General features: G+C 47.4%; 1 pseudogene; it reads left to right on the top strand.

Annotated features, from left to right (window-relative positions):
* Positions 1-52,210: 52,210 nt before the first annotated feature.
* LOC109939696 (uncharacterized) lies at positions 52,211-106,923 on the top strand (annotated as a pseudogene).
* Positions 106,924-144,179: the final 37,256 nt, after the last annotated feature.

Here is a 144,179-nt window from a genome sequence, read left to right as displayed (position 1 = left end):
TACGCAAGGCAGACCCACCTGCCCGCTCAGGCTCTGCAGATAATACCCATCACCTGGCCATTTGCTGTGTGGGGTCTGGACCTCGTCGGTCCCTTGCAGAAGGCACCCGGGGGCTACACGCACCTGCTGGTCGCCATAGACAAATTCTCCAAGTGGATCGAGGTCTGACCCCTAAACAACATCAGATCCGAACAGGCGGTGGCATTCTTCACCAACATCATCCATCGCTTTGGGGTCCTGAACTCCATCATCACCGGCAACGACACCCAGTTCACCGGCAGAAAGTTCCTGGACTTCTGTGAGGATCACCACATCTGGGTGGACTGGGCCGCCGTGGCTCACCCCATGATGAATGGGCAGGTAGAACGTGCCAACGGCATGATTCTGCAAGGACTCAAGCCGAGGATCTACAACGACCTCAACAAGTTCGGCAAGCGATGGATGAAGGAGCTCCCCTAGGTGGTCTAGAGTCTGAGGACAACGCCGAGCCGAGCCACGGGCTTCACACCGTTCTTTCTAGTCTATGGGGCCGAGGCCATCTTGCCCACAGACTTAGAATACGGTTCCCCGAGGGCGAGGGCCTACGACGACCAAAGCAATCGAACAAACCGAGAAGACTCACTGTACCAGCTGGAAGAGGCTCGGGAGATGGCCTTACTACACTCGGCGCGGTATCAGCAGTCCCTGCGACGCTACCACGCCCGAGGGGTTCGGTCCCGAGACCTCCAGGTGGGCGACTTGGTGCTTCGACTACGACAAGACGCCCGAGGGCGGCACAAGCTCACGCCTCCCTGGGAAGGGCCATTCGTCATCACCAAGGTTCTGAAGCCCGGGACATACAAGCTGGCCAACAGTCAAGGCGAGGTCTACAACAACGCTTGGAACATCCGACAACTACGTCGCTTCTACCCTTAAGATGTTTTCAAGTCGTTCGTACACCTCGTTCACATACAAAGTCTAACCATCAAGGAAGGGTCAGCCTTGCCTCGGCAAAGCCTGACCCTCCCTCGGGGGCTAGAAGGGGGCACCCCCTCTACGTCAAAATTTTCCTCGGAAAAAGTCTTTCTGCCAGAACGTCTTTCGTGCTTTTTGACTACTTCGAAAGTGGGATCCTGAAAATGATGGAGTACACGTAAGCAGCCAAGGCCGACCAAGCCGAGGGACTCCTACGCCTCCGGGATATGGATACCTCACTCATCACCTTCTGCGATAAGTAACTCACGCTCGGATAAGCGATTCCGCTGAACGAACAAGTCCTAATGCTCGGAAACTTTTCTGCCGAAACGGTTTTTCGGGTTTTCTCGGCTACATCGATAGCAGAATCCTACGGACGAGTAAAGAGTACACGTAAGCGGCAAGGCCGACCGAGCCGAGGGACTCCTACGCCTCCGGGATACGGATACCTCACTCATCACCTTCCGTGAAAAGTAACTCTCGCTCGGACAAACAATTCTGTTACCGACAAATAAGTCTAGATACTCGAAACGAGGGGAAAAGAAACACAGATTTACAACACAACGACGATATGTTTGGGCCTCGGCGGCCGCATAAAACATACGCACGCTACAAGATGAACCGATCCTGCAGGCTCAGACGTCGATAGAGGGGGAGCAGTAGCACCCTCGGCGTCAACTCCACCTTCGGCGAAGTCCGACCGAGCCTCGAACGGTAGCACGGGTGAAGGATCTCCGCTCCGAAGGACGACGTCAGCGCCACGCCCGGGTTATCGCCGCCAGGGTCTCCTCTAGGAATCCGGCCCGAGCAGATGGCTCGCCCGGCCGCCCCGAAGCTTCAGCCAGCTGTCCCCCGAGGACATCAGCCCAGCTCATGGCCTCGGCAACTCGACTCCGGCGCTGGTCCCGCCAGTGGACGACCCGGCCAGGCTCCGACCGACAAAGTCTTCTTTTTGAGCCAACTCTGCCTCTGTCCACACTGACACCGCTGCCTCCGGCTCCGGCTCATCAAAGAGCGGCCGAGGGTTCCTTTAACTAAGCAAGAGAAGCCTCGGGCGGCAAGGCCGACCGAGCCGAGGGACTCCTACGCCTCCGGGATACGGATACCTCACTCATCACCTTCGCACGAGGCAACTCATACTTGGTTAAGCGGTTCAGTTAGCCGACAGGCGAGTCCTAGTGCTCGAAATGAGGAAAAAACACGGCTTCATGCCAAAAATACATACATGTTCAGGCCCCGACAGCCATAATGAACAGACACCAGCACTCAAGGTGCCATTACAAACGGAACTCCGGTTCCACCTCCGCAGGTACGAACAACCCCCCACGTTGGAGGGCCTGCGGAGCAACAGAACACCGACAAGACTCCAGGTGGCTCACCGCCGCCCGCTCCGGTAGCAGCGACAACGACTTCCGCTCTGGGCGGCCAAACAGCAGCAGCGATAACCTCAGGGCAGACGCTGCTGCGACAAGGCCCTCGCCCGTGTCCCCGCCCAAGGGGCGAGGACATGCAGAAGGCCGTAGAGTTGGAGGTCAGTCCGCGGGTGGCGCCGACTATCTCGTCGACGGAGAAACCTCTTCCGGCTACCTCGGTGGGAGGTGGCACCGGAAGCAGCGCCGAAACCGCTCAGGCCGGAGAGCCAGACACGCGGCAGCTGCCAGCGCCACGAACGGCGAACGCCCTTCCCCCAGATCACTGAGGGAAGGAGCGGGCCGCTGCCGCGGAGACCGGCCCCAACTCGGCGCTCTCCCCTCCCCAGCACTGATGATGAACATCCTTGAAGCTGAGGGAGGGGCAGAGGCCACAGCCCGGCTTGCTTCTCCCCACCCTGGAACTGGTGGTCATCGTCTTGGGTGACCACTGGTGAGGGGATGCAGCCGAGCTGCCTGATGAAAATCCTTGAAGCCGAGCGATGGCTGAAAGGTACCAACTTCCGCGATGTTGCGTTCCTCCAACGACGACAAGACGAAAGCGACACGAGTGCTCCCCATCCGGGGGCTCGGAAGGTGGAAGGACGCGATGCATGAAGGGAGTGCGAGGACATGGTCGCCTTCCAAGGGGATCACCCTCCTTTTAAAGGCAACTCTCCCCACTTGCGTCCTCAGCCGTCGTGGACCGAGTCTTCTCCAACACGCTCCAAGGTCCTCCCCCTACGACACGGGGGCTTGGCCCCACGCGTCATGCAAGCTGGCCCAAGGCGGAAGAAGCCAAACCACCGCGCGCGGTGCGCGTAACTGCCCAGCGGTTACAAGCGCTTCTCCACTTTCGCCCAGACCAGCGGGTGAAAGAGCGGACCGCCATGCAGGCGGCATGCAACCGCACCAAGGGGGTGCACCCTTTCGACTTCGACGCGTCCAGCATGGAGGCCCAGGCCCACACATCATGTAACCGGCGCGCCGGTTACTATGTGCGAGAAACTGAACCACCACTCGCTCCAGTACCGCGCCTTCTCAAATGCGGAACCGGTGCCGCGACTCGAGGCGACCCTGCGCATGACCCGACAGTGCCAACCGACCACATCGGTCACGGGTCAGTCAGCCGCGGGAGAAGGCGCGACGGTCGATACGGCCAGAAATGGGCCGGCAGTAATGGCGGTGGAAGGCGGGCGGAAGCAGCAGTCAAGTCGTCAGCAAGCTCACGTCCCCTCCTGGGACAGCGGGAAAGCCCTCTCCCACGGCGTGAAGACGACGCGCCCGTGTTCCATTCCCTGAACGGCTCGCGCACGCACAACGGCTGCCCCGTGAACCACCCGTCCCGTCGCATTAACTCTGCGGCAGGACAGGCGGCACCTTTGGCAGGCGAAGTAGGCGACGCTTCACCTCCGCCATGATGACCGCGTCAAAAAAGGTGCGCCACGTCATTCGATTTCGTATCCTTTTCCACTTCCTCTTTCTCTCTCTTGCCATAGGGACCGGGAAAGGGGATACTCCGAAAGGGATCCTTCTCCGCGAAGGAAGCGGGCCCCGAGCCCCCCTACTGATCAGAGGTTCGAAGGCTGGCCCCTCGGAAGGGTTCAACAGCCGCCTTAGAGCACTCGGGCTCCACGCCCACTACTGGTTAGAGGTTTGAAGGCCGGCCCCTCGGAAGGGTTCAACGGCCGTCTCAGGCCACTCGGGCTCCACGCCCACTACTGATCAGAGGTTCGTAGTCTGGCCCCCGAAGGGTTCTGACAGCCGCCTCAGAGCACGCAGAGCGAGGGATGACCTTGGGTACGTTCGATACATAACCAAGGCTCGGGCTACGCTCCCGAGGTACCCTAGGACATTTCCGAGACCGACGGGAACAATTTTGTAACGGAATCCCACCAGAGGGAGGCATCGAGCCCTCGGACCCCGTCAAAAGGGGACCAGGTCTGGCAAATCACCCGCAGGTACTTTTGGAGCGCGCCTCCGGGCCACTAGCCGACCCCTAACGAATGGGGCACGGGCGTCCACTCAGATTACCCGTTAGCAACTCACTGGAGACACCATGTTCGGCGCCCTCCGAGGGCAACATGGCGCTTTCCCCCCTCCTCCTTGTGGAAAGGCGACGCAGGGGCGTATGTAAAAAAGCTGAGTCTGTCTTTGACCGTCCTCTCGCTCTGTGCGGAGGCTCGGGGGCTGCTCTCGCAAACCCGGCTCCGGCCAAACCGTTGACAACGTCAACATACCAACCCGAGAACTTGGGACTTGACTATGCACCCGGGCTACGACCAGTTCGCATGAGGGAACAACCAGACCGGCCGAAGCATCACGAAACGCGCTAAGACCTCAAAGGAGTCAAATCACTCCTCCGAGGCCTCGGGGGCTACACCCGGCGGGTGCGCTCGCGCGCACCCACCGGAACGAAACGCGACCGAGAAAGGCCGGTCCCCTTGCAAAAAAGTGCGACAAAAGCCTCCAAGCGAGTATCAACACTCCCTTCGAGGCTCGGGGGCTACTGTCGGGGACCATAATTAAGGGTACCCCCAAGACTCCTAATCTCAGCTGGTAACCCCCATCAGCACAAAGCTGCAAAGGCCTGATGGGCGCGATTAAGGTCAAGGCTCGGTCCACTCAAGGGACATGATCTCGCCTCGCCCGAGCCCAGCCTCGGGCAAGGGCAGCTGACCCCGGAGGATTCACGTCTCGCCCAAGGGCCCCCTCAAGCAACGGACGCACCTTCGGCTCGCCCGAGGCCCAGTCTTCGCTGAGAAGCAACCTTGGCCAGATCGCCACGCCGACCGACCGTATCGCAGGAGCATTTAATGCAAGGATCGCCTGACACCTTATCCTGACGAGCGCTCTTCAGTCGACAGAGCCGAAGTGACCGCAGTCACTTCGCCGCTCCACTGACCGACCTAACAAGAAGACAGCGCCGCCTGCGTCGCTCCGACTGCTGTGCCACTCGACAGAGTGAGGCTGACAGTAGCCAAGTCCGGCATTGGGCGCCATAGGAAGCTCCGCCTCGCCCGACCCCAGGGCTCGGGCCCCGTCTCGGCCTCGAACGATGGACTCCGCCTCGCTCGAACCTAGGGCTCGGGCTCAGCCTCGGCTCTAGAAGACGACGAACTCCGCCTCGCCCGACCTCAGGGCTCAGACTCAGCCTCGGCTCCGGAAGACGATGAACTCCGCCTCGCTCAACCCCAAGGCTCAGACTCAGCCTCGGCTCCGGAAGACGACGAACTCCGCCTCGCCTGACCCCAGGGCTCGGACTCAGCCTCGGCTCTGGAAGACGACGAACTCCGCCTCGCCCGAGCCCAGGGCTCGGACTCAGCCTTGGCCTCGGACGACGGTCTCCGCCTCGCCCGACCCGGGGCTCGGACTCGACCTCGACCTCGGAAGACAGACTCGACCTCGACCTCGGAGGAGCCTCCGCCTCGCCCGACCCAGGGCTCGGACCGACCACGTCACAGGGGGGCCATCATTACCCTACCCCTAGCTAGCTCAGGCTACGGGGAACAAGACCGGCGTCCCATCTGGCTCACCCCGGTAAACAAATAATGATGGCGCCCCGCGTGCCCCATGACGACGGCGGCTCTCAGCCCCTTACGGAAGCAAGGAGACGTCAGCAAGGACTCGACAGCCCCGACAGCTGTCCTTCTGCAAGGCTCCAGCGCTCCTCCGACGGCCACGACATCACATGAACAGGGTGCCAAAACCTCTCCGGCTGCCACGACGGCATGTACTTAGGGCTCTAGCTCCTCTCTGCTAGACACATTAGCACACTGCTACACCCCCCATTGTACACCTGGACCCTCTCCTTACGCCTATAAAAGGAAGGTCCAGGGCTCTCATATGAGAAGGTTGGCCGCGCGGGAGGACGGGCCGGCGCGTAGGGCTCTCTCTCTCCCACGCGGACGCTTGTAACCCCCTACTGCAAGCGCACCCGACCTGGGCGCAGGGCAACACGAAGGCCGCGGGTTTCCCCTTCGTGCTCCGCCTCGCGCTGACCCATCTGGGCTGGGACACGCGGCGACAATTTACTCGTCGGTCCAGGGACCCCCGGGGTCGAAACGCCGACAGATAGCGGATGCACAAACCACATGACAGGGGAGAAAAAGATGTTCTCCTCCTACGAGAAAAACCAAGATCCCCAACGAGCTATCACATTCGGGGATGGAAACCAAGGTTTTGTCAAAGGTTTGGGAAAAATTGTTATTTCACCTGACCATTGCATTTCCAATGTTTTTCTTGTAGACTCTTTAGATTACAATTTGCTTTCTGTATCTCAATTATGTCAAATGGGCTACAACTGTCTTTTTACTGATATAGGTGTCACTGTCTTTAGAAGAAGTGATGATTCAATAGCATTTAAGGGAGTGTTAGAGGGTCAGCTATACTTGGTAGATTTTGATAGAGCTGAACTTGACACCTGCTTAATTGCTAAGACTAACATGGGTTGGCTCTGGCACCGCCGACTAGCCCATGTTGGGATGAAGAATCTTCATAAGCTTCTAAAGGGAGAGCACATTTTAGGATTAACAAATGTTCATTTTGAGAAAGACAGGATTTGTAGCGCATGCCAAGCAGGGAAGCAAGTTGGTGCTCATCATCCACATAAGAACATCATGACGACTGACAGGCCACTCGAGCTCCTACACATGGATCTATTCAGCCCGATTTCTTACATAAGCATCGGCGGGAGTAAGTACTGTCTAGTTATTGTGGATGATTATTCTCGCTTCACTTGGGTATTCTTTTTACAGGAAAAATCTCATACCCAAGAAACCTTAAAGGGATTCTTGAGACGGGCTCAAAATGAGTTTGGCTTAAGGATCAAGAAAATTCGAAACGACAACGAGACAGAGTTCAAGAACTCACAAATCGAAGGCTTCCTTGGGGAGGAGGGCATCAAGCATGAGTTCTCTTCTCCCTACACCCCACAACAAAATGGTGTAGTGGAGAGGAAGAATAGAACTCTATTGGACATGGCAAGAACCATGCTTGATGAGTACAAGACTTCGGATCGGTTTTGGGCCGAGGCGGTCAACACCTCCTACTACGCCATCAACCGATTGTATCTACACCGAATCCTCAAGAAGACATCATACGAACTCCTAACCGGTAAAAAGCCCAATATTTCATATTTTAGAGTCTTTGGTAGCAAATGTTTTATTCTTGTCATAAGAGGTAGAAAATCTAAATTTGCTCCTAAGACTGTAGAAGGCTTTTTACTAGGATATGATTCAAACACAAGGGCATATAGAGTCTTTAACAAGTCCTTTGGACAAGTTGAAGTTTCTTGTGACGTGTTTGATGAGACTAACGGCTCTCAAGTAGAGCAAGTTGATCTTGATGAGATAGGTGATGAAGAGGCTCCGTGCATTGCGCTAAGGAACATGTCCATTAGGGATGTATGTCCTAAGGAATCCGAAGAGCCTCAAAATGCACAAGATCAACCATCTTCCTCCACGTAAGCATCTCCACCAACTCAAAATGAGGATGAGGCTCAAGTTGATGAAGGAGAAGATCAAAGAGATGAGTCACCTCAAGATGACAGCAATGATCAAGGGGGAGATGCAAATGATCAAGACAAGGAGGATGAAGAACCAAGGCCGCCACACCCAAGAGTCCACCAAGCAATCCAACGAGATCACCCCGTCGACACCATCCTCGGCGACATTCATAAGGGGGTAACCACTAGATCTCGTGTTGCACATTTTTGTGAGCATTACTCTTTTGTTTCCTCTATTGAGCCACACAGGGTAGAGGAAGCACTACAAGATTTGGATTGGGTGGTGGCAATGCAAGAGGAGCTCAACAACTTCACTAGGAATGAGGTATGGCGTTTGGTTCCACGTCCTAATCAAAATGTTGTAGGAACCAAGTGGGTGTTCCGCAACAAGCAAGATGAGCATGGTGTGGTGACAAGGAACAAAGCCCGACTTGTGGCCAAAGGATACTCCCAAGTCGAAGGTTTGGATTTCGGTGAAACCTATGCACCCGTAGCTAGGCTTGAGTCAATTCGCATATTATTGGCCTATGCTACTTACCATGGCTTCAAGCTTTATCAAATGGACGTGAAAAGTGCCTTCCTCAATGGACCAATCACGGAAGAGGTCTATGTTGAGCAACCTCCCGGCTTTGAAGATAGTGAGTACCCTAACCATGTGTATAAACTCTCTAAGGCGCTTTATGGGCTCAAGCAAGCCCCAAGAGCATGGTATGAATGCCTAAGAGATTTCCTTATCACTAATGGATTCAAAGTCGAAAAGGCCGATCCTACACTCTTTACCAAAACACTTGAAAATGATTTGTTTGTATGCCAAATTTATGTTGATGATATTATATTTGGGTCTACTAACGAATCTACATGTGAAGAGTTTAGTAGGATCATGACACAGAAATTCGAGATGTCTATGATGGGGGAGTTAAAGTATTTCTTGGGATTTCAAGTAAAGCAACTCCAAGAGGGCACCTTCATTAGCCAAACAAAGTATACTCAAGATATTCTAAGCAAGTTTGGGATGAAGGATGCCAAACCCATCAAGACTCCCATGGGAACCAATGGGCATCTCGACCTCGACACGGAAGGTAAATCCGTCGATCAAAAGGTATACCGGTCGATGATAGGTTCTTTACTCTACTTATGTGCATCTCGACCGGATATTATGCTTTCCGTATGCATGTGTGCAAGATTCCAAGCCGACCCTAAGGAAGCTCACCTTACGGCCGTAAAACGAATCTTGAGATATTTAGTTTATACTCCTAAGTTTGGGCTTTGGTATCCTAGGGGATCCACATTTGATTTGATTGGTTATTCGGATGCCGATTGGGCGGGGTGTAAGATCAATAGAAAGAGCACATCGGGGACTTGCCAGTTCTTGGGGAGATCCTTGGTGTCGTGGGCTTCAAAGAAGCAAAATTCCGTAGCTCTTTCTACCGCCGAAGCTGAGTATATTGTCGTAGGACATTGTTGCGCGCAATTACTTTGGATGAGGCAAACCCTTAGGGACTACGGTTACAAATTAACCAAAGTTCCTCTTCTATGTGATAATGAGAGTGCAATCCGCATGGCGGATAATCCCGTTGAGCATAGCCGCACTAAACACATAGCCATTCGGTATCATTTTCTAAGGGATCACCAACAAAAGGGAGATATCGAGATTCCATACATTAACACTAAAGATCAATTAGTCGATATCTTTACCAAGCCACTTGATGAACAAACCTTTAACAAACTTAGGAATGAGCTAAATATTCTTGATTCTAGGAATTTCTTTTGATGTCTTGCATGCATAGCTTATGAATATACCTTTGATCATGTCTCTTTCATGTGCTATGACTAATGTGTTTTCATGTGAATTTCAAACCAAGTCATAAGTATATTGAAAGGGAATTGGAGTCTTCGGCGAAGACAAAGGCTTCCACTCCACTCCATAAATCATCCTTCGCCGTCGTTCCGAGCATCTCTCCGACTTTTGTATAATCTTCACTCATTTATTTATGACCAAAGGGGGAGAAAGTAATTCGAAGGGCTTATATTTCACTCAAAGTATCCGTTTTTGGCGATTCATGCCAAAGGGGGAGAAAGTGTAAGCCCAAAGCAAAAGGACCGCACCACCACCTAATTTTTAAAACTAATGATTTTCAATTGGTAAATTTCAAATTGGTATCTTGTTGTGTTCAAAAGGGGGAGAAAGTAGTATTTTCAAAATTGATATCTTAAAACTCTCTTGAACACTAAGAGGAGAATCTCATTGAGGGGGAGTTTTGTTTAGTCAAAGGAAAAGCATTTGAGACATGGGGAGAAAATTTCAAATCTTGAAAATGTTTCGCAAAATCTTATTCATTTACCTTTGACTATTTGCAAAAGAACTTTGAAAATAATTTACAAAAGAATTTGCAAAAACAAAAACATGTGATGCAAGCGTGGTCCAAAATGTTAAAAATTAAAGAAACAATCCATGCGTATCTTATAAGTATTTATATTGGCTCAATTCCAAGTAACCTTTGCACTTACATTATGCAAACTAGTTCAATTATGCACTTCTATATTTGCTTTGGTTTGTGTTGGCATCAATCACCAAAAAGGGGGAGATTGAAAGGGAATTAGGCTTACACCTATTTCCTAATTGATTTTGGTGGTTGAATTGCCCAACACAAATAATTAGACTAACTAGTTTGCTCTAGTCTATAAGTTATACAGGTGCCAAAGGTTCACACTAAGCCAATAAAAAGACCAAGAAAAGGGTTCAACAAAAAGAGCAAGGGATAATCGAAGGCGGCCCTGGTCTGGCGCACCGGACTGTCCGATGCACCACCGGACAGTGTCCGGTGCACCAGGGGACTCCAAGCCAAACTTCGCACCTTCGGGAATTTTCAGAGGCGCTTCACTATAATTCACCGGACTGTCCGGTACCACCGGACAGTGTCCGGTGCCCCAAGTGAGAGCGACTCTGAACTCGCCAGCTTCGGAAATCCGCTCCGCTATAATTCACCGGACATGCCCGGTGCACACCGGACTGTCCGGTGAGCCAGCGGAGCAATGACTACTTCGTGCCAACGGTCGACTACAACGCATTAAAAACGCGCCTGCGCGCGCAGAGGAGCAGTGCACGCGCGGGGTGGCAGACCGGACAGTCTACAGGACTTGTCCGGTGCACCACCGGACAGCTAGGCGGGCCCACAAGTCAGAGCTCCAACGGTCGGAACCCAACGGCCTGGTGACGTGGCTGGCGCACCGGACTGTCCGGTGCGCCATGCGACAGCAGCCTCCACCAAACGACTAGTTTGGTGGTTGGGGTTATAAATACCCCCAACCACCCCACATTCAAGTCATCCAAGTTTTCCACTTTCCAACTACTTACAAGAGCTCTAGCATTCAATTCTAGACACACCTGTAGGAAACGGGTGACGCCTAAGAGGGGGGGGTGAATTAGGACTTCTAAAATTTTCGCTAAACTAGGCCACAATTAAATCCCTAGAGCAAAACCTATGCAAATAGTCAAACCAGAATGTGCAAACTAGGTTTTGTCTAAGTGTTGCTATCTCTACCGCAAAGGCTAAGTTTCAATCTACACTAGATATGTATGAATACAAGATTGAAACTTAAATGCTTAATATAAATGCGGAAACTTAAAGAGCAAAGTAGAGAAGCAAACTCTCGTGGAAGACGCCGGTATTTTTACCGAGGTATCCGGAACCACGCAAGGTTCCGACTAATCCTCGTTGGTGCCCCTACGCAAAGGGAAGCCCACGCGAGGGCCAAGCACCTCGGTCGAGTAACTCCGTAGAGAGCCACGGGCCTTCTCCACACGCAAGTGGTGCTCCGCTTCCGGCTCCTCTCGGACGCTCCCCGCCGTCTCCACTATCGAGCTTCCGGCCGAAACGCCGCGGGCCTCGTTCCCTCCGGTACACAGTGGCAGCCGTGACACAACCGCGGTTGTCACGGTCTCGCAAGACTCTCGCCCCACTTGGTACAATTACAACGACTCACGCAAGAGCCGAGGGGTTGTGTGGTTTGTCTAAACTCACTCAACTAACTAGGGTTCACCTAGAGCAAGCGCTAGAGCGGTCTAACTAACTTAAGCACTTCGCAAAGCACCTACGCTAATCACCGAGTGATTCTATTAAGCACTTGGGTGTAAGAGCACTTGGAGATGTCTACAGTATTGCTTGGTATGTTGCTTGGGCTCACACACATGAGAATGGCCGGTTGGGGGTGTATTTATAGCCCCCAACACAATTGTAGTCGTTGGAGAAAAGCTGCTGCTCTCTGCGGCACACCGGACAGTCCGGTGGTGCACCGGACAGCGCACTGTAGCCTGTCCGGTGCGCCTAGTCGTTGCCTGTCCGACTCCTGTCAGAGCAGGTGACCGTTGGCGCTGCAGGCTCCGGGTGCCACCTGGAACTAGCCGTTGGGCTACAGTTCCCAGATGCACCGGACAGTCTGGTGTGTGGGCACCGGACAGTCCGGTGTGCCACCGGACAGTCCGGTGCTCCACGCACAGACAGTCCGCAGGCAGCACACGCCTTTCTTTCTTGGACTATTCTTGATCTTCTTAATGTCTTCTTTTGAGGTGTTGCTTTCCTAAATTCCTTAGTCCAAGTAGTTCTTGCATCCTGTGAACTACAAACATAAACACTAGGAAACTTGTTAGTCCACAGATTGTGTTAATCATCAAACACCAAAACTTACTTAGCCAAATGGCCCGGGGTCCATTTTCCTTACAATCTCCCCCTTTTTGGTGATTGATGACAACACAACCAAAGCAAGCAAATAATACAAGTATTTGAATATAAATATGCACTCTACTTGCTAGGATGCATGATTGTCCCCTTAATGTGATATTATGGACTTAAGCCTCCCCCTAACTCCATAATTCACTTACTTCCTATTTTGGACCAAATAACCAAAACCTCTTGACAAGGCACTTGCAAAATTTTGAAAATTTTAAATTGGTGGTGTTTGGTGTTTGATACATTTTTCATTGCTTTGGTCCCTAAAATTCTCCCCCTTTGGCATCAACCACCGAAAAGGAAGACATTAAAAGCGTGAAGGAAGTAAATAAAACTTGCCCTCAAGGAATTGAAACTCTTGAAGGAAAAACATATGAAAACTCCCCCTAAATGAGTGTTCTCTTTTAGAAAGAAATTTCTCCCCCTTTTTAGAGACGAAGAAATACTCCCCCTGACAGAGATCAACTACTTAGGAAAAAGCATGTGAAAATTAGAGGTGCAAGTCATGATTTGAATAGACTGACTTCCCTTATGCATAGGTAACAAAATATGATTGAACCACTTATGCATTTAGCAACAAGGAAGTATAAGATATGAAACCGTAGTCTAACCAAATGTCGGAGAAGACGTGTAAATGATGTAAAATTACAGTTCTTGGAGATATGCAGTGGAAGATTGTTGTCTTTCTCCGGGGACATCATTTTCCTTACAATGAGACTATCACAAGAAAATAGACTTGAAAGGAGTGTTAGTCTAAAAGTCTTAGATTATAGAGTAATCTCCCCCAAAAGATGTGCATACAAGTTTTTTGAATACTTGTAGGAGACATGCACTTTGATTTGATATCAAGAGAGGCAGGTTATCCATAATCCGAGCTTTGGCACATATAAGTTAAATGATACCAAATGTAGGATATGAGTGTTTTACCACTACTAGAATTCATAATTATCAAATGATGTATCATTTACTGTGAAGTGACGTAGAAGCTATGTGCCGTGCTTAAATAAACGTTTTAAGCCGTGTAGGTTTGCTTAGGATAAAAATTGAAAGCAAGCAATCCTACCATATGATTTACCTAGTATGCATACAAAAAAGTAAACATCAAATGTAATACTAGGCATGAAAGGTAGAGCTAGATCCAAGAAAATAGATACGCATATCTAAGAATAGTAAATACAATAAATCTAGTTACCTTAGTCATGGGTGGGGAAATTTGGGTCCAAAGTCTTTTACTAATCCACTTGGCAATAAACTCTATCCATTATGATGTACCCCATGATATACATCCCATCTTTGCCAAGTCTCCAAATTTCCCGAAGACCTTTGGTCCACTCACTTCCCTCTCGGGATCCAAACCTTCTTGGTGCTTTTCATGGTTGAAATTATTTCCTTTGGCACCCAGATGCGTTTGACCCCCTTTCCTTTGTTGGCTTGCTTGTTGCCCTTGATTGCTATCACCTTTCCATTCGTCTTCTTTTTGATTAAGTACGGTGTAGCAGTCTTTTTATCCACCTTTTTGATGTAGGTGTTGGAGATTTTGCTTGATGGCTTTTGCTTGAGCTTTTGCCTTTGTTTATCCCCGGTCATCGCCTTGCATTGGAAAGACTTGTGGCCTTCCATGTGGCATAGCCTACAAATCACAGTTTCTCCCTCTACAGGCTTGTTCACTCCCGCAGTGGTGTTATCCTGTGGAGGTCGGATTTGTTTGGCTTTGCCTTTCTTGTCATACAAAGCCTTGCCAAGGCGAGCCACTTCTTGCTTTAATTGTTCATTTTCCTTTGCAACCTCATCTGAACATGTCTCTACAACAATGTTCTCAACAACGACTTGGTTGCAGGGGTTAGAATCATCAATTAAATCAAAGCAGGAAGTAGAAGCATCTTTCATGAATATTTCAGGCACTTTAATTAAAGATGCTGCTGGGGTGCTACCAATGTTTTCTAGCTTAGTAATTAGCTCATTATTGTGTATACTAAGAATTTCCATTTTTTCTAGCAAATTTTCAATAGCTTCTTGGGAGCTAACTAACTTAGCCTTAAGTTTTTCATTCTTTTTAATAAGGCTATCATCGGTAGCAGTGGATGGAGCACTAGATTCTAATAGCTCAATTTTAGTTGATAGCTCACTATTTAAGTTTGCAAAAGTTTCAAATTTTTCTAGCAAACCTTTGTAATCATTTTGAGAGCTAATCAACTTATTTTTCAAAGTTTTAAGTTGAGCTTTTTGCTTAGTGCAAACATCCTAGAAAAATTCTACGGCTTCCGCAAGCTCATCTAGAGAGGGCTTTCCCTCACCTTCATCATCACTACTACTTTCATCACTAGAGGATGGAATGCTTTTGTTACCTCTTGCCATAAGGCATTTGTGTGATGACCGTGATGAGCGTGATGAGGACCGGTGGCTGCGCGTCCTTGGAGGTTCATCTTCACTTGAAGAGTCATCCCAAGTTCTAACACTTGTTAGCGCCTTGCCTTTGCTCCTCTCCTTTTTGGGTTCGGCCATAGTTGGACAGTTGTCCCTGAAGTGGCCCTTCTCCCCACATGCGAAGCATCCTCTCTTCCTTTGCTTTTTCCTGTCAATGTTAAAGAGAAGATCTTCGACCTGCAGGGGCACACCCATTAGATTAATCTTGCGGATCATCCCCATTACCTTTCCGACGCGTCGGATTGTTTCTTCGTCCTCGGAGGATGATGTGCATGGTTGATTATCTTCATCATCATCAATTTCTTCTTCTTCCTCTTCTTCACTTGAGGAACTTGGAGTGGGAGCCTTCCTTTTTCCCTTCCTTTCATCACATGCAAAAGCATATGGCCTTGAGGAAGTTGGCTCCTCTCCCCGACACATTTTTCGCGACATCTCAAAAGCCGCGATTTTTCCAATTACAATGGTTGGGGTCATGTTACTCAAGTCCTCCATGTTGTGAAGGATAGTGATGACGCTCCCATATCTTCGTTGTGGTAGTAGGGAGATAATCTTCCTCACAATGTCCGCATCACCTAGCTTATTAATGCCAATAGAATTGAGCTCATTGATAATTAGATTCAAACGAGAATACATGTCTCTAACAAGCTCATCATCTTTCATAGCAAAAGAATTATACTCATTTAAGACTAGGCAATGTTTTTGCTCACGGACATTGGATGTGCCGTCATGGAGCTCATGCAATTTTAGCCAAATCTCATTAGCAGTTTTCAAGGTAAATACTTGATTAAAAATATCCATGCTAAGAGATTCATACAAGCAATTTTTGGCTCTCGCATTTAAGTGAATTTCTTTTTCCTCACTCGTGGTTGGTTTCTCGGGATTCTTGAGGGGTTTCATCCCGTCACGAGTGACTCTCCAAACACCTAGATCAACGACCTCTAGGTAGCAAGCCATTCTAGCACTATAATATGGGAAGTTAGTGCCGTCGAAGTGTGGTGGCCTATGGGTATCCATCCCTTCCTCTAAAAAGCGTCGGCTCTTTTAGCGGTGAAGCTAAAAACGTTTCAAATGAGCCAAACCAGGCTCTGATACCACTTGTAGGAAACGGGTGACGCCTAAGAGGGGGGGGTGAATTAGGACTTCTAAAATTTTCGCTAAACTAGGCCACAATTAAATCCCTAGAGCAAAACCTATGCAAATAGTCAAACCAGAATGTGCAAACTAGGTTTTGTCTAAGTGTTGCTATCTCTACCGCAAAGGCTAAGTTTCAATCTACACTAGATATGTATGAATACAAGATTGAAACTTAAATGCTTAATATAAATGCGGAAACTTAAAGAGCAAAGTAGAGAAGCAAACTCTCGTGGAAGACGCCGGTATTTTTACCGTGGTATCCGGAACCACGCAAGGTTCCGACTAATCCTCGTTGGTGCCCCTACGCAAAGGGAAGCCCACGCGAGGGCCAAGCACCTCGGTCGAGTAACTCCGTAGAGAGCCACGGGCCTTCTCCACACGCAAGTGGTGCTCCGCTTCCGGCTCCTCTCGGACGCTCCCCGCCGTCTCCACTATCGAGCTTCCGGCCGAAACGCCGCGGGCCTCGTTCCCTCCGGTACACAGTGGCGGCCGTGACACAACCGCGGTTGTCACGGTCTCGCAAGACTCTCGCCCCACTCGGTACAATTACAACGACTCACGCAAGAGCCGAGGGGTTGTGTGGTTTGTCTAAACTCACTCAACTAACTAGGGTTCACCTAGAGCAAGCGCTAGAGCGGTCTAACTAACTTAAGCACTTCGCAAAGCACCTACGCTAATCACCGAGTGATTCTATTAAGCACTTGGGTGTAAGAGCACTTGGAGATGTCTACAGTATTGCTTGGTATGTTGCTTGGGCTCACACACATGAGAATGGTCGGTTGGGGGTGTATTTATAGCCCCCAACACAATTGTAGTCGTTGGAGAAAAGCTGCTGCTCTCTGCGGCACACCGGACAGTCCGGTGTGCACCGGACAGTCCGGTGGTGCACCGGACAGCGCACTGTAGCCTGTCCGGTGCGCCTAGTCGTTGCCTGTCCGACTCCTGTCAGAGCAGGTGACCGTTGGCGCCGCAGGCTCCGGGTGCCACCTGGAACTAGCCGTTGGGCTGCAGTTCCCAGATGCACCGGACAGTCTGGTGTGTGGGCACCGGACAGTCCGGTGTGCCACCGGACAGTCCGGTGCTCCACGCACAGACAGTCCGCAGGCAACACACGCCTTTCTTTCTTGGACTATTCTTGATCTTCTTAATGTCTTCTTTTGAGGTGTTGCTTTCCTCAATTCCTTAGTCCAAGTAGTTCTTGCATCCTGTGAACTACAAACATAAACACTAGGAAACTTGTTAGTCCACAGATTGTGTTAATCATCAAACACCAAAACTTACTTAGCCAAATGGCCCGGGGTCCATTTTCCTTACAACACCCAAGTGATCAAATCCTCTCCCAATTCTCCACAAAGCTTTAGTGATAAAGTGAGAGAGATTTGCTTGTGTTCTTTCTGCTCTTGCCCTTGGATTGCTTCTTTCTCTCATTCTTTCTTGCGATCAACTCAATTGTAACCGAGGCAAGAGACACCAATTGTGTGGTGGTCCTTGCGGGGAAGTTTGATTCCCGTTTGATTGAGAAGAGAAGCTCACTCGGTCCGAGGGACCGTTTGAGAGAGGGAAAGGGTTGAAAGAGACCCGGTCTTTGTGACCACCTCAACGGGGAGTAGGTTTGCGAGAACCGAACCTCGGTAAAACAAATCCGCGTGTCACACTCTTTATTCGCTTGCGATTTGTTTTGCACCCTCTCTCTCGGACTCGATTATATTTCTAACGCTAACCCCGCTTGTAGTTGTGATTAAGTTTGTAAATTTCAGATTCGCCCTATTCACCCCCTCTAGGCGACTTTCACACTGCAATGGGTACGACACCTGCCCCGACACTGTATCGACGATTGGAGCGACTCCAGTCGGTGTTTTATTGCCAACTTCCAATCCCTCTCTGACAAGCCGGCGCGGCCATGGGACCTCAAATCCATCAGGCGCCGAGGGGATGAGTCTCTTCGGTCGTACCTCAAAAGATTTCAGACCATGAGAAATCGTATTCTCGAGGTCGCGGAAGCAGCAGTGATCGAGGACTTCTACCGAGGATCTAATGACTCGGCCTTCGTCCGAGCCATACTGCAAAAAGCGTCGACCACTTCCGAACAGCTGTTCAGGGAGGCAGACCTCTACATCACCGCCGATGAACGTGCCCAGGGCCTCATCGGAGAAACGAAGCCCGCTCCGTCCGCACCACGGCGTGACGCGAACCAACGAACCGACAAGCGCTGGGAGAAGAGGCCTCGCGAAGAAGTCCATGCCGCTGGACCACCCGTCTCTCGTGCCCGAGGGGCACCCCGCGGAGGCGAACGAACATTGGACGACATCCTCGACGCCCAGTGCCCATACCACAAGGATATGCGTCATACCCTCCGGAACTGCAGAGACTTCAAGCACTCCGTCGGGAATGGCCAACCCTTCCAACCTCTACCACCTCCCCCACCACGAGGAGGACCCGGAGAACCTCGACAACCTCAGCAGCAGGAAGGGGGAGGAGGTGGAGCGTTCCCACACGTCGATGGAGAAGTCAACGTCATCTTTGGCGGACACGGGTCACAAGAAAACAAAAGGCAACAGAAGCTCAACGATCGCCAGATACTGGTGGCGGCCACCAGTGCTCCCGCCCTGTATCGATGGTCAAAACACACGATCACCTTCACTCGGGCGGACCAATGGCTCAACTTCGATCATCCGGGCAAGTACCCACTCCTCGTTGATCCGGTGATTTGAGAGAGCAGGGTAAAGAAGGTGTTGGTGGACGGGGGAAGCAGCATCAACGTCACTTTCCCCGGACACTCTTAGGCTTGGGAGTTGCACTCAAAGAGTTCCACGAGTCAAACACTCCTTGCTTCGGCATTGTGCTGACTGAAGGAGAATATCCACTCGAACACATCTACATGCCGGTCACCTTTGGAACTCCGGAAAACTACAGATCCGAGTTCCTAAGGTTCGAGGTAGCAAGCTTCGACAGCGGATACAACGCCATCATCGGCAGGCCGAGATTAGCGAAATTCATGGCCATTCCGCACTATTCATACATGATATTAAAGATGTTGGGACCACAAGGAATCATCACCGTACGCGCTGACTTCCAAGGCGCCGCAGAATGCTTCCGAGTGGCCATTCAGGCGGCCCTCACCACCAAACCACCGACGACTTCCTCCGCGCAGGCGAACTCAAAGCCTGAGGAAGACCTCGCGATACCTGCAAATGAAGCTCAAGCCGTGACCTCTATGCGGCCGACTGAGGAGACGAAGAGAATCAACCTCGGGTTCGCTGACGAACGCAAGACTGCCATCATCAGCTCTAGCCTAGATGACAAATAGGAAGGCGTGCTCGTCCAGTTTCTGCAAGATAACCGAGACGTATTCGCATGGCAGCCTGCGGATATGTTGGGAGTCCCGAGAGAATTGACCGAGCACAAACTGAAGGTCTATCCCCAGGCGAGGCCGATCCGACAAAAGTTGCGTCGTTTCACACCTGACAAGAGAGAAGTTATTCGCGCCGAGCTAGCTCGCTTAGTTGCAGCAGGGTTCATTAGAGAAGTACTGCATCCTGAGTGGTTAGCAAATCATGTTCTTGTACTCAAAAAGAATAAAGTGGATTGGCGCATGTGCGTCGACTATACAGATCTCAACAAACACTGTCCGAAGGATCCTCCGGACTTCCTAGAATAGATCAGGTGGTAGATTCGACTGCCGAATGTTCTATGTTGTCCTTCCTGGACTGCTACTCTAGATACCATCAAATCAGCCTGGCAAAAGAAGACGAGGAAAAAACTGCATTCATTACCCCGTTTGGAGCTTTCTGCTATACCTCCATGCCGTTTGGCCTCAAGAACGCTGGAGCGACTTACCAGAGAGCTATTCAAACATGCTTAGCCGATCACTGGGGCAAACGGGTAGAAGCTTATGTTGATGATGTGGTGATTAAGACAGAAAACTCAGAAAACTTCATTGAGGATCTGCAGCTGGTCTTCAACAGCCTGAGGCGGTACCGGTGGAAGCTCAATCCAGAAAAATGTGTCTTTGGGGTACCAGCTGTGGCAGAACCTCCCAAGTTATTGGGCCCACATGCACCTGCCCTTGTCTCAAAGACCTCAGACGGCTATGCATGTGCACCAGATAACTTAACAGGATCTGTCCGAGTGCCCCAAGGACCTCAGATAAACCACTTACAACCAGGACCACAGGATAAAGTAAACACAAATCACACACCAACATTTCGTAGTGGAAATCTTATTACCAAATTTTACAAGTTACATCAAGTTTTACGATGTACATGATCGGAGTGATTACAAAAAGTGATTCAAAGGAGAAACTTTGAACTGTTATAAATTATTTGTAGTTTTGAAATATATTCTAGCTTAAGTGACCATCCTCAATAAGAAGTATAGAAGAAGTACTTAGACTTATAAGAAGGTCGTGCCACCGGCGCTTAACACCAATCACAATCAAGTGACTCATAACCTGCAGCAACAATGGGTAAAACCCTAAGTACGCAAGTACTCAGCAAGACTTACCCAACTAAAGAAAAGACTCTCAAGGATATGCTGGTTAAATAGGAATCAAGGAAAAGGCTTTAGCAAGAATCAACTTAGATACTTTTGCAGAAATAGCTTACTAAAGTGAGTCCTTACTTTCAACATTTTAATGCTAGATTAAGTATTAATAGACCTTGTTTGCATCTAGTCTAATTTCACCATCACATTAATCAATCCAACATGATTTTTGCTCATTAAGATTCCATCCATGACTTAGGTTGCAGGGCAGTGACCAAGTCTTCATGTCCGAGAAGTAACGGCGATCCGAATCGATTAATACCCAGCTGGGGATCTCCAATCACACGACATATGTAGCACTTAACCCTTGCATATGTCAACTCGCCACCGGGGTTCTTAAGACCAGATCAGGTTCACGCCAACCGAGAGCACAAATACACCACCGTCCAGCCTCTTGCCACAGAGGGTACACGCTACTCTCGCCATCTCTCCACTCCCATTGTGTGTTATCTTATTCTGGTATTAGTCTGCCCGAGGCAAAGCTTACCCATGACGAGGCATGTGACCAGTTAAAAGGTCCTCGATCAGCAAGCCTACATTCAGTATAATCCTTAATCAACCTGGGTAGAACATCACCTGTTCCTAGCCCAAGTCCCGATTTAAGTACTTTCATCCTTAGGATTATTTGTATTCCTTAGGATGAAAAGAGCATTATAGGGAAATTTGTAGTAAGATCCCACCATTGCTCCCAATGAAAATATTCTTGCAGGCAGAAGCCCTCCTTCCTCAGGATAACCTCTGAGCTAGGCATTAACGCAAAGGACAGCCTCTATCCGCAAGATTTACCTCTAGGGAAGGCTAAGCAATTTTGTAAATCATATTTGATACTTCACCAGAAGTATCTATAGCAGGATTGGATTTCAAGGTAGCCAATGCATCAAAGGGTTTCCAAGCAACTCCTATAAACCTAATGCACATTACGCTAGACTTAAAGTGTGTAAAAATCATTTAAAAACACAAGGAAAGGGTTGCATGCACCGGGGCTTGCCTGGAATAAACACTACGTTAGTGTTTGTTAGGTGGCGACCACTTGACGATCATCCTTGTCCTAGCACTTGATCAGGTAGGTTCTGTTGGGGGCCTTCGGCTTCCGAAGGTCCTCAAAAACATGATTTAACAATGTTTCTGGAGTATAATGTGTGAACAGGTAACTTCGGATTCGAATCGGTACCGCAGTGGGAGAAGCCCAAAGAATACGAAGGTTGACACAGCGCCGAAGCTGTAAGCAGGAAAGCTTCGGCGTGATAGCAGAAAAGGAAACCGACTTAAAGATGAAAAGGCTATTCAGACCTCGGTGGATTACTATAGAATTACTACCAATGTAAAGGGCATGGATGTAATTTTACATGGGCTGTGTCCCGTGCCTATAAATAGGTGAACAGTGCTCCCGTACTGTTCACGCTGATTTGACATTTGCTTTTTGCGTCACACTCGTACTATTACCTTCTTTTAAGCCGAAGGTACATTTGCAATTTAATGTTATTTCTATTTTTCCATAGTATAAATATAGAAACGAGTTAATAATAATAATATATGATATATAATTGTTTACGTTGTCCTTTACATTTCATATGTTTTCTTCTTCATTATTTTATGTTGCATTTATGAAGGTATGTCCTTCATAATCCTCGTCCGAAAATCATTATATCCACAAGGGAAATAATGCTTCGGAGGACGAAGGACTTTAACGTTTAACACTTTTTGTGTTGCCTTGTTCTTAACTCATAGCATTTGAGAATAAGTCCCCAACATTGGCGCCCACCTCCGGTGAACTCACTTCCACTTTTTGAGTTTCGAGCACTTTCGGCAATCATAAACCTTCGCTATGGCGCCGAAGAAAGCTTCAGCGACTGGGGCTGCAGCTCTGCAACCGCTGGACCCCAATCAGGAGACTCTCTCCCTTCGGGAGGCCCGAAGCCAGAAGAGGAAGGCTGTCAGCCCGACACTGCAAGAGGATGAGCTAGACCAGGAAATCAGAGACATGGAGATGCTTCATCAACAGGTGCAGAGGAAGAAGGAAAAGATGGCCAGGCTAGATGAACTGCAAAGGCTGATAGACGAAGCCTCTGAAGAAGTTTGTCATCTTACTCAGGATGAGCAGAACCGAAGACCTCAGCACAAAGATTCATCAGGAGGATTTCTTCAACGAAGATGACTGGTATGAGAATTTCCACCATGGAAATTTTGCTTTTGATGATGCTTCTCCTTTGTCCGCTGAGCTGCAGGCTACACCTTGGCCTCCGTCCTACAAGCCGCCCCAGCTTCCTATATTTGACGGCCATTCAGACTCGAAGCAGTTCTTGATGAGCTACGAAGCAACAGTATCTTCATATGGTGGCAAACTGCAGTCATGGCAAAATCTTTTGTTATGGCTGTCAGGAGTGTTGCTCAAACCTGGTATTCCTCCCTTCGACCAGGAACGATCACTTCATGGCAAAAGCTGAAGGACATGTTGTTAACCAGCTTCCAAGGGTTTCAGACGAAGCCGGTCACTGCTCAAGCTCTATTCCAGTGCACCCAGGATCACGAAGAATACCTTCAGGCGTATGTCCGGAGGTTCTTGCGTTTGAGGGCACAGGCGCCAACAGTGCCCAACAAAATCGTCATTGAGGCCATGATCAAGGGACTTCGGCCAGGACCTTCAGCTCAGTACTTTGCTAGGAAGCCTCCTCAAACTTTGGAGAAGCTGCTCCAGAAGATGGACGAGTATATTCGGGCCGACAATGATTTTCGTCAAAGAAGGGAGGAGGCTTTCAGGTTTTCCGAAATGACCAGGGGCTTCAGAGGAAGATTTTATCCGAGGCACGTCAGGTCAATTCACAACTCTACTGAAAATGATGATAAGGGGAGTCAGCAGCAAAAGCCACAAGGCTCTTCACAGGCTTCGGGGCAACATCAAAGCTTCTTCCGGCCGCCAGCTCCAAGAGGCAGAGGCGCCAGGGGTTTCGGCGGAAGATTTGGAGATCAGCCAAGGAGAACATTTTGCTTGTTCTGTGGTGAAAACAAGGGCCATACCACCAGGATGTGCCATGTTACCATCCAGAAGCAAAAGGAGATAGCTGAAGCTGCAGCGCAACAGGGTCAGTCGAAGCAGATCATGCACACTGCTTCGTATCATTCGCCTTATATCCCAGAATATGTAGGCAACCACCCTGCAATTTCTGTAGCTTCGGTGAGTCAACCTCAAGCTTCCTGGCAACAACCTCCGCCTCCACCACCGCTGCAACAAGGCCAACAGCCAGAAGGGGGCCAATATGCTCAACACCAAAGAGACTTCAGAGAACAGTCCGAAGCTCGCACAGTCAATAGCACTGTGCCAGAGTCGAAGCACATTTATTGACAAATATCCTACCTTGATAGTAGTCTCTTCCATTCAGTTTTATTTTCTGTGTAATAAAGGACATTTTTTAAAAATCTCACATAATGATTTCGTTGTCTACCACAAGGAAAATATATCTCCTCTACAGGTTTAAGTTGTTGAAGCTTAAAGATTTGCGATAGCAAGAAGGACCTTCGAATTTTAAAGAGTTTATTTTAAAAAAAGCACGACATGAATGCTTCGAAGCAACAAAAAGTCGTTCCAAGGAACGCAGAGTAAGTTTGCTGAAGTTACAGAAAGCCGTTCCAAAGGGAGCGCAGTGTAAGTTTTCTGCTCAAAAGTCGTTCCAAAGGGAATGCAGAGCTTACAGCGAAAAATAAACGCTGATACCGCCTAAGTAAAAGGCGAAGCGCGAAAAGTCAACGCGAATACCGCCGAAAGTAAAAGGCGAAGAAGCTCCTAAGGGAGGCTTACAGCGAAAAATAAACGATGATTCCGCTGAAGTAAAAGGCGAAGAAGCTCCTAAGGGAGGCTTACAGCGAAAAGTCAACGCTGATTTAAAAAGATTATGTGTTTTATTGCAGGGATGTGCGTGTATCTTCGGAATAAATACCATTTTACATAGCATAACATCATCATATCATTTCGCATAGCATAAGCATCATACATCATGCTGCATATACAAGAAGGGGACACAATATTGATCTTCGGAGTGTAGCTTCGGAAAATATTTTCACGAAGCTTGGATATTCTTCATCAGAACACTATGGATATAGTTGTGATAAATGAAAATTCTTCTTCACGAAGCATGAAAAGAAGGGAAGGTGTTTTTTCGTCAAGGACTCAAAAACAGTATGTATGTAAATTTCATGCATCGTAAAGAATTGAACCATAAAAAACAAGTATATTATATTCAGGGTTACAAGATATTACACATATTACATTTCAGATGTTTTTACAATAGCACTTAGTCTTCCCTAAGCACTACTTCCGCAGCTTCGTTCAGGAGTTGATTGACAACTTGATCCATGATAGCTTCAACCATCTTTTTAATTTCATCGTCATCTTTCGGCTGAGGGCCTGGGGGCGCTTTAGTAGGATCTGAGGGAGGACAGGATACGGCTACATTGCTATTACAAATTGCGAACGAAGTTTAAAATCAAAAATTATAACACAATAAAAACCATTAGTTAATACCTATTTGCCCTTCGGGCTCTGCGGTTTTCTCAGCAGCCTCTGCTACTTTTCTAGCGTCATGGATGCCTTTTTCGCTTTTCTGGATAATTTCTCGGGCCATTTCTCGGCCACCATTATCCCAGATATCGGTGAAAAATTTTCCACCAACCATGCTAGCTTCGGCTGAAGGATCTTCTGCATCTTCGAAGGACAAAGTAGCTTCGGACTGTGCTAAAATCTTTATATGCTCACAGCCCTTTCTCTCCAAAATGGTGGCAATCCCCCTGGCACCCGAAAAAGCGCATATGTCCCCGCGGCTATTTAAAATTTCTTCAAAGGCTTCAGCTTCGTGATTAATCCATTCGATGGGACCTTCAGGGTTGCCTCTGGTGAAGTTTTCTTCGCTCGAGAATGCGCCAACGTTGGCGAAGCTAGCTTTCATTTTCTTAACACACTCCATAGATTTGTCATAGCATCTTTTCTTGGACGAACGAAGCTCTTCCACAGTTCCTTCTAAATGATTTGCCCATTGGTCGCTAAGTTCTCGCTTCGTTTCTTCAAGTATGCGTTCCTCTTTAGCTCTGGCTAGTTGTTTTCGAAGATCTTCAATTTCACGCTTCTGAGCTTCAGCTTGACCTTTAAAAGTAGCTTCGTCTTCTTTTATTCTATTTATCAATGAATGTAATATTTTATCTTTTTCGAGGCCTTCGTTCCTTAGTTCAATTACTTCGGAACGAAGGTTGCTCAGGGCCATAGCATACCCTTCGTCTTCGGCATCTTTTTGGGCCCTGAGGGCATTGCTAAGTATAAGGCCCTGCAAAGAAAAATGTGTGTGCGTCAATAAAATTAAGCAAACGAAAAAATTTGGTCTCAAGAAAAAATACAAAGACTTCATTTTTGCACCTTTAAGCTATTATATGCCAAGCTGTCGGCCAGCTCGTTTTTCGACAATACCGAGAGCCCGTCTTCTAGTGTTGGGAAACCGAAGCTCTTGCTCATCTCCCGACAGACAGAAATCTCCTTACTGTCAGGGAGACAATACAAGAAGTCTTCCTCTCCGCTGCCGTTGAATATCAACGCCCCCTTTGGATATTTCAGTTTTTGGGCGTAAAACTGGGCCTCTTGCTTTTCTTTCTCAGACAACTTTTTCCCCGAAGCATGTCGAATAATATAATCAAGAACTCTTGGGGATGCTTCGGGGGCAACAGCACTGATTTCTTCAACAACAATTGGCTCTGTCATTTTTTCTTCTTCCTCGGTTTCCAAGGATTTTACCTTCGTGGGCTCTGAAGGCCCAGCTTCAGCTTCAGTTTTTTGCTTTGGAGTTTTAGTATCAAAAATTTCAGTTTCCGCTTCGGAAGTTTCAACAGTCTCCTTCGGAGTTGTGCTTGAGGACTTAACTGTCTCCAGAACATCTAGTACATTGACCATTCTTTTTCTTTTCGGAGTCACCGCTGGGCCCTTTTGGTTTTTTAATATCTCAACACTTGCTGAAGGACTTAAAGTTTCCAATATTTTCGTTCCCTCAGTACTCGATTTTTCTGCTTTCTCTGCTGAGGGTGTTTCAGTTTTTTCTTCAATCTTCGACACTAAAGTTGGTTCTTTAATATCGGTGGCCGAAGAGGTTTCACCGGCGAACTCAGGCACTGTAGCTGGTTCAATGTAGCGTGGCCGGTGTGTGAGAACCTTTACCCTTTGTCTCTTCGGTGTGTGCAGAAGTTGTGTTTCTTCTTTTTTGGCCCCGCGCTGGATAGTGGTAGTCGGGGTACACGAACCCAATAGCGTCAAACACTCGGTTCAGTCTTTTCTTTTTCCGGCCTCCGAAGGCTGCTGACAACGCAGTATCTTCGGCCTTTGAATAAACCCCAAGTAGTTTATCACTTAAATTTTCAATGCTTTTTAGCCAGTCATCATCTGGCTCAACGAATTTATCTCCGAACTTGAATGCATACTTCAGCCTAATAAGTCCACCTTCGTCAGCCTCCTTTATGGTCTCTTGTGGCATTTCCCATTTTTCCGCGAGCGGCCATACTCTGAAGGCAATGTGTTCTTGGACCAAATCCCTCGTTCCAATAAAAGAGCAAATACTCCGAAGGCTCTTTGGCATTCTTCGGCAGCTTCATTCATTTCAACCTTCGGCCTCCGTAGGCCGAAGCGTTGCCAAATAGGGCGCATAATTATACCTTTAATATCTTTCCGTGTTTTCAGGTCATTCTTCACATAAAACCATTCTGTCATCCAGTCGCCGGGCCATCTCTTCAGAAAGGTTGGCACGGGGCAGCTTGACCCAGACCGAGAGACGAAACTGTAGCAGCCAAAATTATTATGATACTGCTCCTTACCCCAGGGTTTTGTCTCGTATAACAATTCGTGTATGTTGCAGAAACTTTTCGCATCGGGTTCCAGACCTTGGCTTCTCACGGCCCACACGAAGATATTCATCCTTATGATTGCTTCGGGGATAAGTTGGTGAAGATAAATTTCAAATGTTTTCAGTACTTCTACGACAAAGCTGCTCAGGGGAAATCGTAGTCCAGCTTTCAAAAAGCTTCGGAACACTACGACTTCATTTTCCTCAGGAGTCGGACAAGTCTTTTCTCCTTCGTCGGCCCTCACGACGGACAAGTCCCGGAAATACCTTCCCCTCATGCTGACAAGATGATTTTCTTTGATACTTGATTTGCCGAAAACCGCATGGCTTGGTCGCCAAGGGCGATCTTCGGAGTCTTCACCACCACTATCCACATCATAACTGTCGCTATCATCAGTATCTTCAGATAAACCTTCTAAAATCTCTTTGGTGATCTTTTCTGTATTTGTCTTCGACATGGCTTCAAGAAACCCCAGGTTTTTCTCTTCAGATAGACTTAGCTTCATCTCGACAGCAGCCCTCTTATCCTCAGATATCTTCGAAGATGCTGAAAAATTGCTTTCAAAACCAAAGCTTAAAAACTTAAAAAGCCAAGCAAGTGTTGGTGCGCAAGAGCTAAAAATTGAGTAAGCAAAAGCAGATGACAGGAAAGCGTACCAAGTGAGCTCGTGGTGTGCTCTTATTTATACGATCCAGTGCATTAAAAATTGGAAGACCCCGCTTGTTAGTGAATGTTGCTATTCTAGCAGAGGGAAGGTGTTTTTTCGGACCTTCGGCTTAAGGCCTTCGTCCACGTCGCAATCTAAATTTATCATTCTAACAAATTAATATTGCGAGGGGCTACTGTTGGGGGCCTTCGGCTTCCGAAGGTCCTCAAAAACATGATTTAACAATGTTTCTGGAGTATAATGTGTGAACAGGTAACTTCGGATTCGAATCGGTACCGCAGTGGGAGAAGCCCAAAGAATACGAAGGTTGACACAGCGCCGAAGCTGTAAGCAGGAAAGCTTCGGCGTGATAGCAGAAAAGGAAACCGACTTAAAGATGAAAAGGCTATTCAGACCTCGGTGGATTACTATAGAATTACTACCAATGTAAAGGGCATGGATGTAATTTTACATGGGCTGTGTCCCGTGCCTATAAATAGGTGAACAGTGCTCCCGTACTGTTCACGCTGATTTGACATTTGCTTTTTGCGTCAGACTCGTACTATTACCTTCTTTTAAGCCGAAGGTACATTTGCAATTTAATATTATTTCTATTTTTCCATAGTATAAATATAGAAACGAGTTAATAATAATAATATATGATATATAATTGTTTACGTTGTCCTTTACATTTCATATGTTTTCTTCTTCATTATTTTATGTTGCATTTATGAAGTTATGTCCTTCATAATCCTCGTCCGAAAATCATTATATCCACAAGGGAAATAATGCTTCGGAGGACGAAAGACTTTAACGTTTAACACTTTTTGTGTTGCCTTGTTCTTAACTCATAGCATTTGAGAATAAGTCCCCAACAGGTTCATCCATCAGCATCACCATGTGGAGTAGCCCGCGCTTGGGGTTGCTTTGGCTCGTCTTCCGCATCACGCGATTAATTATCGTAGCTGAATGAAATGCATTATGCACATGAATGCATATAGACAGGAATATCATAAACCTAAATAGTACTACGCAATAGCGAATTAAATACCTAGCGGCGAGGTGTTGTACAATTTTATACGGAAACACCAGTTACCAATGTACGACTAAGCGCAATAATCACACTTCTCTAAATTAAACGAACCTAACGCAAACATCACGAACAAGAAACCATACACAAACATAATTAGCCTAAACATAACTCATCAGCTAATTAATTAAATGCTAAACTTATCCCTCGCTTTATAAATTATACCACTTTGCTTACCAAGGACTAATTTAATTTTATTTCGCATCACACATATTTATTTAATCTATCTAACAATTCGGCTAACAACTTGCGCGCCAATAATAAATTTAGCTCAGTTTCACTATATTAATTAACGAATACGAATCCGGATTTTTCGTCGATTACACGTTTACCACACTAATTTTAAATTCACTCGAAACTAATAACCCAAGCAAATCACATAGAATGTAATAACTACTATAAAGCAAGGGATCAGCAACATGTACGACTATCGATCAAATCACCGTAAATGACTCAGGCAATCTAATAAATATTATACCTAGTCGACTGGAATAACGAATCAACTTACCATTTCAACAGCTGACTCGAATCCACAAGATCGATAATGATTTTCCGATTCAAACAATTTGTCGAGCGTTTGGCAGGGGCCACACGAACTTCACGCACACCACCATCAAATCTTTGGACATCTTTCTTAGAGATTCTTTTGTCAGCGCGATTCCAACTCGGAGGCATCACGTAGGGACCGACATCGAGACGGGGTGACCGAACAACGACGACAAGACAAAGGTTGGAGACGACCGGATATCAACGACAAGCACTAGAGTTTTACGACGGGGCTGTTGTAATGGGGCGTCGATACACTATCCATAGCAATTAGGTGATCGACGTAGGCGGAACCGATAGCCAAACAGAAACTATGCAGATTGACGACGTGAGACTTGATCTGGCGAGCACGACGCAAGGGACCGCAGCTGCTGCTTCGACATAAATTACTTGCTGCCGAGCACGACGGAGGCCGGGGAGCAGGAACGTTGCGCAGCGAAACCCACGGCTGCACGCAGGGGTGAACTCGGCTAGGCGTGGCGAGCATCAGGGAGACGGACGAGTGGCTGCTATGGGAGGGAGCTTGACAAAAAAAAAGTTGTGGCCGTCGCTGGGCATCAGAGAGACGCGCTGGGGGAGAGAGCGGCGTTGGGGAAGGAGAACGCGCGCAGGGAGCCGAGCAGAGGATCCATTCACGCGGTCCGAACGCCGGCGAGCAGGTTGTGCGCGAGTTCGAGGAAAGCCAGGGAGGGAGGTCGGAGCTGGGCGCCGGATCCGAGCTAGGGCGAGCTCGCGCGGCAAGAGAGCTGGAGCAGGGAGCGTAGAAAATATCTAGCACCGAGGAAACGTCAAGCAGAGGGAAGGGAAGGCGCGGCCAGGATCCCGGACTCGGGCATGGAGAAAGTAGAGGGCGGACGAGCAGGGAGGGAGCTCCAGCCGGACTCGGCAGAGGAAGCTAGGGGGTCGCGACTTGGGGAAGATGCAGGTCGCAAGGAATCCACGGCGCGCAGATGCCAGAGCGCGCGCCATGGAGGAACGCGCGTGAGGAGCCGCTCGGCCATGGAGGAATCTTGGCAGGGCGCGGTGGAGGGAATTTAGGGTGAACAGAGGCGGTTGGCCGAGCAGGGACCGGCGCCGGGGCTGGGAGGAGGACGCTGGGCGCGGCCAACCATGGAGGGATGAAGACGCCGGGAGAGCTGAGGGAGAGAGGAGGGAGTGGCTGGGGAGGAAGAAAACACGCTCTGCACGTAGAGGAAGACGGAGCAGGGGAGAAGAAGACCGCGCACAGAGGATAAGAAGCCTGCGCGTGAAAAAATCAAGCGCGCGGCGAGGGATAAGGAAGAAGCGACAGGATTTTTAACAAGCCCTGAGCGGCGGCTGGGGATAGGCTTAGGTGATATTTTTCTTTTTCTTTTTCGAAAAATTACAGATATTTGGGATTCTGATATTTGGATTTGAGAGATATTTAAAAGGTCAAACCAAAATAAGTTCGACAGAATATTTGAGAAGGATTTGATTTGGTGACTAATCTGGAGTCAGCTGAATTCGTATCCATCATTTATATCCAAAGTTTTGGATCGGGGCGAGAAACGACGGCCCAAATAAGACTGATTTCGTCTTCGATAATTTGTTCTGTGAGATTCGACTAAAATTAGCCGAAACCATATCTGCTAATGCACACATGATTTCGTCGTCAAAACAACGTGCTGAAGGATAATTTGGATCCTAACCTCGCGCAAGATTTCGCGTGATTCGGATTATTTTACCCCAAATATTTTAGTCGTCGAGTTCAAATTAATTTGCCCGAGATAAAATCATCCGAGTGGGTCGGGTTTCCGATTTCGTATTCGCGCGAGCGATGAATTTTAAGTAATCATCGGACGCACCGATTTTTGGAACAACGATGTTCCGAACATCACAAAAATTTAGGAAGAGCCCGGATAAATAAAAAAACGATGTCGAACTCGCGACCGACGAAACAGATGCGATATTAAAATCGCGATAGGCGAAGATGATTAAAATTTAGCATCCGTTTTATCCACTGATATTACATGCTTAAATCCATACTCGTTGTCGAGCGGAATATAAACACCAGGGTTGTACACCAGCAGGGAAGTTGCTTGGATTCATTGTCAGCCACCGAGGAATTGAAGCTAACCCGGAGAAAATCAAGGCTATCATGAGAATGGAAGCACCACGATCACAGAAGAAAGTGCAAAGACTTACTGGATGCATGGCAGCTTTAAGCAGGTTCATATCAAGGCTAGGAGAAAAAGGCTTACCATTCTACAAATTGCTCAAGAAGGTGGACAAGTTCCAGTGGACCGCAGAAGCACAGGAAGCTCTCGATGCACTGAAGAAGTTCTTGACCACGCCACCAGTGCTAAAGCCGCCACGCCGAGTCATGCCAGACCAGCCGACAGAAGATCTGCTATTGTACATCTCCTGCACGACTCACGTGGTGAGCACCGCGTTAGTAGTCGAGCGGGCAGAGGAAGGGCACGCATATCCAGTACAACATCTGGTCTACTTCATCAGTATGGGACCCTCCAAAAAGAAGTATCCTCAAATTCAAAAACTATTGTACGTGGTACTTATAACTGCTCGTAAGCTCCGTCACTACTTTGACGACCACAAAGTCATAGTAGTCACCGGGTTTCCAATAGGGGATATTCTTCACAACAAAGAAGCCATTGGAAGAATAGCCAAGTGGCCCTGCGAGCTGGGAGCTCACGACATTGAGTTTCGGCCTCTGATAGTCGCCTAGAGGGGGGGTGAATAGGGCGAAACTGAAATTTACAAATATAAACACAACTACAAGCCGGGTTAGCGTTAGTAATAAAGAAACGAGTCCGCGAGAGAGGGCGCAAAACAAATCCCAAGCGAATAAGCAAGTGAGACACAGAGATTTGTTTTACCGAGGTTCGGTTCTTGCAAACCTACTCCCCGTTGAGGAGGCCGCAAAGGCCGGGTCTCTTTCAACCCTTTCCTCTCTCAAACGATCCCACGGACCGAGTGAGCTTTCTCTTCTCAATCACTTGGAACACAAAGTTCCCACAAGGACCACCACAAGTTTGGTGTCTCTTGTCTCAATTACAGGTGAGTTTGATCGCTATGAAAGAATCAAGAACGAAGAAAGCAATCCAAGCGCAAGAGCTCGAAAGAACACAAGCAAATCACTCTCTCTAGTCACTATTGTGTTGTGTGGAATTTGGAGAGGATTTGATCTCTTTGGTGTGTCTAGAATTGAATGCTAGAGCTCTTGTAGTAGTTGGGAAGTGGAAAACTTGGATGCAATGAATGGTGGGGTGGTTGGGGTATTTATAGCCCCAACCACCAAACTTGACCGTTGGCTGGGTTGTCTGTTCGATGGCGCACCGGACAGTCCGGTGCCCCCTGCCACGTCATCACTGCCGTTGGATTCTGACCGTTGGAGCTTCTGACTTGTGGGCCCGTCTGGGTGTCTGGTGCACACCGGACAGGTACTGTTTGCTGTCCGGTGTGCCAGCATGGGCGTGCCTGCCATCTGCGCACGCAGAGCCCGCATTTAATGCGCGGCAGAGAGCCGTTGGCGCGAAGATAGCCGTTGCTCTGGAGTCGCACCGGACAGTCCGGTGCACACCGGACAGTCCGGTGAATTATAGTGGACGAGCCGTTGGCTTTTCCCGAAGCTGGCGAATTCCTGAGGTCGACCTCCCTTGGCGCACCGGACACTGTCCGGTGTACACCGGACAGTCCGGTGAATTATAGCCGAGTCGCCTCCGGAAATTCCCGAAGGTGGCGAGTTCGAGTCTGAGTCCCCCTGGTGCACCGGACATGTCCGGTGGCACACCGGACAGTCCGGTGCGCCACACCAGGGGTGCCTTCGGTTGCCCCTTTGCTCCTTTGTTGAATCTAAAGCTTGGTCTTTTTATTGGCTGAGTGTGAACCTTTTACACCTGTATCATCTATACACTTGAGCAAACAAGTTAGTCCAAAGATTTGTGTTGGGCAATTCAACCACCAAAATTATATAGGAACTAGGTGTAAGCCTAATTCCCTTTCAATCTCCCCCTTTTTGGTGATTGATGCCAACACAAACCAAAGCAAATATAGAAGTGCATAATTGAACTAGTTTGCATGATGTAAGTGTAAAGGTTGATTGGAATTTAGCCAATATTATTACTTACAAGATATGCATGGATTGTTTCTTATTTATAACATTTTGGACCACGCTTGCACCACATGTTTTGTTTTTGCAAACTCTTTTGTAAATCATTTTCAAAGTTCTTTTGCAAATAGTCAAAGGTAAATGAATAAGATTTTTGCAAAGCATTTTCAAGATTTGAAATTTTCTCCCCCTGTTTCAAATGCTTTTCTTTTGACTAAACAAAACTCCCCCTAAAGGAGATCCTCCTCTTAGTGTTCAAGAGGGTTTTGATATATCATTTGAAATACTACTTTCTCCCCTTTTTGAACTCAATAGGAAAATCAATTGATAAATATTCAACACTAAGTTTTTGAAATCGGTGGTGGTGCGGTCCTTTTGCTTTGGGCTCCTTTCTCCCCCTTTTTGGCATGAATCGCCAAAAACGGAATCATTAGAGCCCGCGAAGTAGTTTCTTCCCCTTTGGTCATAAACAAATGAGTTAAGATTATACCAAAGACGAAGTCCTTTTGCTTTCTCCCCCAAGGATGGAGAGTGGTATGTAGCGACGGCGAAGGTTGAGTTACGGAGTGGAAGCCTTTTTGTCTTCGCCGAAGACTCCAATTCCCTTTCAATATACCTATGACTTGGTTTGAAATAGACTTGAAAACACATTAGTCATAGCATAGGAAGGGGATACGATCAAAGATATATAAATGAGCTATGTGTGCAATCTAACAAAAGAAATTGCGCGAATCAAAAATATTGAGCTCATGCCTAAGTTTGTTAAAAGATTGTTCATCAAGAGGCTTGGTAAAGATATCGGCTAATTGATCTTTAGTGTTAATGTAAGAAATCTCGATATCTCCCTTTTGTTGGTGATCCCTAAGAAAATGATACCGAATGGCTATGTGTTTAGTGCGGCTATGCTCGACGGGATTGTCGGCCATTTTGATTGCACTCTCATTATCACATAGCAAAGGGACTTTGGTTAATTTGTAACCGTAGTCCCGCAGGGTTTGCCTCATCCAAAGCAATTGCGCGCAACAATGACCTGCGGCAATGTACTCGGCTTCGGCGGTGGAAAGAGCGACCGAATTTTGTTTCTTTGAAGCCCAAGACACCAAGGATCTTCCCAAGAACTGGCAAGTCCCTGATGTGCTCTTTCTATTGATTTTGCACCCCGCCCAATCGGCATCGGAATAACCAATTAAATCAAATGTGGATCCCTTAGGATACCAAAGCCCAAACTTAGGAGTATAAGCCAAATATCTCAAGATTCGTTTCACGGCTGTAAGGTGAGCTTCCTTAGGGTCGGCTTGGAATCTTGCACACATGCATACGGAAAGCATAATATCCGGTCGAGATGCACATAAATAGAGTAAAGAACCTATCATCGACCGGTATACCTTTTGATCCACGGACTTACCTCCCGTGTCGAGGTCGAGATGCCCATTAGTTCCCATGGGTGTCTTGATGGGTTTGGCATCCTTCATCCCAAACTTGGTTAGAATGTCTTGAGTGTACTTTGTTTGGCTGATGAAGGTGCCCTCTCGGAGTTGCTTCACTTGGAATCCTAGAAAATACTTCAACTCCCCCATCATAGACATCTCAAACTTCTGTGTCATGATCCTACTAAACTCTTCACATGTAGACTCGTTAGTAGACCCAAATATAATATCATCAACATAAATTTGGCATACAAACAAGTCATTTTCAAGAGTTTTAGTAAAGAGTGTAGGATCGGCTTTACCGACTTTGAATCCATTTGCAATAAGAAAATCTCTAAGGCATTCATACCATGCTCTTGGGGCTTGCTTGAGCCCATAAAGCGCCTTAGAGAGCTTATAGACATGATTAGGATACTTACTGTTTTCAAAGCCGGGAGGTTGCTCAACATAGACCTCTTCCTTGATTGGTCCATTGAGGAAGGCACTTTTCACGTCCATTTGATAAAGCTTAAAGCCATGGTAAGTAGCATAGGCTAATAATATGCGAATTGACTCAAGCCTAGCTACGGGTGCATAGGTTTCACCGAAATCCAAACCTTCGACTTGGGAGTATCCCTTGGCCACAAGTCGAGCTTTGTTCCTTGTCACCACACCATGCTCGTCTTGCTTGTTGTGGAAGACCCATTTGGTTCCTACAACATTTTGATTAGGACGTGGAACTAAATGCCATACCTCATTTCTAGTGAAGTTGTTGAGCTCCTCTTGCATTGCCACCACCCAATCCGAATCTTGGAGTGCTTCCTCTATCCTGTGTGGCTCAATAGAGGAAACAAACGAGTAATGTTCACAAAAATGTGCAACCCGAGATCTTGTAGTTACCCCCTTATGAATGTCGCCGAGGATGGTGTCGACGGGGTGATCTCGTTGGATTGCTTGGTGGACTCTTGGGTGTGGCGGCCTCTGCTCTTCATCCTCCTTGTCTTCCTCATTTGTATCTCCCCCTTGATCATTGCTATCATCTTGAGGTGGCTCATTTGCTTGATCTTCTACTTCATCAACTTGAGCTTCATCCTCATTTTCAGTCGGTGGAGATGCTTGCATGGAGGAGGATGGTTGATCTTGTGCAATTGGAGGCTCTTCGGATTCCTTAGGACACACATCTCCAATGGACATGTTCCTTAGCGCGATGCATGGAGCCTCTTCTTCACCTATCTCATCAAGATCAACTTGCTCTATTTGAGAGCCATTAGTCTCATCAAACACAACGTCACATGAGACTTCAACTAGTCCAGTGGACTTGTTAAAGACCCTATATGCCCTTGTGTTTGAGTCATAACCAAGTAAAAAGCCTTCTACAGTCTTAGGAGCAAACTTAGATTTTCTACCTCTTTTAACAAGTATAAAGCATTTGCTACCAAAGACTCTAAAATATGAAATGTTGGGCTTTTTACCGATTAGGAGTTCATATGATGTCTTCTTGAGGATTCGGTGTAGATATAATCGGTTGATGGCGTAGCAGGCGGTGTTGACTGCCTCGGCCCAAAACCGATCCGAAGTCTTGTACTCATCAAGCATGGTCCTTGCCATGTCCAATAGAGTTCGATTCTTCCTCTCCACTACACCATTTTGTTGAGGTGTGTAGGGAGAAGAGAACTCATGCTTGATGCCCTCTTCCTCAAGAAAACCTTCGATTTGAGAGTTCTTGAACTCTGTCCCGTTGTCGCTTCTTATTTTCTTGATCCTTAAGCCGAACTCATTTTGAGCCCGTCTCAATAATCCCTTTAAGGTCTCTTGGGTTTGAGATTTTTCCTGTAAAAAGAATACCCAAGTGAAGCGAGAATAATCATCCACAATAACTAGACAGTACTTACTTCCGCCGATGCTTATGTAAGCGATCGGGCCGAATAGGTCCATGTGTAGGAGCTCCAGTGGCCTGTCACTAGTCATAATGTTCTTGTGTGGATGATGAGTGCCAACTTGCTTTCCTGCTTGGCATGCGCTACAAACCCTGTCTTTCTCAAAATGAACATTTGTTAATCCTAAAATGTGTTCTCCCTTTAGAAGTTTATGAAGATTCTTCATCCCAACATGGGCTAGTCGGCGGTGCCAGAGCCAACCCATGTTAGTCTTAGCAATTAAGCAAGTGTCGAGTTCAGCTCTATCAAAATCTACCAAGTATAGCTGACCCTCTAACACTCCCTTAAATGCTATTGAATCATCACTTCTTCTAAAGACAGTGACACCTATATCAGTGAAAAGACAGTTGTAGCCCATTTGACATAATTGAGATACGGAAAGCAAATTGTAATCTAATGAGTCTACAAGAAAAACATTGGAAATAGAATGGTCGGGTGATATAGCAATTTTACCAAGACCTTTGACCAAACCTTGATTTCCATCCCCGAATGTGATAGCTCGTTGGGGATCTTGGTTTTTCTCGTAGGAGGAGAACATCCTTTTCTCCCCTGTCATATGGTTTGTGCACCCGCTGTCGAGTATCCAACTTGAGCCCCCGGATGCATAAACCTACAAAACAATTTTAGTTCTTGACTTTAGGTACCCAAATGGTTTTGGGTCCTTTGGCATTAGACACAAGAACTTTGGGTACCCAAACACAAGTCTTGGAGCCCTTGTGCTTGCCCCCAACATATTTGGCAACTACTTTGCCGGATTTGTTAGTCAACACATAAGATGCATCAAAAGTTTTAAATGAAATGTTATGATCATTTGATGCACTAGGAGTTTTCTTAGGCAACTTAGCACGGGTTGGTTGCCTAGAACTAGATGTCTCACCCTTGTACATGAAAGCATGATTAGGGCCAGAGTGAGACTTCCTAGAATGAATTCTCCTAATTTTGCTCTCGGTATAACCGACAGGGTATAAAATGTAACCCTCGTTATCCTGAGGCATGGGAGCCTTGCCCTTAACAAAGTTGGACAATCTCTTAGGAGGGGCACTAATTTTGACATTGTCTCCCCTTTGGAAGCCAATGCCATCCTTAATGCCCGGGCGTCTCCCATTATAAAGCATGCTACGAGCAAATTTAAATTTTTCATTTTCCAAGTTGTGCTCGACAATTTTAGCATCTAGTTTTGCTATATGATCATTTTGTTGTTTAATTAAAGCCATATGATCATGAATAGCATTAATATCAACATCTCTACATCTAGTACAAATAGATACATGCTCAACAATAGATGTAGAGGGTTTGCAAGAATTAAGTTCAACAATCTTAGCATGAAGAATAACATTTTTATCTCTAAGATTGGAAATGGTAGCATTGCAAACATCTAGTTCTTTAGCCTTAGCAATTAAATTTTCATTTTTTACTCTAAGGCTAGCAAGAGAATTATTCAATTCCTTAATCTTAGCAAACAAATCATCATTATCATTTCTAAGATTGGGAATTGAGACATCACAAACATGAGAATCAACCTTAGCATTTAAACTAGCATTTTCATTCCTAAGGTTGTCAATCATCTCACGGCAAGTGCTTAGCTCACTAGATAATTTTTCACATTTTTCTACTTCTAGAGCATAAGCCTTTTTAACCTTAACATGTTTCTTGTTTTCCTTAATTAGACAATCCTCTTGGGAGTCCAAAAGGTCATCCTTTTCATGAATAGCACTAATCAATTCATTTAATTTTTCGTTTTGCTCCATGTTAAGATTGGCAAAGAGAACACGCAAACTATCCTCCTCATCACTATTATTATCATCACTAGAAGACTCATATTTAGTGGAGGAGTTAGATTTAACCTTCTTCCGTTTGCCGTCCTTTGCCATGAGGCACTTGTGGCCGACGTTTGGGAAGAGAAGTCCCTTGGTGACGGCAATGTTGGCGGCGTCCTCGTCGTCGGAGGAGTCGCTTGAGCTTTCGTCGGAATCCCACTCCCGACAAACATGGGCATCACCGCCCTTCTTCTTGTAGTACCTCTTCTTCTCCTTTCGCCTCCCCTTCTTGTCGTCGCCTCGGTCACTGTCACTAGATATAGGACATTTAGCAATAAAATGACCGGGCTTACCACACTTGTAGCAAACCTTCTTGGAGCGGGACTTGTAATCCTTCCCCCTCCTTTGCTTGAGGATTTGGCGGAAGCTCTTGATGACGAGCGCCATTTCCTCATTGTCGAGCTTGGAGGCGTCTATTGGTTGTCAACTTGGTGTAGACTCCTCCTTCCTCTCCTCCGTTGCCTTGAATGCAACGGGTTGAGCTTCGGATGTGGTGGCATCATCAAGCTCGTTGATCTTCCTCGAGCCTTCGATCATGCACTCAAAACTCACAAAATTCCCGATAACTTCCTCGGGGGTCATTTTAGTATATCTAGGATTACCACGGATTAATTGAACTTGAGTAGGGTTAAGGAAAATAAGAGATCTTAGAATAACCTTAACCATCTCGTGGTCTTCCCACTTTACGCTCCCAAGGTTACGCACTTGATTCACCAAGGTCTTGAGCCGGTTGTACATGTGTTGTGGCTCCTCCCCTTTGCGAAGCCGGAACCGACCGAGCTCCCCCTCGATCGTTTCCCGCTTGGTGATCTTGGTGAGCTCGTCTCCTTCGTGCGCGGTTTTGAGCACATCCCAAATCTCCTTGGCGCTCTTCAACCCTTGTACTTTGTTATACTCCTCTCTACTTAGAGAGGCGAGGAGTATTGTTGTTGCTTGAGAGTTGAAGTGCTCGATTTGGGCCACCTCATCCTCATCATAGTTCTCATCCCCTACCGACGGTACCTGTGCACCAAACTCAACAACATCCCATATACTTTTGTGGAGCGAGGTTAGATGAAATCGCATTAAATCGCTCCACCTAGCGTAATCTTCACCATCAAAAGTTGGTGGTTTGCCTAATGGGACGGAAAGTAAAGGTGTATGTTTGGAAATGCGAGGGTATCGTAGGGGGATCTTACTATACTTCTTGCGCTCTTGGCGCTTAGAAGTGACGGAGGGCGCATCGGAGTCGGAGGTCGATGTTGATGAAGTGTCGGTCTCGTAGTAGACCACTTTCCTCATCCTCTTGTGCTTGTCGCCTTTCCGATGCGGCTTGTAGGAAGAAGATTTTTCCTTCTTCTCTTTGTGGTGAGAAGAGGAAGACTTTTTCTCCTTCCGTTTGGAGGAGTCCTTCTTCTTCTCCTTCCTCTTGGTGCGGGACTCTTCCGATGAAGTGCTCCCGTGGCTTGTAGTGGGCTTTTCGCCGGTCTCCATCTCCTTCTTGGCGTGATCTCCTGACATCACTTCGAGCGGTTAGGCTCTAATGAAGCACCGGGCTCCGATACCAATTGATAGTCGCCTAGAGGGGGGGGGTGAATAGGGCGAAACTGAAATTTACAAATATAAACACAACTACAAGCCGGGTTAGCGTTAGTAATAAAGAAACGAGTCCGCGAGAGAGGGCGCAAAACAAATCCCAAGCGAATAAGCAAGTGAGACACAGAGATTTGTTTTACCGAGGTTCGGTTCTTGCAAACCTACTCCCCGTTGAGGAGGCCACAAAGGCCGGGTCTCTTTCAACCCTTCCCTCTCTCAAACGATCCCACGGACCGAGTGAGCTTTCTCTTCTCAATCACTTGGAACACAAAGTTCCCACAAGGACCACCACAAGTTTGGTGTCTCTTGTCTCAATTACAGGTGAGTTTGATCGCTATGAAAGAATCAAGAACGAAGAAAGCAATCCAAGCGCAAGAGCTCGAAAGAACACAAGCAAATCACTCTCTCTAGTCACTATTGTGTTGTGTGGAATTTGGAGAGGATTTGATCTCTTTGGTGTGTCTAGAATTGAATGCTAGAGCTCTTGTAGTAGTTGGGAAGTGGAAAACTTGGATGCAATGAATGGTGGGGTGGTTGGGGTATTTATAGCCCCAACCACCAAACTTGACCGTTGGCTGGGTTGTCTGTTCGATGGCGCACCGGACAGTCCGGTGCACACCGGACAGTCCGGTGCCCCCTGCCACGTCATCACTGCCGTTGGATTCTGACCGTTGGAGCTTCTGACTTGTGGGCCCGCCTGGGTGTCCGGTGCACACCGGACAGGTACTGTTTGCTGTCCGGTGTGCCAGCATGGGCGTGCCTGCCATCTGCGCACGCAGAGCCCGCATTTAATGCGCGGCAGAGAGCCGTTGGCGCGAAGATAGCCGTTGCTCTGGAGTCGCACCGGACAGTCCGGTGCACACCGGACAGTCCGGTGAATTATAGTGGACGAGCCGTTGGCTTTTCCCGAAGCTGGCGAGTTCCTGAGGTCGACCTCCCTTGGCGCACCGGACACTGTCCGGTGTACACCGGACAGTCCGGTGAATTATAGCCGAGTCGCCTCCGAAAATTCCCGAAGGTGGCGAGTTCGAGTTTGAGTCCCCCTGGTGCACCGGACATGTCCGGTGGCACACCGGACAGTCCGGTGCGCCACACCAGGGGTGCCTTCGGTTGCCCCTTTGCTCCTTTGTTGAATCTAAAGCTTGGTCTTTTTATTGGCTGAGTGTGAACCTTTTACACCTGTATCATCTATACACTTGAGCAAACAAGTTAGTCCAAAGATTTGTGTTGGGCAATTCAACCACCAAAATTATATAGGAACTAGGTGTAAGCCTAATTCCCTTTCAGCCTCGCATTGCAATAAAGACTCAAGCACTAGTTGACTTCGTATCAGAATGGACCGAGCAACAAGTACCAGAAAACCCGGAGGCTGCAGAAGTATGGCGAATGTATTTCGATGGCTCACTGAAACTACAGGGAGCAGGCGCAGGGATCCTCTTCATTGCCCCTGGAGGTGAACAACTCAAATATGCTCTTCAGTTGTCATTCTTAGCATCAAATAATGCAGCAGAATATGAAGCTCTGATCCACGGATTGAACATTGTCATATCACTGGGCATTAAGAGGTTGATGGTATACGGAGATTCACTGGTAGTCATAAGTCAGATAAATAAAGACTAGGATTGCTCGACTGATTCTATGGGCAAGTACTGTACAGTTGTCCGAAAATTAGAAGACAAATTTGAATGGCTGGAATTTCATCACGTGGAAAGAGATCGCAACGCAGCAGCAGACGCGTTGTCAAAACTAGGATCCAGTCGAACTCAGGTCCCACCCGGAGTTTTCGTCCAGGAAGTGTCACGCCCAAGCATTCCCTCGGATCAGGCGGAACAGTGCAACACTTTGAGCCAGCCAGAGTCAGACTCTAATGACTGGAGAGAGAGTCTATCATTAGATATATAAAGAATGAAAAAGAACCGGATGATAAGGCCGCAGCAGAATGCATCGCAAGACAATCGGCCCACTACACCCTCATAGGGGACACACTGTACAAAAGGGGTGCAACAGGTGTCCTCATGGAGTGCATTTCCTCGGTAACTGGGAGACAGCTACTAGATGAGATTCACGCTGGACAGTGTGGAATACACGAAGCATCCAGAACTCTGGTTGGGAAAGTCTTTAGGTCTGGTTTCTACTGGCCGATAGCAAAGAGTGATGCAGCCGAGTTAGTCCAGAGATGTGAAGCTTGCCAATTTGAAGCGTCCCCCATCCTCTGGGACTCAAATGTGATACACTTACTAGTCCCAGGAGGCTAGTAAACACATTTATACATCAGATTATTCTAGATCTGCTTAAACGAGACAAATCTATAAAGGTGGCGAACAACTTTAAGAGTTGGTCCACAACTCGGGACATATCATCAGAGTGGGGCTGAAGCAGGCCGATATACGCAGCGAAGCAAATCAGCGGTCCAACAGCCACAGGCAAGGTTGGGAACAGTCGTAACTCTTACCCAATCTCCTTTTTCTGAAAAACAACAAATAAGCAAGGGTGAGTACAAACGTACTCAGCAGCCCACCTTCACCCGCGGAATGGGGAAATCAGATATAATGCATGGAATATGTGGAGCTCAGGATATTTTGCAGAAACAACAATATTTTATGCAGGGTTGTTTTGTAAAACATTTTGTATTTTTCAAAGCGCATCCTCTCCCAAAGGAGCAAGAAGTTTTTCAATATTAGAACAAAATCCCCTGGACTAAACCATCCAGGTATCTCAGTAGTTTCCCACTGGTTTTCATTTTCAAAAACAGCTACTGGACTTCCCGTCCACCATAGCTCACGGCTCAACCGCCGGACCTTTTAAAAAACCACTTTTCTCAAAATCATCTCTCTTTTTTTTGGAAAACAAAATCCTAAATGCCATACCACACCAGACTCGTCCATTTCTGTGGACACAGACTATTCGAATAGGTTTTCAAACTCTGCGCAGAGGTGTACAATTTACCCACTAGTCCGGCTCTGCGATCTCATGATCAATGAGATCCGAATCCGAATCTCTTTCTTTCCCCGCACGTCCTAACCTTAACGGTTATACCGGAAGGAGTTAGGCCACCACCATGTCCAAACCGGACAAAACATTCCCCCTCCTTATCCTCCCGGTGCTCCCCAGCCTTCATAACCCTGGGGTTGGACCGTACGAGTTCAGATTGAGTGACTGCCCACACAGTCTCGAGTGGTTGTACTTATCATGAGTACAGGTAGCGAAAGATGACAAACCGGTCCTTATATGAGGGGACAATCCTTCTGCTCAACCTAAACCAGCTGAGCCTTCACCTTAGGCCCTCCCCTAAACCAGGGAGTCCCTGATCATCCCTACTCAAAGGTGATAAGGGTGAAAACCCTTCATCATACACATTTTGAAAAGCATTTTCTTTTGAAAAACTCACACCTTTTCTCAAATCATTTGTAACAAATATATTAAGGATTGATTGCGGCAAGCGGCTTGGGTGGCCATAATAACTTGTCTCAAAATCATATCATGCATAAAATAACAGGCTGAGGGTTGTGGTTGAAAAATCATAGGTAATTTATGCATCAAAGGGATCCAGTGAGCTTGCCGTGCTTATCCGGCGAAGGGGGAAGGAGAGCTCGCAGAACTGGCTTCTGGCTCCACCGCCTGGCGTAGACTTACAGATCTAGCCTCCGCGAGACGGCACGAACGCTCCGATAACTATGCAACATGAGCAAGCAAACATACAAACCAGCAAGTATACCAACAAATATTTAGTATAGTGGTCATAATAGTGATATATGGATGGGTATAGTCTTGAGTAGAATCTGTGTCATGTGGTGTTGTGATATTACTGGTGGTGGAGCAGAGGTGCTTACCAGGAGGGTGGACTGGAGGCAAAGCGACACTATGCGTGTAGCCGGAACAGCGGAGTAATTGAGTGGGTAGGGTGTTTTCCTTGGCTGAGGGTGTTGAGTGTGTGTGGAGAGGGAGATGGTAGCTGGGTGTATTTATAGCTGGGTGTATGTGGTGTAGCACAGTGAAGTTCACTGTTGGTGAGAATAGTGATGAATGAATCGTCTGACTTAGTATGAACAGGAGAGTTATAGGTAGAATATGTGACAAGAGTATTTTGAGAGTTTTCTGGAATATGGACCATGCTTAAGGGATGACATGGTTGGATAGGGAATAGTTTGATAAGAATTTAGAAACAAGAATTATTGGAATCTGAGTTTGAGAGCCTGGTTCGAAGGAATCTCAAAGTTAAGCGTGCTCAACTTGGAGAAACCTGGGATGGGTGACCAGATGGGAAGTTCCCTATTGGAAGGAAAATCACAGTCACCGGAGTTCGTATGACTGGAATATGGGTCTAGCTGGTCTTAGGTGGACTGGACAGCATGATGGATGAGTAGTTAAAATTCGGGGTGATCGGATGATCGACGAATAGTAACGATAAATAGTAACGATGGTGAAGAGTAACGATGATGAATAGTAACGGTGAATAGTAACGATGAATAGTAATGGTGAATAGTGATGGTGAATAGTCGTATGAACGAATGATGACCGATGAATAGGAACTATGAACGAACGGACGAACGATCAAATGATCGGACGAACGAACGATCGGAATTTCGGCAGCTCTAATGGCAGGACAAAGATTATCTGGAAGAACGATGAATAGGGACTATGAACGAATGATGAACGATGAATAGAAACTATGAACGAACGATGAACGATCGAATGATCGAACGAACGAACGATCGGAATTTCGGCAGCATAACGACAGGAAAAAGATTATTTGGACGAATGAACAGACGAACGATCGAATGATCGGACGAACGGACGAACGAACCATGAACGATTGGATGAACGATCGAACGATCGGACGAACGAACGAACAAACTAAGAACAGGGGGACGAACGATCGAAGAACGACCGAACGATCCTTGTGCTAGTGTGTGCTTGTGTGGAACATGGAGTGGGTGTGTGGGGGGGAAGAGAGTTGCCATGAAATGGCTTGGGGTGGGATGAGAGGAGGCCCTTGCCCCTCTATTTATAGCCATGGTGGGGGGATTAGGGGGAGGGATGAGAGGATTAGTTGGAGGATGAGAGGATTAGTGGGAGATTAGCATGTATTTGTCTTGTATAAGTGAGATTAGCTTGTAGAGCTCACCGTATGACACTGGAGGCATACGTATACGTATGAGAATGAGGAAAGTTATGAAGAAAATATTTGTGGGGACTTGAAAAATGATTCTGAAGGTATTTCTCAGGAGGAAAATATCTGAAGATATATCGGTGGAATATTTGGGCAGTATTTCTGGAAAGAATCAGAGGGGATCACTTGGGAAATATTTGGACAATATTTCTGGAAAGAATTTGAGGGGGATCACTGGAGAAACATTTGTAGGATATTTTGAGGAGAATTTTTGAGATACTATAGACCACTATATTTTATTTGCTGATATCAACTTGCAAATAAACATTTTGAAATGAAATTTGAAATTCATTTTGAATTTGGAGCAAGTTTGAGAAAATTTCAAGATTTGAATTTTTGGGATGCTACAAATCTACCCCACTTAAAATGAATCTCGTCCTCGAGATTCGGCTTAGAAGGGTTATGGGTATAGCTTTACTTCAGCTACATATCTTCACTTTGCAGACTTTTTGAGGAGATGGTACTTCAACAAAATCTGGCCTTTGCGGAGTATCTGGTTGCCGATTGCAAACGCTGATTCTGGCTACTCAAAGATCATCTTCAGGCTTCTAGGTTTCGCTTGGCAGCTAGCTTATTGAAGAAGCATCGATGCCAACACGCAAACCTTCCTCTTGCGAACTCCCACATGGATTCCTTCCTTGATTGGTCTTCTAGTGCTTCATCAACGGAACTTGGGTGATCACTTCTCACCCAGAAACTTATATGCTTCGATGATCTGGTCCTCCACAAACTTGCTACATGCCTTCTTCTTTTCTCCATGGCGGGAACCTTACTGGAACACTACCCCACTTAAAAAGAATGAGGGTAGAACTCTTGAATCTTGGGGACTTGAACTCCTTGAAGTACCTCATAACAAGGGTGTTACGGGGCCTTCTTCTGCTGTTGCTGCTTGACCAGGCTGCGGAGAGATGACTATCACGAGGTTGATTCTGGGAAAACCTTCTTCTTATCTTATCTTTACTATTTTCTTTTCTCTTCTCACTACCTCTTTCTTTCTCTTTGCTCTTCCCACTGGAGGATTCTATCAAAGAGTATTACCATCATACACTAGAGGAAACCAAAGACTATGAACCATGTGCAACAGTCTTCAACCCAAGAATCACCAAGCATTGTGATCTTAGGGGCGAGGGAGTGGAAAATGGAGTTGCTTGCGATTTGGCAGAGGGGATTTATCTGGAGTGTGCTTTGAGCGAGATGGGAGTTGAGGGAGCTGGTGGGGGGGGGGGGGGGTTTATAGGCGAGCGAGGGTGCTCGGGGGGTGTGGAGTGGTAGTGATGGAGCAGGTGACACGAGGCAGCAGGTGCGACAAGGGGAAGGGGGCCTATTGCCGGGGACGATGGCGGTGGGTGCGCTGCAAAAGGGGGCGTGTGTGGTGGAACCGCCCGAATTATTCCAGCTTAAGTGCCCAAGTCGCACCCTTAAAGGCAGCAACACACTTAAATCGGAATAATCTGTCAGTCCCTTGGATCTAGTCCGATAAAGCCACTTATCCAGGATCGAATACCACTAGCTCACTCGAAGGTGAGGCACAGAGAAATATAATAAACCATAATACCATAAATTAAGAAAGTATCATTAGTGATTACATTATCGGAGTTTCAGAAATAATAACCATAGTTTTTAATGCAGCAGAAATAACTAACGGAGAAAACCGAGTAACATGGCGAAGCCTGGCCACGCTACTCCTTCTGGTCCTCTCCTGTGGAAACAGTAACCCACTCGACCATCTATCCCGGTGGCGAGGATGAAGGCCAAGTCACACCATCAACCAAATCAAGGAGGTACCTGCAAAAATTATGCCACAAGCAAGGCTGAGTATACTAATACTCAGCTAGACTTACCCGGTGTGAGGAGTCTACTCCTCTACCTCTAGACCATGCAGTTGTTTGGCTGAGGGGTTTGGTTTGCCAAAAGCACTAGCTGAGTCTAAAAACAAGTTTTAGCTTTTCAAGTTCTAGAATAATAATTTAGACTAGATGAGAACCTATCTATTCATACATGGTATCAAACATTATGTCAATCAACATCTTTTTCTAGTTATCTCATTTCCACTTATTACTCAATGCAGTACAATGGATCAAGCAGTCTCATTGGCTGCGAGAAGCAGACGATTCGAATCGAGTTTTTAACCTTGCAAGGTAAACCTAAACACATGACATGTCAGGGCACTCTGTCCCCACACACGTCAACCGTCCCCATCGATTCCCCGTTCGCGACCATGCCTCACCGCCTTGGCGTACAATGCTCCACTGACCCCGGCCGCCGCCGTGCAGTGGCCACACTTGTACCCACCATATCTAGAATGGGAGACCCAGTCTCAAGTCGCGTGAGGGATAAAGTCCGCGCCCGGCTTCACTCAGGTACTAGGTTTACCGGTTACCATATTTCCCGACATGTGTTTAGTACATTCAAACGCTTGACACAGGTATCCGCACGTTAATCCTTATTTCAATTTCGTCTCATAGACAACGCATCCCCATGGATCCGTGTCCACAGACCATCATCATTCCGTTATCAAAAATGGACACAACCAATTCCTGACCTCGCGCGAGTGCTAGAAAAATCACTCGACTTCTACCGAGATCCTGATTTAGCATAGCAGCTACACGACCTAGCATACTAGTATCCATCTCAAAAGAAATCCTAAGTTCATGCAACTAGGGTTTCAACCAACTCCTACACTTAAGTGCACAGTACAAGCCTACAAACATTAAGTGTAGTAAAATAGCATATATATACGGTTATGCATAAAATTGGGGCTTGCCTTTAATTTAACACTTAAGTAGTCTTTGTTGGGGGAGGTGCTCGCTTGGCGAGCATCCAGTGGTTAAGTCCATCCTTCCTTGGGTAGTCCACCGACTGCACCTTGTGGTTGGCACCACATCACTTGCACGATCATCCTCTCCCGGTCCTAAATGAGATGCAAGATGCATATGTATGAATATGATGAAAAATACCACAAGATATACAAAGACACAGTAGCGAACTAACATTAATTTAGAAGACACCGTAAACCACCACACGTTAGCATTAGTTATCTACACATCATCAGGCATACGTAGTCGCTACCACTGGAAAGATGACGACGCTTACTTTACTTAACCAATACAAACATGACCACACAAGCATGAGCACAAGTGTTTACCATGTTCACTTTAATCATCCATTAGTTACTTAACATTAAATTAGTTAAGTACACAAGTTCGCTACGACTTATATATAGATAGACTTAGTTGAAAAGGAACTAAACACTTAATTGGGCTTTAAAATTATTCACTAGGCAAACACTTATTAGACTCTCACTAATTTGGTTCACTAACTTAGCGAGATGTATACTTGTTAATTATATAATTAGGTCCAATTGTATTAGTTATATTATCATTACTGCGTGTTCAACCAATCATCAAACGAGGAAACAGTCGACTCGAGTCAAACACAACAAATTAGAGCATCCACCAAACATAACAAAATCAGGACAGCAGCACAACAGGTGCTTGTTTCAGTCATAACTCTTCAAATATTTATCCAAACATAGCAAACTAGGACTTTCTGGAAATCTTAAAATATGCTCTACAACTTTGATATTTTTACCTCAACAAGATTCAACACTTAGCAAGGTTAAAAGTGCTAACACAACAGATCTGTCCAGATTTGGGCAGATTCAGACTTGCAACTTCAAAAATTCACAACTAAAGATTCAGACATCAAAACAAAGTGATCTTAGACTTTCTGTAAAGCTAATTAAATGTTCTATAAATTATTTATAAATATCCCTGGCTGGTTTAATATGTATCAAGGGTAAAATACACTATGAAGGATGTGTTGTCCAGAACTGGACAGATTCCGTTTTCACACTTTAAACATCCACAACTTAATCTTCAGATCATCAAAAAGAGTGATCCAAGACTTTTTGAAAAGCTCAGCAAAAGCACTACATAACTTTTCTAATCACCAAGAAGTGATTCCATGTTTAACTAAATTAAACAATATAGTTTTCGAAATCTGTTCTGTCAGTGGATAGAATACAATAACCAGTTTGTAAAATTCATAACTCCTAATCTGTCAGACCTATGGTTATGAAATTTTAACACAAGCAAGATAAGAAAAGCATCTACAACTTTCTTATAACGACCATGAACAGATTATAAAATTAAATTAGACAAACAATACAGTTTCTAAATTCTGTATAGAATTTGGGCAGATTCAGTTACTGAATTTGTGAAAAGCACAACTTCTAAACGATAAGACGTATGACTGTAAAATTTTAACACAAGTAAGATAATAATGTTATCTACAACTTTCTTGTGACCACAAATAACTTATTTCAACATTAACTTAAGCAACCATTGCAATTTCTAAAATCTGTTTAGAAATTCGACAGATTCAGGTGCTGGGCTTGTGAAAAGCACAACTCCTAAACGATCAGGTTTATGGCTGTCAAATTTTAGTACAAGCAAGATAATAAGGTTATCTACAACTCTTCTATATGACTTTTCCCCAGAAAACATAATTTAGTTCATCAAACATACAGAACTACAAAAACAGAGCGTGCAGCCCAAAACAGCAATTAATAAATTTCAGCTCCTATACAAATCAAGAATTGCCATGTTCTAGAGACTTGACTTACTCTAACACTTTACCATTTGTTAGAGTTAAATAACCAAGGGAGAACTAACAAGTAGACTTACTAATTTTTATACAAGTTATTTTGCGCTCTAGAACTAACATACACAATTAATCAACGCATTCACCACAATCATCAAATCCGGCATATATGTATATCGAAAAGCTTTTCACCCAAAAATTTACATTTCAACTTAGACATTACATGAGCACTAATACTTTTCATCCGCGATCATAACCATACACATTTAGACTACAACACGCAATTCATCGTGACCACGAACTTAACTAAAGCCATCTAACAAGTTGATTAACCTGAGCAACAACCTAGGCCGCTATACAACATACTCGTCGGCTAGCCTATTATTATCGAAATCCGAGACACAACATATACCACAACATTTTTATAAACATACATATTCACATGTATTTTCACACATCCACCAAATCATACGACCCGTAAACCACTAATCTCTAACTCGAAACCATCATGTGCTTACTTCCCAATTCATGAACACATAACGCATATTGACCCTACTCAAGATATAGAGGAAGCGATGACTACTTTAGCATGTCACCACCTCTCTATATAAGCCAAAACAATTTCTACTATCGACTAAGAGTTCTAAATATAAATCACATTATTACTTTCCACGCGCAAATAAACCTCAACTTAACACCAGTGACACAGATGGATTTTTACTAAACTCATCATGCGCATAACCATTTAATATCTAATTGGTACTAAGGTATAATTCAACATTCCAAGAGACATGCAAGCTTTTGTTTACTTCTAATTTTCACTAACTCTTCTTATAATTATAAAATGTGTGTCATTTTAGTACCATATGAAACTATCTAATTTGGGGCTAGAATTTTTATGAGGCATAGGTAATAACAAATCATGACCAATGTATAAATTTCACAGGCCCAAGTTTTATATTTTATTTAATACAAAAATAACAAATTGTTAATGCAATAACGCATGTGAGAGCAAGTTAAATCTAAAACTAAATATTTTCTGTGAATTCATGACCATATTAAGTTTTATTAGGCTACTATAATATCATGCAAGGACAGTGGAACGCCATTTTACATTTTTGCATCTATACATTATTTTTAAATCATTTAAAACTACTTAAGGTGCATTAAACAAGTTAAATCACTAACTTAATCATACATGCACAACAATTCATGAAATATTTACTAGTCGCCAAGCATCACACCAAGAGTCTTCTGTAAAAATTTGAATCCATTTGGAGCACTAGAGCTACAGATCCAAAAATAACGAGCAAATAAACCTTCTTTTCTCTATTTAACTTGTTTTAATTAACACACCAAGAAAACAGTGAACAATATATAAGTTTTATATTTTTCCTTGATGGAGTATGACAACATCTAACAAACAAAACATGTTTCATCATTTTTGGATTTTTATAAATAAAATTATGGAGAGAAGTAAGTTCGTTTATTCTCTAAACCAGTTTTCAAATACGAATTTCTACAGAACAACGTTTCCACTAAAACATGCCAACCTATAGATCTAATAGACAGAGAATTTCATAAGGAAGACAACAAAACAAGTTTCGTGATTTTTGGAGCTACCAAACGCAAGATATGAATTTTAGAAGATAATACAAAATCTAGAATTTGAAGCAACATTACCCTTGGCCTTGGGCCCACACGTCATGGACAGGGGGAGTCTTCTTCTTCCTTGGTTTCTCACGTGAACAGCAAATGTCCAGCCATGGGGGCTTCTTGCGCAGAGAGCAGGGGCGTCCATGGAGCTGCTTGGGGAGATGGCATGGAGATGGAAGATGCAGTGGAGAGCGGGGCCTGCATCTCCATGGGAGGCTGTGGAGAGGCACCATGCACCAAGCATAGGGAGGCAAGTGCCGAGCGCCATGGGTAGGGAGCTCCCTGCTCTTGCGCTTCAAATAGAGAGGAGCCGTGTGGGGAGAAGAGGGAGAACAAAATGAAAATGGCTGGGAGAGGAGGAATGGCTGCTGCTTGATTTAAAGAGACGTCCCTGCCAGCCATTGGGCGAGATGGGCGGCATTGTTGCAGAGCTCTGCACATGTTAGCCTGCTGGCAGGTGATGGCAGAGCGACCTTGGGCGCCCATTTTTGGCATTTTCCTTTTGGAATCGAACCCGGATCACTGCAGAAGATTTGTTCCTTGATGTATACTCTACAAATCGTGTACAGGACTTAAGGTGATTCGAACACTAGTTAGAGAGTTATAGACCCATGAAAATTGGTTTGTTAGTGGATTAGAAATCAGTGGAAACTGGTGAAAACTGAGTGTCAAAGCATGTCAAACGGAATCGGATGAATGTCATCTTTTAATATGTTGTGCCTCTTTTAGTTATTAACAACTTTTATATTTGGGAAAACTTGAGTTGTTCAACGAAAATTTGGGAACGCGAGACGTCGACCCGAACGATGCTGAGTTCAGACTTAGAAGAATTCGAATTCTGAAATCAGATTTTTATTCTGCCTTGATGGCACTGTTTGAGGTACTTAGAGATTGAATCAAGGCTTGGTTTAAATATAATATTTGTTGTATAACACAGGTTCTAAAAATTTTATTAAAGGTAAAACCTAATATCTTGAATATAAATAAAAGTTTCACTTTGGTCAAGGTAGCATCATTATAAAGCTTCAATTTATATTTTTAAGGCAATCAGGGTATTTCTCGACATTTTCATGGCATTTTCTCTACATAAACCCTTAATAACTTTTGTTGTAGAGTTCATATAGAGTTGTTTGAGCAAGATCACAAGGCTTGGTTGAATTTTAAAATTTGCATATGTTTAAACGAGAAGTTTCAAGCAAGTATAGGATTCATCTTTTTATGTGAGCATTTGGTTCAAACTTTGAGAAATCTTTAGAATACACTTGATAGATAGAGAGAAATGATGATATAGAGATAACAAGTTGATTTGCATAAAAATTTATTAGAGATTGACACGATAGAGATTCCGCTGGAAAATGTGGATTCAGATTATGTATTTGGACATAGACCGACTATCGAGAAAGCGGATTCGGACATAGATCGGATAACATCACAACTGTCCAGAGTTCGAATAAATGAGTCTGGACAGGAGTCGCGAGACGAGATTGACTTTCGAATTTGCATTTGCTCCAAGAAATAAAAGTTTTAACAGGCTCCAAATTTGGTTGTTCTTGAGATCGAATAATTCCAAATTTGGTGAAACATTCATGAGTAACTTGATAAATGGAGATAAGTGTGATAAGGAAATAAAAATTTTCACTGAGCATCCAAGATTAGGATAAATCTCCCGACATAACGCGAAATAGACACCTGGGGTGTCACAGCGTGGGTGGCGGTAGTGCGCTGCAAAGGGGGCGTGGGGCGGTGGTGGTGTGCATGGAGGCGGGCACGCGTGCGGGGGGCACGGGTGAGTGGTGGGGTCAATGACCCTGATGTTTGTGGTCTCTGGTTTCAAGAATCTTTGCCTCTCTGTATGGTAATAACTCATTTTGTCCTCTTTTCCTGTTTACTTTGACTCAGGGGCAGTGCTTTGATTCTCACGGTCAGTCCTTTTGACTGAGCGGCTGGACTGGTTTCTTCTGTAGCTTATTCCAGGCTTCAAGGGTAAGCTTCCTGGTATCTTCTTGGGTAAGGCACTTTTTTCTTGAGATGGGTTAAGATGAGAGTGGAAGCATAAGGTGAGGATTAGATCTAATTTGTGATCTATGTTTTTAGAGAAAACCTTTCTTAAAAAGAAAGAAAACACACAAGCTTAGCAATGATAAGCACAAACAAATCAAATGTTTTGAATAAGGGAAGAATATAGTTTTTCCAAAGCACGAACTACTCAGATTCGAGGGCTAAGCATAACTACTATTGCTTGGCTTCTGAATTGAGAACTATGCTAACCAGGACTTATGAGCACTAACGTTAAAGCATCACATATGCACTCAAAAGGGGAGAAAACATCAAGCGAAATTCAATTTGAAATGCCCTAGGGGGCCACACAATTAGAGTTTTGCAAAACACGAGCCTACACGATTACCTCTGATACATGCAGGGCTCTGGCCAAAGTGAAGAAAAACTTCACTACCCAATGCATGCAGAGGACTGGGAATAACTAACTCAGATCTGACAGCTTCTCTTCTAGTGAGCCTGACACACAACTTCAATCTGAGACATCTCCTGGATGGGTCAAGAGGGAGCTGATGTTGATGACTTCTTCTGGCGGCGACTGAGATGGCAACACGGGGTCGAACTCTTCTTCAAGCGGGACTGGCTCTTGTAGCTCCTCAGAGGGCGACGGTGCTGGCGGGGTGCTTGCAGCTTCTTCCTTGATCTCATGGGATGGTGCTGGAATCTTCTTCATGGTGAGGGGCTCAAACAACTCTGGCGGGGGATCTTGGGAGGACTCGGGGTGCTCTTGCTTATTCATAGCCTAAGGGGAGACTGGAATTCCTTCCAAGACTATGGCTCCTTCTGGGAGTTCCCAAGCCTTCTTTTCTCCTCTGGTAGAGACCGGGTGACCTTCAAGAATCTAGGGATCTTCGGCTCCCATGGGTTGAACAGTGTTGGATGAAGCGGGCTCTTGGATCCGTAGGGATCTACGTTGGTTATGGGCTACCAAGTAGGCCTCCATCAACTTCTGGACATGCTCATCCTTGGCTTGCTTCAGGGCTTCAACCGCAATGACTTCACGACTTTCCAATGCAGTTGCACGGGCTTGAGCTGTGGTGAAATCCACATGGAGCTTACGGTTGCGCTTCTCTGCATCTTCTGCTTGGGCAATCATCTGACGGTGGTGCCGAGCCAAGAAATCATATTGTGCATCCAGGGTGAGTAGGTATGCAGTGAGGTACACGACTGAGGGGTCGTCCTCAAGCAATTGCTGCACTTCCAATGCACGCATCCTGGCCATCCAGATGGGACGGTTTCTCTGAAAGGGCGGAAAGAATCTGAGCGGGGTGTCGGCCACTTCTTCGTCATAGATCTAACACAGGGCCCTCAATGCCTTGCGAGCGACGACTTGGTAGGTGTCTTTGAATCTGTGCCCAGCAGCAGTGGCACTCCATTCCACATGGCGCGTACTGGATCCAATGTATACAGTCATGACACACTTCACTGTGCCATGCTCGACGAATTCACGACCATCATACTCTGGCTGACTCCTGATTCTGAGGCAAACTGTGCATGCTCTCAGCAACTTGGGGAAACCATCTTCATTCTGGCAAAAGCTGGTTTGGCAACGAACCTCCATCTGACTTCTGAGAGAAGGAAAGGGGAAAGCATTTTTGAAATGAAGGGATGAGAGCAAGAATTTTTTTTAAGAAAATAGTTTGGACTCAAAAACTTTTGGATCAAGCTAAGGGTTACGTCCTACGGCCAACCTAACAGCTCTGATACCACCTGAAGCGTCCCCAATCCTCTGGGACTCAAATGTGATACAATTACTAGTCCCAGGAGGCTAGTAAACACATTTATACATCAGATGATTCTAGATCTGCTTAAACGAGACAAACCTATAAAGGTGGCAAACAACTTTAAGAGTTGGTCCACAACTCAGGACATATCATCAGAGTGGGGCTGAAGCAGCTTGATATACGCAGCGAAGCAAATCAGCGGTCCAACAGCCACAGGCAAGGTTGGGAACAGTCGTAACTCTTACCCGATCTCCTTTTTCTGAAAAACAACAAATAAGCAAGGGTGAGTACAAACGTACTCAACAACCCACCTTCACCCGCGGGATGGGGAAATCAGATATAATGCATGGAATATGTGGAGCTCAGGATATTTTGCAGAAACAACAATATTTTATGCAGGGTTGTTTTGTAAAACATTTTGTATTTTTCAAAGCGCATCCTCTCCCAAAGGAGCAGGAAGTTTTTCAATATTAGAACAAAATCCCCTGGACTAAACCATCCAGGTATCTCAGCAGTTTCCCACTGGTTTTCATTTTCAAAAACAGCTACTGGACTTCCCGTCCACCATAGCTCACGGCTCAACCGCCGGACCTTTTAAAATCCACTTTTCTCAAAATCATCTCTCTTTTTTTTGGAAAACAAAACCCTAATTTCCATACCACACCAGACTCGTCCATTCCTGTGGACACAGACTATTCAAATAGGTTTTCAAACTCTGCGCAGAGGTGTACACTTTACCCACTAGTCCGGCTCTGCGATCTCATGATCAATGAGATCCGAATCCGAATCTCTTTCTTTCCCCAAACGTCCTAACCTTAACGGTTATACCGGAAGGAGTCAGGCCACCACCATGTCCAAACCGGACAAAACATTCCCCCTCCTTATCCTCCCGGTGCTCCCCAGCCTTCATAACCCTGGGGTTGGACCGTACGAGTTCAGATTGAGTGACTGCCCACACAGTCACGAGTGGTTGTACTTATCATGAGTATAGGTAGCGAAAGATGACAAACTGGTCCTTATATGAGGGGACAATCCTTCTGCTCACGCCTAAACCAGCTGAGCCTTCACCTTAGGCCCTCCCCTAAACCAGGGAGTCCCTGATCATCCCTACTCAAAGATTATAAGGGTGAAAACCCTTCATCATACACATTTTGAAAAAGCATTTTCTTTTGAAAAACTCACACCTTTTCTCAAATCATTTGTAACAAATATATTAAGGATTGATTGCGGCAAGCGGCTTGGGTGGCCATAATAACTTGTCTCAAAATCATATCATGCATAAAATAACAGGCTGAGGGTTGTGGCTGAAAAATCATAGGTAATTTATGCATCAAAGGGATCCAGTGAGCTTGTTGTGCTTATCCGGCGAAGGGGGAAGGAGAGCTCGCAGAACTGGCTTCTGGCTCCACCGCCTGGCGTAGACTTGCAGATCTGGCCTCCGCGAGACGACACGAACGCTCCGATAACTATGCAACATGAGCAAGCAAACATACAAACCAGCAAGTATACCAACAAATATTTAGTATAGTGGTCAGAATAGCGATATATGGATGGGTAGAGTCTTGAGTAGAATCTGTGTCATGTGGTGTTGTGATATTACTGGTGGTGGAGCGGAGGTGCTTACCAGGAGGGTGGACTGGAGGCGAAGCGACACTATGTGTGTAGCCGGAAGAGCGGAGTAACTGAGTGGGTAGGGTGTTTTCCTTGGCTGAGGGTGTTGAGTGTGCATGGTGAGGGAGATGGTAGCTGGGTGTATTTATAGCTGGGTGTATGTGGTGTAGCACAGTGAAGTTCCCTGTTGGTGAGAATAGTGACGAATGAATCGTCTGACTTAGTATGAACAGGAGAGTTATAGGCAGAATATGGGACATGAGTATTTTGGGAGTTTTCTGGAATATGGACCATGCTTAAGGGATGACATGGTTGGATAGGGAATAGTTTGATAAGAATTTAGAAACAAGAATTATTGGAATCTGAGTTTGAGAGCCTGGTTCGAAGGAATCTCAAAGTTAAGCGTGCTCAACTTGGAGAAACCTGGGATGGGTGTCAGGATGGGAAGTTCCCTACTGGAAGGAAAATCACAGTCACCGGAGTTCGTATGACTGGAATATGGGTCGAGCTGGTCTTAGGTGGACTGGACAGCATGATGGATGAGTAGTTGAAATTTGGGGTGATCGGATGATCGATTAATAGTAACGATAAATAGTAACGATGGTGAATAGCGTCGATGAATAGTAACGATAAATAGTAAAGATGGTGAATAGTGATGGTGAATAGTTCGTATGAACGAATGATGAACGATGAATAGGAACGGACGAACGAACGATCGGAATTTCGGCAGCATAACGGCAGGACAAAGATTATCTGGAAGAACGATGAATAGGGACTATGAACGAATGATGAACGATGAATAGGAACTATGAACGAACGATGAACGATCGAATGATTGAACGAACGAACAATCGGAATTTCGGCAGCATAACGGTAGGAAAAAGATTATTTGGACGAACGAACGGACGAACGATCAAACGATCGGACGAACGGACGAACGAACCATGAACGATCGGACGAACGATCGAACGATCGGACGAATGAACGAACAAACTAAGAACAGGAGGACGAACGATCGAAGAACGACCGAACGATCCTTGTGCTAGTGTGTGCTTGTGTGGAACATGGAGTGGGTGTGTGGGGGGGGGGGGAAGAGAGTTGCCATGAAATGGCTTGGGGTGGGATGAGAGGAGGCCCTTGCCCCTCTATTTATAGCCATGGTGGGGGGATTAGGGGGAGGGATGAGAGGATTAGTGGGAGGATGAGAGGATTAGTGAGAGATTAGCATGTATTTGTCTTGTATAAGTGAGATTAGCTTGTAGAGCTCACCGTATGACACTGGAGGCATAAATATACGTATGAGCATGAGGAAAGTTATGAAGAAAATATTTGTGGGGACTTAAAAAATGATTCTGAAGATATTTCTCAGGAGGAAAATATATGGAGATATATCGGTGGAATATTTGGGCAGTATTTCTAGAAAGAATCAGAGGGGATCACTTGGGAAATATTTGGACAATATTTCTGGAAAGAATTTGAGGGGGATCACTAGAGAAACATTTGTAGGATATTTTGAGGAGGATTTTGGAGATACTATAGACCACTATATTTTATTTGCTGATATCAACTTGCAAACAAACATTTTGAAATGAAATTTGAAATTCATTTTGAATTTAGAGCAAGTTTGAGAAAATTTCAATATTTGAATTTTTGGGATGCTACACAATTCTTGTCAAAGCAACAACATTTACCAGCACAACAACTGCAGACCATACCTATAACATGGCCATTTGCGTGCTAGGGACTGGACATGATTGGACCCTTCAAGAAAGCTCAAGGAGGCTATACTCACGTGTTGGTCACCATTGATAAATTTACCAAATGGATAGAATACAAACCCATTGCTTCTCTAACTTCAGCCAAGGCAGTGGAATTCATACAAGATATAATATTCAGGTTTGGGATACCGAATAGCATCATAACCGACCTAGGATCCAACTTCACTAGCTCTGAATTTTTTGATTTCTGCGAACAACGGAGCATCTAGATCAAATATGCATCAGTAGCACACCCAAGAGCTAATGGCCAGGTGGAAAGGGCTAATGGAATGATACTGGAAGCACTCAGGAAGAAGGTCTTCGACAAGAATGAAAAGTTCGCCGAGAAATGGATCAGAGAGTTACCTTATGTGGTCTGGAGCCTAAGAACTCAACCCAGTCGAGCTCTGCATGGAAACACCCCCTTCTTCATGGTCTATGGTTCGGAGGCAGTGCTACCTGCCGACCTCAGGTTTGGGGCACCAAGGCTGGTCTTCGAAAGCATAGCTGAAGCAAAAGCTACTAGGCTAGAAGATATTGACGTACTGGAGGAAGAGCGACTGAATACAGTAATTCAGTCAGCTAGATACCAGCAGACCCTGAGGCGCTATCATGATAAGGCTATACAACATCGATCCTTTGTAGTGGGAGACTTGGTCCTTCGCCGAATTCTAACGGGAGAAGGACGGCACAAATTATCGCCACTATGGGAAGGGCCATTCATGGTGTTGGAGGTCACTCGGCCAAGATCATATCGGCTTACTCAAATGGATTGCACGGAAGTGGAGAACTCATGGAATATAGAGCACCTCAGGAAGTTTTATCCTTAGCAAGACTCAAAAAGCTATCAGAGCAATGTTGTACTCTGTAATTGGAAAATACGTCATCAATAAAAGATTTCCTTCTCAAAGGCATTCACACTATTGGTTATCAATTGACTTCGGCTAGACTTGGAATCAACACACTTACTCGACTTAGGGTGGCCACTATACCCTACTAACGGAGCAATCGGTTTGAGTCGGCAATGACTTAAGACGGTGCAACATGCTCGCGCTTACTCGACTTAGGGTGACCACTATACCCTACTAACGGAGCAATCGGCTTAAGTCGGCAATGACTTAAGATGGTGCAACATGCTCGCGCTTACTCGACCTAGGGTGACCACTATACCCTACTAACGGAGCAATCGGCTTAAGTCGGTAATGACTTAAGACGGTGCAACATGCTCGCGCTTACTCGACCTAGGGTGACCACTATACCCTACTAACGGAGCAATCGGCTTAAGTCGGCAATGACTTAAGACGGTGCAACATGCTCGCGCTTACTCGACTTAAGGTGACCACTATACCCTACTAACAGAGCAATCGGCTTAAGTCGACAACGACTTAAGGCGGAGCAACATGCTCACGTCTACTCATCTTAGGGCAACCACTACGCCTTACCAGCCAAGCGATTGGCATAGTCGGGAAAAAACTCAAAAACCAGCACGCCGCATTTACTTCCGCAATTGTTCAAGATGATTGTTACATCCTGACAACAGAAACAAATGTTATAAGTTGTCAGCGCCAAGGGCACATTTTAGTGCTCTATCCACCAAATATCCGAGCACAATGATCACACACACATATAATTCACAAATGCATTCAGTATCTTCTAAACACGCCGCTACGGCGAAACATCTCTATTTGGCAATGTCTTTCGCAGGGGCGATTGAGAAAGAAGGGCGACTCGAGGCATCAGGCGCATCCTTGACATCGACAACAATGTCATCAGGAACAACTACACCGGGCCTTCTCATCAAGATCCGCCCCGCGCGAATGGCTTTGTCCATAGCCTTGTCGCGCTGAGCCTTCAGAATGGCGCAGTTGTCCTCTGCAACTTTGGTAGCCAATCGAGCGGCCTCTAGCTCCTGGGCGACTGATTTCTTGGAGGCACACATATCTTTGACGATAGAGTCCTTGCTTGACACCAACTGTCTAAGCCGCAGGACCTCATCTTGGGACACTTGCAGTTCGCGACCATGATGATCCAGATCTGACATAGTAAAGCGATGGCTTCTCTCCAAAATGGTTAATGAATTGATGGCATCACGATACAACCTATCCAGATTGTCACGAGAAGCTACAAGTGCTCGTCTCTCCTCCTACAAACAAGAATCAACTCTCAAGCATCCAGTAAACAATAAAGCACGACAGAGTCAATTAAGTAAGTTTACCTCGTTAGCTGCCCTTTCAGAGACAAGTTGAGCATTGAGAGAAGAATTCAAAGAATGCGCGTCGTCCAAAGAAGCAGAAACCCGAGCTAGGTCGATCTGACCTTGAGAATACTTCTCCTCAAGCTCGGAGTACCATCAGGTTGAGTCAGCCTGATGTTGAAGATGTTTTTCCTCAAGCTCAGAGTACTCCCGGGTCATATCTGACAAAGCAGTCGAAGAAGGATACACAGTTAAAAACAAGTTGGTCAATCAGTCAAGGAAGAAATAAAGTTACCAACCAGCATTTGATGCTTTCAAATCAGCTATCTGTTTCTGAAGCAGCAATGGGTTCCACTGCGTCAGAGATAGAGCTCCTTCTGGGATAGTGGCACCGTGTGATCTCAATGAGCGGACATTCTGTCAACCAAAGCCTGTTATTAAAGACAAATGAGTACAAAGAAGATGATTTGCTAGGAGGAACGACAAAACGAAAGAGCTAAGTTACCTGAAGATTAGAGAAGAATGAGGGTAATCCCAAGTCATATGAGAACCTGCGTTGTAGCTCGACGAAGGAAGATCAACCAAAACAATTTGAAGAGCATCGTCAGGGGCCAACTCAGCCCCACTAGCAGATAACAGAATTCTTGCATCCAACTCGCTGACCTCCAAGGCGACTCGCTCGCTCGAAGTTAAAGAAGCATGCATCGCCATCACTCCATCAGATCGTGGTGGAGACGACCTGACATGAACATCCATGGAGGTGTGGGAAGGAGAGCTTACTTGGACACCCTCGGGGGCTGGGTTGTAGCTCGCGCCACCCATCAGAGCTGGATCATTACCGGCAACACCCTCGGGGGCTGGGTTGCAGCTCGCATTACCCACCAGAGCCGGATCACTACCGGCGACACCCTCGGGGGCTGGGTAACTGCCAGCACCACCCTCGGGGGTTGGGTTTTCTGCAACAGCCACCTCTAAGGCTGAAGGATCCTCAATCACCTCGGGAGTCGAGCAATCTTGACCAACTTCTTGACATCGAAAACTGCCCTCCAAAGTCGACGATGCGCGAGATACTGCTCGGGATACCTCTAATCCCACGTCTGGAATTTCAGAGCAAACATCCATCATGTCACCAGCAGTCGGCTCCGACAGCATATCTTCAGGAACGACATCCTCAAGGGCCTGATCAAAATCTGTTATGGACAATTCTTGAAGGCTGACAAGAGCAGACAGAGCTAGAGAAGGAATATCACTATCTCCCCTACTACCTGTGTAACACCGGCTATTTTTACGAATTAGCGGAACTTCTTCTTCCTCCTCTTCGTCCTCATAAAAATACGGACAATAGCCGGTGCACGGTCACACCCATTAGGGTTAGCTTTGGCACGGTCACACCCATTGGGATCAGCTTTTGCACGGTCACACCCATTGGGGTTAGCTTCTGCATGGTTACACCCATTGGGATCAGCTTCTGCACGGTTACACCCATTGGGGTCAGCTTCAACAAGGTCACACTCATTGGGATCAGCTGGTGCACGGTCACACCCATTGGGGCCAGCTTCAATAGGTACACCACCAATGGGATCAACCTCAGTAAAGACCTCTGCTGGTACTTCTTCACAAACAGGAGCAGAAGGGCTAGCATCCTGGTCCAAGCATGACAGTCGCTGAAGCCGTCTCTTTTTATTCTTCTTCTCCTCAACAGGCGCAGTTGGGCGGCTGACTTGGCGAGGACGCTTTGGGAGAATACCCTCAGACTTTCGGGTGTCCACTGTTTTGTCAAGTTCTTGTATAACCGTAACAGCCATTGGTTCAGCAGGGGCCGAGTCAGAAGATTCTCCAGCTAACATATTGAGTACAACATCTATTTCTGCATCATCTGGACTCGCCAGCATCTCTAAATGAACTTGCCTCTCATCATTGGGAAGATCACAAAGAGGAGCAACCAGAGCCTCAATGTCTTCAGGAGAGGGTCACACTCTAAGACCCAGACCATTATCACGAGCAGGAGGGTTGGACACAAAATTGAAAAAGGACTTAGGAGATGGCAGATTCCAAGCAGAGTAGGCAACAAGTGCACCAACATTTGATACTTTGCCCCTCAAGATCATGTCTAGTCGGCTCACCAGATCCTCAGTAGGAATTTTCCTGTTGGCAACCCGAGTCGAGTCAGTAATGCCACTGTACAAGTAAGCTGGGTATGCTCTGTCCTTCAAGGACTGAATATTCTTAAAAACAAAGTCAGCAACCACAGCCTCAGCAGTCAGACCTCTCTCCTTCAGCAGACATATTTCAGCAAGCAGAACCCTAGCTTCTGTTACCTCCAAGGCAGTAGGAGACTCAACCCAACTCGGAGTGCGCACATCTGGCTGTCTCCCTGACCGAGGGGGGAGGGACTTGCCGTGGTTTTCCACAATAAACCACTCAAGGCGCCACCCTTTAATGTTGTCCTTGAGAGGAATGTCAAGGTATTCTATTTTTCCCGCAGCGCATCTCCAGACTTGCACCAACCATGAGTTGGTGCTGCCCCCAGCCATCCCAGGTCGACAGTGATACAAATACTTCCATAAACCGAAATGAAGAAGAATTCTGAGGTAGGCCTCACACATATGTACAAAGATAGAAATTTGTAAGAAGGAATTGGGATTCAGATGGGTCAGGTTTAGATTGTAAAAGTCAAGGAGACCATGGAAGAAGGGAGAAATGGGAAGAGCAAGGCCGCGGATGAGAAAAGGAACGTAGACAACGGACTCGTGGGTATCTTCTGTCGGAATAGTGACCCCATGGAAAATCCGCCAAGAACAAAGCTCCTTCGGAGGAAGAACTCCAACATCGACAAGGCGGAGGATATCTGATTCTGAGACAACAAACATATGGTTACCTGCGAATGGCAACTAGCTGTTGGGGTCAATGGGAGGAATGACTACCGCAGCAGAATTCTGGTTCTTCCGCTTGGGCGCCATCGCAATCTCACCGGTGGATTGAAGAGAGGCAAAATCAGAGGGAAACAGAGGAGTGGTTTGAGGCGGAAATGTGAAGTTAGGGCTTAGAACTCAGAAGCGCGCAACGACGTGATATAAATGGGGTTTTCCCGGGTTGGGCACCGTTTCTAAAAAGTGCCAAGTCATCACTCGGGAAAACGAGATTTCCGACATAACTCGGTTGTACCTCTAAAACGCCGACAACATCAAGCACCACTCGGTGGTTACCTCTAAAAAACCGACAGTGTATGTCATAACTCTGTTGTTATCTCTAAAACATCGATGTCGTCAAGCACTACTCGGCTGTTACCTCTAAAGTGCCGCCAGTGTCTGTCCTAACTCGGCAGTTACCTCTAAAACGCCGACGTGGTCCACCGTAACTCGGCTGTTACCTCTGAAACGCCAACGTCATCAAGCACCACTCGGCAGTTACTTCTAAAAAACGCCTACAGTGTCTGTCGTAACTCGGTCGTTTTCCCTAAGTGAATGCTGGCAGAACCAAATACGACTCATCAGTTACCAGTCATTACTCGGGCATTATCTCTAAAAACGCCAGCAGCGCTAGGCGTGAAGACAAACTATTAATTGACTATAAAATAAGAACGACGGAAAAGCGAAAGGATGCTCAGAACAAGTTGAATTTTTTTCAATATATAGAGGAGGGAAGTTCTTCCACAAACTTAAAAACCAACTCATTATGAGTTGGCCTTTTTCCCTTTTTTCGCTACATTACATTACTACATCACTACACTACTCACACTACACTATACTACTAACTAGTACAACATTATTCAACTACTACTAATACTACTCCTGCTACTAATTATCTATACTAATATTCAAACTAGTGGCGCTTTGCCACTGGCCTTGCTGCTATCGCCGTCGCCTTTGCCGCCGTCGCTGTTGCCCTTGCCGCCATCGCCATCGCCCTTGCCGTTGTCATCGCCATCATTGTCGCTGTCGCCTCCATCACCGCCGTCGCCCTTGTCATCGCCGTCACCGCCGCTCCCCTCCTCGGACGAGTCGGAGGAGTTCTCCTCACCCGAGGAGATCTCCGACTCATCCGAGCCTTCGAGCCCGGAGCGCTCGACGGCCCGGATGTACGTCCACACCTCGGCAGCTATCTCCTGGGAATCGTCTGAGTCATCGGATGACACCGGGGGAGAGGCGTAGACCGATGATCCCTCGGACTCGGAGGAAAACTCCTCCTCCGAGTACTCGGAGTCACCAAAGTCCTCCAAGGGGGGACTTGGCTCGCGCTTCCGCTTGTCGCCGGAGTGGTGCGACGAACTTCCGCCCTTCTTGTTCTTGCCCATGGTTGATTGGAAGAGAAGAGAAAACTGGGAGAATAAGCAACAAACGGCTAGGAGATGTGTGAAGACACCAACGAGGCAGGCAGTCTATTTATAGAGACGGGAGGCAACCACCCATCTCCTACTGAAGCGTCTCGATCCTTTGGGACACAAATGTGATACAATTACTAGTCCCAGCAGGCTAACAAATTAATATTGCGAGGGGCTACTGTTGGGGGCCTTCGGCTTCCGAAGGTCCTCAAAAACGTGATTTAACAATGTTTCTGGAGTATAATACATGAGCAGGTACCTTCGGACTTGGACCCTTCGGACTTGAGTCAAAATCACAGTATGAAGAAGCACAAGGGAAACGAAGGAGCTTCGGCATGATGATAGGAAAAAGGAAACCGACCTAAAGAGGAAAAGGCTATCTAGACCCCGATGAATTACTATAGAGTTATTAGCAAATGCAAAGGGCCTGGATGTAATTTTACATGGGCTGCGACCCGTGCCTATAAATAGATGAATAGTACTCCCGTACTGTTCACGCTGACTTGGCATTTGCTTTTGTGTCACATTTGTACTCTTTATCTTCCTTCAAGCCGAAGGTATACTTGTAATAAGTTATTATTTCTATTTATTCATAGTAATGAAATAGAAATAATTCAATAATAACAACATATTTAATTGTTCACACTGTTCATTATACTTCATATAATTTCCTCCTCATTTTTATATGTTGAACTTACGAAGGTATATTCTTCGTAACCTTCGTCCGAGAGTCGTTATATCCTAAGGGAAATAATGCTCCAAAGGACGAAGGACTTTGACTTTTAATATTTTTTGTGTTGCCTTGCTCTTAAGCCGAAGCATTTGAGAGCAAGTGACCAACACATTCCTTACTTCAAATAGTACAGAGTCTGAGTAAATGTTATTACAATACCAGGGTACAAGCTTGAGAGTGAGCCGGAATTATAAAACGCAGTGGAAGGTAAACTAGCCCAGGCCACAAGCAGAACTGGGTGAAGACACAGCCCCCCCTCAATCAAGCATAGCAGAAAAGAAGTCTTCAGCTGCTGAAAAACATAAATAAATCTGGCTGAATACACTAGGTATTCCGCAAGCCCACCCGGCTCCCGTAAAGAGAAAGAGACCTATATCATACATGCTTCATATGGTGGAGTTGAAGTCACTCTTCTTTTTCTTAGAGAAAAGCAGTACTTGTTTTTAGGGTTTTCCCGAAGAAATAGAATAACACTTGCTTAACCACCACTGAGCTTCCCGCTCCCGTGGCACCATTTTCTTTTCCAGAGACACACTCACACACACGTATTTCCCTGTTCCCAGTTGTTGTAGAAACACTAATTGTCATACCACACCAGACTCGTCCATACCAGTGGACACAGACTATTTGAATAGGTTTAAACTCTGCGCAGAGGGGTACACTTTACCCACTAGTCCGGCTCTGCGATCTCATGGCCAATGAGATCCGAATCCAAATCTCTTTCCTTCCTCGCATGTCCTAACCCTTAACGGTTATACCGGAAGGAGTCAGGCCACCACCATGTCCAAACCGGACAAAACATTCACCCTCCTTATCCTCCCGGTGCTCCCCAGCCTTCATAACCATGGGGTTGGACCGTACGAGTTCAGATCGAGTGACTACCCACACAGCCTCGAGTGGTTGTACTTTTCACGAGTACAGGTAGTGAAGGATGACAAACCAGTCCTTATATGAGAGGACAATCCTTCTGCTCACGCCTAAACCAGATGAGCCATCACCTTAGGCCCTCCCCTAAACCAGGGAATCCCTGATCATCCCACTCACCAGGTGATGAGGGTGAATACCCTTCATCGCACACTTTTGAAAACATCATTGGTTACAACCTTTTCCCATCCCATATCCTGTGATCAAAAGGTATTAGCTAATGCGGGCTCTCTCATGCTCACCATGCAAATAGATTCCATCCCTTAGTCCCGGCTTAGGTAGTGGTAGAGAGAATAGGTAAATTATGCATCAAGGGAAGGATGGACTTGCCTTCGTCGAAGCTTTCCTAGCACAAAAGATTTATCTCGGAGGGGTCGGGTTCCTGCCCTTCTTCCGCTAACAAGCACAGATAAGAACAATACATCAATCATGGTGACTTTAGTGGGTTGTGCCAATTCTTATACCTTATTATTTTTGTGCCCTATAATTTATTTAAACTATTTTTGGTGCATAAAATATCAGCATATAAATATATATATGAAAATGGGAAAAAGAAAAGGGAATGTAACACCTCAGATGTTACTTAGGGTTTCCACTTAAGACTACACAAGCCAAGCCCATCATCACATGTGGTTGAAATAGAGCAAAGTACATCAAACATGGAAATCAAAATCCTAAGTAAGTGTAACCCATCTTTGATGTCATGCCTTGGCTTGTTATGCAAGTATAAAGGGGAGAATTGCCCAAACCCTAATGCAAACCCCCTTTGGACAATGGGAACCCTAGAAGTAATTATGACCAAAAGATTATGAAAACCCCATGATCATGAATTGGGCCATTTATAAAAGTTGTAGTACACTTAGTAACCTACAAATAATAGTAAGAAAGTAACCCCAAAAAGATTTCAGAAAAAACCCAAAAGGTTCACCATAGGGTTGAGCATGAAAGAAAAATCAGAATTTGTCTAAGTCCCAAACCAACCTTTGGCCAAAGATCAAACATGTTCACCCTCATTCAAACTCGTGGCGCCAAAATACCTCTAGAATACACTGGAAAGGTTTGAACCCAACCCTAAGTCGTTTGACACGACTTGGCACAAGTTTTGTCTCGGTTTGGACTTCTCTGACATAACCGACTTCCCACCCCCGTATCTCTCTAACCCGACCACATCTACCCTTGGAACTCACATGAACTAGGTAGCTCTAGGTGCAGGGAAGAGATCTCTCATAGGTCGTAGGGCAAGATTCATACGTTTTGGCCGCTCAGCAGAGGGAAGAACAAGGGCAGAAGCAAAGAGCCACGTGTTCGACGCGCTCTGAGCTCGCCAGAGCACGCCCGACACACGCCCCCTCGTGCCCCGCGTCGCGCCAAGGCCGAGCCGGTGCCGTTGCCCGCGCTCGCACCTATAAAGCCCCCAGGGACTTCGACCGTACTCCTCCGCACGTGCTCGACCTCACCGGAGCCCGGAACCACCGGCGTTTGCCCCGTGCACGGCGTGCCCGCAGCCGCCCGATCCTCTACCACTGTAGACCGGCCAGCAGAGCCTCTCCCAACCCCGTCCAACCCTCGGAGAAGACTGTGCACGCCTCGGTGAAGCTCCCCGAGCAAGGAATCGGAGTTTGCTTCACTGGAGAAGCCAGTACACGGTCGCCGGACTTCGCCCGACCGCCGATGAGCGTAGACCGGGTAATCCTCTGCTCCATTCTTCGATTCCTTGTGCACATAGCCTCTACGTCACCCCGTGAAGCTCATCGTGCCATTTGATTTAACTAGATCGCCGTGGTTTAGCCGGAACACCCGCCGCCGGCGAGATCACCCGCCTGCGCGCGTGGACCGGACGATTCTGGCCACCCTCGCCGTCGAGCCATACACCGTTGTGACCGCTAGGACCTCCCGGAACCAACCCCGCCCCTCGCCGGACCTCTCGCCACCGGTAAGCCGCGCCGCCCTTTTCTTTTCCGCGGGTACTGTTTAAACCTGGGGAGGGACCGCAGGGGAGAAGAAGAAAAGGCTAGGGGGTTTTGCGTATTGTCAGTGACTCAGAGGAATAGTAGCGCAGGGGTATAACTGAGAGGATTAGTTTGGAAAGAACCCGAGGTCTTCGGTGCAAAGTGCTTTTTCCAGGAAACCTTTTTATTAATCTGATTTAAATTCAAATAGAACTTAAATAATTCATATCTTCTGTTTTGTTCACCCAAATCGAGTCAAACCAATTTTGCCAGATCTTAAATAATGTAAACTGCTTAAGAAAAATATAAAATCCCTAAGTGTTACAAAAAACTTTAAAGTTTTGATTTGGCCAAAAGCTAAATAATAGGAGGAAAAATAGTTGCACTGTTAGACTGAGGTTAAGAAAATTTGGAGAAGTACCTAATCACTTCCTAACCTGTTTAAAAATAATAAACCCTCTGTACACCCAGTTAAGGTAGAGTTTACCATTTAAATCTTTTTTAGCCTAAAGTTAGAGAAAATATTAATGGAGGTTTAAATAAAGAACCAGGGAGCACCCATATTTTTGTTAGTCTACTTATTCAGTATAGTTCACTAGAAAAATTTATTATACCCTGGTTTAGTATAAAATAATTGGGATACCTTTTATTTTAAGAAAACAAGGAAAACTTAGAAAAACCCTAGAAAAATAACCCCAATGTGAAAACACCCCAAACCTTGGGATAATTAATGTGTTGTTATTAAGAACATAGGAAAAATAGGAAATCTGCTATTTGACATTTTTCAAATAACAAGATAGTAGAAAGTGCCTTTTGACATTAAACTTTAGAAAATCACAACTAAATAACCACCAATTGACCTTCTGTGATTTTTGGCACAGAAGCATGTGATTACTGTTAGATACCAACAAAAATAACCCTTAGGACAGAACCCACCCCTAGTTTAAAGTTGTAGTGCAAAGTGACCCCCATTGCCCAACTTTTGTTATTTTTGTCCAGGGCATGTTCTGCTTGTTTTTGACCTCAAAATTTTAGGACAGACTTCAGAGCCCAATATTCACCCACTGTAATTTTTACAAGATTTTTGAAAATTTTGAAATCACTGTTGTAGTTCAAACCCACACTAGAATTCATAAATAGGAAATAAAGAAGGGGAAAATGAATGATGGAAATTAGTGTCACCCTAAAACCCTTTGTAAATTGTCCACTGAAATATATAAGGGAAATACAAATCCACTATGCTTATCCCTAACAAAACTCCAAACCTAAGTTGATAAGCATACACCACTAAAAGCCACGTATGACCAAGAAACCCTAAGTTACTAACTAACTTAGTTTTTCTTCCTTTAGCATAATGTTATTAAATCCTGCATAATCATGACATACATATTCATTGCATTCGATAGACTGCAACCTCGCTGATGGAGAGTACGTCCTCGTGCTGGAGCAAGGAGCTGCTCAGGAGGTAGCCCCGGATCCAGCACCAGAGCCTGCACCAGAGGATCTGCCTGCCACAGCTTTGGAAGGCAAGCCCCGGTTTTATGCATAACCTGTTATTTATGCTATTTTACTATACATAATAATTGTAGGATTGAATGTGCACTTAGGTGTAGGAGTTGCTTAAAACCCTAGTTGCATGATCTCAGGAATCCTATTGAGATGAATACTAGTATGCTAGGTCAAGTAGCTGCTTTATTAATTAGGATCTCGGTAGAAGTCGAGTGATTTTCTAGCACTCGCGCGAGGTCAGGAATTGGTTGTACCCACTTTCATATCATAATGATGCTGGTCTGTGGACAACAATCCATGGGGATTGGTTGTCTACGAGATGGGAAATTGGAATAAGGATTAACGTGCGGATACATGTGTCAAGCGTTTGAACGTACTAAACACATACCGAGAAATATGGTAAATCGGTAAGCGTAGTACCTGAGTGAACCTGCCCGCAGATTGCCCTCCTCACGCGACCTGAGACGTGGTCTCCCATTCCGGTTATGGTGGGTACAAGTGCGGTCACTGCACGACGGCAGTCGGGGTCAGTGAGGCATTGTACGCCAAGGCGGTGAGCCCCTTTCTGTTGCCAGGGAATCGATGGGGACGGTTGATATGTGTGGGGACGGAGTGCCCCTACATGTCGTGTGTTTAGGTTTACCTTGCAAGGATAAAAACTCGATTCGAATCGTCTGCTTCTCGTAGCTAATGAGACTGCTTGATCCATTGTACTGCATTGAGTAACAAGTGGAAATGTGATGAGTTGACACAAGATGTTGATTGCTAAATATGTTTGATACCATGTATGAGTAGATAGTACACACTTAGCCTTAAGAGAGTCACACTTAAACTTGACAAAGCTAAAACTTGATTTATAAACTCAGCTAGTGCTTTTGGCAACCAAACCCTACAGCCAAACAGCTGCATGTCTAGAGGTAGAGGAGTAGACTCCTCACACCGGGTAAGTCTAGCTGAGTATTAGTATACTCAGCCTTGCTTGTGGCATAAATTTTTACAGGTTCTCTGGAGGACATGGTTGCTGGAGTGACTTGGTCGTCCATCTTGCCACCGGGTTGGACTGTCGAGTAGGATCCTGCCTCGGCTGAGGAGGAGCATGAGGAGTGATGGGACAGGCTTCCCCATCTCTCTATTTAATTATCGTTAGTTTTATTCCGCTGCACTTCGAACAATGATGACTACTTTTGCTAAAACTTCGATGATGATGTAATAAGTTAATACTCCTTAATGTATGGTTTTATGCTTTATTTTATTTGCTATGTGACTCACCATCCAGTGAGATTGTGGTACTTGATCTTGTCAGTGGCCTTGTCGGACTAGATCCGAGGGATTGACGGATTATTCCCATTTAAGTGTGGTCTAGCCTTTGAGGCGGGACTTAGGCACTTAAGTTGGAATAATTCGGGCAGTTCCGCCACAGGGAAAAGAAAAAGGAGAAAGGATTTCTAGCTAGCTGGGCTGAGGTGTGATTTTGGCCCATCCAGGCGCGAGCGCGCGCGGGGGCGCGGCAGGCGGCCCACTCGGCCCATCAGCGGGGGAGACGGTGGGGAACGGCACCGTGGCGCGGGCCCACACGTCAGTGAGAGGAGGAGGGGTTAACGGCGCGGAGCGGGCGACGGAGGGGGGGAAGTCGACCGGGGCTCGGCCACCGGTGAAATCCCGCGGCGGTTCTCCACCGTGGGTCCGGTTCTGTGGCGGGGGAGCGGTGGTGAGGCACGGGCGGGGGTAGGGGATCACGGGGTGGGGTTAATTTGACCGGCGAAGACCTAGGGTGGCCGGTCCACGGCGAGGCAGCCGAGCGCAATAGGAGGTGGGGATGGGTGCATTGCGATCGTGAGTGAGTGGCGGAGCTCAAGCACTAAAGTAATTCGACCAAAAGCTACTAGAGAGGAGAGAACGAAGCTCACCGAAGTGAAGGGGGAACCCAGCGGCGCTAGCTCAATCGGGCTCGGGAAGGAGTGGAGGAGGTGGCCAGGGCTGGTGTGGAGAAAGCGGAGCTCGGGCGGTCCCTTTTATAGGCGCCTGGGAGGGGGAAGGAAGGAAGGGGACGGCGAGCGCCGACGAGCCCGCCATGGTGGCGGTGATGGAGCAAACGGCGACGGGATGCCTCGGGCAGGTGAGGGGCGAGGGGACGGCTCGGGTACAGTGGCGAGGAGGTAGCTGAGGCTGGTGCGCGCATTAATGGCGAGGAGACGGGATGACGGTGGTCGGCGGCGAACGCGTCGGTGAAGGCATGGGTGGGACGATGGTCCTGACAGGCGGGTCTGGGCTGCCAGTGGGAGAGCGGTGTGAGAGGGAGAGGGGAGGTGCCGCTGACCGGTGGGGCCGGGTTGTCAGGCGCGGCGCGGGCGTGCGCAGCTGGGCCGCTTGGGCCGGGGAGGAGAGGGGGGGAACGAGGGCGCGGGCGCGACTTGGGCCAGAAACGGCCGAGCCGAGGGGGGAGGGTTTTTCTTTTTTTTCTTTTTCTGTTTTCTATTTCACTTTTCCATTTTTATATTTTTGTTTCTTTTTATTTCCTTTTCTTTTGAATCAACAATTTGCTAAATAATCTTAAGTGTTGAAAATAATCTATGTGAGGTGTTCCTAACAACCAAAGTGTATGCATATGATGAGATGACCTAAGGGTGGAGTTTAGGGAGAAAATATAAATAAGGGGGGTTTAGGAGATTAGGGTTCCAAACCTTGGGTTGAGATTTTGGGATGTTACAAACCTACCCCACTTAAAAGAATATCGCCCTCGAGATTTAGACTGGATTTGAGAAAAGATAAGGGTATTCCCTCTTCAAAGAGTCCTCACTCTCCCAGGTAGCTTCCTCTTCTCCTTCTCTGCTCCACTGAACCTTACAGAGTTTCACTTCTGAGTTGCGGGTCTTTCGGACTGCTGAGTCAAGAATCTTTACTGGCTTCTCACGGTACTGAAGATCTTTCTGAATCTGTATTGCCTCTTCTTCGATGTGACTTTCTGGTGCTTGAAGGCATTTGCAGAGCTGGGACACGTGAAACACATTGTGGATGTCAGACATGGATTCTGGTAATTCAAGACGGTATGCTGCGGGTCCTACTCTGCCGATGATGGGATAGGGACCAACGAATCGCGGTGCTAGCTTTCCTTTCACTTGGAACCTTCTGACACCGCGCATCGGGGAGACCTTGAGGTAGACGAAGTCTCCTTTCTCAAATCTGAGTTCTCTCCGCCTGTTGTCCGCATAACTCTTCTGCCGACTCTGAGCTTCAAGTAATCTTCTGCGGATCAGGGCAACTTTCTCCTCAGCCTCTTTGACAAAGGCAGGTCCTTCCAGCGCCTTTTCCCCTACATTGGACCACATGAGAGGGGTCTGACATTTTCGTCCATACAATGCTTCGAACGGTGACATCTTGATGCTGGCCTGATGGCTGTTATTATACGAGAACTCCGCATAAGGCAAACTGGATTCCCAACTTCTATCGAATGTTAACACACAGGCTCTTAATAGATCTTTGAGGACCTTGTTGAATCTTTCTGTCTGCCCGTTTGTCTAAGGGTGATAGTCGATGCTGAAGTCTAGCTTGGTGCCCATAGCTTTCTGAAGGCTTGTCCAGAATTTGGAGGTGAACTGGGTTCCTTTGTCTGACACTATCTTTCTTAGAATGCCATGGAGTCTGACTATTTCTTTGAGATAAATTCGGGCAAGGGTGGCTCCTCCAAAGGTAGTTTTCACTGGGATGAAATGGGCTACCTTGGTAAGACGGTCTATTATTACCCAGATAGAGTCATTCCCTTTTTGCGTCCGGGGTAGTCCAGTTACAAAATCCATGCCTATTTCTTCCCACTTCCATTCAGGCACTGGGAGGGGTTGCAATAGGCCTGCAGGCTTCTGGTGCTCGGCCTTCGTTCGTTGGCAGGTGTCACACCGGGCCACATACTGTGCTATCTCTTTCTTCATCCCTCTCCACCAGTATCTGGTTTTGAGGTCTAGGTACATCTTGGTAGTCCCTGGGTGGATGGAGTAGGCTGAGTTGTGAGCTTCCTCGAGCAGGACTTCTCGTGCCTCCCCTTTTGGTACACACATACGATTCTTGAACCAAAGGGCTCCTTGTTCATCTGTCCTGAGGTCCGGAAGTTGTTCTTTGCAAGCTTTCTCCACAAGTCTTGTTGTCTCTGAGTCTAGGTGTTGAGCTTTGCATATGAGGTCTTCTAGCACTGGTTTGACTTCGAGGCTGCCGTTGTTTCCCAAACATGCATTCAGTTGAGCTGATTCCTTCTTCCAATCTTCTAAAAAGTTGGTTCCCTTTATCCCGAAAGGTTTTCGGCTGAGGGCATCTGCTACCACGTTGGCCTTTCCAGGGTGATAATGAATCTCAAGGTCTTAATCTTTGATCAGTTCCAGCCATCTTCTTTGACGGAGGTTGAGATCTGGCTGAGTGAAGATATACCTCAGACTCTTGTGATCGGTGAAGATGTGACATTTGTTCCCAATTAGGTAATGCCTCCATATCTTCAGGGCATGCACTATGGCTGCCAATTCCAAATCATGGGTGGGATAATTTTGCTCATGCGACTTAAGTAGGCGCGATGCATAAGTAATGACTTTCTCGTTTTGCATCAGCACACACCCTAAGCCTTGCCTTGAGGCATCATAGAAGATGACGAAGTCCTGATGTATATCCGGTAGTGTCAAAACGGGTGCGGTTGTGAGCTTCTCCTTTATGATCTGGAAACTTCCTTCACATTTCGGGGTCCACACAAACTTATGGTCTTTCTTGAGGAGTTCGGTCATAGGTCTTGCTATCCTGGAGAATCCCTTGATAAAGCGGCGGTAATATCCTGCCATTCCCAGAAAGCTTCGAACTTCACTGACGTTGGATGGTTGCCTCCATTTTGATACTGCTTCTACCTTGGAAGGGTCTACTTCTATTCCTTCTGCAGTCAAGATATGCCCAAGGAAGGCTATCTTTTCCAACCAGAATTCGCATTTACTGAGTTTAGCATAAAGTTGGTGTGCCCTGAGTTTTCCGAGGACGGTCTAAAACGCTTATGGTCTTCGTGGTTCTTGGAGTAGATAAGGATGCCGTCAATGAAGACTAAGACAAACTTATCCAGCTCTTCCATAAACACCTTATTCATGAGGTTCATGAAAAAGGCGGGTGCGTTCGTCAGTCCGAAAGGCATCACTGTGAATTCATACTGTCCGTATCGGGTGACAAATGCAGTCTTCTGGATATCTGCTTCCTTAATTCTCAACTGGTGATAACCAGATCTTAGGTCTATCTTGGAGAAGTATTTGCCCCCTTGAAGCTGATCGAAGAGGTCGTCGATTCGAGGGAGTGGATACTTGTTCTTGATGGTGACTTCATTTAACGATCGATAATCAATACACATCCTCAAACTTCCATCTTTCTTAGAGACGAAAAGGATTGGTGCTCCCCAAGGGGATGAGCTAGGACGAATGTACCCTTTCTGTTGAAGATCTGCGATTTGGAGCTTCAATTCTGCTAACTCGGTAGGAGCCATGCGGTATGGTCTCTTTGCGATGGGCGTTGTTCCAGGAATCAGATCTATGTAGAATTCCACTTCTCTTTCTGGTGGCATTCCTGGCAATTCTTCCGGGAAGACATCCATGAATTCTTCTACCACTGATATACTTTCTGTTGCTAAATTAAAGATCATTGGATCATTGGCGGGCGGCTGAGCTTGGCAAGAGACTGACTTTCCTTGGTGGTCTGTGAGAAGGACTGTCCTGTTTGCGCAACTCATGATACCTTTGTGCTTGGTCAACCAATCCATTCCTAAGATCACATCAATCCCTTGGGATGGCAAGACGGTTAAGTGTGCCAAGAATACTACCCCACTTAAAAGGATTCTGACTTGGGAGCATTTGTGCTGGCATAGAAGGTCTGACCCTGGGGTTCGGGTGACCAAGGTAGAGGGGTAGAGGGAATGCCATGCTTTTCCACGAAACTAGTGGCTATAAAAGAATGGGATGCTCCTGAATCAAAAAGTACAGTAGCGGGAGTAAATTCAATAAGGAACTCACCGAGCACTACTCTCGGAGCTTGCTGAGCCTCCTGAGCATCGACGTGATTTACTCGTGCCCTTCCTTGATACTGGGTCTTGTTCTGCTGGCTGATGGAGGAGGGCGCCTTGGGGGTGGATGTTGAGGTATTCTTGGGGCCATTCACCGAGTTGGAGTAAGCAGGTCCTGATGGCTTTAGCTGGGGACAGTTGTTCTTGAAGTGACTGGGATCTCCGTAGTGCCAACATGCATTCGCCGGTGGTTGGTTGCTTGCAACTGAGGGGGCATGAAAGGAGCTCTGACTCTACTGACTGAACTGTGACGGGGTGGGTCCAGCTGGTCTACTGAAGCTTGGTCCCTTGGGTGGAAATCCAAAGGATCGAGTTTTCTGGTGCCGGTCTTGTTGCTGAGCTCGGAGGACTTGGAATTTCCTCTTGAGATGGCCTTTTTCTTCTTCTTTTGCCCTTTCCACTTGCATGGCTTTGTTGGAGAGGTGCGAGAAACTAAGGAAGTCTTGGCTGGCTAGGATGGTCTTGAGTTCTGGTCTGAGCCCCTTCAAGAAGCGGGCCATCTTCTTGACTTCGGTGCTGACGTCATCCGGCGCTTAGCGGGCCAACTCCGTTAATTTGTGCACGTACTGACTGACAGATCTTCCATCTTGAGTCAGTTCTCGGAATTCATCTTCCTTTAGCTGAACGATCCATTGGGGCACATGGTGCTCCCGGAAAGCCGTTTCAAACTCCGCCCAGGTAGCATCTCTGATGGTGACATTGAAGGTATCCCACCAGGCTAAATCCATTCCGAAAAGTTGATGAGCAGCCAGTTGAACACGCTGATTTTCCGGGCATCCGATGGCTTCCAGCTTTCTTTTAATCGTGCGCAGCCAATCGTCAGCATCGAGGGGATTGCTAGATCCGGCAAACGTGGGAGGCTTGAGCCTCAGGAAATCTCCCATCCTGTCTTGTGGTCTTCCACCATTCGGGCGTTGATTTTCCAGACTTTGAGTGAGGACCTCGATGAGTCGGGTTTGGTTGGCTAGAACTTGGGCTAAATCTAAGGGTAGTTCTGGAGGTGCGGGGAGGTGGGTCTCACTTTCCTCTCTACCGGCTTCTCTTTCAGCTCTCAGGGGAAACCCTGCTCCAATCCCGGAGGCGGTAGACGTGGTTTTATCCGAAGCCATCTGCTAGGGGGAGAGAGTTACTATTATGCACATGCCAATTGTTTTCAACCAAGTTATTTTATTCATTACACCAATACATTACAAGCATACGGCTACTACAAGTCGTACTACACGCGAGCGTTCTCTGAGGTACTACCGAACTATTTTTCTAAAGTGTCCCCAAATTCATTGAGAAGGTCATCAAGGCTAGCTAGGGACATATCCTCGATGTCGGACAAATTCTCTATCCTGGCAGGAGTTGGTGCTGAAGGGGCCTTCATCCTTCGCTCAGCTTGGCCTCCTTGATTCTTGGTCTTCTTCTGGATTTTCTTCGTGGGGGCGAGCTTCTTCAGCTTCTTATCATAATCCATCTTCAGGGTTCGGTAGGTGTTGGGACTATGCTTCGTCGCCGAAGGTCTTGTAGGAAGAAGCAGTTTTCGGCTGAAGTTATTCGTATGAGATGACCGAAGGTTTCTCTTCATGAAGCTTCGGAATTTAGAAACCGGCATAAAAGTAGAATGACCTTTTAGTCCATAAATGTTTAGAATCACCGTTGTAATCCCTTATGAGGGACATAATTGTAATTCCTCATAGGTTACGCCCTGTGCCTATAAATAGGTGAACAGTACCTCTGTACTGTTCACGCAATCTTGTAATCACTGGCACATTACGCTAGAATTATTGCTTTCTGCGAAGACGAAGGTATAAATGTATCTAAATATTATGTTTCAATATTTAGGTTCATATAATAAAAGATAAATGAATATTGTTATTCATTTTCGGCATGTCTTTCTATAATGTCATATGTTTTGCATTTTATTTCATATTGTTTCTCAAGTCTGATCACGAAGGTATGACCTTCGTGATATTTTGTTTATGGCCTTCGTCCGAAGCTCATTAAATCCTTGGGGAAGTAATGCTTCCGCGGACGAAGGGCATCAATGTTTAACATTTCATGTTGCCTTGTTCTTAATTCATAGCATTTGAGAACAAGTCCCCAACATTGGCGCCCACCTCCGGTGAACTCACTTCCACTTTTTTGAGCTGATGGCTTCATTCAACGATCGAGACGGAGCTGCTTCGGCTCCGAAGCTGGTGCTCCCGATAACAGGTGGTTCGTGCTCAGAACCAGCCAACAAAAAGCAAAAGAAAGAGGCGCAAAGAAGGGTACAACATGTTGGAGTGCAGGGACCCTTCATCAAGTCAAGGTGGTCCCACATACCAATCACCTTCTCCCAGGAGGACCTTCAGCTAAAGGATTTTCCTCATAACGATGCTATGGTTATTTCTTGTGTTATCAAAGGGTTTCTGGTCCACAATGTCTTGGTTGATACAGGCAGTGCAGCTGATATCATATTTGCTAAGGCCTTCAGGCAAATGCAAGAGCCAGAAGATAAGATTCATGATGCTACACACCCTCTCTGTGGCTTCGGAGGAAGACAAATTGTAGCACTGGGCAAGATCACCATGCCAGTGACCTTCGGATTCATTAACAACACCAGAACTGAGCAAGTTGTGTTTGACATTGTTGACATGGAATACCCTTACAATGCAATTATTGGTCGTGGCACCCTCAATGCTTTCGAAGCAATTCTTCATCCTGCTTACCTTTGCATGAAGATACCTTCGGATCAAGGACCCATTGCTATTCATGGGAGCCAGGAAGCTGCCAGAAGGGCTGAGGGAAACTGGACTGACTCAAAAGCAATCCATAACATAGATGGAGCTGAAGCTTGTGAACAGTATAAATTCAGAAGGGAGAAAGCAGCTTCAGCAGATCAGCCGAAGCCCATGCTCTTATGTGAGGATATAGCAGAGCAGAGGGTGCTGTTGGGCTCTCAATTATCCGAAGAACAGGAGAAAACCTTGATAAGGTTTTTGTTCAACAACAAAGATGTTTTTGCATGGTCAGCCAATGATCTTTGCGGAGTTAACAGGGATGTTATTGAACACTCGCTCAATGTTGACCCATCTTTCAGACCCAGAAAGTAGAGGCTTCGGAAAATGTCTGATGACAAGGCCGAAGGTGCTCGTAATGAAGTCAAAAGACTCCTCAGTGCAGGAGTTATCAGAGAAGTAAAGTACCCAGAATGGCTAGCTAACACCGTTATGGTAAAAAAGGCCAATGGCAAATGGCGAATGTGTATCGATTTTACAGATCTCAACAAGGCCTGTCCGAAGGACGAATTCCCTTTGCCAAGGATAGACTCCTTAGTTGATGCAGCAGCTTCATCAGAGCTTATGAGTCTTCTCGATTGTTATTCAGGCTATCGTCAAATTTGGATGAAGAAGGAGGATGACCCAAAGACTAGTTTCATAACCCCTAGTGGAACATATTGTTACCTTCGGATGCCTGAGGGACTCAAGAACGCTGGAGGAAGTTTCAACAGAATGACTGCGAAGGTTCTCCAGTCTCAGATAGGCAGAAATGTGCTAACTTATGTTGATGACATCATTGTAAAAAGCACGAAACAGGAAAATCACATTACTGATTTGCAGGAGACCTTCGCCAGTTTTAGACAAGCTGGCCTAAAGTTGAATCCAGAAAAATGTGTCTTCGGAGTAAAGAAGGGGAAATTTCTTGGATGCTTGGTTTCAACAAAGGGAATTGAAGCTAATCCAAGTAAAATTGAAGCTATACTTCGAATGGAGCCACCAACTACAAAAAAGGGGGTCCAAAGATTGACAGGGAGGCTGGCATCTCTTAACAGATTTATATCCAGATCAGCAGAAAGAAATTTACCATTCTTCGAAGTGCTGAAATCAGCCGAAGTCTTTCAATGGGGACCAAGCCAACAAAAAGCCTTCGAGGTGCTGAAGCAGTATTTGATAGATTTAACAACGTTAACTCCACCGACGCCAGGGGCTCCTTTGTTATTATATGTGGCAGCTTCGCACTCAGCGGTAAGTGCAGCACTTGTTCAGGAGAAGATTGATGGCCAAGTCAAGAAGCAGGTCCCAGTGTATTTTGTATCTGAAGTTCTTAGTATATCAAAGAAAAACTATACAGAATTGGAGAAGGTGTTATATGCTGTTTTGATGGCATCCAGGAAGCTTCGGCATTACTTTCAAGCATACAATATTGTTGTTCCTTCTTCGCAACCGTTGAAGGATATTATGAGAAATAGAGAAGCTACTGGGCGGATTGGAAAATGGGCTGCAGAGCTCAATGAATTTTGCATTGATTATGTGCATAGATCTTCGATTCAGTCTCAAGCGTTGGCAGATTTTATCGCCGATTGGACGCCAGGGGCTCAGGATGAAGAAGCAAATAAAGATGCTGAAGTATGGACAGTGTTTTGCGATGGGTCTTGGGGAACCTTCGGAGCAGGAGCAGCCGCTGTGTTGGTCTCTAAAGTTAAAACTTGTTATGCGGCAAGACTCGATTTTAGTTGTACAAACAATATTACTGAGTACGAAGCCCTGCTTTTGGGTCTTCGGAAGTTAAAAGCAATGGGAATCAGAAGGGCCATTCTTAAAACTGATTCCCAGGTTGTTTCGGGTCATATCGACAAGAGTTGCAAGGCTAAAGATCCGAAGCTTGAAAAATATCTAGACATGGTCCGAAAAGTCGAAGCTTCCTTCGAAGGATTTTCTGTCAAAAATATCCCTCGAGGACAAAATGAGCATGCTGATTTGCTAGCTAAGTCAGCAGCACAGGGGCTGCCTTTACCTTCGGAGGTGTTCTTCGAAACAATAAAAGCACCTTCAGTGGAACTTCTTGAAAGAGCAGTCCTCAATATATCTCCTGTTTATAGCGAAGACTGGAGAACTGAGATCATCTCTTACCTTCAGGGTAAAGTTCTTTCAGATGACAAAACTTATAACAGGAGGATAGAGGCAAGAGCTCGTCCATATGTCATGATAGAAGGGGAGTTGTACAAGCATGGAGTTTGTGCTCCACTACTCAAGTGTTTATCTAGAACCGAAGGCATAGAATTGATGAAAGAAATACATGCAGGCCTGTGCGGATCGCACATTGGATCTAGGCCGTTACTTGGAAAAGTTTTCCGCCAAGGGTTTTATTGGCCGAAGGCAGCTTCGGATGCAGCGGAATTAGTTCAAAAGTGCGAAGGTTGTCAGAAATGTGCAAAAGATCAAAAACAACCTTCGTCCTTAACCCAGCTCATACAACCCATCTGGCCATTGCAAAGGTGGGGCCTTGACTTGTTAGGTCCGTTATCACCGGCCTAAGGGAACTTAAGATATGTTGTAGTGGCTGTGGAATATTTTTCTAAATGGATTGAGGCAAAGCCTTTAGCCACAATAACTTCGGCCACCATTCAAAAGTTTTTCTGGCAGAATATTGTTTGTCGTTTTGGGGTACCAAAGGCCATCACTGTAGATAATGGAACACAGTTTGACTCCGAAGCTTTCAGAGATTTCTGTGATCAAATTGGTACGAAGATCCATTTTGCATCAGTCAGGCATCCGGAGTCAAACGGACTCGTTGAAAGAGCCAATGGCATTATAATGACAGGAATAATGAAGTTAATCTTCAATCAACCCAGGGGAAAGTGGCCAGATCAATTAATCAAAGTGGTATGGAGCCACAACACAACAATATCAAGGTCAACAGGCTTTACTCCATTCAAACTATTGTTTGGTGACGAAGCAATAACTCCGGAGGAAGCCAAAACTGGATCAATAAGAGTAGTAGCTTCGGCAGAATCAGATTCTGAAGCTGTTCATTCTGTGGAAAAAGATGCTATAGAAGGGATCAGGCTTCAAGCTGTGGAGAACATCAATAAGTATCAAGCCGAAACAATCAAATGGCGTGATAGAAAGGTTCGGCTAAAGAATATTGAGCCAGGGCATTTGGTGCTTCGGCGAGTGGCTAACCCAGATACAGTGGGCAAGTTGCAGTTGAAATGGGAGGGACCTTTTTTGGTAGCATCTTCGTCAAGACCCGGTTCATACAGATTGAAGGATATGGACGGCAACGACATTCCTAGATCTTGGAATGCGGATGAGCTTCGGCGATATTATGTGTAATTTGATGTAATTTTTTATATTTTTTCTTTCATGGCACCCTTTTCCTTTCTGAAGGGGGAGAAAGGTTTTTAATGGGGCCATCATATGTAATTTCCTTTTTTAGTTCTATAAGAGTGAAATCCCCCAAGGATGTAAATGTAAAAGCTGAGAACGCACCATCGAGTGCCGAAAAAGTAAAAGACGAAGAAGCTCCAAAGTCGTTCCTAAGGGAATGCAGAGCTTACAGCGAAAAGTCAACGCTGATTCCGCCGAAAGTAAAAGGCGAAGAAGCTCCAAAGTCGTTCCTAAGGGAATGCAGAGCTTACAGCGAAAAGTCAACGCTGATTCCGCCGAAAGTAAAAGGCGAAGAAGCTCCAAAGTCGTTCCTAAGGGAATGCAGAGCTTACAGCGAAAAGTCAGCGCTGATATGTGATTATTTCTAAGGAAATAACGGCTGTGATTATGGCTTCGGATATGTGTTTAGACATTCATTTGCACATCACATTACATCATAGCATTTGCATTCATAAACATTCATCTAGGCATATGTAGGATAACCATCATCATAGCATAAGTGGTTGCTTCGGCAAAAAGGAAAAACTGTCTTTTGTACTTCTTCGTGTACGAAAAGAAGAGCTTCAGAAGAAAGGGAAATGTTGTTTTTTATGCTTCGCTGTGTACGAAAAGAAGGGAAGGTGTTTTTTTCGCTTTCGGCTCAAAAAGATAATTTCGTCCACACCGAAGCACCTCTCATACATTAATGGAAGGGTAAGAGCATATTACAAGGTATAAACAGAATTCATTAAAGACAAGTTTAGTCACATTTACAAGGGATATCTCAAAAGTTTCTTGAGTCTGTCTACAGTCTACTCCTATTTAATCTTCAAGGGACCTCGGCTTCGGCGTCATTCTCTTTAATCATCGGCTTTGGCTTCGTCATCCTACATGAATTAAGTTATTGTAAGTCAAAATCGAGCTTGAAGGAAGAGGTAAGCACAAGGTATGATTTCTTACTGGTTCAAGATGACTCCGAGCTTCATCTCTAGCCTTTTCTCGCCCGCCTTTTGTCCATATCATCTTTACGAATCTATTAGAAATGCTTCAGGCGAGATCAGGAATGTCATCTAGAATTGATGGTGATAAAGTGAAATTGGGCCTATTGACAATTTTTCCATGATCGCAGCCAGCTTTTAGGAAAGCCGCAGCAGTGCCCCGAGAAGCTACCCAGGCGCAGAAGTCACCGTGCCCGGCTATAACTTCGTCAAGCTCATCAATTTCACCCTCAATATGTTCGAAGGTCTTTGGTAAATCTTCAGCTGACGGGGTGAATTTCTCACTGCTAGCTCCAACTGAGTGGAAGATTTTTCTCAGTCGTTGAATACATTTGTTGCTAAATTCCAAACATTTGTCTTGAAGGCCCGCCAATAGTTTTTTCAAATCTGAATTTTGTTGAACTTCGGCTTCAAGTTTTGCATTTAGTTCTTGCTTTTCTTGTTCAAACTGTTCAGATTGGCGGAGAAGCTTCGTGTTCAGTTCTGTTATTTTAGCTTCGGCTTCCGCCAATAAGCCTTCAGTTGCTTGAAGCTCGAAGTTCTTCTTTTCAATAGTAGCTGATTGCTCTTTTATTTTGCCTTCTAAATTTTCAATTATAACCTCGTGTTTCTTGTCTTCCAGATCTTGCTGCATTTTTAAAGCTTTGCTCAACAACATACTCTGCACGAAAACAACCTTCGTTAAGACATATCTTCATTATGAAAAACAATAAAAGTCAAGGGAAAAGTAGTCCACCTTGAAATTGGAATAAAATAAACTACCAACGATATGTTGTCGTCGGTAGCGGCTAATGTCCGTTTCTAGCTTCGGAAAGCCGATACTCTTTGACAGAGTACCGATAACCTTAGCTCCAGTTTGATCCCGGATACAGTCTAATTTTTCATCATCAATACCTCCGAAGAGGAGTGCTCCTGGTTTATATCTGCAAGATTTGGCATACTCTTTAAGCTCTTCTATTTCGGTTTTTGACAATTTTTCTCCAACTAAATTTTGAAACATGAAGGCCTCGTCCTCTGAAGCTTCGTCAGCAATTTCCTTTTCTTTCCCCGACACTGTGGGTCATGGCCTCTTCGGCGGCAGTAGTAGCTTCTTCTGTGGCCATGTCTAGCAGTATTTTGTCGATGTGTTCGATTGTGCTTTCCAAGTTCAAATCTTCAATTGAGGTAGCTTCGTCAGCCGCGACCTCCGAAGGTGTGATTTCAATATTTGCTATTCCCTCAGCCGCTGGTATCTTCTGAGCTGAAGCTCTCGGTGGTGTCTTGTCAATGACTTCCGTCACAGCGATGATTCTTTGTCTCTTTGCTTTAGTCGTTTTCTTCATTTTTTCGGGCTCCTTTTCCTTCTGAAAAAACTTTGTCAGTTGAGGCCCCAATGGACTTAGCTTCGCAGGCAGGGATTCAGTCATTACCTTCAAAATTTCCTCCATGTCGGTGGCAGAGTGTGATGCGGGAGTTTCTTCTTCGTCGGATATTTTTTGCTTCGGAGAAGACACTTTCCTCTTCTTCGGAATTTTCTTCTTTGATGGTTCTTTCTCATCTTCATTTAAGGCTTCGGTTATCCTTTTCCTTTTCCGGCCTCAGACACCTTTATTTAGATTTTCGTAGTCAGGGTATTCAAAACCCAAGGCGTCCAGCACTCGATTCAGTCTTCGCTTCGGACGGGTGCCGAAGGCTGCAGTCATCAACTGATCTTCTTTTTTGGAGTAATTGCCAAGTATTTCATTGCACATTATTTCAATTGTTTCTAACCACTCTTGGCAAGGTGTTTTAAAGTATTTCTTAAACTTGTAATAGTAAGGTAACCGCACAAGTTCCCCTTCTTTCTTCTCCCCCTCTAGCTTCGGCATTTCCCATTCTTTTAAACTAGGAAAAACTCTGAAAGCCAAAAACTCCTGAACCAGGTCTCTTGTACTGATATGTTCAGCAATAATTCTGAATTCATCCAACGCTTGTTGGGTTGGACCTTCTGGTGTCATGTTGCAACGAGTTCGGGTTTCTCCGAAGATTAGTTCAAGTGGACTTTGCACAAGCTTCTCCTTGTCGTCATCAACCTTGACATAGAACCACTCCGACTTCTAGCCTGCTGCCCATTTGCTTCGGTAGCTGATTATAGGAAACTTTATGGTTTTCTGATAAGCAAAATTATAGCAACCAAAATTGTCATGCAATCCATCTTTTCTAGCCTTCGTCTGATAGTGCAGCTCGTGAACTCGACAAAAGCTGTCCGCAAACGGCTCCACCGCTTGGCTTCGGAGGGCCCAGATATAAACACTAAGCCTAACGATAGCGTTAGGAGTCAACTGATGAAAGTAGATACCAAACCTTTTCAGTACCTCTGCAATAATCCCATGTAGGGGGAATCTTAATCCAGCCTTTAGAAAGCTCTTGAAAATGACTATTTCATCCTTCTCCGGCTTTGGGGTTGTTTCTTCCCCCCCCCCCCCCGAAGCGTAGCAGCTTCTTCTGACTTTCACTAAAATAACCCGACTTTACCATCTTGGAGAGATCAGCCTTTGAAACAGTAGACTTTCCGAAGTCCAAGTGGCTGGGTTTACTTGGCATGGCAATGCGATAATCATCTTCAGGATCAGTTTCTTCGATGTTTTCTTCTTCTGCTTCGGCAGTTGTTTGTTCTGCTTGTTCTGCATCAGCACTGGGGATTTTTTCCGAAGTTACCAGCCCGGATCGTTGCATCGCTTCGGAGATGGGAATAGTCTCCGAACCTTTAGCTTCGCCTCCCTCACGCTCAACCCTAGCGGTAGAACGCACTCTGACAATTTAATTCTGAATTTGTGGGAATTAAATACTTTTTCTTCCGAAGTTTTTTCTTCTGACGAAGCAGGCTTCAAGCTGGAGCTTCGTTCGATTCCGAGAGTCAAGCTTCGGCTATGGTTAAAAATTTTGGCAGCAAAACAGTGCAAATAGCAATGAATGCTGTGGTAACTTCACATCTACTCGTCTGTTTATATAGTACTGCAGGTAAGAAGGCGAAGCGCCAGGATTTTTACACCAGGCGGACAGCCGCTTGCACTCGCTGCGCGGTGGACCGCAGAGATCAAACAGTAACTCTGCAAGGTGGGACCGCTATGCGCTGGGAAACTGAATCGTTTCTCGACAACGAGCTCAGGGAAGGTGTTTTTTGGACCTTCGGCTTCCTAAAGCTTAGGAGACTTTTTTCACGGATCAAGCTCGTTACGAAAAACGATCTAGCACCGCGAAAGGGGCAACTGTTGGGACTATGCTTCGTCGCCGAAGGTCTTGTAGGAAGAAGCAGTTTTCGGCTGAAGTTATTCGTATGAGATGACCGAAGGTTTCTCTTCATGAAGCTTCGGAATTTAGAAACCGACATAAAAGTAGAATGACCTTTTAGTCCATAAATGTTTAGAATCACCGTTGTAATCCCTTATGAGGGACATAATTGTAATTCCTCATAGGTTACGCCCTGTGCCTATAAATAGGTGAACAGTACCTCTGTACTGTTCACGCAATCTTGTAATCACTGGCACATTACGCTGGAATTATTGCTTTCTGCGAAGACGAAGGTATAAATGTATCTAAATATTATGTTTCAATATTTAGGTTCATATAATAAAAGATAAATGAATATTGTTATTCATTTTCGGCATGTCTTTCTATAATGTCATATGTTTTGCATTTTATTTCATATTGTTTCTCAAGTCTGATCACGAAGGTATGACCTTCGTGATATTTTGTTTATGGCCTTCGTCCGAAGCTCATTAAATCCTTGGGGAAGTAATGCTTCCGCGGACGAAGGGCATCAATGTTTAACATTTCATGTTGCCTTGTTCTTAATTCATAGCATTTGAGAACAAGTCCCCAACAGTAGGCTTCACGGGTGTTGGCCTCCTCGCCTTCTGCTATGTCGAGACACTCTTGGAGGGACGCCTTCTCCTTCTTAAGTTCCTTGACCTGTTGCTCTAAGCTTTCCACCCGGGAGTTTAGGTGGTTACAGTGGGAGGAGAGATCATCGTAGTGGTTGTCGAGAGTGTGGAGGTATCCGGCCATGTAGACAATGGTGGGGTCATCCTCGGTAGGGTCTCTCCCTGACAGGGCCTAAAGTGGGGGTTTCAAAGATCTCTCTGCTGTAGTTTTGGCATAGCTGTTTAAGGGCTTTTCGGGCAACACTTTGGCAAGTGTCTGGGAAGCGGTGCACGATGAAGGTGACTTGGAAGGGAGGGTGGTTTGGGTAGCTTCGGCTTTCTCCCAGGTAGACCGCCATAGAGAACTTCTCTATTCCATTTTCGCGGTATTCCTTCCAGACATATCCGAGCTTCTTGCGGATCCCCATGCATAGTGCGCAACTCCATAGGAGGTGAGGAAATCCTTCCTCCTTTGAGCAGTTGGATGTCCTAATGACCCAAGAGCCTTCCATCTGGTAGGAGAAAAGAAGGGTCTGTTAATATCGGGGAAAGGAGAGAAGGTGTTTCTTAGGGGTAAGAGGTGTTTTCTTGTTAAGGCAACTTTTAAAGTCAGGGCTGCGGTCTATGGCCAGTCCTATGGGCTCTGATACCACCTGAAGCGTCCCGATCCTTTGGGACTCAAATGGGATACAATTACTAGTCCCAGGAGGCTAGTAACCACATTCCTTACTTCAAATAGTACAGAGTCTGAGTAAATGTTATTACAATACCAGGGTACAAGCTCGAGAGTGAGCCGAAATTATAAAATGCAGTGGAAGATAAACTATCCCAGGCCACAGGCAGAACTGGGTGAAGACACAGCCCCCCTCAATCAAGCATAGCAGAAAAGAAGTCTTCAGCTGCTGAAAAACATAAATAAATCCGGGTGAATACACTAGGAATTCTGCAAGCCCACCCGGCTCCCGTAAAGAGAAAGATACCTATATCATACATGCTTCATATGGTGGAGTTGAAGTCACTCTTCTTTTTCTTAGAGAAAGGCAGTACTTGTTTTTAGGGTTTTCCCGAAGAAATAGAATAACACTCGCTTAACCACCACTGAGCTTCCCGCTCTCGTGGCACCATTTTCTTTTCCAGAGACACACTCACACACATGTATTTCCCTGTTCCCGGTTGTTGTAGAAACACTAATTGTCATACCACACCAGACTCGTCCATATCAGTGGACACTGACTATTCGAATAGGTTTAAACTCTGCGCAGAGGGGTACACTTTACCCACTAGTCCGGCTCTGCGATCTCATGGCCAATGAGATCCGAATCCGAATCTCTTTCCTTCCTCGCACGTCCTAACCTTAACGGTTATATCGGAAGGAGTCAGGCCACCGCCATGTCCAAACCGGACAAAACATTCCCCCTCCTTATCCTCTCGGTGCTTCCCAGCCTTCATAACCCTGGGGTTGGACCGTACGAGTTCAGATCGAGTGACTTCCCACACAACCTCGAGTGGTTGTACTTTTCATGAGTACAGGTAGTGAAGGATGACAAACCAGTCCTTATATGAGAGGACAATCCTTCTGCTCACGCCTAAACCATCTGAGCCATCACCTTAGGCCCTCCCATAAACCAAGGAGTCACTGATCATCCCACTCACCAGGTGATGAGGGTGAATACCCTTCATCGCACACTTTTGAAAACATCGTTGGTTACAACCTTTTCCCATCCCATATCTTGTGATCAAAAGGTATTAGTTAATGCGGGCTCTCTCATGCTCACCATGCAAATAGAATCCATCCCTTAGTCCCGGCTTAGGTATTGGTAGAGAGAATAGGTAAATTATGCATCAAGGGAAGGATGGACTTGCCTTCATTGAAGCTTTCCTGGCATAAAAGATTTATCTCGGAGGGGTCGGGTTCCTGCCCTTCTTTCGCTAACAAGCACAAATAAGAACAATACATCAATCATGGTGACTTTAGTGGGGTGTGCCAATTCTTATACCTTATTATTTTTGTGCCCTATAATTTATTTAAACTATTTTTGGTGCATAAAATATCAGCATATAAATATACATATGAAAACGGGAAAAAGAAAAGGGAAAATAAAAAGGAGAAAGGATTTCTAGCTAACTGGGCCAGGGGGTGATTTGGCCCATCCAAGCGCAAGCGCGCGCGGGGGCGCGGCAGGCGGCCCACTTGACCCATCAGCGAGGGAGACGGCGGGGAACGGCGTGGCGCGGGCCCACACGTCAGCGAGAGGAGGAGGGGTTAACGGCGTGGAGCGAGCGACGGAGGGGGGGAAGTCGACCGGGGCTCGGCCGCCGGTGAAATCCCGCGGCGGTTCTCCGCCGTGGGTACGGTTCTGTGGCGGGGGAGCGGTGGCGAGGCACAGGCGGGGGTAGGGGATCACGGGGTGGGGTCAATTTGACCGGCGGAGACCTAGGGTGGCCGGTCCACGGCGCGGTGGCGGGCGCTCGCGGCGGTGAGATCGCCGGCGAGGCAGCCGAGCGCAATAGGAGGTGGGGATGGGTGCATTGCGATCGTGAGTGAGTGGCGGAGCTCAAGCACTAAAGTAATTCGACCGAAAGCTACTAGAGAGGAGAGAACGAAGCTCACCGGAGTGAAGGGGGAACGTGGCGGCGCTAGCTCAATCGAGCTCGGGAAGGAGTGGAGGAGGTGGCTGGGGCTGATGTGGAGAAAGCGGAGCTCGGGCAGTCCCTTTTATAGGCACCCAGGAGGGGGAAGGAAGGGAGGGGACGGCGAGCGCCGACGAGCCCGCCATGATGGCGGTGATGGAGCAAACGGCGACAGGATGGCTCGAGCAGGCGAGGGATGAGGGGACGGCTCGGGTACAGTGGCGAGGAGGTAGCTGAGGCTGGTGTGCACGTTAATGGTGAGGAGACGGGACGACGGTGGTCGGCGGCGAACGCGCCGGTGAAGGCATTGGCGGGACGATGGTCCTGACAGGCGGGCCTGGGCTGCCAGTGGGAGAGCGGTGCGAGAGGGAGAGGGGAGGTGCCGCTGACCGGTGGGGCCGGGTTGTCAGGCGCGGCGCGGGCGCGCGCAGCTGGGCCGCTTGGGCTGGGGAGGAGAGGGGGGGAACGCGGGCGTGGGCGCGACTTGGGCCAGAAACGGCCCAGCCGAGGGGGATGGTTTTTCTTTTTTTTCTTTTTCTGTTTTCTATTTCACTTTTCCATTTTCTATTTTTGTTTCTTTTTATTTCCTTTTCTTTTGAATCAACAATTTGCTAAATAATATTAAGTGTTGAAAATAATCTATGTGAGGTGCTCCTAACAACCCAAGTGTATGCATATGATGAGATGACCTAAGGGTGGAGTTTAGGGAGAAAATAGAAATAAGGGGGGTTAGGAGATTAGGGTTCCAAACCTTGGGTTGAGATTTTGGGATGTTACACCTACCACGGTCACTGAACAATCGCAATTTTTCAATAAGCAATTCAAATCGTCTGGAAACAAGTCAGGCGGCAGACGCCGTTTCACGTAACACGACACCATTTGGACTGAGGTCAACTGCTTGGACGATATGATTACACCCCGCGGTCACATCAAGTTACTACTCAAGGGCAGTTTGCTAAACGCTCAGCGTACCAAGCCGTCCCTTGGTTACACCTATAGGGGAGGGGACGTCCAGGAATTTTCAATAGATTTTCCCAAGCAGTCACATCCATACAGTATATGCAATGAATGTATCAAGACAAAAGAAAGATATCGATGGAGATCGGAGGAAAGCCAAATATAGCTACTGAAGTACAAGTCTAATCAACAGAAGCATTGAAGCATGAAGCGAAATGAAGACTAGCCAAGAACCATCTACCATATGTCCAATCTGTCGCTGATCAAATAAATTTTAAACCTAACAGGACATGGGTAGATCGCGCTACTGATTTCTAAAATAGGAATTAAAGACAATAGGATGATCTCTAAAAGCATAAGCTGATGATATAATGCCGAATTCTAAGGCATAAGACGAAGATAAGTTAAAGATTTCTATAAAGCATGAGATGAAGACCTTTGAGTGGATTATTTTCAGTAATCTACTCAAAGCTCGGGGGCTACACCCATTGGGTGCACCTCCGGTGCACCCAATGAATCCTCAACCCCGAAGGCAGAATGCTGATCTCTAAGGCATGGACCAACGATGAAATGTTGATCTCTAAAGCATGAGACGAAGATAAACCAACGACTTCTAAAAAGCATGAGATGAAGACCTTTGAGTGGATTATTTTCAGTAATCCACTCAAAGCTCAGGGGCTACACCTATTGGGTGCACCTCCGGTGCACCCAATGAATCCTCAACCCCTAAGGACAAAATGCCGATCTCTAAAGCATAAGCTGGTAACCGAGCACTAATTTCTGAAATAGAAAGTGAAGACCGTTGAAAGAGCTGAAGCAGGATAACAGAAGTTTGTTTTTACCGGATTGATCAGAGTTCAGAAGCAACAACTTGACAGGTGCACTTTCAAAGCATCCACGATCTAAAATCAAAACTGCAAGCTGGACCTAAAATCTTTGGGCCGATTGTTTCAAAATCGACTCAAAGTTTGGGGGCTTGTGGGGGACAGATATCCCTGGGTCCACTAGAAGGTTAGAAGGCCTCGCGAAAGACTTTGGGCTCATTATTTTGCAAGGCCATCCCTTTGTGGGCTAGGGGAGGAACCGCTGGCAGAATGGATCGACGCAAGATTAGACAGACTCGAGCCCAGACGACTCATTGGGTTTAAGCATTATCCACAACGTTGATCCGTTTTTCCCGTGCAGCACCCTTACACATCGGAACTAAACGAGAATAAGTTAGCAGGATAATAGGAAGAAAAGTTCAGTCGGTTCACTATTACTTAGGAGCACATAGTTATCATACCCGCATGTAATGCCCCACGGTCGAGTATATAAGGCCTAGGGGGCACCCCATAAAAAAAGGTCACTCATTAGCCATCTACTCAATTCTCTAGCATCCTTCATACTAGAGAACTCCCCTGTAATCCACCACATAAAGAGCCACACCAGGAAGTAGGGTGTTATGCCTCTCTAAGCGGCCCGAACCTATATAAAATTGTCTATCGTCTCTCGTGCGCCCAGCACGAACCATCGAGCTACAGTCGGTAACACCGTCCTACCCAAAAGCACCTCGAGGGGTAACCCCCGGGTGCGAGGTCGGGTCCCAAACACCGACACTGACTGCTTGTCCGAGAAAGTGTTTATTAGGATCGTTTTGCACTAGAAGGTTCAAATAATGTTTGGTTAAAAATGACATCTGTTATAGGATACAGGCTATAAATATAATATAGAATATACCCGTTCTTTAGTACAATGTGGCCGCATTTATTTCAGCTGCTCAGATTTGCCACTCTTGGAGCTTCTAGGGGTTGTCGTGGTGTCTCCTCCCATGATGAGCTTGATGTTGTCTGTGTTGCCGTCACCAACCTCTCTTTTGTCAGTGTCACCACTGGTAGTTCTCAAACACAATTTCACCTCCTTAGTTGTAACTTGCTCTATGTATTTTCATCTGTTCAATTTTCTATATGAAAGTTCTTGGTGGCTTGCAAGTAATATGCCTTCATCTAGCATGCCTAACAACATAAATATTTTTTAGTTGACATGAGTATGAGTGCACTAACATTGTAATCGTCTGCACTAATCTTCAATTTCTGACTTTTTATGCTTTAGGATTTCCTCTTCTTGGACCTACTGAAGCAGGTAAAGGTGCTTTTTCTAGAACAACATTTGATCTTCCCATCAGTGAGGTTAGTCATCCTCTACAAATTTTAGTTTTTATCCCTGCTATCAAAGGTTTAACATGCCTTGTTATTATGTCATATCATGATGAAATTAAACCCATGATGAAATTAAAAAACCATGTACACGGATCATAGGAACCCACTAACAGAATTATAGAAACCACATAAGCAGAATAGAAAACAGTTCTCTGAAAATGAAGAACATTATTGTTGTGTTCTAAATCAGGATTTGGTGTTACACGACCTAGAAAGCATTTAAATATGGAAGTCTCATACTAAATTTGTAGTATAAAAAGACACATGATACAGATTCTATTATTGAAAACAGAACTTAAAGAACTGACATGTTGCTTGTTCCTAATGCAAGAAGAGGGCTCAATTTAAATCCAGCACATACCAATGCCTTTGCGCAAGATCGCAACCAGCACAAAATGCTCTTCCTTTGCCCTGAAAACAAGTGATGATTGAATACAATAGTGATTATCATATTAAATAGAGCTAAAAGGCATCAAGGCAATGACACAATAGTGATTATTATATCAAATAGAGCTAGGAGGAAATTAGAAACAAATTAAACCAAAGGGGAAAACACAAGTTAAAGTGAACTCTGTAGCGAGTTTTTTAGATAATAAAACAGTAACATCCTAGCTAGATAATGAACTCACCATTTGTTTGGTTCCTCATTAGTCATCACTCATCAATCTTTGTCGCAGTCTACAACCATGCCAGCTTGTCTCAGTCTGATATCTGCCCAACAGGGAGGTAAACCACATGCCCATGGAGTCAGTCACTTCATATATAGCTAGACCAAATTAACAACACCATATGGGATCTTAAGCTGCAAATAATGTTGGCATGTTGCAGTATTTTGTATTTTTGTGTGTGGAAATCCATGGGGTAGCAAATGATGTTGACTTTCTTAGCTTATTAACTCGAATGACACCTGTTTTGCAGTTCCTTCAAATGCCAGATTGCCCACTGGAGACAAGATCACAAAGATGAATGCCATCCACCAAGTGTTAATACTAGGCATGATGATGAAGAAGAAAAGGCTAAAGTGGGAAGAGCTGCCAAAGAGAATGTATCAGTTGGTGTTAAACAAGTTGCTGAAATGAACAAACCAGTTGTTGGATCTGAAACTTCTGATGCAAACCATGATTTGAAGAGTTCAAATGGTAAAAGTAAACATATTATTGGGGGTCTGCTTCATCGTCGAAGGTCCTGTAAGAAGAAACACCTTCGGAAGATCAGCACAGAAGTAACGCCGAAGCTACCATCCAGGGAGCTTCGGCATAGCGACACGCCTTGAGACGAAGGGTTGCACCGACTTAAATAGGAAAATACCGATCGGTCCATGATAATTTGTGTCATGATTGTAACTAGTTGTAAAGGACATAAATGTAATTTTGACCGGGCTGTGTCCCATGCCTATAAATAGGTGAACAATACCCCCGTACTGTTCACGTTGACTTGTACTCGCTCGTGCGTCACGCTTGTATTTTTGCCTTCTGTCAAGCCGAAGGTATAAATGTAATTCAATATTGTTCTTATTCATCCATGATTATATAATAAGGATATACAAATGATGTTATGTGATTATTCATGTTATTTCTCATGTTTCATATGCTCCTTCTTTCATCAATGTAAATTATGATGATGAAGGTATGTCCTTCATGACCTTCGTCCAAAGATCGTTATATCCTAAGGGAGATAATGCTTCGAAGGACGAAGGGCATTAACCATTAACTTCTTTCTGTGTTGCCTTGTTCTTAATTCGAAGCATTTGAGAACAAGTCCCCAACATTGGCGCCCACCTCCGGTGAACTCACTTCCACTTTCGAGCCGATGGCTTCGTTTGACAACCAACTCAAAGCACCTTCGGCTACGAAGATGGTGCTCCCGATAACAGACGGTTCAAGCTCAGAGCCGGCTAACAAGAAGCAAAAGAAAGAAGCCCAGAGAAGGGTGCAACATGTTGGGGTGCAGGGACCCTTTGTCAAGTCAAAATGGTCCCATATCCCAATCACCTTCTCTCAGGAGGACCTTCAGCTCAAAGATTACCCTCACAATGATGCTATGGTCATATCTTGTGTCATCAAGGGATTTCTGGTCCATAATGTTCTGGTTGATACAGGCAGTGCAGCGGATATCATATTTGCTAAGCCCTTCAGACGGATGCAAGAACCAGAGGATAAGATTCATGATGCTACACATCCTCTTTGTGGCTTCGGAGGAAGGCAGATTGTAGCACTCGGCAAAATCACAATGCCGGTAACCTTCGGCTTCGTCCACAACACAAGGACTGAACAGGTTGTCTTTGACATTGTTGACATGGAGTACCCCTATAATGAAATCATTGGTCGAGGGACACTTAATGCTTTTGAAGCGATACTTCATCCAGCATATTTATGCATGAAGATACCTTCGGAACAAGGGCCCATTGCTTTCCATGGGAGTCAAGAAGCTGCCAGAAGAGCCGAAGGAAACTGGACAGATTCAAAGGCAATCCATAATATAGATGGAGCCAAAACTTGCGAGCAGTATAAATACAAAAGAGAGAAGGCTGCTTCGGTGGATCAGCCGAAGCCTATGCTCCTATGTGAAGACATAGCAGAACAAAGGGTATTGCTGGGGTCTCAGCTATCTGAAGAGCAAGAGAAGACTCTGCTAAGATTCTTATTCAACAACAAAGACGTCTTTGCTTGGTCAGCCAATGATCTCTGTGGTGTCAACAGAAATGTCATTAAACATTCACTTAATGTGGATCCATCATTCAGGCCAAGAAAGCAAAGGCTTCGGAAAATGTCTGAAGACAAAGCTGAAGGTGCTCGGAACGAAGTGAAGAGACTTCTTAGTGCTGGTGTTATCAGAGAGGTGAAATACCTAGAATGGCTAGCCAACATTGTTATGGTGAAGAAGGCCAACGGTAAATGGAGAATGTGCATTGATTTTACAGATCTTAACAAGGCTTATCCAAAGGACGAGTTCCCATTGCCAAGAATAGACTCTCTAGTAGATGCAGCAGCTTCTTCAAAGCTCATGAGTCTACTAGATTGTTACTCAGGCTATCATCAAATATGGATGAAGAAGGAAGATGAGCCGAAGACTAGCTTCATAACCCCTAGTGACACATGTTGTTATCTTTGGATGCCTGAGGTGCTTAAAATGTTGGAGGAAGCTTCAGCAGAATGACAGCCAAGGTCCTTCATTCTCAAATAGGCAGGAATGTACTGACCTATGTTGATGATATTATAGTGAAAAGCATGAAGCAAGAAAATCACATTGCTGATTTTCAAGAGACATTTGCTAATTTCAGGCAAGCTGGCCTGAAGTTAAATCCAGAAAAATGTGACTTTGGTGTAAAGAAGGGCAAGTTCCTTGGCTGTTTAGTATCAAAGAAGGGAATTGAAGCCAACCCAAGCAAGATTGAAGCTATCCTTCGTATGGAGCCGCCAAGCACAATGAGAGGGGCCCAACGGCTGGCAGGTAGATTAGCATCATTAAACAGATTCATATCCAGATTAGTAGAAAGAAATCTGCCATTCTTTGAAATATTGAAGTCAGCCGAAGTTTTTCAATGGGGCCCGGCTCAGCAAAAAGCCTTCGAAGAGTTGAAGCAATACTTGATTGATTTAACAACACTAACTCCACCTTCGCCAGGGGCTCCATTGCTCTGCAGTGAGTGCGGCGCTTGTACAGAAGAAGCTAGATGGCCAAGTCAAAATGCAAGCTCCAGTGTACTTCATCTCTGAAGTTTTAAGTTTGTCAAAGAAAAATTATATAGAATTGGAGAAGGTGTTGTATGCTGTGTTAATGGCCTCCAGAAAGCTTCGGCATTATTTTCAAGCATATCACATAATTGTTCCTTCGTCACAGCCTCTGAAGGACATAATGAGGAATAGAGAAGCTACTCGAAGGATTGGAAAATGGGTTGCGGAGCTTAACGAATTCACCATTGACTATGTGCATAGATCCTCAATTCAGTCCCAGGCATTAGCAGACTTCATCGCTGACTGGACGCCAGGGGCTCAGGAATAAGAAATAAACAAAGACACCGAAGCTTGGATAGTGTTCTGCGATGGTTTTTGGGGAACCTTCGGTGCAGGAGCGATTGCTGTCCTAGTAGCACCTTCGAAAGTCATAACATGTTATGCAGCCAAGCTTAACTTTAGTTGTACAAATAATATTGCTGAATACGAAGCACTTCTGTTGGGGCTTCGGAAGTTAAGGGCAATGGGAATAAGAAGAGCCATCCTGAAAACTGATTCTCAAGTCATTTCTGGCCATGTAGACAAAAGTAGCAAGGCAAGAGACCCGAAGCTTGAAAAATATCTGGATACAATTCGAAGGTTGGAGGCTTCTTTCGAAGGTTTTTCTCTCAAGAATATTCCAAGAGGTGAAAATGAGCATGCAGATCTGCTAGCCAAATCAGTGGCTCAGGGGCTCCCTCTACCTTTGGAAGTATTTTTTGAAACAATAAAGGCACCTTCGGTTGAACTCATGGAGAGAGCAGTGCTTGCTATTTCTCCAGTACATAGTGAAGATTGGAGGACTGAAATTATATCTTTCCTCCAAGGTAATTGTCTTTCGGATGACGAAGCTTATAATAAGAGAATGGAAGCAAGGACAAGACTGTATGTGATAATAGAAGGGGAATTATATAAACATGGAGTCTATTCTCCACTCCTCAAGTGTTTATCAAGAGCTGAAGGTATTGAATTAATGAAGGAGATACATGCAGGTCTATGTGGATCTCATATTGGGTCTAGGCCCTTACTGGGAAAAGTGTTTAGACAAGGTTTTTACTGGCCGAAGGCAGCTTTGGATGCAGCAAAGCTAGTTCAGAAATGTGAAAATTGTCAAAAATGTGCAAGAGACCAGAAACAACCTTCATCTCTCACTTAGCTAATACAGCCCACCTGGTCGTTGCAAAGATGGGGCCTAAATTTGTTAGGCCCACTTCCACCAGCGCAAGGCAATTTGAGATATGTTGTGGTGGCTGTAGAATATTTTTCTAAGTGCATTGAAGCGAAGCCTTTGGCTACAATAACTTCGGTTACAGTCCAAAAATTCTTCTGGCAAAATATTGTTTGTCGCTTCGACGTGCCGAAGGCTATAACTGTGGACAATGGAACACAATTTGATGCTGAAACTTTCAAGGATTTCTGTGATCGGAATGGCACGAAGATTCATTTTGCATCAGTTAGGCATCCGGAGTCAAACGGTCTGGTCGAAAGAGCAAATGGCATTATAATGATGGGAATAATGAAGCTAATCTTCAATCAGCCCAGAGGAAAGTGGCCAGATGAGTTGATTAAAGTGGTGTGGAGCCACAATACAACTATATCAAGATCAACAGGTTTTACACCGTTCAAATTATTATTTGGTGACGAAGCCATAACCACTAGGCCTGGGCAATCGGGTTACCCGAAAAATTCGGGTCCGATATTTCGGGTAATTATAAATTCGGGTTCTGAAAAATCTTACCCGAAATAGACCCTGACAAATCATTACCCGAAATTTCGGGTACCCGAAATTTCGGGTTCGGGTACCGGGTATTCCCAATTCTCCCGATCTCAAGAACCATACAACACATAATACACATTAACAGGCTTATAATCTAGAAAAATGCGGGCACATAATGGTCTAGTTTAACCAACTTCACACGAAGCAGTGAAGCACTATGGCAACAAACACACATGGGAACTGGCGCCTGCTCTACAGCTCTGGTTGGGAGAAGTTGCAGAACGTAGTGTGGCATGCAATGGAGTTTGGAGTCCGGCGCCGACCAGCCATTGCCCGTCGGGGCCTCCGCCTTAGGGGTCTACTGGTCTAGGCATCTGGCAGCGGAGTGCATAGAGGCCAGGAGCAGCAGCCGAGCAAGAGCAGTCGCGCTCACGCCATAAGAGCAGGTGAGCAGTGGTTGAGGACTAGGCGGCGGGCGCTGAGGAGGCTAGTCTGTGGCTGAGCGACTCTACGCTCTCCGCCTGTGGGACTGGGCCGCTGAGTCGCTCTACCACTGACTGTTCGCCTGTGGGCTGGGCTAGAGACTGGAGCGCTGGGCTGCAAAACACAACATTGCAAAATTGGGTCAGGTAGTTCGGGATCATCGGGTACCGCATGACAAAACCCGAAAATCCCAAAATAAGTTCGGGTTTCTAGAGTTCATACCCGAATTTCCCAAACTAACTTCGGGTACCCGGGATTCTGGGTTCGGGTTCGGGAAATCTGGGTTCGGGAATCGGGTAACGGGTTTTTTGCCCAGTCCTAATAACCACAAAAGAAGCTAAAGAAGGGTCAATAAGAACAGCAGCTTTGGCAGAAGACGAAGATGATTATCACGTAGCAAAAGATACTATAGAAGGAACCAGACTTTGAATATCAATAAATATCAAGCCGAAACAATAAAATGGCATGACAGAAAAGTTCGGTTGAAAAATATTAAGCCAGGGCATTTGGTGCTTCGAAGAGTGGCTAATCCGGACACAGTAGGCAAATTGCAGCTGAAGTGGGAAGGACCTTTTTTGGTGGTATCTTCATCAAGGCCCAGTTCTTATAGATTGAAGGATATGGACGGCAACGACATTCCTAGATCTTGGAATGCGGATGAGCTTCGACGATATTATGTGTAATTTGATGTAATCTTTTTCATTTTTCCCATGGCACCCTTTTCCTTTCCAAAGGGGGAGAAAGGTTTTTAATGGGGCCATAGCTTGTAATTTTTTCTTATTTAGCTCCACGAGAGCAAATCCCCCAAAAGAATGTAAAATGTAAAATCTGAGCATGCACCATCGAGTGCAGAGAGAAAAAAAAAAGCAGGGAGAAGCTCAAAAGTCGTCCCTGAGGGGATGCAGAGCACGACGAAGCTACAAAAAGTCGTTCCTAAGGGAGCGCAGCGTAAGTTTTTTGCTCAAAAGTCGTTCCCAAGGGAATGCAGAGCCAAATACCACCGAAATATAAGGCGAAGAAGTTCAAAAGTTGTTCATAAGGGGATGCAGAACTTATACCACCGAAATAGAAGGCGAAGAAGTTATAAAATCGTTCCTAAGGGGATGCAGAACTTACACCGAAAAATAAACAGTGAACACCGAAAAATAAGCGGCGAAGAAGACTCCAAAGTCGTTCCTAAGGAGATGCAGAGTCTGGGTGTGGCTTCGTAAGCGTGTGTTTGGACATTCATTTGCACGTTACATCACCTCATTCATTGCACTCATACACATTCATTTAGACATTCATAGGATTATCATCATCATAACATAGAATACAAACAGATGCTTCGGCTTTAATGACAAAGCTTCGATGAGTACAAAGAAGCAAAGATATGCTTCGTTGTGTACGAAAAGAAGGGAAGGTGTTTTTCGCCTTCGACTCAAAAAATACAAGTTTCGTCCACATCAAAGCAGTTCATACATGGATGAAAAGGTAAAAATATATTACAAGGTATGGACAAATTTACAGAGCAGTGTTTAATTCCTAAATTACAATATCTTTTACAAAGTTAATTCAAAATTTCTCTAGAGCTTTTTGTAGCAGCTTCATCAGTATCCGTCAAGCTTCGGATCAATGATCTTTGGCTTCGTCATCCTGTACATAACAAAGCGGTATAAGGTAAATAGAAATCTCAGGAGAAGGTAAGCAACAGGTACAAATTTAATACCGGCTTGAGATGACTTCGAGCTTCGTCACCAGCTAAGTCTCGCCCCCCCTTCGTCCAGATTTGTGTTATAAATCTATTTCCAATGCTTCGGGCCAGGCTAGGGATGTCAGTCAAGTCTACTTTGATAGACTGGAGTTTAGCCTGTTTACAATTTTTCCATGCGTGCAACCAGCCTTCATAAAAGCAACAGCTGTGCCGCGAGAAGCTAGCAGGGCACAGAAGTCACCATGCCCAGCTATAACTTCGTCAAGTGCATCAACTTCGCCCTCAATATGTTCAAAGGTGCTTGATAGGTCTTCAACCGAAGGTTCAAATTTTTCAGAACTGGCTCCAACTGAGTTGAAGACCTGCTTCAGCCGTTGCACGCACTAGTTGTCGAAGTTTAGGCATTTGTCCTGAAGCTCTTTCAAGGATTTTTGCAAATTCGAACTCTTTTCGACTTCGGCTTCAAGATTCACATCAAAATTCTTCTTTTCTTGCTCAAAGCTTTCTGACTTCAGCAGGAGTTCACTGTTCAATCTAGCAATTTCGGCTTGGGCTTCTGACAGTGAACCCTCCATTGTTTGAAGAACAAAATCTTTCTTTTCAAGAGCAGCTTCATGATCTTTGATTTTACTTTCCAAGCCTTTAATGATAACCTCATTTTTCTTATCTTAGAGGTCCCGTTGCATCCTCAAGGCTTTACTTAGTAGCATACTTTGTGCAAAACAACCTTCATCAGAAATCACCTTCATCGTAAAATAATAAAAAGCTGAGGAAAAAAATTTTACCTTGAAATTAGAATAGAATAAACTGCCGACGATATGCTGTCGTCGATAGTGACTGATGTCAGCTTCAAGCTTTGGAAAACAAACACTCTTCGACAGAGTGTTGATAATCTTTGCTCCAGTTCGATCTCGAATACATCCTAGGGCTTCTTCATTAATTCCGCCGAAGAGCATCGCTCTTGGCTGGTAGCCATAGGATATAACATACTCCTGCAGCTCCTCTTTCTCAGCCTTGGATAATTCTTGACCAATTATATTTTGAAAATTGAAGCCTTTTTCCTCCGAAATATCTTCGGCGATTTCCTTCCCTTTTTCAGGCACTGTGGCCAGGGTTTCTTCGGTAGCTGCAGCAGCTTCTTCCGCGGCCATCTCCAAGAGCACTTTATCAATATCAGATAATGTGCTCTCTAGATTAGTAGTTTTGGCAGTTGTAGCTTCGGCAGCTGGTGTCATTTTTGACACTAAGGCCGGCGGTGGCGTCTCCTCAATAGCTTGCATAACTGTAACAATCCTCCGCCTTTTTGGCCCAACCGCCTTCTTGGTTGCTGAAGGCTTGTCCTTCTTTTGTAAAAGCTTCGTCAGTTGCGGCCCTAGTGGACTTAGCAGCTTGATAGGTAAGGATTCGGTCATTACCTTTAGAATTTCTTCTACTTCTGCAGCAGAAGGCGTTGAAGGAGTTTCCTCTTCTATCGCAGCTGCTTTTGGCTCCGGAGCTGCAACCTTTCTCTTCTTTGAAGCAGCTATCTTCGGCTCAGGACTGGTTTTTCTCTTTTTTAGAGCTTCTTCGTCCTCTTTCACCATCCTAGCAGCCTGTCTGCTCAAAACACTGACAACTCTCTTTCTTTTTGGACCTTCGGCACCCTTGCTTAGTCGTTCATAGTCAGGGTATTCAAAGTTTAAAGCGTCCATTACCCGATTCAACCTTCATTTTGGTCGGGTGCCGAAGGCTGCAGTCATCAGTTGATCTTCTTTTTTGGTATAATTACCCAAAATTTCGTTGCACATAGTTTCTATCATTTCTAACCACTCTTGCATGACCCTTTGAATTGTTTTTCAAATTTGAAGCGATAGGGCAGTCGAACAAGTTCATTCTTTTTCTTCGTTCCCTTCAGCTTCGGCATACTCCATTCACTCAATGTTGGAAATACCTTGTTGGCTAGGTATTCTTGCACTAAATCTCTAGTGCTGATTTGTTCAGCCACCACCCTGAATTCTGCTACAGCTTGTTGGCATGGTGACCCCGATGTCATGCGGCACAGGGGCCTAGTCAGTCCGAAGCTTAAACTCAGTGGGCTCAGGATTATCGTCTTCAACTTCTCCCTCTTCTTCTCATCGGCCTTAATATAGAACCATTCACTTTTTTAGCCGATTGGCCACTTGGTGCGATAGCTGAGCACTGGGCCTTTGTATCCTTGCGATACGCGAAGTTATAACAGCTAAAATTTTCATGTAGTCTGTCTTCTCTGGCCTTCGTCTGATAATGTAGCTCATGCACTCGGCAGACTTCAGCATTCGGGTCCATTCCTTGGCTTCGAAGAGCCCAGATGAAGATGCTCAGCCTAACGATAGTGTTAGGGGTCAGCTAATGAAGGTAGATCTCATAGTTATCCAGAACTTCTCCAATCATCTCGTGAAGCAAAAACCGCAATCCTGCTCTGAAAAAGCTTTTGTAAACTACTACTTCGTCATTTCTGGGCTCTGGAGTGGTTTCTTCTCCGGCAAAACGAATAATTTTCTTCTCAGCCTCTCTAAAGTAACCCAGCTTCATCATCATGGGTACATCAGCCTCTGACACAGTAGATTTTTCAAAGTCCAAATGGCTAGGTTTTGATGGGATTAGAGTGTTGTAGTCTTCCTCTTCTTCATCAACATTTTCTTCTTCGATGTCAGCTTGTTCAGCTTCGGCAGTAGTTGCACCTTCGTCAATCGCTTGCTCCGTCACAACCAATCCTGATTGCCTCATAACTTCGGATATTGGAGCCGTCTCGGTGGCTTCGGCCTCCTCTCCTTCACGGGTTACCCTTGCAGTTGAGCGCACCCTGGCCATCTGATGATGAATTTTTTGTGGTTTTACGAAGCTAATGATTTTTACAGTTTTGACAAAGCTCTTTCTATCGCCGAAGCTAAATCAAGATGATGCTTTGCTTGAGAATGCAGTAAAAAAGTTTCAGCTATGGTTAAATTTTTTAGCAGCACAACAATGCAATGAATGCTGTGGTAACTTCACACCTACCCGTCTGTTTATATAGTGCTGCAGGTGTGAAGGTGAATCGTCAAGTTGACTGCACCCACTGAACAGTTACCCGCACCCACTGAATGGTGGACCACTCGGTGCGTGGGAGGTAAATCGCCAGATCGCACATATCCGCTGCATGGTGGGCCACCTCGCGCTCGGAATATTCTAATCGTTTCTCGACAACGAGCTCAGGGAAGGTGTTTTCGGACCTTCGGCTTTCCGAAGCCTTGGAGATTTTTTCACGGATCACGCTCGTTACGAAAAATGATCTAGCACCGCGAAGGGGCTACTGTTGGGGGGTCTGCTTCGTCGCCGAAGGTCCTGTAAGAAGAAACACCTTCGGAAGATCAGCACAGAAGTAACGTCGAAGCTACCATCCAGGGAGCTTCGGCATAGCGACACGCCTTGAGATGAAGGGTTGCACCGACTTAAATAGGAAAAGACCGATCGGCCCATGATAATTTGTGTCATGATTGTAACTAGTTGTAAAGGACATAAATGTAATTTTGACCGAGCTGCGTCTCGTGCCTATAAATAGGTGAACAGTACCCCCGTACTATTCACGCTGACTTGTACTCGCTCGTGCGTCACGCTTGTATTTTTTCCTTCTGTCAAGCCGAAGGTATAAATGTAATTCAATATTGTTCTTATTCATCCATGATTATATAATAAGGATATACAAATGATGTTATGTGATTATTCATGTTATTTCTCATGTTTCATATGCTCCTTCTTTCATCAATGTAAATTATGATGATGAAGGTATGTCCTTCATGACCTTCGTCCGAAGATCGTTATATCCTAAGGGAGATAATGCTTCGAAGGACAATGGGCATTAACCATTAACTTCTTTCTGTGTTGCCTTGTTCTTAATTCGAAGCATTTGAGAACAAGTCCCCAACACATATACCTTCTGAAGCAGTATGTTCCTGTGCAGAGATTCCTGGAGGTCATAAATCCAACAACACAGTTGAAATTTCTCAAAACGTTCAGTCTGTTGACAGTAGTAAGATGGGATCAAGTATCAAACATGCAAATTTTGTTGAAGATGGTTCTTCCACCGAGGACTTAAATGAGGCATTGCCATGTAACTCTCATTCTTCTTCACCAAACATTAATGGTCATAACAGTTTTGTAAACAAAGAATTCTGCAATCATTCCAAGGAACACTAAAGAGCTAAGGATGCCTAGTGTTGTTGAGGATTGTTCTCAGACAAGCAGTACCAGGGAGCTTGAAGACAGTAGCATTCACCACGCAGCTGCATCTGTGGTCTTGGAGTCCAAAAGTTCTAGGACTCCTATTCATGTAGAACTTGAGAGGTCTAAAACAAAATCTGCTGGGAATGACAGCATTCAGAGCACGAAACCTATGCCATCTGCATTGACTGTTGACAGCCACTTCAGTTCATGGGAGTCTTTCTATTACACATAATAATTCATCTAAAGTAGTAGATAGTCTTCCTGACATAAGTTTTAAACCTTCAAATAGGCCAGGCTCAACAACAAAGAATCTTGCAACATCTCTGAAGAAAATGGTCAGGCAGCAAACCGCACCAAAAGTTGTGAGGCATTATCTATCAAAATTGGTAAGATAATTTATATCACTCTATATGTAGCATCTTTTTCTTTATCTTGTATCTGCTAATAGTTTTCTTTTGTTTAGTCACTCTTCCCATATGAACTTTTTGTGAAGCTCTACAGCAAGGTTGAGTTGCACCCTTTTGGTCTTCATAACCTTGGTAACAGGTAAAAGTAAGAGTAGGAAGGTCAACTGGCATGCATACATGTGCTTGCTCATTATGGTTTTATGTTATTGGTCTGGGCCTTTGTAAGATCTTAAGTAGAAGGGCAGGCATAGCGCAATGGTGAGAGTTGTCTCACTGAGCCACCAGGTCGCGGGTTTGAATTAGCCTCTCCGCATTTGCGGGAGGAAGGCTTGCCTCAGTTTATCTCTTCCCCAGACCCCACTCATGTGGTTGCCTCCGACACTGGATCTGCCTTTTGTAAGATCTTAGTTGTATGCTCCTAGAATATTTGTGATGTACTTCCATTAAAGTCTGCTTTGTGCATATTAGTTAGAGGATGACGTTTTGAGGCAGATTACAGCTTCAGCCAAGTATATTTGTATTAATATCGATCTTTTTTCTTTCCGTTGCGTAGAGCTTAGGCTAAGTGAGTTGTTTTAACTAGACTTAAGTTTAGTGAAATATTGTTGTTCGTTTTGTCTAATCCATGCTTTCTTTTGCAGTTGCTATGCAAATGCTGTTTTTAGTGTTTTATGTTTACTTGACCACTCACAACATATCTTTTGGAAGGGCTTCACGCAAACAACTGTAATTCTCCACTACTATGTGTGTCACGTTACATTTTCACTATGTGCTTGAGTATTTGTATAATACCTCATGTGTTGTAGGTTCTCAAAATGGATGGTGCTTCATGTGTGAATTTGAAAAACTCATTGTGGAGGGCAAACTGTGCAAGACTGCCTTGTCACCGACTGGAATACTCATTTGAATGACATTGGCAGAAGCTTTGGTCCTGGTAAACAAGAAGATGCTCATGAATTTCTTAGGTAAGGCATCATTATTTACTTTCTATGTTTTTGTTTTTCATCTAGAAATGCTCCAAAAAGCTGGAGCAGCTCATACTTATACAGAATGTATGTGCAAAAAAGTGTGGAAATTATTGAATATAGAGGTTTTCATGATAGTTTAATTATTGTTTTGAATGTATTAGGTTTTGCCATTAAGTGACCAATTATTATGGATCTATGTGTGGATGGAAGAAAAAACAATTGTATATTATATGTGTTGGGATGTTTTACATGTGGATGAGCTTTTTTTGCCCTTATGGCTTATTTAGATGTTCTACTGGGGCTGAATTTTGGTAACACAAGCAAATTGCTTCACATTTATGATGTCTTGATTTGATCTTATCCTCTTTGAACAAATGCAAGTTGCAGTACCATTCATTACTTAGTTTGAACACATTGTCCCCAACAGTTATATGGACATTCAAAATTTCAAGCTATGCAAATGCTATATGAATCACTAATTAGAGAACTCAATAGAACAATGGATCCACAGTAATTATTTGATGTTCTCCATCCAGTCACAAAAACATGTCATTTAGGATAATATTTGGCGTAAATCATTTAGTTTGAAGATATGCAACCTACTGTGTATTTATATTGGAAAATTTGCAAATCATCATAAATTTGAAGAACTTAAGAAGATATTAGTGGTAAAAATATGCATCGAAGAACATCTAATTCATATGTGACAAGTTTTTTTATGACCGGAGGTAGTAATTCTCAGTGTTGCAGGCTTGCAGCATAGCTCAAGATCTTTGAGATGATGTTTTCTATTGTTGTTTCCTATGCAGAAAGGAAATGATTTAATTCCTAAATTGGGTAGCCAAATTTGGATGAAATATGTGTGGGTTTGATAAATGAACATCTAGAAATTCATTATTTATCCATGAATCAACAATATTTCTGACTTGAATATTTCTTTTTTCTGGCTTTGACTGGTGGCTAACATTGATGTCTTATTTTACAGTTAGCTTTAAATTTTCTAAGCCTTCGCTTACCATTTGTACATATTGATGATATCTGCTCCTTTCTTGTGCCGCAGAAACTACTGGAATTGTGGATTATAGAAATTATGACGTTATGAAATATGCAGTGGGTTTAGTGTACAGTTTACTCATTTCTTTTAATGTGAACTCAAAACCAATTTTTGTTGTTGAAGAGCAGAGGCAACTATTGGACTGCAACAGGTAAGAAACTAGATAGCTTTAATATTGAAAGGGAAATGTGCCCTTGGGCCATTTCTATAATGTTTTGGTGATTAAATGCCCAACACGATTGATTAAGTTCTTATGTGCTAAACAAAGAGAGAAATACAAATCATATTACAAGGTATGGTTCTAGACTTAGTACATTGTTTTGAATACTAATGTGTTTGTATAAGTGCTAGAAACAGTGATAAAAGAAGGAGAAAAGAAATGGGAAAGAGTTGGCTGTGTGCAGCCAACTCCAGCTCGGCCTGGCACACCGAACTGTCCGGTGGCGCACCAGACAGTGTCCGGTGCTCCAGGCTGGCCGACAATGAACCAGCTGCTCTCGGGAATCGACGGAGTTGTACGGCTATAATTCACCGGACTGTCCGGTGGTGCACCGGACTATCCAGTGAGTCATCCGCGACGAACTCGTCGGTCTCGGGAAATGAAAAAGGCGATGTGGCTAAAAATCACTAGACTGTCCGGTGGTGCACCGGACTGTCTGGTGAGCCAACGGCGCTCGCGGCCAATGGTCGGTTGCGCAATCTGCGGGCGACGCGTGTCTTGCTCCAATGGTCAGTTGGGCACACCGAACAGTGTCCGGTGCGCCAACCAGCCTCGAGGAGCAACGGTCGGATGCGCCCGATATGGAAGGAGATCGCGCACCGAACATGAACAGTGGTATTCAAGTTGATCATTGGATCACTTGAAAGGGGTTGAGTGCAACCCTTGTCCATGGGACGCCACAACGTGGAAGTAGGCAAGTGTTACTTGGCCGAACCACGGGATAAAAATCGTGTGTCTCGTGTGTTGCTTGTTGTGATTGTTTTGACCACACGAGCGTGTTTCATAGCCACCTGATTTCACTAACACCTTGATAATCAAGTTTGTGGCTATTTAGTGTTTAAATTTACAGAATCACCTATTTGCCCCCCCCCCTCTAGGTGCTCTCAATTGGTATCAGAGCCATACTCTTCATCTAATGGACTAACCGCCCGAAGAGATGGATCCTAAGGGAAAGGGGATGGTTGTCAACGACGAGGAGAAGGAGTTCCTCTTCAACGAGCTAAGAGATGACAAGCCCACTAACTCAGGCTCGAGTCACAAAAAGAGTGACGGGAAGAAGAAGAGGCGCATCAAGAAGATCATCTACTACAACAGCGATGTGTCTTCCTCTTCACCAAGGGGCGACGACGATGACTCCTCGTCCAAGAAAAAGACGGTCAATCAAAATTATTCTTTTGATTACTCTCGCATGCCCTATAATTCAAATGCGCATTTACTATCAATTCCCCTTGGAAAACCTCCACACTTTGATGGAGAGGACTATTCGTTTTGGAGTCATAAAATGCGTAGTCATTAATTCTCTCTCCATCCTAGCATATGGGAAATTGTAGAAAATTGGATGCATTTTGATAGTACCGATAATCCTGTGATTATTAATGAGCAAATCCATAAAAATGCCCAAGCTACTACTGTTTTGTTAGCATCTCTTTGCAGGGACGAATATAATAAAGTGAGTGGCTTGGACAATGCCAAACAAATCTGGGGTACCCTCAAGATATCACATGAGAGAAATGATGACACTATGATCACAAAGATGGAACTAGTGGAAGGCGAGCTGGGAAGGTTCACGATGATCAGGGGAGAGGAGCCAACTCAGACCTACAACAGGCTCAAGACTCTGGTCAACAAGATCCGAAGCTATGGAAGCACAAGATGGACGGATCATGATGTCGTCCGACTCATGCTAAGGTCATTTACTGTAATTGACCCCCATCTTATCAATCTTATTCGTGAAAACCCCAGGTACACCAAGATGACGCCCAAGGAGATCCTCAAAAAATTTGTGAGCGGACGCATGATGGTGAAGGAGGCACGATACGTGGATGATGCGCTAAATGGTCCACTGCCCATCTACGAGCCACAGCCTGTTGCCCTCAAAGCAACGAGCAGCAGGTGGACACTACCAAGCAAGGTAGCGCAAGTGGAGGCTATCGAGCTCAACGAGGACGAAATGGCACTCATCATCAAGCGCTTCAAAACCGCCTTGAAAGGACGCAAGGAATACCCCAACAAGAATAAAACAAGGGGAAAGTGCTCCTGGTTCAAATGCGGTAAGACTGGTCATTTCATAGCACAGTGCCCCGATAATGATAATGACCAGGGAAAAGAAAAGTACGGGAAGAGGGAGAAGAAGAAAAACTACAAGAAGGCGAAGGGTGAGGCACACCTTGGAAAGGAATGGGATTCTGACTGCTCTTCGTCCGACTCCGACGATGAAGGATTGGCTGCCTCAGCCTTCGACAAGTCTTCGCTCTTCCCCAATGAACGCCATACTTGCCTCATGGCTAAGGAGAAGAAGATATGTATTCGAGATTCCCCAAAGTACTCTTCTTCTAGTGATGAGGATTCTTCCGATGATGAAGTAGATTACACTGACTTGTTTAAAGGACTAGATAGAGCAAAGGTAGACAAAATTAATGAATTAATTGATGCTCTAAATGAAAAGGATAGATTGCTAGAAAAGCAAGAGGACATTTTGAATGAGGAACATGACAAGTTTGTAAATGTCGGTACCCTAGAACAGGGGTACCCCTTACTACAGTATGAAGACACGGTGCCCGCGCGGCTATCTCTAGTCGCGTGGTAAACAGCACCTGACCCCGCCACATGGACGACTCTAGAGCCGCCATGTGGCCAGAGAAGACAATATCCTCCAAAGTATCAACAGTGGGTCCGGATCCCCATGGGAAAGTATCGGACCCCTGTATATGCAGACTGGACCTCCGGGTAAGGTCCAGGACCTCCACGGGTGCAGACCGGACCCCCCAAATGGGGTCCGGACCCCTCCATGTGGGGTCCGGGCCACTCACGGCGGGGTCCCGGGATTCTGGGACAAAGAATACTCAGGTCTTGATCAAGGCCAGGCAGGGGTCCGGAGTTGACACGTGTCCGGACCATACTGCGTACGCTTCTGCTCCCCACTCAGGCGGAGCCCCGATGCTGCCACGTGGCACGCTGCCCGTAACGTAAGCCACCGGGCGGAGCCTGACGTAAGGCCTCTGGGCCGCGCGGCATCTGCATTTATTGCGGATAAGGCGTGCCTCCTGTCCATTCCACTGGCAGGTGATGTGCCGCCTCAGCATTTAATGAGCCCTATCCACTCCACTGGCAGGCGATGTGCCGCCTCAGCATTTAATGTGCCATGTCCACTCCGCTGACGGGCGGCGACCAGGCCATCCTGCAGGCGGCGTGCCTGTCCATTCCGTTGGCAAGCAGTACGCCCGTGCTGCAGCATACACTATGCTCATCATCACTCGCGCGTTACCGAGGAAGCAACGCGCGACATCAATACTATATGGACTACGGACATTATGGCGCCTAAGGATTGCCCAGCCGTTGTGGCATGAGATGCTTCTATAGTGTATTCCCTCCATTTTGCCCCTGGGCCCACATCTCGGTACTCAGCACCCTTGTACTTGCCCCCCTTTGAGCTATAAAAGGGAGGGCACACGACGTTACAAGACAGACACACTCTCAGGCTCACTTAGACTCTCAGACTCACAAGTTCATACAAGCTCTCAAGCACAATACATCACACAGTGGAGTAGGGTATTACGCTCCGGCGGCCCAAACCACTCTAAACCCTTGTGTGTTCTTGTGTTCTTCTTGTTTCCATCTAGCAGGCAAAACGCTTAGACCCCTCCTCATCTTAGGATTTAGGGCGGGTGCGTTCCACCACCAGGCCGGAGAATTTCCTCTCCAACATTTGGCGTGCCAGGTAAGAGCCTAGGCTTTAGGTTTTTGCTTGTTTCTCTGCTAGACGCCATGGTTCACATCGTCGAGCACCATGATTTCATGCCCGAGGACTTCATGGTGGAAGAGGCGGTGTGGGCCACCAACCTCCCTGCGCCTGGTGCAGCCACTGTTATGCACTCTACGCGGCAGCACACTCCCGCGCAAACGTCCAGGGTGTCTAGGGCTGCGCCTGGGGCGCTGTCTGCGGCTAGAGAGTTGCTGTGCCACCCTCTTAGCTCCACGGCCTCGCCGGGGGCCATGAAGCAGTGGCGCGATGACGTCGACCGCCTACTCAGCATGGCGCACTCTGGCTCAGCCAGGCCTAGGCCTCGGTCGTCCCGACGTCAACACGAGGCGTCGGCGTCAGTGCGCTCCCCCTCGGTGAGGGCCGCACCGATTGAGGACCTAAGGGCAGAGCTCAACTGCCGACGTGCGGGAGAGGACGCTCCAGTCTCTCTGGAGAGGTCTAATGACCTGCGGGCAGAGCTCAATCGCAGGCGTGTGGGTGAGGATGCCCGTGTCTCTCTGGAGAGGGCACGCGAGCGCCGACAAAATGTCGAGCGTCGCAACCTCGACTACGACTTCGCTGCGGTTGCACCGTAGACCCCAATGGGCGCCCGGATCCAAGAGGGTGTCCCACTGGCCGGCGTGGGTTGCGCCGCACTTGCAGACCATCTCCGCGCGGTGACCTGGCCATCCAAGTTCCGGCCACACCTGCCGGAGAAGTACGACGGTACGTCAAATCCATCGGAATTCTTGCAGGTTTACGTCACCGCCATTACGGAAGCAGGTGGAGACACCGCCGTGATGGCAACATACTTCCATGTAGCCTTGTCTGGGCCAGCCCGGACTTGGCTCATGAACCTTACCCTAGGATCAATCTACTCCTGGGAAGAGCTCTACGCGGTTCACCGCGAACTTCACCAGCGCTTATCAGCGGCATGGCGTGGAGGCTCACCTCCATGCAGTGAGGCAGGAGCCCAAGGAAACTATCCGGGCCTTCATCTCCCGCTTCACCAAGGTACGAGGGACTATACCCCGTATCTCTGATGCCTCCATCATCACCGCTTTCCGCCAGGGGGTGCGTGATGAAAAGATGCTGGAGAAGTTAGCCATGCATGACGTGGAAACTATCACCACGCTCTTCGTTCTGGCCGACAAGTGCGCCAGGGCCGCCGAGCGCTGTGCATGGCACTCGGCACCACAGATCGGGGTTGCCCAGACGGGTGGCTCGGGTGCCATCTCCCAAGACGACAAGAAGAACAAGAAGAAGAACCGCGGCCACGGGAAGCCGCTGTGTACTGCTCCGGTCGTCGCAGCCGCGACTGGGGGCCAGGACGAGCGCAACAAGCGCCCATGGCCGCAGAGGGGTAACAGCGGCTCATGCCCTGTACACCCCAACAGTCGCCACAGCGCCACAGAGTGTCGCAAGATCATTGAGCTCGCGAAGCGCGTCAACGGGCGGCGTGAGCAGACTTCCAGGGATGGCTCCCCACCTCGTCGCCGGCCTGGCAAAGAAAGGGTCGACGACGGCGAGGTGGCTGCAGGAGAACGGGACCTCGGGTATCAGTCACCCGAAGGGGTCCTGAAGGATGTTTTCACCAGAGACTCTGACTCTGGTGACGACAGTTAGCCGGACCCCGTTCTTCCTGGTCTACGGGGCCGAAGCCTGCCTTCCCCCAGAGATCCTTATGGGCTCCCCACGGGCCCAGTCCATTGATGAGTCTATGCAGGAACAACTACGGCGTGAGGGCATAGACTTCACCGACGAACGCAGATGGCAAGCGTCGACCCGAAGTGCACGTTACAACGAGGCGCTCAGGCGCTACCACCAACTGTTTGTGCATAGTAGGGAGCTCGGGGTCGGGGACCTGGTCCTAAGGCGAGTACTAAATCGAGAAGGGCTCCATAAACTCCCCCCAGTTGGGAAGGACCCTTCAAGGTGACGGAAGCATGCCGACCCGGGTACATCCGCCTCAGCTAAAGGAGAGCCTCTTCCCAATCCCTGGAACATAGAGCATCCCTATAAGTTCTACCCACAGGAGCGAGTCTGAGGGGTTAAGGTTTCTTCTTGTAACTAGGTTGTGCATACGTGTACACCAGCCCGGAGAGGTCCGCCCTCATAAGCCCGGCTTGTTAGTCTGCACCCATGCATGTCAAGTTATAAAGAAAAGACTTACCTCCTTAGATGTGCTATTGTGATGGTTTTATTCTGCTACAGATTCTGAATATTATTTTTTATCTAACCCACCCATACGGATTCCCATCCTTGCTGGTATGATGACATCCGAATTGAGTAGCCAGGCTTGCAGTTTAGGATCCCTCGGTAGGGGGGTCCGGCAGCCTAGGGGCCAGTTCTAGAGAATGTGTACTTGTCTCCTGGGGTGGTTCGGAGCTGTGTAGCTGAAAGGGAATTAGGCTTACACCTAGTTCCTAAATAATTTTGGTGGTTGAATTGCCCAACACAAATAATTGGACTAACTAGTTTGCTCTAGTGTATAAGTTATACAGGTGTAAAAGGTTCTCACTTAGCCAATAAAAAGATCAAATATTGGATTCAACAAAGGAGCAAAGGGCCAACCGAAGGCACCTCTGGTCGGGCACACCGGACTGTCCGGTGTGCCACCGGACATGTCCGGTGCACCAGAGGACTCCAACTCGAACTCGCCACCTTCGGGAATTTCCAGAGGCACTCGCGCTATAATTCACCGGACTGTCCGGTGTACACCGGACAGTGTCCGGTGCGCCAAGGAAGAACGGCCTCAGGAACTCGCTAGCTTCGGGAATCTCCAACGGCTAGTCCGCTATAATTCACCGGACATGTTCGGTGTGCACCGGACTGTCCGGTGCAACTCCGGAGCAACGGCTATTCGGCGCCAACGGCTACCTGCGACGCAATTAATGCGCGGGCAGCGCGCGCAGAAGTCAGGCGCGCCCATACTGGCGCACCGGACAAGGAACAGTACATGTCCGGTGTGCACCGGACATCCAGGCGGGCCCACAAGTCAGAAGCTCCAACGGTCAGAATCTAACGGCAGAGATGACGTGGCGGGAGCACCGGACAGTCCACTGTGCACCGGACTGTCCGGTGCGCCATCAAACAGACAGCCTCCACCAACGGTCATGTTTGGTGGTTGGGGCTATAAATACCCCAACCACCCCACCATTCATTGCATCCAAGTTTTCCAGCTTCCAACCACTATACAAGAGCTAGCATTCATTGCAAAGCACACCAAAAGAGATCAAATCCTCTCCCAACTCCACACAAAGCATTAGTGATTAGAGAGAGTGATTTGTAGTGTTCATTTGAGCTCTTGCGCTTGGATCGCTTCTTTTCTTTCGCATTCTTTCTTGTGATCAAACACTCACTTGTAATTGAGGCAAGAGGCACCAATCGTGTGGTGGCCCTTGCGGGAAGTTTGATTCCCAAGTGATTTGAGAAGAGAAGCTCACTCGGTCCAAGGGACCGTTTGAGAGAGGGAAGGGTTGAAAGAGACCCGGCCTTTGTGGCCTCCTCAACGGGGAGTAGGTTTGAGAGAACCGAACCTCGGTAAAACAAATCCGCGTGTCTCACTTCATTATTCGCTTGTGATTTGTTTTGCGCCCTCTCTCGCGGACTCGATTATATTTCTAACGCTAACCCGGCTTGTAGTTGTGATTATTTTTGAGAATTTCAGTTTCGCCTTATTCACCCCCCCCCCTCTAGGCGACTATCAATTGGTATCAAAGCCCGGTGCTTCATTAGAGCCTAACCGCTCGAAGTGATGTCGGGAGATCACACCAAGAGGGAGATGGAGACCGGCGACAAGCCCACTACAAGCCAAGGGAGCACTTCATCGGAAGAGTCCTGCACCAAGAGGAAGGAGAAGAAGAAGGACTCCTCCAAACGGAAGGAGAAAAGATCCTCCTCTTCTCACCACAAGGAGAAGAAGGAGAAATCTTCTTCCCACAAGTCGCATCGAAAAGGCGACAAGCACAAGAGGATGAGGAAGGTGGTCTACTACGAGACCGACACTTCATCAACATCCACCTCCGACTCCGATGCGCCCTCCGTAACTTCTAAACGCCAAGAGCGTAAGAAGTTTAGTAAGATCCCCTTACACTATCCTCGTACATCTAGACATACTCCATTACTTTCCGTTCCATTAGTTAAACCGCCAACCTTTGACGGTGAAGATTATGCTAGGTGGAGTGATTTAATGAAATTTCATCTAACCTCACTCCACAAAAGTATATGGAATGTTGTTGAGTTTGGAGCACAGGTACCATCCATAGGGGATGAAGATTATGATGAGGACGAGGTGGCCCAAATCGAGCACTTCAACTCCCAAGCCACAACCATACTCTTGGCCTCTCTAAATAGAGAGGAATACAACAAGGTGCAAGGATTGAAGAATGCAAAGGAAATTTGGGACCTCCTCAAGACCGCGCACGAGGGTGATGAACTAACAAAGATTACCAAGCGGGAAACGATCGAGGGGGAGCTCGGTCGCTTTCGACTTCGCCAAGGGGAAGAGCCACAAGACATGTACAACCGGCTCAAGACTTTGGTGAACCAAGTGCGCAACCTCGGGAGCAAGAAATGGGATGACCACGAGGTGGTTAAGGTTATTCTTAGATCACTCATTTTCCTTAACCCCACTCAAGTTCAATTAATTCGTGGTAATCCTAGATATACTCAAATGACCCCCGAGGAAGTTATCGGGAATTTTGTGAGCTTTGAATGCATGATCAAAGGCTCCAAAAAGATCAACGAGCTTGATGAACCCTCCACGTCCGAAGCACAACCGGTGGCATTCAAGGCGACGGAGGAGAAGAAGGAGGAGTCTACACCGAGTAGACAACCAATTGACGCTTCCAAGCTCGACAATGAGGAGATGGCTTTAATCATCAAAAGCTTTCACCAAATCCTCAAGCAACGGAAGGGGAAGGATTACAAATCCCGTTCCAAGAAGGTTTGCTACAAGTGTGGTAAGCCCGGTCACTTTATCGCCAAATGTCTATTATCAAGTGACAGTGACAGGGATAATGACAAGAAGGGAAAGAGGAAAGAAAAGAAGAGGTACCACAAGAAGAGAGGCGGCGATGCCCATGTGTGCCGAGAGTGGGACTCCGACGAGAGCTCCACCGACTCCTCCTCCGATGAGGACGCCGCCAACATCGCCGTCACCAAGGGACTACTCTTCCCCAACGTCGGCCACAAGTGCCTCATGGCAAAGGATGGCAAAAGGAAGAAGGTAAAATCAAGATCCTCTACTAAATATGAAACCTCTAGTGATGAGGATGAAGCTAGCAATGAGGAGGATAACTTGCGCGTTCTTTTTGCCAACCTTAACATGGAACAAAAGGAAAAACTTAATGAGCTAATTAGTGCCATCCATGAAAAGGATGACCTCTTGGACTCCCAAGAGGACTTCCTAATCAAGGAAAATAAAAAGCATGTTAAGGTTAAAAATGCTTATGCTCTAGAGGTAGAAAAATGTGAGAAATTGTCTAGTGAGCTAAGTGCTTGCCATGAGACCATTGACAACCTTAGAAATGAAAATGCTAGATTAAATGCTAAGGTTGATTCTCATGTTTGTGATGTTTCAATTCCCAATCCTAGAGATAATAATGATGATTTGCTTGCTAGGATTGAAGAATTAAATATTTCTCTTGCTAGCCTTAGAGTAGAAAATGAAAATTTAATTGCTAAGGCTAAAGAACTAGATGTTTGCAATGTTACAATTTCCGATCTTAGAGATAATAATGATATCTTGCGTGCTAAGATCGTTGAACTTAATTCATGCAAACCCTCTACATCTAGTGTTGAGCATGTTTCCATTTGTACTAGATGTAGAGATGTTGATATTAATGCTATTCATGATCACATGACTTTGATTAAATAACAAAATGATCATATAGCAACATTAGATGCAAAAATTGCCGAGCATAACTTAGAAAATGAAAAGTTTAAATTTGCTAGAAGTATGCTCTATAATGGGAGACGCCCTGGCATCAAGGATGGCATTGGCTTCCAAAGGGGAGACAATGTCAAACTTAATGCCCCTCTTAAAAACTTGTCTAACTTTGTTAAGGGCAAGGCTCCCATGCCTCAGGATAACGAGGGTTACATTTTGTACCCTGCCGGTTATCCCGAGAGCAAAATTAGGAGAACTCATTCTAGGAAGTCTCACTCTAGCCCTAACCATGCTTTTATGTATAAGGGTGAGACATCTAGCTCTAGGCAACCAACCCGTGCTAAGTTGCCTAAGAAGAAAACTCCTAGTGCATCAAATGAGCATGACATTTCTTTTAAAACTTTTGATGCATCATATGTTTTAACTAACAAATCCGGCAAGGTAGTTGCCAAGTTTGTTGGGGGCAAACACAAGGGGTCAAAGACTTGTGTTTGGGTACCCAAAGTTCTTGTTTCTAATGCCAAAGGACCCAAAACCATTTGGGTACCTAAAGTCAAGAACTAAAATTGTTTTGTAGGTTTATGCATCCGGGGGCACAAGTTGGATACTCGACAGCGGGTGCACAAACCACATGACTGGGGAGAAGAAAATGTTCTCCTCCTATGAGAAAAATCAAGATCCCCAACGAGCAATCACATTCGGGGATGGAAATCAAGGTTTGGTCAAAGGATTGGGTAAAATTGCTATATCACCTGACCATACTATTTCCAATGTTTTTCTTATAGATTCTTTAGATTACAATTTGCTTTCCGTATCCCAATTATGTCAAATGGGCTACAATTGTCTATTTACTGATGTAGGTGTTACTATCTTTAGAAGAAGTGATGATTCAATAGCATTTAAAGGAGTGTTAGAGGGTCAGCTATACTTGGTAGATTTTGATAGAGCTGAACTCGACACTTGCTTGGTTGCTAAGACTAACTTGGGCTGGCTCTGGCACCGCCGACTAGCCCATGTTGGAATGAAGAATCTTCATAAGCTTCTAAAGGGAGAACACATTTTAGGACTAACCAATGTTTATTTTGAGAAAGACAGGATTTGTAGTGCATGCCAAGCCGGGAAGCAAGTTGGCACTCATCATCCGCATAAGAACATAATGACGACCGATAGGCCGCTGGAGCTCCTACACATGGATCTATTCGGCTCGATCGCTTACATAAGCATCGGCGGGAGTAAGTACTGTCTAGTTATTGTGGATGATTATTCTCGCTTCACTTGGGTATTCTTTTTGCAGGAAAAATCTCAAACCCAAGAAACTTTAAAGGGATTCTTGAGACGGGCTCAAAATGAGTTCGCCCTAAGGATCAAGAAAATAAGAAGCGACAACGGAACGGAGTTCAAGAACTCACAAATTGAAGGCTTCCTTGAGGAGGAGGGCATCAAGCATGAGTTCTCTTCTCCCTACACGCCACAACAAAATGGTGTAGTGGAGAGGAAGAATCGAACTCTATTGGACATGGCAAGAACCATGCTTGATGAATACAAGACACCGGATCGGTTTTGGGCCGAGGCAGTCAACATCGCTTGCTATGCCATCAACCGGTTGTATCTACACCGAATCCTCAAGAAGACATCATATGAACTCCTAACCGGTAAAAAGCCCAACATTTCATATTTTAGAGTTTTCGGTAGCAAATGCTTTATTCTTGTTAAAAGAGGTAGAAAATCTAAATTTGCTCCTAAAACTGTAGAAGGCTTTTTACTTGGTTATGACTCAAACACAAGGGCATATAGAGTCTTTAACAAGTCCTCAGGACTTGTTGAAGTTTCTTGTGACGTTGTGTTTGATGAGACTAATGGCTCTCAAGTAGAGCAAGTTGATCTTGATGAGATAGGTAATGAAGAGGCTCCATGCATCGCGCTAAGGAACATGTCCATTGGGGATGTGTGTCCTAAGGAATCCGAAAAGCCTCCAAATGCACAAGATCAACCGTCCTCCTCCACGCAAGCATCTCCACCAACTCAAAATGAGGATGAAGCTCAAGTTGATGAAGGGCAAGATCAAGAAGATGAGCCACCTCATGATGATGGCAATGATCAAGGGGGAGATGCAAATGATCAAGAAAAGGAGGATGAGCAAGAACCAAGGCCGCCACACCCAAGAGTCCACCAAGCAATACAATGAGATCACCCCGTCGACACCATCCTCGGCGACATTCATAAGGGGGTAACTACTAGATCTCGTGTTGCACATTTTTGTGAACATTACTCGTTTGTTTCCTCTATTGAGCCACACAGGGTAGAGGAAGCACTACAAGATTCGGATTGGGTGGTGGCGATGCAAGAGGAGCTCAACAACTTCACTAGAAATGAGGTATGGCATTTAGTTCCACGTCCTAACCAAAATGTTGTAGGAACCAAATGGGTCTTCCGCAACAAACAAGACGAGCATGGTGTGGTGACAAGGAACAAAGCTCGACTCGTGGCCAAGGGATATTCACAAGTCGAAGGTTTGGATTTCGGTGAAACCTATGCACCCGTAGCTAGGCTTGAGTCAATTCGCATATTATTGGCCTATGCTACTTACCATGGCTTTAAGCTTTATCAAATGGACGTGAAAAGTGCCTTCCTCAATGGACCAATCAAGGAAGAGGTCTATGTTGAGCAACCTCCCGGCTTTGAAGATAGTGAGTACCCTAACCATGTCTATAGGCTCTCTAAGGCGCTTTATGGGCTCAAGCAAGCCCCAAGAGCATGGTATGAATGCCTTAGAGATTTCCTTATTGCTAATGGCTTCAAAGTCGGAAAGGCCGATCCTACACTCTTTACTAAAACTCTTGAAAATGACTTGTTTGTATGCCAAATTTATGTTGATGATATTATATTTGGGTCTACTAACGAGTCTACATGTGAAGAGTTTAGTAGGATTATGACACAGATATTTGAGATGTCTATGATGGGGGAGTTGAAGTATTTCTTAGGATTTCAAGTGAAGCAACTCCAAGAGGGCACCTTCATTAGCCAAACAAAGTACACTCAAGACATTCTAAACAAGTTTGGGATGAAGGATGCCAAGCCCATCAAGACACCCATGGGAACTAATGGGCATCTCGACCTCGACACGGGAGGTAAGTCCGTGGATCAAAAGGTATACCGGTCGATGATAGGTTCTTTACTCTATTTATGTGCATCTCGACCGGATATTATGCTTTCTGTATGCATGTGTGCAAGATTCCAAGCCGACCCTAAGGAAGCTCACCTTACGGCCGTAAAACGAATCTTGAGATATTTGGCTTATACTCCTAAGTTTGGGCTTTGGTATCCTAAGGGATCCACATTTGATTTGATTGGTTATTCGGATGCCGATTGGGCGGGATGCAAAATCAATAGGAAGAGCACATCGGGGACTTGCCAGTTCTTGGGAAGATCCTTGGTGTCTTGGGCTTCAAAGAAGCAAAATTCGGTCGCTCTTTCCACCGCCGAAGCCGAGTACATTGCCGCAGGTCATTGTTGCGCGCAACTACTTTGGATGAGGCAAACCCTGCGGGACTACGGTTACAAATTAACCAAAGTCCCTTTGCTATGTGATAATGAGAGTGCAATCAAAATGGCCGACAATCCCGTCGAGCATAGCCGCACTAAGCACATAGCCATTCGGTATCATTTTCTTAGGGATCACCAACAAAAGGGGGATATCGAGATTTCATACATTAATACTAAAGATCAATTAGCTGATATCTTTACCAAGCCACTTGATGAACAATCCTTTACCAAACTTAGGCATGAGCTCAATATTCTTGATTCTAGAAACTTCTTTTGCTAACTTGCTCACATAGCTCATTTATATACTTTTGATCATATCTCTTTTATATGCTATGACTAATGTGTTTTCAAGTCTATTTCAAACCAAGTCATAGGTATATTGAAAGGGAATTGGAGTCTTCGGCGAAGACAAAGGCTTCCACTCCGTAACTCATCCTTCGCCGTCGCTCCAAGCCACTCCCCATCTTTGGGGGAGAGAGCAAAAGGACTTCATCTTTGGTATAATCTTAACTCATTCGTTTATGACCAAAGGGGAAGAAATTACTTCGAGGGCTCTAATGATTCCGTTTTTGGCGATTCATGCCAAAGGGGGAGAGATTATGAGCCCAAAGCAAAAGGACCGCACTACCACCAATTTCAAAAACTTAGTTTTTTCAAAGAATATTTTTCAATTGGTATCCCATTGTGTTCAAAAGGGGAAGAAAGTAGTATTTCAAAAATGATATATCAAAACCCTCTTGAACACTAAGAGGAGGATCTCATTTAGGGGAGTTTTGTTTAGTCAAAGGAAAAGCATTTGAAACAGGGGGAGAAAATTTTCAAATCTTGAAAATGCTTTGCAAAATCTTACTCATTTACCCTTGACTATTTGCAAAAGAATTTGCAAAAACAAAACATGTGGTGCAAGCGTGGTCCAAAATGTCAAAAATGAAAGAAACAATCCATGCATATCTTGTAAGTATTTATATTGGCTCAATTCCAAGCAACCTTTGCACTTACAATATGCAAACTAGTTCAATTATGCACTTCTATATTTGCTTTGGTTTGTGTTGGCATCAATCACCAAAAAGGGGGAGATTGAAAGGGAATTAGGCTTACACCTAGTTCCTAAATAATTTTGGTGGTTTAATTGCCCAACACAAATAATTGGACTAACTAGTTTGCTCTAGTGTATAAGTTATACAGGTGTAAAAGGTTCTCACTTAGCCAATAAAAAGATCAAATATTGGATTCAACAAAGGAGCAAAGGGCCAACCGAAGGCACCTCTGGTCGGGCACACCGGACTGTCCGGTGTGCCACCGGACAGTGTCCGGTGCACCACCGGACATGTCCGGTGCACCAGAGGACTCCAACTCGAACTCGCCACCTTCGGGAATTTCCAGAGGCACTCGCGCTATAATTCACCGGACTGTCCGGTGTACACCGGACAGTGTCCGGTGCGCCAAGGAAGAACGGCCTCAGGAACTCGCCAGCTTCGGGAATCTCCAACGGCTAGTCCGCTATAATTCACCGGACATGTCCGGTGTGCACCGGACTGTCCGGTGCAACTCCGGAGCAACGGCTATTCGGCGCCAACGGCTACCTGTGACGCAATTAATGCGCGCGCAGCGCGCGCAGAAGTCAGGCGCGCCCATACTGGCGCACCGGACAAGGAACAGTACATGTCCGGTGTGCACCGGACATCCAGGCGGGCCCACAAGTCAGAAGCTCCAACGGTCAGAATCCAACGGCAGTGATGACGTGGCGGGAGCACCGGACAGTCCGGTGTGCACCGGACTGTCCGGTGCGCCATCAAACAGACAGCCTCCACCAACGGTCATGTTTGGTGGTTGGGGCTATAAATACCCCAACCACCCCACCATTCATTGCATCCAAGTTTTCCAGCTTCCAACCACTATACAAGAGCTAGCATTCATTGCAAAGCACACCAAAAGAGATCAAATCCTCTCCCAACTCCACACAAAGCATTAGTGATTAGAGAGAGTGATTTGTAGTGTTCATTTGAGCTCTTGCGCTTGGATCGCTTCTTTTCTTTCGCATTCTTTCTTGTGATCAAACACTCACTTGTAATTGAGGCAAGAGGCACCAATCGTGTGGTGGCCCTTGCGGGAAGTTTGATTCCCAAGTGATTTGAGAAGAGAAGCTCACTCGGTCCAAGGGACCGTTTGAGAGAGGGAAGGGTTGAAAGAGACCTGGCCTTTGTGGCCTCCTCAACGGGGAGTAGGTTTGAGAGAACCGAACCTCGGTAAAACAAATCCGCGTGTCTCACTTCATTATTCGCTTGCAATTTGTTTTGCGCCCTCTCTCACGGACTCGATTATATTTCTAACGCTAACCTGGCTTGTAGTTGTGATTATTTTTTAGAATTTCAGTTTCGCCCTATTCACCCCCCCCCCTCTAGGCGACTATCAGTAGCCGCTTAGCCTGGTTCTGTACCCTAAGCCTGCACGCTCCACCACTCTGTGACGGGTACCCTAGTATTTGGAACTATAGCCCTGTGGGGCCGGGAACTTGGGGTCCGGTTCTGGAAAATGGACGCACGTCTCTTAGGGTGGTCCAGAGCTGTGTAGCCGCTTAGCTTGGTTCCGTACCCTAAGCCTGTGCGCTCCACCACTCTGCGATGGGTGTCCTAGTATCTAGAGCTGTGACTCAGGGGGTCCGGACACACGGCTTGGCTTCCCAGGCTAAACTCTACAAGTCTTGTGGCATAAATCAAAGGATGGCTGATACCTGACGATGGATCATATTGGTGTGCTACTAACGTTCCCTAGTCAAAGCTGTATACAGGTCTAGGTCCCAGTCGAGGCTACCTCCTGGGGGCCGGGTCACCAACTCTTTCTTAGGTATGCTGGTATCCAGCCTCAACACGTCCGCTGGTGCACCGGACAGTCCGGTGGCACACCGGACAGTCCGGTGAATTATAGCGGATCTGCGCCTAGGAAACCCGGAGCTGAGGAGTTTGAGCTGATTCACCCTAGTGCACCGGACACTGTCCGGTGGCACACCGGACAGTCCGGTGCGCCAGACCAGGGCACACTCCGGTTTCCTTTTTGCTCCTTTCTTTTGAAGCCTAATTTGTTCTTTTGATTGGTTTGTGTTGAACTTTTGGCACATGTAGAATGTATAATCTAGAGCAAACTAGTTAGTCTAATTATTTGTGTTGGGCAATTCAACCACCAAAATCATTTAGGAAAAGGTGTAAGCCTATTTCCCTTTCAATCTCCCCCTTTTTAGTGATTGATGCCAACACAAACCAAAGCAAATAGATAATTGTAGAATTGAACTAGTTTGCATAATGTAAGTGCAAAAGTTACTTGGAATTAAACCAATATACATTTTATAAGATATGCATGGATGCTTTCTTCATGTTTAACATTTTGGACCACGCTTGCACCACTTGTTTTGTTTTTGCAAACTCTTTTGTAAATTTCTTTTCAAAGTCTTTTTGCAAATAGTCAAAGGTAAATGAATAAGACTTTGAGAAGCATTTTCAAGATTTGAAATTTTCTCCCCCTGTTTCAAATGTTTTTCCTTTGACTAAACAAAACTCCCCCTAAATGAAATTCTCCTCTTAGTGTTTAAGAGGGTTTTAGATATTAATTTTGAAAGGGGTTATACCAATTTGAAAATTCTATCAAAAATAAGATACCATTTGAAAAACCTTCTTTTAATACAAATTTGAAAGACTTCATTTTTTAAATTGGTGGTGGTGCGGTCCTTTTGCTTTGGGCTAATACTTTCTCCCCCTTTGGCATGAATCGCCAAAAATGGATACTTGCTAGTGAAATATAAGCCCTTTTTACTTTCTCTCCCCCTTTGGCAAACAATATATGAGTGAAGATTATACCAAATTGGAGAGCTGGCGGAATACCGGCAAGGAAGGATAATACCGAAGATGTAGAGTGGAAGCGATGTCTTTGCCGAATACTCCATTTCCCTTTCAATCTAAGACTTAATACACAAGATGCTCATGGAAACATATTAGTCTTAGCCTTGGCACAATAGAGATAGGAAATATGCAAATGTACCAAAGGAAAGAGATATGATTAAAAGGATATGTCAATTAAGCTTAAACAGTTCTATATAATGTAGATTGCTCCCCCTAAATATGTGCCTTGAGAGGAGTACAGATTTTGGCCTTAAATGCCAAGTGCACATAATTAGGTTAATGAGAACATATCTTTATCATAGTGTCGGGGACCATAATTAGGGGTACCCTCAAGACTCCTAAATCTCAGCTGGTAACCCCCATCAGCACAAAGCTACAAAGGCCTGATGGGTGCGATTAAGTCAAAGGTCGGTCCATTCGAGGGACGCGATCACGCCTCGCCCGAGCCCAGCCTCGGGCAAGGGCAGCCGACCCCGGAGAATCTACGTCTCGCCCGAGGACCCCCTCCAGCAACGGGCACACCTTCGGCTCGCCCGAGGCCCAGTCTTCGCCAAGAAGCAACCTTGGCCAAGTCGCCACGCCAACCGACCAAATCACAGGGGCATTTAATGTAAAGGTGGCCTGACACCTTTATCCTAACGCACGCCCTCCAGTCGACAGAGCCGAAGTGACCGTAGTCACTTCGCCGCTCCACTGACAGGCCTGACAAGAGGACAGCGCCGCCCGCGCCGCTCCGACTGTCGTGCCACTCGACAGAGTGAGGCTGACAGCAGCCAAGTCCGGCCTCAGGCGCCATAGGAAACTCTGCTTCGCCCGACCCCAGGGCTCGGACTCGGGCTCAGCCCCGGAAGACGACGAACCTCCTCTTCGCCCGACCCCAGGGCTCGGACTCGGGCTCAGCCCCAGAAGACGACGAACTCCGCTTTGCCCGACCCTAGGGCTCGGACTCGGGCTTAGCCCCGGAAGATGACGAACTCCGCATCGCCTAACCCCAGGGCTCGGACTCGGGCTTAGCTCCGGAAGACGACGAACTCTGTATCGCCCGACCCCAGGGCTCGGACTCGGGCTCAGCCCCGGAAGACAACGAACTCCGCATCGCCCGACCCCAGGGCTCGGACTCGGGCTTAGCCCCGGAAGACGACGAACTCCGCTTCGCCCGACCCCAGGGCTCGGACTCAGCCCTGGCCTCAGCCGACGGTCTCCGCCTCGCCCGACCCAGGGGCTCGGACTCGACCTCGGCCTCGTAAGACAGACTCGACCTCGACCTCGGAGGAGCCTCCACCTCGCCCAACCCAGGGCCCGGACCGACCACGTCACAGGAGGCGCCATCATTACCCTACCCCAAGCTGACTCAGGCTACGGGGAACAAGACCGGCGTCCCATCTGGCTCGCTCCGCCAAACAAGTAATGATGGCGCCCCGCATGCTCTATGACGACGGCGGCTCTCAGCCCCCTTACGGAAGCAAGAGGACGTCAGCAAGGACCCGACAGCTGTCCTTCCGCCAGGCTCCGGCGCTCCTCCGACGGCCACGACACCACACGAACCGGGTGCCAAAACCTCTCCGGCTGCCACGATGGCATGTACTTAGGGCACTAGCTCTCCTCCGCTAGACATGTTAGCACACTGCTACACCCCCCATTGTACACCTGGATCCTTTCCTTACGCCTATAAAAGGAGGGTCTAGGGCCCTCTCACAGAAGGTTGGCCGCGCGAGGAAGGACGGGATGGCGCTCGCGCAAGGCCGCTCGCTCCCTCCCGCGTGGACGCTTGTAACCCCCTACTACAAGCGCACCCGACCTGGGCGCGGGACAAACACGAAGGCCGCGGGTTTCACCTCTCACGCCTGTCTCCCTCCGGCTTCTTCCCCCCTTCGCGCTCCGTCTCGCGCCGACCCATCTAAGCTGGGGCGCGCGGCGACAATTTACTCGTCGGTCCAGGGACCCCCCGGGTTCGAAACGCCGACAGTTGGCGCGCCAGGTAGGGGCCTGCTGCGTGTTGACGAACAGCTTCCCGTCAAGCTCCAGATGGGCAGTCTCCAGCAACCTTTCCAGCCCGAGACGGTGCTCCGTTTCGGGAGTCTTGAGTTCATGTCCCTTGATGGCAGCTACAACATGATACTCCTTCCCCCGCCGTGCGACAGCGACAATGGCGGCCGACAACCCGCCCGCCGGTGGCGGAATCGACGACGTCTTCCCCACGTGGTGGAAGAACAACATTCGGGCTTGTCCCGTCCCCTCCCCCGCCGATGGAGGAGGAGGCGGGGCAACCAAGGCCAAGCAGGAGGCGGCACCTCGTCGGCTGTCGAGCGAGTCGGCGGCGCCGGCGCCCCAACGGGGGGTACGTCGGGCATCGACCTCGCGTCTGAGACGAAGACGAGCGCCGTCTCCTCGCAACACGCCAACCCCAAGCAAATGGACGACGCCACCACGCTCGCGAAGGACTTGCTGGGCGTCACCCTGGTACCTGAGACGATGGTGCAGTCAGCCCCTGACGTGACTTCGTCGCCGCCCGTCGACCAAGAGGTACCAACCGATTCCCATCTCGCGCCTTTTGGATTCAGCCTCGACCCACCAAGCGACTTCGCTTTGGTGGACGCTCTCATAGAGGCGAGTCCAAACCCTCTGCGGTATCGTATGCGGTCACCCTGGGACCGGTTGACGGCCGTCTTGACCTACGGGCCCCCGGGGTCCGAGGAAGATGACGAGCCCGACTTTAGTTGGGATTTCTCCGGACTTGATAACCCCAGTGCCATGCGGGACTTTATGACCGCATGCGACTACTGCCTTTCTAACTGTTCCGACGGTAGTCGCAGCCTCGGCGATGAGGACTGCAGCCCAAGTCGTGAATGTTTCCACGTCGATCTAGGGGGTCCAAACGAAGGCAACCATCTTGGTATGCCGGAGAACGGTGACCTCCCTAGGCATGTGCCTCGCGTTGACATCCTTTAGGAGCTAGTTGTGGTCCCCGTCCCGGCGGGGGGTCATGACCCACAACTCGAGCAAATCCGCGAGATGCAGGCCAGGCTCGACGAGGGAACAGGAACACTTGAGCCGTTCCACCGGGACAATGGGCAGGAATGGGCGGGCCAACCTCTGGCTGGAGAAGTGCGTCATCTACCCTAGGGCTTCCAGCACCGCATCGCCGACGATGTCAGGGTAAGGCCGCCACCCACTTCCAGTGGAGTCGGCCAGAACCTGGCTGCAGCGGCAATACTTCTCCGCGCAATGCCGGAGCCATCAACCACCGAGGGGAGGCGTATTCAGGGAGAGCTCAAGAACCTCCTGGAGGACGCCGCGGTCCGACGGGCCGAAAGCTCCGCCTCCCGAAGGCAGGGGTACCCCTCGGAACATCGCGTCGCGACTTCCCGATTCATGCGGGAAGCCTCGGTCCACACCGGGCGCACGCGCAACATAGCGCCTGCGGCCCCGGGTCGCCTCGGCAACGAGCACCATCACCGCAACCGTCGGGCCCACCTCGACGAGAGGGTGCGCCGAGGCTACCACCCCAGGCATGGGGGACACTACGACAGCGGGGAGGATCGGAGTCCCTCGCCCGAACCACCCGGTCCACAGGCTTTCAGCCGCGCCATACGACGGGCGCCGTTCCCGACCCGGTTCCGAACCCCGACTACTATCACAAAGTACTCGGGGGAGACGAGACCAGAACTGTGGCTCGCGGACTACCGACTGGCCTGCCAACTGGGTGGAACGGACGATGACAACCTCATCATCCGCAACCTCCCCATGTTCCTTTCCGACATCGCTCGCGCCTGGCTGGAGCACCTTCCTCCGGGGCAGATCTCCAATTGGGACGACCTGGTCCAAGCCTTCGCCGGCAATTTCCAGGGCACATACGTGCGCCCTGGAAACTCCTGGGATCTCCGAAGCTGCCGCCAGCAGCCGGGAGAGTCTCTCTGGGACTACATCCGGCGATTCTCGAAGCAGCGCACCGAGCTGCCCAATATCACCGATTCGGATGTCATCGGCGCGTTCCTCGCCGGCACCACCTGCTACGACCTGGTGAGCAAGCTGGGTCGCAAGACCCCCACCAGGGCGAGCAAGCTGATGGACATCGCCACCAAGTTCGCCTCTGGCCAGGAGGCTGTTGAGGCCATCTTCCGGAAGGACAAGCAGCCCCAGGGCCGCCCACCGGAAGACGTCCCCGAGGGGTCAACTCAGCGTGGCGCCAAGAAGAAAGGCAAGAAGAAGTCGCAAGCGAAACGCGACGCCGCCGACGCGGACCTTGTCGCTGCCGCCGAGTATAAGAACCCTCGGAAACCTCCCGGAGGTGCCAACCTCTTTGACAAGATGCTCAAGGAGTCGTGCCCCTATCATCAGGGGCCCGTCAAGCACACCCTTGAGGAGTGCGCCATGCTTCGGCGCCACTTTCACAAGGCCGGGCCACCCGCGGAGGGTGGCAGGGCTCGCAACGACGATAAGAAGGAAGATCACAAGGCAGGATAGTTCCCCGAGGTCCACGACTGCTACATGATCTATGGTGGGCGAGTGGCGAACGCCTCGGCTCGGCACCGCAAGCAAGAGCGTCGGGAGGTCTGCTCGGTAAAGGTGGCGGCGCCAGTCTACCTAGACTGGTCCGACAAGCCCATCACCTTCGACCAGGGCGACCACCCCGACCGCGTGTCGAGCCCGGGGAAATACCCGCTCGTTGTTGACCCCGTCATCGGCAACGTCAGGCTCACCAAGGTCCTCATGGACGGAGGCAGCAGCCTCAACATCATCTACGCCGAGACCATCGGGCTCCTGCGGATCGATCTGTCCTCCGTCCGGGCAGGCGCTGCGCCTTTCCACGGGATCATCCCCGGGAAGCGCGTCCAGCCCCTCGGACGACTCGATCTACCCGTCTGCTTTGGGACACCCTCCAACTTCCGAAGGGAGACCCTCACGTTCGAGGTGGTCAGGTTCCGAGGAACCTACCACGCAGTACTGGGGAGGCCCTGCTACGCCAAGTTCATGGCCGTCCCCAACTACACCTACCTCAAGCTGAGATGTCGGGCCCCAACAGGGTCATCACCGTCGGCCCCACGTACCGACACGCGTACGAATGCGATGTGGAGTGCGTGGAGTACGCCGTGGCCCTCGCCGAATCCGAGGCCCTCATCGCCGACCTGGAGAGCCTCTCTAAGGAGGTGCCAGACGTGAAGCGCCACGCCGGCAACTTCGAGCCGGCAGAGACGGTTAAATCCGTTCCTCTTGACCCCAGCAGCGACGCCTCTAAGCAGATCCGGATCGGCTCCGAGCTTGATCCCAAATAGGAAGCAGCGCTCGTCGACTTTCTCCGCGCAAACGCCGACGTTTTCGCGTGGAGTCCCTCGGACATGCCCGAGTGCGAAACCCTGTCTTTCCTCGATGCCTACTCAGGGTATCACCAAATTAGGATGAAAGAGTCCGACCAGCTCGCGACTTCTTTCATCACACCTTTCGGCATGTACTGCTATTTTACCATGCTCTTGGGGTTCCCCGAGGCATGCTCTTGGGGTTCATCATCTCCGAGCAGGGCATCGAGGCCAACCCGGAGAAGATCATGGCCATCACCAGCATGGGGCCCATCAAGGACTTGAAAGGCGTACAGAGAGTCACGGGATGCCTTGCGGCTCTGAGCCGTTTCATCTCGCGCCTCGGCGAAAGAGGTCTGCCTCTGTACCGCCTCTTAAGGAAGGCCGAGTGCTTCACTTGGACCCCTGAGGCCGAGGAAGCCCTCGGGAACCTGAAGACGCTCCTCACGAACGTGCCCATCTTGGTGCCCCCCGCTGCCGGAGAAGCCCTCTTGATCTACGTCGCCGCGACCACTCAGGTGGTTAGCGCCGCGATCGTAGTTGAGAGACGAGAAGAGGGGCATGCATTGCCCGTCCAGAGGCCAGCCTACTTCATCAGCGAGGTACTGTCCGAGAGCAAGATCCGCTACCCACAAATTCAGAAGCTACTGTACACAGTGATCCTGACACGACGGAAGTTGCGACACTACTTCGAGTCTCATTCGGTGACTGTGGTGTCATCCTTCCCCCTGGGGGAGATCATCCAGTGCCGAGAGGCCTCGGGTAGAATTGCAAAGTGGGCGGTGGAAATCATGGGCGAGACGATCTCGTTCGCCCCTCGGAAGGCCATCAAATCCTAGGTCTTGGCGGACTTTGTGGCTGAATGGGTCGACACCCAGCTCCCGACAGCTCCGATCCAACCGAAACTCTGGACCATGTTTTTCGACGGGTCACTGATGAAGACAGGAGCAGGCGCAGGCCTGCTCTTCATCTCGCCCCTTGGGAAGCACCTACGCTACGTGCTACGCCTCCATTTCCCGGCATCCAACAATGTGGCCGAGTACGAGGCTCTGGTCAACGGGTTGCGCATCGCCATCGAGCTAGGGGTCCGACGCCTCGACGCTCGCGGTGACTCGCAGCTCGTCATCGACCAAGTCATGAAGAACTCCCACTGCCGCGACCCGAAGATGGAAGCCTACTGCGATGAGGTTCGGCGCCTGGAAGACAAGTTCTACGGGCTCGAGCTCAACCACGTCGCCCGGCGCTACAACGAGACTGCGGACGAGCTGGCTAAAATAGCCTTGGGGCGAACAATGGTTCCCCCGGACGTCTTCTCCCGAGACTTGCATCAACCCTCCGTCAAGACCGACGACACGCCCGAGCCTGAGAAGGCCTCGGCCTAGCCCGAGGCACCCTCGGCTCAATCCGAGGCACCCTCGGCTCGGCCCGAGGCACCCTCGGCTCGGCCTGAGGAACCCTCGGCCCCCGAGGGTGAGGCACTACGCATCGAGGAGGAGCGGAGCGGGGTCACGCCTAATCGAAACTGGCAGACCCCGTACCTACAATATCTCCACCGAGGAGAGCTACCCCTCGACCGAGCCGAAGCTCGGCGGTTGGCGCGGCGCGCCAAGTCGTTCATCTTGTTAGGAGACGGGAAGGAACTCTACCACCGCAGCCCCTCAGGCATCCTCCATCGATGCATTTCCATCGCCGAAGGCCAGGAGCTCCTACGAGAGATACACTCGGGGGCTTGCGGCCATCACGCAGCACCTCGAGCCCTTGTTGGAAACGCCTCCCGACAAGGTTTCTACTGGCCGACGGCGGTGGCCGACGCCACTAGAATTGTCCGCACCTGCGAAGGGTGTCAGTTCTACGCAAGGCAGACCCACCTGCCCGCTCAGGCCCTGCAGACCATACCCATCACCTGGCCGTTTGCTGTGTGGGGTCTGGACCTAGTCGGTCCCTTGCAGAAGGCACCCGGGGGCTACACACACCTGTTGGTCGCCATCGACAAATTCTCCAAGTGGATCGAGGTCCGACCCCTAAACAACATCAGGTCCGAACAGGCGGTGGCGTTCTTCACCAACATCATCCATCGCTTTGGGGTCCCGAACTCCATCGTCACCGACAACGGCACCCAGTTCACCGGCAGAAAGTTCCTGGACTTCTGCGAGGATCACCACATCCGGGTGGACTGGGCCGCCGTGGCTCACCCCATGACGAATGGGCAAGTAGAGCGTGCCAACGGCATGATTCTGCAAAGACTCAAGCCCCGAATCTACAACGACCTCAACAAGTTCGGCAAGCGGTGGATGAAGGAACTCCCCTCGGTGGTCTGGAGTCTGAGGACGACGCCGAGCCGGGCCACAGGCTTCACACCGTTCTTTCTAGTCTATGGGGTCGAGGCCGTCTTGCCCACAGACTTGGAATACGGTTCCCTGAGGACGAGGGCCTACGCCGACCAAAGCAATCGAGCTAATCGAGAAGACTCACTGGAACAGCTAGAAGAGGCTCAGGACATGGCCTTACTACACTCGGCGCGGTACCAGCAGTCCCTGCGACACTACCACGCCCGAGGGGTTCCGTCCCGAGACCTCCAGGTGGGCGACCTGGTGCTTCGGCTGCGACACGACGCCCGAGGGCGGCACAAGCTCACGCCTCCCTGGGAGGGGCCGTTCGTCATCGCCAAAGTTCTGAAGCCCGGGACGTACAAGCTGGCCAACAGTCAAGGCGAGGTCTACAGCAACGCTTGGAACATCCGACAGCTACGTCGCTTCTACCCTTAAGATGCTTTCAAGTTGTTCGTATACCTCGTTCACACGCAAAAGTTTAGTCATCAAGGAAGGGTCAGCCTTGCCTCGGCAAAGTCGGACCCTCCCTCGGGGGCTAAAAGGGGGGAACCCCCTCTGCGTCAAAATTTTCCTCGGAAAAAGATCTTTTCTGCCAGAATGTCTTTCGTGCTTTTTGACTACTTCGAAAGTGGATCCTGAAACGACGGAGTACACGTAAGCAGCCAAGGCTGACCGAGCCGAGGGACTCCTACGCCTCCGGGATACTGATACCTCACTCATCACCTTCTGCGATAAGTAACTCACGCTCGGATAGGTGATTCCGCGGACCGAACAAGTCTTTACGCTCGAAAGCTCCTCTGCTGAAACAATTTTTTGGGCCTTCTCGACTGCGTCGGTGACAGAACCCTATGGACGAGTAAGAGTGCGCGTAAGCGGCAAGGCAGACCGAGCCGAGGGATTCCTACGCCTCCGGGATACGGATACCTCACTCATCACCTTCCATGAAAAGTAACTCTCGCTCGCACAAACAATTCTGTTACCGACAAATAAGTCTAGATACTCGAAACAAGGAGAAAAGAAACACAGCTTTACAACACGACGATGGTGTGTTTGGGCCTCGGCGGCCACAGAAAACATACACACACTACAAGATAATCTGATCGTGCAGGCTCGGATCTTGACAGTTGAAGGGAGCAGCAGCACCCTCGGCGTCAACTACACCTTCGGCGAGGTCCGACCTAGCCTCGGATGGTGACGCGGTTGGAGGATCTCCACTCTGAAGGACGACATCAACACCACGCCCGGGCCATCGCTGCCAGGGCCTTCTCCAGGAACCCGGCTCGAGCAGACGGCTCGGGCTGGTCACCCCGAAGCCTCAGCCAGCTGTCCCCCGAGGACATCGGCTCGGCTTGCGGCCTCAGCAACTCAACTCCGGCGTCGGTCCCGCCAGTGGACGACCCGGCCAGGCTCTGGCCGACCAAGTCTTCTTTTCGAGCCAACTCTGCCTCTGTCCGTGCTCACACCGCTACCTCCGGCTTCGGCTCATCGAAGAGCGGCCGAGGGGTCATTTAACTAAGCAAGAGAAGCCTCGGACGGCAAGGCCGACCGAGCCGAGGGACTCCTACGCCTCCGGGATACGGATACCTCACTCGTCACCTTCGCACGAGGCGACTCACGCTTGGTGAAGCGGTTCAGATAGCCGACAGACGAGTCTTAGTGCTCGAAATGAGGAAAAAATGTGGCTCCATGCCGAAAATACATACATGTTCAGGCCCCGACAGCCACAATGAACAAAACACCGGCATTCAAGGTGCCATTACAAATGGAACCCCGGTTTCACCTCCGCGGGTACGAACAACCCCCCACAATGGAGGGCCCGCGGGGCGACAGGGATCCTGGTCGCCCACTACCACCTGCTCCAGCAGCGGCGACAATGACCTCCGCTCCGGGTCGCCAAACTGCAGCAGCGATGGCCTAAGGGCGGATGCCGCCGCAACGATGTCCCCGCCCACGACTCCGCTCGAGGGGCGAGGACAAGTACAAAGAGCCGGAGGCCCGGAGCGCAGATGGTGGTGGTGATCCCGTCGGCGACGGGGACTTCTCCAGCCACCGCCACCTCGGCACCGACGACGGGAGTCGTCTGCCCACCGGCAGATCCCCACTCAGATCCTCCCGAACGAGCGGAGCACCGACCTCCGCGCGGAGGCGCCGTACCGGAGCAAAGGCAGGACAGCCCCAGAACACGAACGCCGCCCTAGCAGCGCGCGACGTCTTGGGCGGTCCTCCGGTGTGCGCGGCGCGACAACCGCCCTTGCAGCGGGAGGGGGCACCGGGAGCCAAGCCGGCGAGCCCAACGCGCTGAAGCTGATGACGTACGCCGCCGATCGGCCCCGCGTTGTCGAAGTCCGCCCCTCCCGCTAGGCCAGTGAGCGCCCTCTCCCTTGAATGCTGAGGGAGAGGCTGACCCACGAACCCGCGCGGGAGGTAGAGCTCCAGCTCAGCCCGGCCTCCGCCCCAGCAAGGATGATGAAAATCCTTGAAGCTGAGAGCAGGACCAAGATCGCAGCCCGTCTTGCTTCTCCCCACCCAGGGGCTGGTGGTCACCGTCTTGGGTGACCACCGGCGAGGGGATGCAGCCGGGCTGCCTGATGAAAATCCTTGAAGCCGAACGATGGCTGAAAGGTACCAACTTCCGCGAAGTTGCGTTCCTCCAACGACAAGGCGGAAGGATTGCGGGAGTTCCCCATCCGGGGGCTCGGAAGGTGGAAAGACGCGATGCATAAGGGAGCGCGAAGACATGGTTACCTTTCGAGGGGGTCACCCCCTTTTAAAGGCGACTCTCCCCACTTGCGTCCTCAGCCATCGCGGGCTGAGTCTTCTCCAACACGCTCCAAGGTCCTCCCCCTACGGCACGGGGGCTGGGTCCCACGCGTCATGCAAGCTGGCCCAGGGCAGAAGAAGCCAAACCGCCGCGCGCGGTGCATGCAACTGCCCAGCGGTTACAAGCATTCCTCCACTTTCGCCCAGACCAGCGGGTGAAAGGGCGGACAGCCATGCAGGCGGCATGCAACCGCGCCAAGTGGGCGCACCCCTCCGACTTCCAACGCACCCAGCATGGAGGCCCAGGCCCACACGTCATGCAACTGGCGCGCCGGTTGCTACTTGCGAGCAACTGCACCGCCACTCGCGCCACTACCGCGCCTCCTCGACTGCGGAACCAGTACCACGACTCGAGGCAACCCTGCGTATGACCCAACAGTGCTAGCCAGGCGCGACGGTCAATACGGCCAAAAATGGGCCGGCAGTAATGGCGGTGGTAGGCGGGCGGAAGCAGCGGTCGCGTCGTCAGCCAAGCTTACGTCCCATCCAGAGACAGCAAGGGAACCCTCTCCCACGGCGCGAAGACGGCGCGCCCGTGTTCCGTTCCTCGAACGGCTCGCGCACGCGCAACGGCTGCCCCGCGAACCACTCGCCCCATCGCATTAACTCCGCAGCGGGACAGTCGGCGCCCTTGGCAGGAGAAGCGGGCGACGCTTCGCCTTCGCCATAATGACCGCGTCAAAAAAAAGGTGCGCCACGTCATCTCGATTTCGTATTCTTTCCCTTTTCCTCTTTCTCTCTCTTACAACAGGGACCGGGAAAGGGGGATACCCCGAAAGGGATCCTTCTCCGCGAAGGAAACGGGCCCCGAGCCCCCCTACTGATCAGAGGTTCGAAGGCTGGCCCCTCGGAGGGGTTCAACAGCCGCCTCAGAGCGCTCGGGCTCCGCGCCCACTACTGGTCAGAGGTTCGAAGGCCGGCCCCTCGGAAGGGTTCAACGGTCGCCTCAGGCCACTCGGGCTCCACGCCCACTACTGATCAGAGGTTCGTAGGCTGGCCCTCGAAGGGTTCACAGCCGCCTCAGACGTAGAGCGAGGGATGACCCTGGGTACGTTCGATACATAACCAAGGCTCGGGCTACGCTCCCGAGGTACCCTAGGACATTTCCGAGACCAGCGGGAACGATCTTGTAACGGAATCCCATCAGAGGGAGGCATCGAGCCCTCGGACCCCGTCAAAAGGGGACTGGGTCCGGCAGATCACCCGCAGGTACTTTTGGAGCGCGCCTCCGGGCCTCTAGCCGACCCCTAGCAAATGGGGCACGGGCGTCCACTCGGATTACCCGTCAGCAGCTCACTGGAGACACCATGTTCGGCGCCCTCCAAGGGCAACATGGCACTTTCCCCCCCTCCTTGCGGAAAGGCGACGCAGGGGTGTATGTAAAAAAGTCGAGTCTGTCCCTGACCGTCCTCTCGCCCTGTGCGGAGGCTCGAGGGCTGCTCTCGCAAACCCGGCTCCGGCCAAACCGTTGACAGCGTCAACATACTAGCCCGAGAACTTAGGACTCGACCGTGCACCCGAGCTACGGCCAGCTCGCATGAGGGAACAACCAGTCCGGCCAAAGCATTGCGAAATGCATTAAGACCTCGAAGGAGTCAAACCACTCCTCCGAGGTCTCGGGGGCTACACCCGGCGAGTGCGCTCGTGCGCACCCACCGGAACAAAACGCAACCGAGAAAGGCTGGTCCCCTTGCAAAAAAGTGCGACAAAAGCCTCCAAGCGAGTATTAACACTCCCTTCGAGGCTCGGGGGCTACTATCGGGGACCATAATTAGGGGTACCCTCAAGACTCCTAAATCTCAGCTGGTAACCCCCATCAGCACAAAGCAGCAAAGGCCTGATGGGTGCGATTAAGTCAAAGGTTGGTCCATTCGAGGGACGCGAACACGCCTCGCCCGAGCCCAGCCTCGGGCAAGGGCAGCTGACCCCGGAGAATCTACGTCTCGCCCGAGGACCCCCTCCAGCAACGGGCACACCTTTGGCTCGCCCGAGGCCCAGTCTTCGCCAAGAAGCAACCTTGGCCAAGTCGCCACGCCAACCGACCGAATTGCAGGGGCATTTAATGCAAAGGTGGCCTGACACCTTTATCCTGACGCACGCCCTCCAGTCGATAGAGCCGAAGTGACCGTAGTCACTTCGCCGCTCCACTGACAGGCCTGACAAGAGGACAGCGCCGCCTATGCCGCTCCGACTGCCGTGCCACTCGACAGAGTGAGGCTGACAGCAGCCAAGTCCGGCCTCAGGCGCCATAGGAAACTCCGCTTCGCCCGACCCCAGGGCTCGGACTCGGGCTCAGCCCTAGAAGACGACGAACTCCGCTTCGCCCGACCCCAGGGCTAGGACTCGGTCTCAGCCCTGGAAGACGACGAACTCCGCTTCGCCCGACCCCAGGGCTCGGACTCGGGCTTAGCTCCGGAAGACGATGAACTCCGCATCGCCTGACCCCAGGGCTCGGACTCGGGCTTAGCCCCGGAAGACGACGAACTCCGCATCACCCGACCCCAGGGCTCGGACTCGGGCTCAGCCCCGGAAGACGACGAACTCCGCATCGCCCGACCCTAGGGCTCGGACTCGGGCTCAGCCCCGGAAGATGATGAACTCCGCTTCGCCCGACCCCAGGGCTCGGACTCAGCCCTGGCCTCAGCCGACGGTCTCCGCCTCGCCCGACCCAGGGGCTCGGACTCGACCTTGGCCTCGGAAGACAGACTCGACCTCGACCTCAGAGGAGCCTCCACCTCGCCCAACCCAGGGCCCGGACCGACCACGTCACAGGAGGCGCCATCATTACCCTACCCCAAGCTGACTTAAGCTACGGGGAACAAGACCGGCGTCCCATCTGGCTCGCTCCGCCAAACAAGTAATGATGGCGCCCCGCATGCTCTATGACGACGGCGGCTCTCAGCCCCCTTACGGAAGCAAGAGGACGTCAGCAAGGACCCGACAGCCCCGACAGCTGTCCTTCTGCCAGGCTTCGGCGCTCCTCCGACGGCCACGACACCACACGAACCGGGTGCCAAAACCTCTCTGGCTGCCACGATGGCATGTACTTAGGGCACTAGCTCTCCTTCGCTAGACACGTTAGCACACTGCTACACCCCCCAATGTACACCTGGATCCTTTCCTTACTGAGAGCACCTAGAGGGGGGGTGAATAGGTGATCCTGTGAAACTTGAAAACTTAAGCCACAAAACTTGGTTAATCGTTAGCACAATAATTGCCAAGTGGCTAGATAGGAATCCTCAACAAAACACAATAACCAATAAGGATCAATCACAGAGATGGCACGGTGGTTATCCCGTGGTTCGGCCAAGACCAACGCTTGCCTACTCCATGTTGTGGCGTCCCAACGGACGAGGGTTGCAATCAACCCCTCTCAAGCGGTCCAAAGACCCACTTGAATACCACGGTGTTTTGCTTGCTTTTTCTCAATCCCGTTTGCGAGGAATCTCCACAACTTGGAGCCTCTCGCCCTTACACTTGAAATTCACAAAAGTCACGGAGCAAGGGAGGGATTAGCAACACAAACAAGACACAAGAAACAGAGTGTCAACACGCACACAAGTCGCAACAAGAGCTCGCAACACAACTCAATGAGTTCACAACTCCACTAGAGCTCTATATGCTATCACAATGAAAAGAATGCGCGAAATTGATGTCTTGGTGCTTAGGAATGTTGTAGGAATGCTTGGTCTTCTCCTCCATGCGCCAAGGGGTCCCTTTTATAGCCCCAAGGCAGCTAGGAGCCGTTGAGAGCAATCTAGGAAGGTTGATCTTGCCTTCTGTCGACTGGCGCACCGGACAGTCCGGTGCACACCGGACAGTGTCCGGTGCCCGATTTCCTTCCAAAAATGGCGCAGTCGACCGTTGGCAGCCTGAGAGCCGTTGGCGCACCGGACATGTCCGGTGCACACCGGACAGTCCGGTGCCCCCTTCTAGCCGTTGGCTCGGCCACGTGTCCCGCGCAGATCGCGCGGCCGACCGTTGGCCCGGCCGACCGTTGGCTCACCGGACAGTCCGGTGAATTGTAACCGTACGTCGCCGGTGAATTCCCGAGAGCGGCCACTTCGCTCGAGCCATCCTGGCGCACCGGACACTGTCCGGTGAACCACCGGACACTGTCCGGTGCACCACCGGACAGTCCGGTCCTCCCAGACTCAGCAGAGTCTTGGCTGCTCGAGCCAAGACATTTACAATTGGATTTTTCCTGTTTCCAGCACTTAGACACAATACATTAGTCCATAAAACAATGTACTAAGTCTGAGAAACATACCTTTATCCTTGATTTGTACTTTGTCCACCTTTTTACACTTAAGCACTTGTGTTGGACACTAAATCACCAAAATACTTAGAAATGGCCCAAGGGCACATTTCCCTTTCAATCTCCCCCTTTTTGGTGATTTATGCCAACACAACATAAAGCAAGTAGAACAAGTACAAAATCAATTCAAATAAGAACTCAAAATTATTTTGATTCAATTTTGACATATATGGATCACTCTATGCCACCACTTGGTTTGTTTTTGCAAATCAAACTCAAATTTCTATCTCTAAGTCAAACACACATGTTAAGACAAAAAGAGAGTCATTCCAAGAGAAATTGATTCAAGATTTCAAAAACTCCCCCTTTTTCCTATAATCAATACTTCTCCCCACTAGAAGCCAACTTTTGACAAGAGAGACAATAAAAGAGTTTTGACAAACCAAAAGCTCTATTTTACTATTTTCAAAATCTCTCAAGTGGTAGCTGATCCATTTATCGCTTTGGCCTTTATTTTCTCCCCCTTTGGCATTAAGCACCAAAACGGGATCAATCTTGGCCCTTTAACCCCATTGCCTCACCAAAATCTTCAAATAAGAGCAAATGGGCAATAAGAGTATAAAGATGAACTTGGAAAAGTTACTCTTTTCATCGGAGTGCAGTGGAAGTCTTGCATGGTCCAAGTCCACCTTTTCCCTTTCAATCCTCCTTTGAGACTAAAACAGCCAAAATGCAGAATGAACATGATCAAAGGGGTCAAGTTGTAGCACAGCTCCCCCTAAATATGTGCATCACTTGCAAAAAGGACTTGTGAGGTCCAGGGAGTGTTTGTACAACTTGAGCACCACAATAAGCAACAAAATGCAGAATGAACATGATCAAAGGCATAAACACATGTATGCTACAATTCAATCCAAGTTCCGTGAATCTAGGACATTTAGCTCACTACGCAGCCTGCAAAAGGTCTTTTCATCTAAAGGCTTAGTGAAGATATCGGCTAGCTGGTTCTTGGTGCTAACATGAAACACTTCGATATCTCCCTTTTGTTGGTGGTCTCTCAAAAAGTGATGTCGGATGTCAATGTTCTTTGTGCGGCTGTGCTCAACAGGATTTTCCGCTATTCGGATAGCACTCTCATTGTCACATAGGAGTGGGACTTTGCTCAGATTGTAGCCAAAGTCCCGGAGGGTTTGCCTCATCCAAAGTAGTTGCGCGCAACACTGTCCTACGGCAACATACTCGGCCTCAGCGGTGGATAGGGCAACGGAAGTTTGTTTCTTAGAATTCCATGACACCAGGGACCTTCCTAAGAATTGGCACGTCCCTGATGTACTCTTCCTATCGACCTTACATCCAGCATAGTCGGAATCTGAATACCCAATCAAGTCAAAGTTAGACCCCTTTGGATACCAGATCCCGAAGCAAGGCGTAGCGACTAAATATCGAAGAATTCGCTTCACAGCCACTAAGTGACACTCCTTAGGATCGGATTGAAATCTAGCACACATGCATACGCTAAGCATAATATCCGGTCTACTAGCACATAAATAAAGCAAAGAACCTATCATGGACCGGTATGCTTTTTGATCAACGGACTTACCTCCTTTGTTGAGGTCGGTGTGTCCGTCAGTTCCCATCGGCGTCTTTGCGGGCTTGGCGTCCTTCATCCCAAACCTTTTTAGCAAATCTTGCATGTACTTTGTTTGGGAGATAAAGGTGCCGTCCTTGAGTTGCTTCACTTGGAACCCAAGGAAGTAGTTCAACTCGCCCATCATCGACATCTCGAATTTCTGCGTCATAACCCTGCTAAACTCTTCACAAGACTTTTGATTAGTAGAACCAAATATTATGTCATCGACATAAATTTGGCACACAAAAAGATCACCATCGCAAGTCTTAGTAAAAAGAGTTGGATCGGCTTTCCCAACCTTGAAAGCATTAGAAATTAAAAAAGTCTCTAAGGCATTCATACCATGCTCTTGGGGCTTGCTTAAGTCCATAGAGCGCCTTAGAGAGCTTACACACGTGGTCGGGGTACCGTTCATCCTCGAAGCCAGGGGGTTGCTCCACGTACACCTCCTCCTTGATCGGCCCGTTGAGGAAAGCGCTCTTCACATCCATTTGGTACAACCTGAAAGAATGGTGAGCGACATATGCTAGCAAGATATGAATTGATTCTAGCCTAGCCACAGGAGCAAAAGTCTCCTCAAAGTCCAAACCTGCGACTTGGGCATAACCTTTTGCCACAAGTCGAGCCTTGTTCCTCGTCACCACCCCGTGCTCGTCCTGTTTGTTGCGGAACACCCACTTGGTTCCCACAACATTTTGCTTGGGACGAGGCACCAGTGTCCAAACTTCATTGCGCTTGAAATTGTTGAGTTCCTCCTGCATGGCCAACACCCAGTCCGGATCTAGCAAGGCCTCTTCTACCCTGAAAGGCTCAATAGAAGAGACAAAGGAGTAATGCTCACAGAAATTAACTAATCTTGAACGAGTAGTTACTCCCTTGCTAATATCACCCAATATTTGGTCGACGGGATGATCCCTTTGGATCGTCGCTCGAACTTGGGTTGGAGGTGCCTGAGGTGCTTCTTCCTCTTCAACTTGAACATCCTGTGCTCCCCCTTGATCATGCGCCTCCACTTGAGGTACATGTTCGTCATCTTGGGTTAGGGGATGCACCATAGTTGAGGAAGACGGTTGATCTTGCTCCAAACGTTCCTTAGGCCGTACATCCCCAATCGCCATGGTGCGTATTGCGACCGTTGGAATGTCTTCTTCATCTACATCATCAAGATCAACAACTTGCTCTCTTGGAGAGCCATTAGTCTCATCAAATACAACGTCGCTAGAGACTTCAACCAAACCCGATGATTTGTTGAAGACCCTATACGCCTTTGTATTTGAATCATAACCTAATAAAAACCCTTCTACAGCTTTGGGAGCAAATTTAGAATTCCTACCCTTCTTCACTAGAATGTAGCATTTACTCCCAAATACACGAAAGTACGATACATTAGGTTTGTTACCAGTCAGCAGCTCATATGAAGTCTTCTTGAGGAGGCGGTGAAGGTAGACCCTGTTGATGGCGTGGCAAGCCGTGTTCACGGCTTCCGACCAAAAACGCTCGGGGGTCTTGAACTCTCCAAGCATAGTCCTTGCCATATCAATGAGCATCCTGTTCTTCCTCTCTACCACACCATTTTGCTGAGGTGTGTAGGGAGCGGAGAACTCGTGCTTGATCCCTTCCTCCTCAAGGAACTCCTCCACTTGAAGATTCTTGAATTCAGACCCGTTGTCGCTCCTTATCTTCTTCACCTTGAGCTCAAACTCATTTTGAGCTCTCCTTAGGAAGCGCTTGAGGGTCCCTTGGGTTTCAGACTTATCCTGCAAAAAGAACACCCAAGTGAAGCGGGAAAAGTCATCAACAATAACTAGACCATACTTACTTCCTCCTATGCTCAGATAGGCGACAGGTCCGAAGAGGTCCATATGCAGCAGCTCCAGTGGTCTTGAAGTGGTCATCACATTCTTGCTGTGGTGTGCTCCTCCCACTTGTTTACCTGCTTGACAAGCTGCACAAGGTCTATCTTTTTCGAATTGCACGTTAGTCAAACCTATCACGTGTTCTCCCTTTAGAAGCTTGTGAAGGTTCTTCATCCCCACATGTGCTAAGCGGCGATGCCACAGCCAGCCCATGCTAGTCTTAGCAATTAAGCATGCATCTAGACCGGCCTCTTTTTTGCAAAATCAACTAAGTAAAGTTTGCCGTCTAGTACACCCTTAAACGCTAGTGAACCATCACATCTTCTAAAGACAGACACATCTACATTTGTAAATAAACAATTATATCCCATATTACATAATTGACTAACAGATAGTAAATTATATCCAAGACTCTCAACTAAAAATACATTAGAGATAGAGTGCTCATTAGATATTGCAATCTTGCCTAAACCTTTCACCTTGCCTTGGTTCCCATCACCGAATATGATTGAATCTTGGGAATCCTTATTCTTGACGTAGGAGGTGAACATCTTCTTCTCCCCCGTCATATGGTTTGTGCATCCGCTGTCGATAATCCAGCTTGAACCCCCGGATGCATAAACCTGCAAGGCAAATTTAGGCTTGGGTCTTAGGTACCCAACTCTTGTTGGGTCTTACAAGGTTAGTCACAATTTCCTTAGGGACCCAAATGCAAGTTTTATCACCC

This window comes from Zea mays, chromosome 5 (genome assembly GCF_902167145.1).
Source record: "Zea mays cultivar B73 chromosome 5, Zm-B73-REFERENCE-NAM-5.0, whole genome shotgun sequence".
Taxonomy (NCBI): Eukaryota; Viridiplantae; Streptophyta; class Magnoliopsida; order Poales; family Poaceae; genus Zea; species Zea mays.
The sequence above is the reverse complement of the archived record's forward strand: the minus strand, read 5'-3'. Positions and strand labels throughout refer to the sequence as shown.